At 41.3% G+C, this 144,179-nt stretch overlaps 1 protein-coding gene across 2 annotated transcripts; it reads left to right on the top strand.

The window, feature by feature from the left end:
• The first annotated feature begins 42,750 nt into the window (after nucleotides 1-42,750).
• On the top strand, nucleotides 42,751-95,151 carry ZNF462 (zinc finger protein 462). 2 transcript variants are annotated; one of them, XM_031054389.2, is made up of 13 exons: nucleotides 42,751-42,970; nucleotides 43,554-46,455; nucleotide 47,520; nucleotides 49,895-50,059; nucleotides 51,776-51,879; nucleotides 54,980-55,098; nucleotides 60,579-60,770; nucleotides 74,225-74,489; nucleotides 79,705-79,841; nucleotides 83,752-83,975; nucleotides 86,298-86,433; nucleotides 91,989-92,103; nucleotides 93,342-95,151. In XM_031054389.2, exons 1-13 carry the CDS (start codon nucleotides 42,751-42,753, stop codon nucleotides 93,541-93,543), a joined length of 4,782 nt encoding a protein of 1,593 aa, XP_030910249.1. In that variant the 3' UTR covers nucleotides 93,544-95,151. The 2 variants fall into 2 exon arrangements, with proteins under 2 accessions (XP_030910249.1, XP_005154947.1); XM_005154890.4 differs by having other exon boundaries at nucleotides 43,554-49,030.
• Nucleotides 95,152-144,179: the final 49,028 nt, after the last annotated feature.

Below are 144,179 nucleotides of genomic sequence, written 5' to 3'. Positions count from 1 at the left end.
CTTTTCCTTTTATTTTCTTTTTTCTTTTCTCTTTTCCTTTTCCTTTCCTTCTTTTCTTTCCTCTTTTCTTCTTTTCTTTTCTTTTCTTTTCTTTTCTTTTCTTTTCTTTTCTTTTCTTTTCTTTTCTTTTCTTTTCTTTTCTTTTCTTTTCTTTTCTTTTCTTTTCTTTTCTTTTCTTTTTTTCTCTTTTCTTTTCTTTTCTTTTTTCTTTTCTCTTCTTTTCTCTTCTTTTCTTTTTTTCCTTTTTTTTTCTCTTTTCTTTTTCCTTTTCCTCTTTCTTCCTTCCTTTCTTTTCTTTCCTTTTTTCTTTTCATTTCTTTCTTATTCTTTCCTTTTATTTTCCTTTTAATTTATTTTTCTTTCATTTGTTTCTCTTTTTATCTTTTTATTCTTTATTTTTCTCTTCTCCTTTCCTTTCCTCTTTCCCTTCTCCTCTCCTCTTCCCTTCTCATTCTTTTTCCTTATTTCTTTCTATCCCTTTCTTTCTTGCTTTTCTTTCCCTTTCTTGCTTTCTATCTCTCTTCCCACCCCCCAAGGTTTGATACTCACTGCTTCCAAAAGCCTACATTTTGAGATGTGACTGTTTTTTCTTGGAAGAAAAAAACAGCATTCAGGAAGAAAAAGCAGCATTCAGGTGTTTAAAGGTTTATGGTTTTGGGGTTGCTCTATTTTCTTTTCCCTCCTTAAAAAAAAAAAAAAAAAAAAAATGGTAATGCTGAGAGACAAAGAGGTAAATTATCTGCCTTGGCGTTGATGGTATGTCAAAGATTGCAAAGCCCAGGCGCTCTCTTCCTGCAAAGAGGATGATTTATAGAAAATTGCAGGCAGAACACATGCACATTCTGGCAGCCGTAAAGACAGTCCCTCCCTTTTCCTTAATGTTCTTTTATCAGCTTCTTAGGAGGTGTCCCCTTCGTTTGTCTGCATGAAACTAGTAGTCTTAGTAGGAATCTCCAGTTCTGATGTTTTTTCCCCTTTTCCTTAAGAAGGATTGTCTAAATCCAACAGTGCTCCTGCCCAGATTTTATTCATCCTTCTGTTTCTCATAGCACTTGTTTGGGGCAAGGAGGGGGGAGCGGAAAGAGGGGAGAGAGGAGGGAGAAGATCTTTCTCCTGTTTAGTGATTAACTTGCACAGCTCCAAGAAAGAGAAGATTTAATGGGAGAGATCCTGCTTTGTACTTTCAGCAGTCCTGCGTATGGGAATATCAGAGAGTATGTGGCTTTAATATTTTACTAGTACCTGGGCAACCAATTTTGGTTATTTTATTCCATTGCTGTTGCTAACATTTCTGCATTTGGTCTTCAGCTGTGCTGGGAGAGTTCAGACAATGAAGTTCTAACATGCCTGACCTCTCCCAGAGCCACTAAATCTGGACACTTTTAAGAAGAGCATCTCAGCTTCACTGCTGACGTAAAACTTCCTCGGATCATGGGACGGATCTCCCCCTTCATCTGAACCACTGCTTTGTGGTTCTAGTATCTCTTCCACCCATGCAAACTGCAGTGTTTGAGAGCTCAGGAAAGCCCAGTGATGTTCCAATACCTGTCATGCCCTTGTGCTCGAGCTGATTTTGCCTCACTCCCATGTATTGATTTACTGAGTGTGCAAGTAACCCCTAATCCTCCTCTCCCACTTCCCCCCTCCTCCCCCTTCAGTGGGAGACATAACCCTAGAAAGAATCTGACCTGGTGCTGTAGGAAGACTGAAGAGAGGGGGTGGTGTATGGAGCAAAAGAAGTAGCTGAGCACAGTGCTTAATAAAAACGAGACCAAATAAAAATGCAGGCTACAGCTGCTTTGTCTTTGCCTGCTTGCCTTCATCACCAAGATACCTTTCTTTGTGAGCCTTGATCGTTAGTTTCCATGGTTTAAATAATCAGTCACAAAGGAGCAGACAACTAGGTGTTGGAAGGCATAAAAGTTATTTTAAGTAGAAATATTTATTTTATTTTGCAGCCAAAACCGTTTCACCAACATAAGAAGTGATTTTGGTGCTCAGTAGTACAAGCTCTCTTTTCTCTTAAATGCTTGTGAGAAATAAAAAACCTGGAGATGAGTGTCTTTATTTCCGGGAGTAGACTTCAAAATACGTGCCAGAAATGGACAATTCGAGTGTCCTTTCTCCACATCAAATGAGAGCTGGAAGGGGGATTAAAAACCAACCACGTGGTAGATCTGGTTTTATACTTTGCAACCTCCAGCTCCATTTATGTTCTTTACCCTGCTCAGGGAAGATTAGCCTCTAGATGGATGTGTCTGAGGGATCACCTCGGGGGCAGATCTGCATGCAGAAACCGGTTTTTGCCATGACTGGAGGAGAGCTATGACCTAACAGAGCACTCTATCCCAGCGGCTCCCCGAGCATCGCAGGAGCTGCTGAGCGATCCTGCACAGGAAGCTTTGTGAAGGCAACAGCTTGGAAGGGGAAGCTCTTCAGATCTTTCCCCCTTCTTCTCCTCCTCCCTGGCCAGTGAGTGATTCGGTGTCCCAAACCTTAACTTTTTGTTACCACCTTCCTATCTTAATCTCCTTCATCTTCAACACCTCCTCCTCTATCACTACCATCTTCTCCTCCATCTGTCTGCCTCCTGGATCTCTCTCTTGTTTGCTTGCTTTTCCCCCTCCTCTTCCACCTCCCTCCCTCTTTCTTCTTGCCTTTTCCTCCTTTCTTCTCTTTTCTTTCTCTTTTTCCTCCTCTTCCCCTACACGTTGTTGTTGTTGTTAGAAAGGATTCTTGCACCCCCTGGTGCTCTTGCGTTTTGTGTGGTAGGAAAGGAGATTGTCTTCTTTCTCTCTCTCCCTCTGGTTGCTCATTATTCAGAGAGAGACACAGAGGGTGAGTGAGAGAGAGAGAGAGAGACGGATATCTCAGGTCATCTGCAGCTGCAGCAAACCAGTGAAGGAGAGAGAGAGAGGGAGAGGGAGAGGGAGAGAGGGAGAGGGGGGGAAAAGCAGGGAAAGATGGCGATCCTCCATTGCTGAGACCTGGCAAGGAGCACATGAGACTCACAAAACAACTTCCACAACAATAACAAGAAGAAGAGCTAGGCAGAGAGGAAGAGGAGAGGAGGCAGCAGCAAGAGCAGCAGCGCCGGGACGCTCCCGTAAGTTCTTGCAATTAAAACCCATCTCCGGTTTGGCATTGGAGAGATCATCTCTCGTGTGTGTGTGTGCATATATATTTATTTGTTTGGTCTTTTCTGTCTTTCTTTCTACCCACCACCTTCCCCTGAATCCATTCATTCGGTCAGCGGAGGAAGGAGGAGGAAAGAAAGGAAGGGAAAAAAAAAAAGGAAAAAAAAAAAAAGAGGAGAGGGGAGCAAGAGCGGGGTGTTTTGTTTGAGAGAGAAGTCTTGCATGGAGGAGGAGAAGAGGAGGAGGTGCTGGTGGTGGTGGTGGTGGTGGTGGGAGGAGGAGGAAGGCGGTTAATTAATTTTTTGTTGTTGCATTAAGGGGGGGGGGGCATATGGGGAGATAACTGAGATATCAGCCGAGCTTTCGGGGTGGGGGGTGCCCCGGAGGATATGTGTGTGTGCGAGGTCTGGATGGTGCTGTGCGTGTGGACTTGGATCAGATACGGGAGAGACACGGAGAAGAGAAAAGCTCCGTGCTGGCACGACCCAGGCAATCGGGTGACCTCTTTCTTCCTTTCTTTCGTTCTCTTTCTTTCCTTCTTTCTTTCTTTTTTTCTTTTTTTTTCTTTCTTTCTTTCTCTCTTTCTCTCTTTCTTCTTCTCTCTCCCCCTTTCCTTCTCTTTCTCCTCGTCCCCTCGCTGCCCTCCTTCTCCTCGCCGCTGGTGAGGCTGGTCCCTCACCCCGGTTGGTGGTGCCCCCACCGCGGCTCTCCTAGAGTTGGGATGCGGGGGTCCCCAGCAGCATCGGGGCTGGGGGACTGGTGGTGCCCGCAGGAGGTTGCTTGGAGGAGGACAGCGTTCAGCTGGAGAGCAGGAGCCATTACACATGCCTGTGCTCTCCTTTGAGAGAAAGAGTGAGAAGGGAAGAAAGGAGAGGGAAGGAGCCCACTTCTTCTTGCTCAGTTCCCCGATGTCCCTACCTTTAAACCAGGCGAGGGAGAAGGCGCTTTCTCCCCTGCCCCTTTCTCAAGCACCCGGAGTAGCTTGCTCTCTATCTCTCCCCCTCTTTCCCTTTCTTTATCTCCCTGTCCTCCATTTGCAAGCTGTCTGCTTTGGTTCCAGTCCAGGCTTCACAACACAAAGCTTCTCCTCGCTCTCGCACACATGCACACACAGAGTCTACAAGCTCTTTATGTCTTCTGGAGTAACCTTCTTCTCCCTCCCCCCACCCCCCCCCCGCCGCTCCTCTTAGCATTGTGGTTTCTATTCTCCACACAGATCCTCCTGGAGGTTCATGTAGTTGTGATCTGATAGGATTTCTCCCCCCGCTCACCTCCCTCTTTTGGGGGAGAAAAGGGAAAAGTTTCATTCGTTTTTCTGGTGTTTGGAAGGAGAGAGACCATGAAGTTTTTGAGTGCTTTCTGCTGCTGCTTTTGTGTGTGTATCTGTGGGGGTCTATTTGTCTCATGAAGCTGCTTGCATGTCTAAGAGGAAGTGACTAGTTTGGCAGAGAGCTGTGATCTGAGTCAGGTAAGCCATGTCATGTTCTCTAGCTCCACCAGAAAATGGAGGAGAGAGAGAGTAGACAAAGCTGAGATGGGAAGTGCTCCTAACATCGTGGATGCCTCTCCATGTTTTGAAGCTTTGCTGGCAGTAGCTGGCTTAATCATGATTTTTTTCCCCCCAAGGTTTCTTTCAGTTTTTTCAATGTACAAGATTGTGATGGGTCTTCTCTCTGACTTCATGCTATCAGGAAATGAGGATTGGAGGAAATTGCTCAGATTCTCCTTCACACAGAGAAACACATCCTCAGGCTTTTTTGCTTATACTTCCATGCGGAGGTCACCTTTCTAGATATTTTTCCTTGGTTAAAGACCACAGGATTTAGGAGGTTGATCAGTTGGCCAAAGAAATAGTGTATATATGCGTGTATTTATAGATGTTTAAAAGCATTTGGAGGTAAGTGCACACAGCTTGAGGCTGCTCAGGTTCTTCCACAGAACATCATGAAATGTCATTTTTTTTCTAGGTGATGATGGTGATGCCTGATTTTGGGGATTTTTAACATCTGATTTTCAAGAGCATTCCTTCTTTTGGATATATTTTAAATTAAGATGGAATATTTCTTCCTGCTCACAAGGTTGCATTAAAATGATACTGGCAAGCTTTTAGTAGGTTCCTCAGAGCATCATAACACCTAATTTCTCTCAGAAAAAAAAACCCAAACAATTTTTACAGCTGTCTTTTGGTGTCTTTAAATTATCTTTATACTGAAAACTTACGGCAACATTCTTGTTATAATTTTAATGTCATTATGGAAACCTAAGATCTTTAAAGTGAGATAGGAGTTGAACAGAAATCTGTGCTTTTTTCTAACCCACCTTTTAATCTGAATTCATTTTTAGTAGACTCAAAACAGACTTCACTCTTTTTCCACCAACTTAAATTTGCACATTGGTTGCACAGTAGATGCAGTTCCTCAAAAAATTCAAACTATATCCTGAAACATGTGAGGGGTATACTGAAGTGCATTGCTACTGAGCTTGAAGACACAGCTCCATAAAGCTGTATCAATACTGTTCATGCATAAGTTACTTTGAAGAGTTTAAGAAGGAATGTGTTACATTCAGGAGGTGTAAGTGACAAGTTAGGAAACCAGTGAATCTGAGTTGGAACACAATCCCAGATGTGCAAAAAGAACAGAAAGATTTGAGGATTGCAGTGACTGGGGATGAACTCAAGATCCAGCTGTTGCACAGTTAACATCAGTGTCCTTGTTGAATTTTTACTATGGAAGAAGTGGTTTAATATGTAATCTAATATACTTGGGAAGGATATAGCATTACCAGCTGTGCATTTTTTGAGTTCTGGTTGCTGATATGTCACCCAAAGTACTGAGATACTGTGGTTGTCTCCATCTTTCAGAACTGGGCCATGGAACATACTATTTCAGGTATGTTTAATCTGACATTTTGACAAAGAGGCAGAATAACTGCCTTGATTTGGGTTTTGGGTGGTGTTTTTTGTATGGGTTTGTTTTTGTGTTTTTTTTTTTTTTCCACCTGAGGTGATGTTCTCTGCATTTTGCGATCTCTGCACTGGTCTAAATGAACAGCCACTGAAGAACCAGAACAAATCTCCACTGACCTCTATTTGTTTGGGTCAGATCCTAAATATCCATCCCCATTTAAGATGACTGTATGCAGTCTTCTTGCGTATCTGCTTGTATTTCACAGTTCAGAACTGTGAATCTCCTCTTACTTCTTGAGAGGTCAACTCAGTGCTTGCACTACAATGTGCCCTGCAGGTACATTGTTCTCAAACATAGCATGTGCAATCCAAGAACAAGTTTGAGATTTAAGCTGAGGATCCTTATGGGAGGGACTCTTGCCCCTTTCTTGCCCTAGAAAACCAAACATCATTGCAATAGTTTGAATGGTGTTATTTGTGTGGGGAGTTTCTTTACTAAAAAACAAGTTTAGAGAATGATATTATTTTCAGTGATGTTTCTTGCTGTAGCTCTGCCCAGACAGACTGAAGTTTACCTTGCTGTTAAATTACTAGCTTACTTAGTAAGGGGAACTTACTTCATTTTTAAAAACAAAGCCAGTAAAACCCACCCAACCAATCAACCCCAAACCAAGCCAACAAACAAAATAAATAGAACCAACCAAACACCACCACAACAACAACGCTCCCTACAAACCAAAACTGATTTTTAAGGGTCTAAAAATAAAATCTTAATTCAGGAGATGCTGGTGACTTGAATGTTTCTTGCAGTTAGGCACAAGTTTCTTCATTTGGACTATGGCTTTCAATTGCTTTTGATTTGTGGGCACTCAGAACTTCCTCAGGGTGCAAGCTCTAACAGAAACTGCATTGATAGCTTATTCTTCAGTGTATAAACTTGGGGTTTTTAATGACTTTTCTCAACCCCGTTAGATGCAGCCTATGGACCACTGCTTTAAATAGGTTTAAGCAATTGTTTGATTTCGTTATGAAGTTTTACTAGGTTCATAATGGATTACATTGTTGAGAAATTTAAAATGTCATGTTTATAATTTCCCTCCATAATTTTAAAGAATTATTTTATTACAAGGGGAAAACTAAAAATATGTTGTATATGCTTAGACTGTGAAGAATATGAGTGCATAATTGGATGCTGGAAATGGAAAGTAGAACAAATGCAAGTAAAAGAAGGGGAAAAAAGAAAAAGATCATTGCAATTCAGTAAAGTTTACAACAAATTCTTTAGTGTAGTGAACTTTGACTTGAAGGACGATTGACTTTTATAAAGACATGAGTGACTGAAAAGAGAGTTGATAAGTTGATAAGTATTGGACAAGAACTGTGTTCAACATGCATGTCTGGACATCTGGCAGATGTTACTCTGGGCCCCAAGGAATGGACAAGTTTAATTTTAGACTTTAAAAGGAAATGGGAAGAACTAAAGTCTTATAATAGTACAACTTACAGTTTGAGGAAAGTTACTTCAGAAAAGCCCAAAGATGTCTCTTGAAATTTGGTACTTCCAGAAACATGTCTAAATTAATTTTTCCTATTGAGTTTTCCAATTATTCTAAACAACATATGAAGAATTACAATATAAATTGAGATTGCGCCAGTTTGATGTAACACTTTCTCTGTGTGGTATTGTGGATAATTTCTTAGACTGAGCAGAAGAACACTGCTTTGCTGTAAAAAACTGCATAAAAAGGACTTAAAGAGTGAAACTGGTAAACAGCTGTGTAGTATTAATTAACCAACACTGCCCTCCTATGAAGTTAACTTAGGGACAAAACCTGTAGTATCCCCAGACCTCCAATGAAATAGTGAAAAAAGATTGATTTGAAATAGCATGTTGATAGACAAAGGAGATTCTGTTTTGACAGATCAGGAAAAGCCTACAAAGGCCAGTAGGTCTTTGTGTCTTTTCAGGTATTTTGTTCCCTCACTCGTTGTTATACTTCCAATCCATTGTAAAATAATGTAAGTGCTCTCTTCACTAGTATTTCTCCATTTTGAAATTAAATAATGTATTTTATGATCTTGTTCTGGATGAAAACAGTCTCCTGCTAGTGCCAGAACTTTATGATTTGCTTAACTTGTATACCTGATCAAAATGTGATTAAATGTGAGCTTCTAATTGCTGGGTCCACTAAAAATGTTGAATTTCATCAGTCTAAATGCTTGTTTGCTTTTCAGTTGTCTCATTCTAGAGTTTTCAAACAGTTTTTTCTTCTAAAGTACTAAGTCTATCCAAAAGAATGTGTTTAATGGAAATCTTTAATACAGGTAGTGTTAAAATACAACATGGGCCCATAGCAGGTGAGCAGGAGGTTTGTGAAGTGTTGCTTGAGGAGGGCATGAGAAATTACGTGTTACTCTAAAAGGAGAAAGAATAGCTTTGAAGGAAAACAAAGAGTATGATGAGAATGAAGGTTGCTTAAACATCTGCTAACCTTTCAGAGAGAGGAACTTCAATTATTTAATCAAGAGGTGCTGGAGAAGGTGGTGTGATGCAAGTCTTCAGCTGCTGGCAGAGACACAGTTAACATTGTAAACGGTTGAACTTCAGCATGGCACTTCTCCAAATGAGTTGACTGTTGAAAATAAAATGTTCCAGAAGAACTGGGAGAACAGGAAAGAAGTTAAAATAGCATGGTTTGTATGCCAGTGCTGAAAGAAGAAAAGGGGGGAGGGAGATAGCTCAACTTAGGATATTGTCTTGTTGGTTGTAGTGAAGAGGTTTTAGTAGAAGTTTCCAAATGAGGGGACTAGATTTAATAGAATGCAGTCTTCATTTATGTCCTGAGTTTTGGAAGTATTCTTCTGCTTTCAACTTGCATTTGGGAAATTGAACTCATAGGTAAATAAAAAGTCACATGAGGTTGTTTTGGATTTTGTTCCATCTTGCTCTTTTAACTTTAAAACAATACCAAAGATTTGAAGTCTGCTCCTCATCTCTCGAGTTTTATGAGGCTGTGCCAGATGTTGCAGTACAAACACAACTCTAAAGAGGTTTGAAAGGGGGGTTCAGATGGGAAAAGGGGAGTCTACTTCTGGTGTCTTATGTACAATTTTGTGTGTGTGTGTGCTCTTCACCTCCTCAGGAGTTGAAGATCTTTCTATAGTTGTTTTGTTCAGCTTAAGGCAGGGTGTGTTACTGCAGTAACTCAAAATATCCTTGCCTGATCACTCACTAATGGAAGGAACTTTTCTTTAAGCAGTGTTTGGAAAAGAGCCTTCACTCATTAGGGTTGTGATTGCTTTTTAGTAATTTTTGAAAAACATTAGTTATCAGAACATCAGTCCCAGACCTAACAACAATGCTATGCATTTTATTTCCAGTTGATCTGAAAGTCTCTTTGGTTTTGGCTAGACTTTGTGACATAATTATGGACCTCCACAGCTGCTGTCTAGGGAGAATACAGTAGGTTTTTGGCTTTTGCTAAAAGCAGCTTTTTTGGGTAGTGGATGGAATGATCCCTCAAGAAAAGCAATCACTTTATGTTTATTTGGTAATTTAAAGAAAATGGAGATGAGACATCTCAGGAGGTGTGGTCGTTGTTCTTGAACGGAGTCAAATACAGTCTCTTTAAGTATACATGTTTAATAATGTCAGCATAAAGAGCTGTAGGCACAGCATCAATGTCATGAGTGATTAGGAAGGACTTACTGAGAGCTTATCAGGGTAGCAATCATTGCAAGGCCAGTGTGTTGAAGACAAATAATTCTGAGAAAACACTTGATTCGCTGGACTGCTCTATTAGTTTTGAACTAGTTAAAATAGGAATTCAGTTGTTAAAGCATGTTGCCTGTTAGTTCTTGGTGGAAGATAAAATAATCAAATTTGCATTAAGCAGAAAAATAGAGAGTTATTTCATGCCTTTGGGAGAAGAAGCTAAGTGTTTGCATGGTGTGATTGTGTTTTTTCTTCTTTCAATGCCAGGAGTATGCAATTAATAATTTACTAGCCATAATGGTTGGTCAGCAGCACTGGACAGTATATTGGTGTATTTACACCACTTGTTACAGGTACAGGCTAGGCTCGTACTGACCTGAAGATTAAGAAGTGGGATGTTCAGTGATGGCATTACTGTTCTTTTAAAAAGCTCTGGAAAGGGGCCTGAGAACCCCAGCTGCTGTCGTGGTGGAGGAAGTCAGGCCTTCAAAGGATACAAGGATTAGAGTGTCAGGAAAAGTAAATGGTAGCATCAGCACAAGTAGAAAATAGGCAGAGCTATTCAGCAAACAGAAAAGTAGGCTAAGGCATGCCATAATTATGTGTAGTGGAAACTTGCTGCTAATAGAGCAATTGCGTGGGGTAGAGAGGCAGGAGAATGATTTTTCAAGACAAAACAAAGCAGACATTGCAGAGAATGATATAGGAAGACTGGGGATTCAGTGTGCTTGTGATAATGTGAAAGAGAAGACTTTGTTTTGAAAGATGCTAAAAATGGAACCTTCTAATGTACATGTGGTCACTGTTTCCGTGGCCTTGTAGGACAATGGGGGCTTTGCACTGAGTGAATTAGCAAACTCTTCCTTCCCGCCTGCAGCTCTTAAGGTTCAAATAGTGCTGCTTCAGGGAGGTATCGGTAGTTGTGGAAAGATGGCATCACAGGATGTTCCTTTGGGAAAGAAGATTGATCATACTGGATTCGACTTTTGTCATGTAAATGGATTCAAAATACAAAAGCTACTTATCATAGGAGCCAGGCAAACACATTCCTCCACACGTTGTCCTTAGACCTCTTTCACTGCTGGCAAAGAAAAGAGCAGAATGGGGAATTGTGACACACAGATCCTGTGCTCCATCAGCCCGTATTTTAAGTTTTCTTATTTATCAGCTCAACAGGGTAAGACATATTTACCAAACAGATATCTATGTATGCTGGAAGATTTTGGTCCAGCATGAGTGTGACGCACAGGGTGGTGCATTTAACTCCTAATGACGTTGTCTTGCTGAAGACTTGAATTTAGTGTCTAGCTGGGAAAGGGATCATCAATAAAGGCCGTGCTATGGTCCAAATTACAATTTAGCTGTCTGATGATGCTGAAAAGTGGGGTTTTTTTGTTTGTTTTTGTTTTTTTTTTTTTCTTTCTGCCTCTGTGTCATTGATCTTAAATTGACAGCTTGAATAGATCCTAGATTAGAAGTTCTAGAGTGATTATTCAAGGTGGCTTATGCTGGTGGTGTTTACTTAAACTTTCCCTTCCCCTTTCCCTTCCATTCTCCTTCCCTTCCATTCTCCATTCTTTTCTCCTCCCCTTCCCTCCTGTGCTCCTTCCCTCCTGTGCTCCTTTCATTCACTTCCCAGTGCACACTCCAGTCTGGATTAAACAGGTGAGACTGCTTGGGGGAGTGTTGGTCTAGAAGTGGATGCAGTGAATAAGGCATGATTGTTCATCTCTAGTGAGCAAACTGCTTCTAGAGAGAACTTAAGAAGCCCCATAATATTTATTTATTTTAACACGGAACTGGATTCTTTGGTTCCAGTCAGATTCAGCTAGATCTATGGACATGTTGCTCTTTATAATAGAGTTTTAGGCCTCTGACCAAAAACTGAAGAGACCAAAGAATTAATGTTCAGCCTTTGAAATCTTTGTCTTAATTTTTTAAAATTCCTTGAAGGATCCATCCCTCTAACCCAGTAAAATACACACAGAATTTAGCATGATATTGGAAAACAAGATTTTGGTGCTGGATTCTGTTGTTGCATGTGTTGAAACAAACCAGGATGTAAGAAAAGAAAAATCTCCTTTTGGGAGTGGTGCTGATGTGTGAGACTGGAGCAGACCCGCTCTGTTGTTTGCAAACACTTGAGAGATGGGAACTAGACCTACCTGCCACTTTGTTTCTATGTCACTGTAGCCATTCTGACTGATCATGTGTTCTCAGGTGTATTGCTGCTTGTGGTGAGTATAGAAGAACTATGTATGCTAAGTACATACACTATATCTACTTTAGTTTAGTTGGTAATGCAACAAAGTTTGGAAGGCAGTGGCCATAAGGAGTCATCGTGTTTTCTTCTGTGTTGTGTGACAAGTGCAACTGTCAGAAAAATAAATAAATGTCAATATGAACAAATTTGGAATGATTTCTCTCCTTATTTGATTGGAAGCTCTCAAGCTTTTTAGTTTTTCCCTTCCTTGTCTACATCTGGGTGGCTCTGGCTGCAGGATTTAGAACCTCCAGCACTGGTGGGCTCTGAAACTGTGCTTCTGTCATGCTCAGCTAAATAACTTGACAAGTGTAAAAATGTTAACAAATGGCTGATGGAAAATTGAGAGCAGCCAGACAGCTCTCAGCCTGGTTAATTAGCTTCTTGACTGCTGAATTGTTCCTGCCCTCTCATGGCTGTGGCTTGCAGCCGTGTGAGAAAGGGTTTGGGTTCCTGGCCAGGAGTGCATCCCAGAAGCTGAATTCATGTAACCTGAAGTCCTTGTGGACTGGTTCCTTTTGGTGTCTAAATGACCTTTTATCTTCTTTGGGGGAGGGCAGTGAGGAGAAAGCATATCAGTTTTCAGCTATGTCAGGTCATATAGAGGTCAAGTTCTCTTGTCTGTGATCAAGCATGTGGTGTAAAACCAGCCCGGTCTGCGACTCTCTGTACCAGGACTTTGGGTAGAAGAGGACTTTATCTGGTCTTCTGGAGGTAAATATGACTGAAGGCCATGTTGTGAATCAGTATATATGATGGCTCTAAACTGGGGCTTGCAGCATTTGTGTATTTAACTCTTTGGTGGTGCTGGCTCCTGGTGTATTCCCACCAGGAGGTTGAAAGAAACTGTTGTTTGTCAAGAACATGCAGATTTCTCTTGCTAGTTATTCATGCGTGTGTGAGACCTTCTGAAATCCCTGGCTCCAAGGGAATAACTGTATTACTCACTGGAGCTGCTGAAAGAGAGTGAGTCAATATATTTGGGTCTCCCAGCTGCATGAATAAATGAGTAAACCTGAATTATTTTTAAATTACCAGATTACAGAGGTGATAATATACTACAATGAATTTTTCATTCCACGCCCTCTATAAATGTGCTGCCTTCCTTCCACTGTGGAGCAGAGGGGGGAATACAAGATTTTCAGAGTGTTGGTCTCCTAAGAAACCACATAAAAACTGCTGAGGTTGCACTCAGAAAATGTCTTGCAGACCAAAAGCCTTCAGTCAGAAGTTGCTTGGCAAGGTGACAGACAGATTGACCAAAGGTTGCATGTGGTGTGCTCTTGCAAAACGAACATGAAATGCTCATTGCCCTCCATGGTTCTTCAGTGCTTCCACAAGTTCACCCATGCTACTTCAGTGGTGTACAGGACTAGAATTTGCTGCTGGTATTCTGGTCTTATCTCTGAAGATATTTATTTTAAGAATTCATGTCTACATAGGTTTGTTAATACAGTACTGTAATATCAGATGGGCTGCTGAGACCTCAAGGGGGTGAGGAATCTATTTTTAGTGTGTTTGAAGGGTAGATGATGTTTCAGGTTGTGGAATGAGTTTCTGGGGGGCCTGTCACCATATACTGAAGTTTTGTATGTCATGGCAATGGAGGCCAGTCATATGATGATGAGTTAGTAACTTAAATGGGACATTGAAAAAAAAAATCCTACTCTTTGGATAAATTTTAAAGAAAGATGGAGCTAAAATGCCACGCACTCTGTTCTCATGCTTGTTTCTTTGATGTGCTGAAGACACCTAATCCTCTTTACAGGTGAAATAAGCAGTCTGCTTAAGAGCTGAAGACAATGCCTACTGATCTGTTGACATCCAGATTGGGGACTTATTCATGTCTGAGTAAGAATTTTAGTAACGAGTGACCAAAAGAGTGTTTTGGTTGCCCATATGGTGTGAAGAAGACGATCTGTGATCTTCCATATCAGAAGTTAGTCACATGTGGGAAGCTGGATAACAGCAGTGATGTCCTATGTAAACATATTTGACACCCCAGCCTGCAGAGAGTTGGAGCTTTAGGTTGAGAAGACTGACCCATAGAAATGCATGCGTGCAGCAATCTGAAGAGTGAATCCAGCCTTACTTTGGAAGCACTGCACTGTAGTGGTAGCCATAAGGAACAAATTTTAGTGTTTTATTATCATTAGATTTTATGTGGATTGGCTTCCTATTTTCTTTGGAAGGCAGTAAAACTACAATTTTTACAGGATTTTGCATTTTGCAAAATCCTAGCATTCCTAGGATTTTGTTTTGTGTGCAGTCATGTACACTTTATTTATTTATTTAATAAATCCTTACTGCCACTGTTAGGAACATTAACAAAGGCTTTTTTTAATAGGTCAGACCTCAGCCATCATTGCATTTTCTTGTTAGTGTAGTACATTTGGCAGATAATAGAAGGCAAGGGCTAAAACCCTTGTACTGTAGAAGCTTATTCATGTGAATTGTTGAGGCTATCTGATTTTGAATTTCACTGCAGCTACTCATGTGAGTAAACATTTGTAGATCAAATCCTCAGCTGCACAGACAAATTCTTGTGGAGTTTTCAGGGAGGTGTAGGAAATTACATCTTGAATAGAGGATGCCCTTAGCTTATGTTGCTTCATAACAACTACCACCTACATATATGAGATGTTCATTTGTGGTTGCATGTGAGGGCCTGGCTGTAGCTGATTTGCAAGAGCCAGCAGGAGCTTATTTATAAGATAATTCTTTCACTTTCGTTCATATGCTCCTTTCCTTTCATTCTCACTTTGTATTTTGGCAGGGGGAACACATATGTTATAAATACTCAACTTTGACTTCTACTAATGGTGGCATGCCCCTAAAAGAAGACTTCATATGAGCTTTAGTGTGTTATAGTCACAACATTCATGTTACTATGCTGTCTGTAGATGATGTTCATGCCTTCTGGAGTCCCATCACTAACTATGGTGGGTTTGGAAGCCATTTTTTTTCACACTTTCTTTTTATTTTTGGGATAAAGAGATTGGTTTGTATAGATACTAATATGGTAATTGTCTGTTCAAAAGAGAGGTGCTTTGGATCAGGGAAAATGCAACCTAGGCTCTTTTACGATGACAGAAGGGTGAACCTTTGCATATGTGTAGATAATACAAGTTACTATCCATGTGGTTCATACTGTTATGGCAGTTCATCTGGCAGATCATTTAAATATTTACTCCAAAAGACCTTTTTCTCTGTTGGTGTGAAGCAAATTTCCAGTTATTTTTAGGTCATTTTCATCTTAGCAACCCTGTTGGAGATAAACCAGACATAAGTGCTCTAAATTGTCCCTGCATTTTGGTAGAAATTAATAAAATAAAGTTTAATGGTTTGGTCCCAAGGGAAGAACAGACCATCTGGTTAACAGAAGGTTAGATCAAGTATTACAGTGCCACGAACCAACCCAGAATAGCTGGTAGTGTGTCCAGTTGCTGCATGTATCAAGCATTGAAATGGTGCTTTCAGATTTGCAGAGCCAGCAGTTCTGTTACCACTGCTGTGACGCAGGAGATAATTCTGTTGGGCAAGCATCAGCATGGGGGTGGATCTACAGTACAGGATGTGTAATGTCAACATGAAGCATGGGAGCTGGCAGTAAGAAGGAAAGCGGCCATTTCATGCCAGTGCAGGAAACCTAAATAGATTTTTCCCCTCTGCATCTTGTCCTTTTATGCTGCTTTCATGCTTGGTATTAAAAGATTACCTTCTGCTTTGTCATCTGAAAACTTCATCCCAGCAGGGCTTCATTTCTTTCTCTTTTTGAACCTGTTTGTTGGTTTTCTTTTCCTTTTTTCTTTTTTTTTTTTTTGTTTTTTTTTTTTTTTTTTTTTTTTTTGTTTTAGACAAGTGAAGTGCACTCCAAAAGCATTTCTGGTGGATTACAAAAGAGGCTGGGGGGAGGCTGAAGGGCTAAGCAGATCTGGAGAAAGACAAGAGTTCAGTCATGTGAAAGTCCTGAGCTTCAGATGAAGTTTCATTGTATATCCTTTCAGCTTTAGTGCAAAGACAGTTTGTTCAAAGCTGTAACATTTGAGAACATTGTACTGCAGCTGCAAAATACAGAAAGGTATGAAATACTGCAAGTGATACTGTGTAGACTTAAAACTCTAATTATTAAGAAGCTGTAGAAAGCTGTAGTAACTGCTTCTGCTTTCTTTGTATCAAGAATGTCCTATTATAATTTCTTACTTGGTTAAAGCTAGTGGCAAATTGCCATGTTACCTTTTTCTTTTTCTTTCTTTTTTTTTTTCTCTCTCTTTTTTTTTTTTTCTTAAGAGCCAAATGCTGTTATATGACCATCTAAATCTTCAGAAAAATGATTTCTAAGTAAGTTTGCTAAGCTTTCTGTGGACTTACAAAGATTAGGGCTTACTAGATTTGTAGACATATCTAGTGTAGATATATATGTAGACATATCTAGTATCATAGATGTAGACATATCTAGTATCATATATGTAGACATATCTAGTGATATGTCTGCTGACAGCTCAGTCACAGACTGGACAGCTGGTTGGGGTTTTTTATTGTTGGGTTTTCCCAAAAAAAAAAACAACCAAAAGAACATTTGAAGATGATTTCTTGCAGCTGCAGCCTGGGAAGCTCTAGAATACCAGAGCTTGCTTCCTGATGGGCATGGCAGAGCTGAACTCTATAAACAGAGTTCTCATGATTTCTATTGCCTGTTCAGCAGGATTTTCAGAAAATAGTATTACAACTCCCCTTGAATGAATCCTTGTCTTAGATGCTGTTCTGTGGTAGCCCTGCAAACTTGTGACTTTCTTCATATGTTCCTAAGAACTGGAGTGGGAGTGTGGCAGTAGTCAGCCCACAGGTATGTTTTCCCAGTTGTAATTTGGTGATGGGAGGAGGGGGTGCATATAAAACATGGCTTGTGTGTGAAGACTGTTTTTTCAGTTCTTCATCCTCCTCACTCCTTTGGCCCCATTCAGATGTTTTGGTGGAAGTTATGGGAGTCTAGCACTTCTGCAGGGGGCACCATGCAAAGAAATGGCACTCAAACACCATTTCTCAGGGCAGAACGTTTTCTTGGTTCCATAGATAAGTCCATGTTGTGCTAAGTTACAGAACATGTTTAGAACATGTTGTGGTAAGCATCAGAAGTATTAAGGATGTAGGCAAATCAAGAGACTTTTTCTGAGGTATGGTCTCTCTGTCATGTCTGTCCACATGATTTCCCTTACAGGTTGTATTTTTTAGACACTTTAATTTTGTAGTTTTTTTTCTGGTGATGTTGAACAGTTTTTGGAACACAATACTGGAGAACATTTATCAGAAGTGTTTCTTCATATGCAAATGAATATGAATATGAATGAATAGATTTTTGTCTTTACCTTTTCTCACAGAACATTTCTATACTGCAAAGAAAATACATTGTCCTTGACTTTTCCTTCCAAAAAAGGTGATACTTGCTTTAGATAGTTTATTATAAATAACTACTAAGATGATAATCTCACCACAGCATGTTTGGCAGTCTTCCACTGAGTTAGCCTGTTTCAGCAAGGAGCTGTCGCTTAAGATACAAAGCAATCTGCAGGGACATATGATCACACATACTGACTGTTTTCTCTGTCATCATGGATGCCTCATGATTTCCTGTGTCTGATAATTAGGAACTGGAATTATTGTCTGGTAGACCAGCAGGATCTAGCACCAGAAAGATGGCGTTGAGTTCGTATCTCATAAACATCAAGTTATGGAGAAACTCTCAGTTATGAAGGCACTAGAAGAATGTTTGTTGGACGTCACTGTGGGGGCTTCTTGCTTTTGTTGTTATTTTTTATGTCACAAGGATAGATGTGAGCTACTGGGAAACTCTTGAGAGAGATGCATATAGTTACAGCACAATCTCCTATTAGAAATTATAGAGAAATGTAAGTGGTGGTGGTGTAGAGAGGATTTTTTTTGGTGTTGGTGTTCTTTGGGTAAATAATGACTTCAAGGTATCTGGATGCTTTGTTTTTAGAAATAGAATCCGAAAGAAAGACTGTGATAAAGAAACAAGAGGTTGTATCAATTTTTCTAGGGGTACTGAAAAAAACTAATATGAATACACTAATACTAATAAATTAATAATTAATATACACTTAGTGTCAAGATGTGACTATAGTCACATAGCTTGATGGTGACTTTTTTGAGTCTGAAATGTTGATACCACTTTATGGTACATGGCTGCTGAGTTACCATGCTATTGCAACTGTTGTGTGATAGCTATCAGTGGCTGTTATATGCAAACTTCAAGTAGAGTGCTGCCAACTGTTCATGTTTATTTGTTTAGAAACAATTTGATCAGGCCATCTCTACTGCTTTGTTAATGTGTAATATGAATCAGAACTTTTCTAACCTCCATTTTATTTGTATATTCTGTTTGTTGGCACCTGATGCTTATCAGAATCCTAATATTTCAGAATCAGAAATTCTTATATTTCAAGCCTGCATATTTATGGTTGCCTAAAATATTTAGTGGAAACAATTGGTAAGATTGAGGTGCTGCAAACGAAGGTATCAAGAATGGTGTTGGAATTCTGTTCTCCCTGATTCGACAGATCATGTTAAATCTTGTATGTATCTCAACAAGATCAAGGGGGAAATGGGACATGAAGAATGTAGTCAGACACTGCCTTGCAAACCTTAATATCAGCTCTTTTTTTCAAACTCCAGAAGTGTTTGGAGTTGACATTCATTGGTGAAGTAATTTGCCATCCTCTGAAAGGAAAACTGGTAAAGAGGCAGAGAGATGGTAACTCTTTATCTAGTGACAGTATCCTTCCCCACAGGCTCTACAAAGGCAAATTCCTTTGTTCCTTGCTGAAATTGTGGGAGTGGATTAATGATGGGATAGGTTTTGCTTGCAGATAAGATGAAGAAATGGAACTGGTTGCTGATCTTCAGTGACCCATGTATGATTGTGGAGTGTTCTTCATCTCATAACATCTGACCTAGATGCCTTTACACTTTGGGATGGCTGTTCAGAGTATGTCATGTCCAGGGGCCGCCTAATGTGGGTGACCATGTGGCTTTAAAGAAAATCCTGTGGAACTGTTAGTTTCAACCTTACTGAAGGACACATTCTGAAGAGCTAGCTCATTAAGTAAGCTTTGAAGGGTGTGCTCTGCAGAGCAGCTTCCTGTTATTTGGTTAATGGTTGACCTAGTTCTATTGCCATATGCCTCCTGGAATGCATTCTAATATAAAATATATGTTTAGCAAGACTAGGATAATAGAAGAAAAGTCAAAGTCTCTATGAAACAGAAATCATATAATGCTGTTGCATTTCTGAGGGGATTTTAGTTACTAAAAATGGCATTACCTTCATAGAATTGTATTGATTTCTGATTGCAAGCTCAGGAGTGTTAATCAGACCCACTTATGTATTTTTTTTTCAGACTGGCCTTATACTAAAGGTTTGTATCAGTAATTCCCTGTGCTCTGTATGTGAAGCTGAAGTTAGGGAATGGAGTACTCAGTGATTTCCTCAGCTGTGAGGAAAGATTAGATTAGAGATGGCTAAAGGCAGGAGGATTTTTCCCCCATGGTAGGTGTTTGTTTCATTGCAAACCATGGATTAGCAATCCTTTTTTCCTCTTTAAATCCTGGCTAGAAGCCAGAAATGGGGAGTCAAGCTTTTACCTGGTATGAGAGATGGCATACATACTTACACTTAGGCAAAAAATGTAAGAAATTTGAAAGTACAAGATAAAGTTTAACTTCTAGCCTGAGTGAGTACTTTCCTAGCAGCTGAAGTTCTGAAGAACCTATAGGCTGTGTTTCTGGCTAATTTAATTTTTCCGCCCTAGGAAAAGGAAGGATGTGCGATAACAACTGATTTTATAAGTAGTGTGTATTATGGTAGAACAGGGGGAAGGGAAAATTAAAGCCATGCTTTGTAACCTTTTGAGAGCTCATGACTCTTATCATCAGATGTGGTGATTTATTATTCTTCTGTCAGTGTGGGAAACTGAACTGCTTACCAGACATACCGCTTTGAATATTCGTAAAATCTGGCAGTGGCTAACTTGTGTCTCTTCAGTTGCAGATGGCTTGCAAGCAGTCCAGGTGTGAATTCTGGGCAAAGGTATGTCACCACAGTGGTGGGGGTGGCTGGGGCCAGGCCAATTTGTCTGTGTGGGAAGAAGTAAGCTGTCAGGACCTGTAAAGGCAGCTGCTGCTGATCAGCATGGGGAGTGCCTACCCTACAGAGAAGTAGTGGGATATCTTGGGAATCATAATCATCTTGTACCCATGTAACTCATTCAACTCAAGGCCCTTCATATTCTTATGACTTTGGGCTTGTTTAGTGATTCTACGAATATTTTGGCTTTTTTTTTGCTAGGGTACGTGTAGAGACAACATTGCACATTTCCCCCTTCTTCCTTACTGTGTATATTTGTAGGAGAACTGTATCTGGTGGAAAACAAACTGCAACATTTTTAGTAGGACACAATGTGTTGTGTGAGCTGTAATCATATTGGTCATGAAAAAAATCTCTGCTCTGGGGACTGACACAAGCACAGCTATTTGTGCAACCTGATCAGAACAAAGGATAATGCTTCTGCTGCAAGATCAGACAGATCTGACTTTTCAGCAGGCAAAGCAAATGAATGGAAGAAGTGGTCCGCCTCCTCTTATCCATTGTCTCAAAGATGCAGGCTCATAGAGAAGAAAGGGAGGTTGAATAGAGCTTCTGAAGGAATATGCTGCTTTGTGTTCTGTGGGAAGAGAGCAAGCAGGAGTTCTAGAAATTCTCTGCATTGGCAAGCTGACAAGCTTGTGATTGGAAAGTGTGGCAGTGCACTCCGGGTATTGAAAGACTACTTTCTCTTCTGTAGCCTGCCTAGAAAACTTAACCATTATCAGGAAGCCGATGAAATGTTCCACACCAGAATTACAGTACCAAGACTACCCTGAAGGAAGCTCAGTGGGTATAAATCAAATTAACTCTGACCTCCTAGTGAAGAATGATTTAAGACTTTTTCTGTACATGAGGAATTTTTTTTTCACTTAGTTTTTCCTCTTTCCCTTTTTTTTCTGTTTTCACTTTTTCTCTTCTTTTTTTTCTCTCTTTTTCTTTTTCCCTTTTTATACTTCTGTCTCCCCTGAATAACTCATCTGTGTCTTCTGGGATACTTCTCAGTTATGTTCCTGATGTGATTTTTACATAGAAAGAGCTGGGCTAATCAAATTACGGGACAATCAGGATCTTCTGCTTGGGAGAATCCTTCTGTTTCTCTTGCTCCAGCTGTCAAGCTGTCAGAGCCAAATTAACCTAAATGTGATTTTAGTGGCAAGCACCTCTTTTAAAGGTATAATGAGGCCAAGGAAATGTGAGAGGAGGTGGAACAGGACAGGGATTTTTGAAAAGCTGTGCAGAACAGAAGGTTATTTCACATTTTAGAGCTATAGTATTTACTTTCAGCCTCAAGAAGGATTTCAATTGAGAAATTAATACTTTAGAAGTAGGGGTGTAGAAGTTCTAACAGTATCTTAACTGGTTAGATTTCTGTGTATTACTGTTTACATGATCACTGAAACTTGAAATTGCTATCAGTTAGGCTTTTCATGATCAGGAGTTTTTCATATGGTACTTAGTTTCTTTAAAATGAAACTTTTCTTGTCTCAGGGTCCCATAGCTGTTATTTCTTTAGCAAGCATGCTATCTTTATTTTTTCAAGTTAATGGAGGTTAAATTTATATCTGTGATAACAGTACCAGTCTTGGTGATCCATGAGATCCCTCTCACCATTTGTTCTCCCATATACTGTCTAGAAGGTCATGTGAATTCAAAAGAGAAGTATTTAGTTCTACAGGAGGCTGGCAGTCTATCACTAGTGTGCAGTGGGGATGAAAATGCTGCTTTAGGAGCCCACTTATAAAAGCACATCACACAGTCATCAGACTCTTTGAGTCTGTGTCAAAAATTTTAAATATGTGATGACTGGGGTGCCATGACTGCATGTTTAGTATCCAAAGGCGATTGTGAAATTCTTAGGAGAGGGTTAAAACCCTTCCCAGAGAATGTGCGATGCCGAATTTGACCCAACAGAACCTTCAGTATGGGTTTGCAGCTGCTTTGACCTACAGGAAGTACTGCTGGGGAGAGGAAATAGTGATACAAGCTGCTTTGTCTCCTTTATTCAACCACAGTTACACCATGCCTAAGCTAAATCGCTGTTACTTGGACAGGGTGATAAAAAATGCATATACTCTAAAAATGTCTAATGGAAAAGAGTTCAGTGAGCTTTCAAACAATACCTGAGAGTGAGGACAAGAAGAAAAATCTCCAGTGTGGACATAAATCTCACAAGTAGATCAAGGAGCAGTCTCCCAAGTCATAAAGATTTAGGTCTCAAAGCGAGTGCTCTCTGGTGCTAAGCAGAGATAAGGCTGCAAAAGAATTTCTTATTACCTTCTGCTTTCTCACCTCTTCAGGAAATGGGAGGCACAACAGAGGATCTTGACTAGTTTTGGAGATCTTCAGAACAGCATCCTTTGAAGCTATTGTATTTCCCAGCTTCTTAATCAGATCTTATCTTCGTGTTGTGGGATGTTTTTATTATTTTCTTAATAATAGAACTTCTTGAGATATAAGGCAGTTGGACCAATCACTGTTTTCTGAAAAGTCAGAGCACTGTCCCACAAAAAAAAGGCTATATCATGGCCTAGATAAAAGAGGAACCATGAAAGGTTAGCTGGCCTGAAACTCTGAACAAGAGTAATTGTGCTTCATTTCTTAGTCATACATCAGGTCAAGCAAAGTGGATGTTAGAAATTCCTGTGGCCAAATGCTGAATTTTTAAATTTGCCCATTATTCTTAAAAGGCAACAGCAAATTTTTGGGCCATAGTTAAATGTCCACAAAGCAGTCAGTCTGAAGAGGGAAATCATCAAAATGTCTATATGCGCAGTCTTCTTTAGATCTAAGTCTAACACCTTCTGTGCTTTATTTTTTCCAAGTAAAAGGGGTTGAGAATTGGGTTAGTTCCTCAGGGATCATCCAGCTGCTTTTGCAGCTCTGGGAGAACGGGACTGTGGAATGAGAAAACCTAATGCAGAAAGAGCAGAAGAATCATAGGTCTCATTGGCCATTGGCTTTTCTAGTGTGTCAGAAAAGACTATTGGGGCTTTCTATGACCAAAGCAACTAATGACCTTGCTTTGATAGAGCGAACAAATAGCACCAGTACTGTGCCTTTGAGAGCCCTTGATCCCAAAGAGAAAAGCAGTTTTCCTTTTTATTTTGGACCCATTCCATTGCAAACAAAGCATCCCACGGGTTAGACAAGAAGGGTGTCTGACAGGATTTAAAGAGTCTTTTCCTTTTTCCTTCTGTTCTCTACACCAATAATTTATATTTAAAAATACATCAAACCTAAAAGCTCCTCATTCAGTTTATATCTGCAATGGACAGTAAATGTGGAATAGAAAATGCTCTGTGACTCACTCAAGAAATGTCTCAGCTTTGTAGCCTATGTGGATTTTAAGAGTCCTGTCTTCCTTTTGAATGAGAAAAGAGTGATCCTGAAAAGTAGTAGATATCATTCAAAATAGTTAGAATAGCTAAGTGGACTAGGATGGTATTTAGATGTATACACACAGGAGACACTGTCATCTCTTTGCTGATCAGTGCAAGTACCACTCTTGGAATACTGAATTCATTCCTGATGTTGGCATGCTTGTAAAGATCTTTGAGTGTGAAAATACTGGGGACAGTCATGATTTGAAGTCTGGAAAATTGTGCTTCACAGTGACTACTTTCAGGTAGTCCATTCTTCCCTTTCACAGGTTTTCAGAATGACATTTAGAGGACTAAAGCAGTTAATTTGACAGGCTGTGTCAAATATTATAGGAATCTGGAACCTGTACCAAGCTGTAACAAGATGCAGTGACTGGAATGTAAGACTAAAAAATGTTTGCTACATGAATAGTTCTTAATTTCTAATATAATAGTGGAAAAAAGAGCTGTTGGGATAACTAATGGACTCTGAAGAAAGTCCTAAAATGTCAAGTCTAAGTTAGTCAAGTGTAGTTTCTCTTCCAGTGGTGTAGTAGGAGACAGGCTTTAGACTTACTGTTACATTTTGTTGGATGTGGACAACTGTCTAGTTGTAAAAGGCTAACTTTCAGCAAGAGGACTCCCACTGCTATCATCTCAGTTTGGAGATTAATTATCTTAAAGAACAGCTGATGGGAATGCTATAACTTGGAGATGTAGGGAGTCTAAGGAGGAGCTTTGAGTTTTACCAGAAGGTGCAAGAAGACTCTTTCTCACCAGGCAAAGAAAAGGGAAGCAAATAACCAAATTAAGTGAAACAATAAGGCTGGTTGCAGGTTTGTAGTTATCAGTTTAGGCTTGATTACCTGTAGTGGGTTTTCTTCCATTTCTGAATTCTAGGTTTAAAACTATGGACAAATTATTTGCATTTTGTTCTTGGAGCGGAATTTGTGCACAAAGTTGGTGGAAGCTGCCATCCTCTAAAAAATTTGATGTCTTTTTTTGCTGTCTCAGTAGAAGAAAATAAGAAATGGAACATGTTTTCTGTAGTCCTGACGGGGCTTCTGTAGACTTTCACACTGTGTTTTTGAAAAGACCAGTAAATTCCCCAGAAAGAAGACCTTTGGTTTCCTCTGGACTCTCAGCCCAGCACTTCAGTCATCCAGAACCTTAGTCCTGGTTTTACAGGCAGGAACTAGAGACTTTGGTCCTGTAGTTACCACAGACTTGGTTGTGGCATGAAAACCCAGTCTGAATTTGTTAACCTCAGTTTCCTATAGTAACCTGTTAGAGATAATCCCATCAGTTATAAAAGCATTTCTGTAGACTCAGTAGATTACCCTTTCAGGAGTAATCTGTTTCACTTTTTTATTAGATACATCTCAAAATCTTAGACTTTGATTTGTTAAGGATGACAAATTTAGAAAGCTTAGAAATTAACTTTTTGTATTCTGTGATAATCAAAGATTTTAAGATTAAGCATTATCATTAGATCGTCTTGATAATTAATGCACAACAAGTCAGTTTCTGTGAAAAATGGTACATTAGCTTGGTTTTGAAGGTCATGCTACAGTTGAGGCCTCACTGTAAATGCTTCTTTTTGTTTGTAACCTTATAAACCAATTACTACAGTAGGATGAAGGACAGTTTTGGTTTCCTAATTGACAAATTGTTTTCAGTTCTTAATTTGTAGTTTCACTTTTTGAAGACTGCTTTCAGGGTTCAGAACTCTCTATTGCAGTAGTCTCTCTGGAGGTGTTAGAAGACAATGGGAAAACAAAGGAGTTCAGGAATGAAGAAGGAGAAAGAGGTCTGAGCCGTTTCCTCTGTTTCTTGGTTTTGGAATGAGTGACTATTTTAACCTGTCAGTAATGATGAGATTAGTGGCTGTCTTCCATCATAAAATGCAAGCAAAGATAAGAAAATAACTTCCTTTTGGCAACCTATTCCTTCTCCATTTCTCTCTCATATTCTGAGTAAAATCTTTTCCAGAGATAGGTGCAAATGAGTCTTCTTGTCTTTAACATCAACATTTCCTTTCTTCTAGTAATCAGACCTACAGATAAAGCCCCTGTGTGCTCAGCTGAAAAGGAAACACTTTTTTTTTTTGACAGTGAAGCTACCCTGCCAAAATGATCTTGTACTGCAGGTGGGTAGAGGTATATGATGTAGTTAGTCAGCTTTGCAAGATATCTGAAATGCAGGGTCTTCAGGAAGGGTGAATCATAGCACTAGTCCTATGATTAGTAAGTCTGGTTCTGCCTCCTTCAGCTTCTGAGACCCTGAAGATCCACTGCAGGTTCTGTTTCCAGGTGAAGGGAAACTTACTCATATTTTGACCCTCCACTTCATATAATAAAAGGCTGTAGTAAGTAGTGATCCCCATAAAGGTGTGGTCCTCAGCTGAGAAAAAAATTGCAGAATTTTAGCAAATTTATACAAATAAAAACCTGGAAAATCTCTGAAACCACAGCAGTTACTGGTACTTACACAAAATTTTGCAGCTTGTAAGAATACAGCAGCAGGAAGTTGGAATGACCCTGAGGGCTTAATCTTTCTGTGATCTGGTGTTTTTTGTGAGAGAATGGAAACCTTTAGGAGAGGACTTTCCTCCTGTTCTCTTGGTGGTATTGGCTTGCCTGGCTTTGTTTTTCTTTGAAAACTGATAGCAGAAGACTATCCAGCCTTCAGGAGTGGAGCCATTATATGTGGGCCTGTGCAACAAGAGCCAAAGTTTAAAAATAAAATACCAGGCTGCCTTCCTGAGGATCCAGACATAGCATACATATACACACACAATATCTTGACTGACCATCAGTTACCGAGTTACATCAGTTACTGAGCTCAGAGCAACAGACAATGGGAACCAAAAGGACAGACTTGTTCCTTAAAAAGAAAGAGGAAGAAATGTAAGACCTCTGCAGGCTCAAATACCAGTTTCTGGAGTGCATGGGAACTTCATGAGCAGCAGGGTTGAGAGACTGTAAGACCAGATGACTGTCAAGTCATTCCTGGTAGTGTCTGCTGTAGCCTGTTTCCAGCCTTGCATTTCCTCTTCCTCATTTTCTCTGCCCTACTGAGTAATGGTTCTGGGCAGAGTGGTCTTTTTTGACCATTTGTTTTCTTCTTAAGAGATTAAACCAGTGGTTTTTATTTCATACTGAGTGCTGAGTGACTAGCACATCAAACATCTTCAGAAGAAATGAAAGACCAACTCCTTCATCTTCAGAGCTACCTTAAAGATACACATCACGAGCATCATTCTATCTTAGGCTGTGGAAATAACAGATAATCAGTTTGCATGTTGATAAAAGACCTGGAGAAGGACAGGCTTAAAGAGGAGGTAACGGATAGGCAAAGAATTATTTAAGGCAGAAAAGCCAAAAATCAGTGTTTAATGACAGGAATACAGCTTAGCAGGTGAGATAAATTATGTTAGAAGAGGCAACACTACTTAGTCAAAGAAAAGTGAAAGATACAGTTCTTGATCACTTATGAACATAGAGAGGGATGAAGAATTTGAGTTTTCCATTTTTTTTGCCTGCTTCTCCAAAACGCTGAAATCATATCAACTTTGCTCGATGATTGTGAGATGGGCTGACAAAGGTGGGAAGTCAGGGTTTCTCCAGTGGCTCAGTGTGAAACAGCAGGGAGTGTGCTTTTCTCAGGTGATCTGACAAAAACTGTGCGCAGGTAGAAGCTGTGCAGTCTTATCTGCTTGTATGCTGCCTCAAGCTAGCATGCTAAAACACTGGAGCCTACACTTTTGACTGCATGGAGCAGGCAGATGTAGTTTCCAGAACCCACCCACCTCAATCCATGGGTGTACTCCATAGCAAAGGTAAACTGGGTTTTTAGCTAGGCTTCTTTCAGCTGCAGCAAGCATGTGTTATATCCCAGGTGACAGCTACGGGGGGGGGGGGGGGGGAACCCACCAAAAACAAAGAAGAGGTATTACCACTTCATATCTCTGCCCAAGCAAAGTAACAGTCACAGCTGCCCATGACAGACTAGGCTTTTGGCAGAGCTCAGGCTGGTTCTGCTATACAGACATAGGATGAAGCATGCTCAGTATGCTTCCTTCAGCAGGAATGCCAGCAGTATTTTGGATTACTGCACAGACTGCTCTGTGTCTGTGAGCTCCTTCTGTAGAGTTTGGGTTTACATTAAATGGAATCAGGAGTCTTTGGTAGGCTGTGCACACTCTGAGCACAGACTAATCACCTTTTTTGGAAAGTTATGTTTTCTTAGACAGCCAGTCTCTCAAAATGGAACACTTATTTTATTGAAGCCTTTCAGAAGACACATCGCAGCATTACATACTGGTTGAATGTCCACTGAAGGTGATGCTGTAGGTTAAAGGTTCTGTAGGCTTGGTACTTTTGCAATCTGAACACCTTTAGTCTGTAAAATATCTGGGTCTTGTTTGTGGTGATGTCCTAACAACGAAGGGTAGGTGCAAGTTTGTTCTCATAAATTTTGTTAGCCAGAGTGGAGTAGAAGTGTGCACATCCTTTGTGGCTCCAGTTAGCATCTGTGAAAGAGAGGTTTGATTAAATCAAACTTCCTCTTCTTTGGTCATGAATACCTCCTGCTTACAGAAGACATTGAGGAAGACCTAGAGTGTTCCTTTTGCAGGTATTTTTATAAAGGTGCCATAAAGTGTTCCTTTTGCAGGTATTTTTATAAAGAAGATTGTGTTTGATGACTTCCAGTAAGTTTGACAGTTTTGACAGGTTTTTTCCAGACATTTGCTAGACAAAAGAATTGTCACCTATTATTTACAAGAGTTTGGGAAGAGAGTGGAAGGATTCAGCAGTTTGGGCAAGATCTTTTTAAGAAGAAAGCCTCTCAGACCATATAAGAATTTCAGTTTTTCTAACTGTCAATCCTTCAAAAAAAAAAAAAAAAGAAATCCTTCCTCACCCCCACATGAAGGTCCCTTTTTGGATGACACCCTTTTTTCCACATCCCTCCTTCCACTGTGATATCAAGTAATATGAGGGCTAGAACATGTTCCCTATCCCTAAGCTCTGGCTCCCCTGGGATTCTGCTCCTCAACTCTGCAGACATTTTGCTGAGGTGACCTAAATTCTTCAGCAAAAGGCCTGGATTCTGTGCAGAAAGCTGGAAATGGAAACTCCAGTTAAGAAGTAAATAAAAAGATAAATAAAGAGCATCAGTTATTTATATTCTTGTGTGTGGCGTATGATTTACCCCTGCTTCTGAAGTTTTAACTTCCAATGTACTGGAGAACCTTCGATTTGTAGTTGTTGTGGGAAGTTAGCACTGGGATTTCAGGGACAGTGGCACAGAAAGGTAATGTGGTGTAACAGGGAAGGGATGGAGTCTGGAAACCCACTTTCTGCTGCTGGCTGTGCCATAGACTAGCTGTGTGACCTGAAGCCAGGCTACTTCACTTCCCAGTGCTTCACCATTACCAGGTAAAGGAAGAAGGTTCTCCATGGTGCAGATTCACTAACCTTGCTTTTCACACAGAGGGAGCCTACAACAATGGTAGTGTGGTCTGAGGTTGCACGAATCACATAAATAGGTAGTGACTGCATGGAATTGAGTGTCAGCATTACATGATGTACTTACTTGTGTCTTCTTGTTCCTTACATGTTACCTAGAGGTTGTGAATTTTCAGATTTTTTTTTTCAATGATTTGAACCTCTTTGAAAACCAGGGGAATAATTCAGTCTTTTCTTTCCCTGCAAGCAAGTCACTTCTGCTCACTTAAATGACTTGTGATAAATAAATGGAAACCTGAGATATTTATTATTTTTTGTCTTGCTTTGGTGTTCCATAAACAGCAGAAGGAAAAATGAATTTTCTGAAGGATGGATTTGGCATAGACTCTTTTGTCAATGAAGTCCTAAATTAATGTGAAACTTCCACTCTGCGTACATTCCAGCAAACAAGAACCCACGCTTGAATGAATGCTTGTGCAAGAAACAAATAAAAAAGTACAAATGCCTTTTATTCAAATGAGTTTTAAAGGAAAACAGTCTACAGTGGATTACAAACCACACTGCATTTTTGCTTTTTTTTTCTCTTCCATAGTGTAAAATGATGTTTGCTAACATAAATGAAGTATGTCAAAATACTCTCGGTATGGTTTTGGACTCATAAGGTTCATGTATGCCTTTTTGGGGATGAAAGAAAAGGGAGGAGATTCACCTGACTGACAAGTGGTGTTGCTGAATCCTGTGTCTGAAGGACTCTTCACTTACCTGGTCCCATACAAAAAAGAAACGTGGTTTTTATGTCTCCTCTTCATGAGTAGTTGAAAAGATGCATCCTGTCCTTTCAACCAGGACAAATCTGAGGACACAGTTTTATAACAGTTGCATCTGTTGTCTTTGTGGGTCTTTTCGTTTTGCTTGTTTTGGGGTTTTTTGGGTTGTGGGTTTTGTTGGGTTTATTTTTGTGGGATTTTTTTTTTCCTTCCCCTCTTGCTTGTTTCCATCTTTGTTCCTTTAGTAAGAAGAAGAAAAAAAGGAATTTCTTTATATGGGTCTGCTTTGAAGTAATCCTGGTTTATTTTAAAACCTCCTGAGCTGGAGGATTCAATGACACTTGATCTGCTGAAAGTATTTATGTACACCTCCTGGAAAAGCAGTAAGTTGGGAAGTTTGTAAGTTTCTTCCCTTTAAGTCAAACTTTGGTTCATTTTTTAAGTGGTTCTATAATAATCAGTAAAAGCAATTGCAATTATGTACTCCTTTGCTTTGGAGCTGTACAAAATAGCATGTGCATCTTATCAGGTTGAAAATTCTGTTGGGTGTTTTAAACCACCATGGTTGAATCTTCTTGTGTTCTCTTGCATATTTTTTGAAATTCACAAAAAAAAGTTAGCTAAAAATGTTCTTATCCACTTCCATCTACTTTCCATGCAGGGTAAATGTCCAGGTTTTTCTACCCATAAGGTTACTTTAAACAGAGGTACTACATTTTCAGAGAACCCTTCTTAAGTCCAAAAGCACATCCGAAGTGTGGGTCCAACCTCACTTCTGGTTCTTTTTTCACACACATAGCTTAGTGTGTGACACGCAGGATGACAAGGAGGCTCGATGAAAGTGTCTGTAGGAAGACATGCTAAGGTCAGTTGCAGAGGGCTTCTAGTGAGAACTGTAACACTAAGAGGAACCTTCAGAATAAAATGGATCTGCTCCATATGTAAACACACGATGACCTGATTGTATTTCTGTTTTGTTTGTGGATCTGTTGGCAGTCAAGCTGTTCTGTTCCCTCCATTCCAGAGAGCTAATATTCCCTGGAGCAGTTACTCTCTCTGCAGGGAAAGCAATGGCTAAGTGTACCAATGGGGACAGAAGAAAACTCTTGCCCAGACTGGTTTCCTAGAGCCAAGTGTGGATGGGCTTCTGGTTGTAGCCAAAAATATGTAGCCAAAAGGAATATCTGTCCTGAAGAGACACTGTCCCCTGAATTTTCAATTACATGCCTGCATTTGCAATCAGGGTATTTTTTTCCTGTTTGGAGAAGGCCCTATGTTTGACTAGGCATATACATGAGGACTTTATAAAAGTCCTTCTGCTTTGATTTTACCCGGGAAGTCTCTTCTTTTAGGCCAGGAAAATTGAAAATCTCTTCCAGTCTTCATCTTGCTTTAGACAGAGTGCTCTTTGGAGACATGTATTGAGTTTTCTGTGTCCAGCCTCTTACAGAAATCAAGCATTTGGTTTCAGTTTCCAGGTTACACATATTTTCAAAGGTTAAGGAAACGAATTTATCCGTTCTTTCTGGAGTGGACTGTCCTATGCTTTTCTTATTCCATAATGAAGATAGGCCATCTTCTTTCAGAGTGTTCGAATAAAACATGGTGGCCAGGTTTCAAATTTGTAATGACCTGAGGTAGCTAAAATCTCTAATGAACTATTTCTAAATTAAGAGAAGTTGTTAGTTTTATTCACTGGGTGAAATAGAAGAATTAGGTGGCTGGAAAATACAAGAACACTGTGTTCATGGTCTCCCTTTAATTATTTTTTTTTTCAAAGAGATACTTTTTATGTTGATGAACTGGTTTTGAACTAAACTGTCCTTATGACAAGAGACATTTGTTTTATATGTAGTTTAAGAATTGTTTAGATACTCTGGGATAAAGCTTTGGCAACTAGTTTCTCTTTTATCAGCTTTCACCTCTAGGGTAAAGAAAGAATAGTTTCATCTTCAAAATGAGAGTAATCTTATGAGAATAAGAGCAGATTATCCTACTCTAAAATTGAATTTTGTTACCTTGTTATTTAAAATGTTTGATAATTTTTCAGTTTTAAATGATTAAATGTAAAGCATTTACAACAGCAGAAAAAACCAAGGTGTTGTGCAACAGACTTGCAGAAAAGAAAAAAGCCACAATAGTTCTGCAGTGTCTACAAGCTTGCAAGGATTGTAGCTTTTGAAGGATGCATTTGGTTATAATCTCAGCCCTTATTAGCCATGGGCCTTAATACAAAGAAAGGCTTAGTTATTTTTTGTTCTTTATAGCCCATTTCCTGTTTGGGTATTTTTTAGGAAGAAGAAAAAGAAATCGGGTCTTAGCGTCTGACCCTCAAACACCTTATTTAAAGCAAAATGGATTAAACTAGGACAGAAGAACTCCATTAGGAGCTTCAACATCTTATCATTTTTGATTCAACTCAGTTTTAATAATAGTTTTCTCCTTAATTTGGGTGTGTACAGAGTAGTCAGGGGAAAGGACTGCTTATTATTGGAAAGATGAGGAATAAGGCTAAAAAGAAGTTGTTTTTTTTTCTTTTTGTAGGGAGATCATTCTTTATTACCTGCATAACAAAGTATGTTTCTCTTTATAGTCAGTGAATATCACCTTTCTCCTGGTTTAATGTAATAGTTTCTAATGCCTTTTTGACCCAAACACTTCCTGGCTGGAAAACTTAAATTAAACTTACTTAATTCATAGATACTGTGATCCATAGTCCTAGGATCACTCAGAATTTTTCTGCACCACCTCCATCACTCTGAAATGCACAGTAGATGTTCCACTTAGTTTATTCTAGAGACTGCCTGCTATCTGTTTATCACCATAAATTGAGCCAGTAGGCTATTTTAATTATTTTATACTTGGGTTTTATATGTTACACCAACTGCAAAAATTTGCATCCTGGAAGGACCAAATGGATGGAGATGGGTGTTGATGGGGGAGTAAAAAAAGCAAGGTTCTCCTAAATGTTAGCTGCAGTTTGTTCCTCCTCTTCAGCAGTATTGTATCAGTGATAGGACTGATATCTTGCTGCCACCAGCCCCCAGAGACAGAGAATATTTACTTCCACAGGTGGAGAAGATCTTTAGGGAGGGTTGTCAGGGAGAAGGGTGGCAGCCATGTAGTAATCGCCAGTCTGAGATCTGTCAAGATACTGAAAAATTGTATATTCTTCTACCTGGGGCTTAGATACTGCCTGCCATACTGCAAATGAGTCAGTGGGCAAATAAAAGTGTATGCTGCCTGGCATTAGAAATGGGTCAGTGATGGATTTGTATTACCTGAGGAAATGAACAGGCTGACAGGGAGGCTTCTGCTTACTGCCCAGCAAATGTCAAATATAGCAGGAAGCTTGGGGGAAGGAGAGGGATAGCTGGAGACAAAGGCAGTGTTAAAATAGCTATAATGTCAGTGGAGCTCCTCAAATGAAGTGTTTCTGAGGAGCAGACTGGGAAAGTAGAATGATCTTTAGACATAGTCCATCAGTGTTTCTTGTCCTCCAATAGAGTTTCAGCCACAGATTGTGTCTCTTTAGTTGTGCATGAAGCGCAGGTCTGCATGAGGTGATGTTCTACTTAGCTTTGCTTGCTGGTACAGAACATGACTTCTGATGCTTTGGTTTTATAGGGTTAAACCCATTCCTCTGAATGCCCTTTTTCATCCTCTCCACATGCTCTCTGCACAGGGTTAACCCTTTAAAGGAGTAGCTCTGGACCATGTAAGATGTCAGGATGGGCTGCAAGAAAGAGTTGCATCATCCCTAGGGTCCTTACAAAGCTGAGCTCTTATGGCGTGAAAGGCAGGCAATTCGCTTTGGCTCACTTGGATCTGATCCACACAACATTTCTTTGGTTCTCGGACACCCAGTGAATGTCTCTTATTTGGAGAACCTTGAATGTCTTCCAAACTGGGGACTTGATATTTGTGGTTTCTGAATGCTAGTGACTTGATTTCCACCTTTACTACACTGGGAGACCCTGCTTGTGTAAACTAGCTGTGTTGACTGGTATAATCTCGGATCTCTTAAAATCAAGATTCTGTGGTCCCCAGAATATTTCAGCAGTTTATAGGTCCCCATGGTTTGGCTGCCACCAGTTTATAAGCTGTATTTAGCCTCTGCAAAAACACAGTGCTCCTTGCAAACTAACACTGGTCTTCTCTAAAGCATCTTTGCAATTCACCAGCTACATCACTGTGACCATGGAATGGAAACGGATCATGTATTTCTGAGTTGATTACTTATGAAGGTAAGATTATCTAAAGGCACTGTCTGTTTTAAGGGCAGATGGCCATCAGGACATAACCTTTCCTGTCTTCAGTCACAGCTTTGCTCTTTCCTGCTTCAGTTCATGGTCTAGCAGGGTATGTAGCTGAGTTTGTCATACCCAATTCGCTACTGGCAGGAACCCCTTTATAACAGCTCTGACTTCTTGGTAAGAAAGAGATCTTTTCTGGAATTACGCCAGACTGAGGAGCCTGCTCCTCCCTCTGCTCCTTCCAGGGTGAGGCTGGTAATGCATCCTTTGTGTAAAGAGTCTCCAGAAGATGTTATTTGCAATGCATGAGAAGGAACTGTGTTGTTTCTGGAGCACCCAGGCAGCGTGAAGGCGTGCTCTTCAGCACCACCTACTGACATCTTCTTCTCCCACATCCATGTGCAAGGGGCAGTGTACTTAACTCACAGAAACTGGACTTCTTGAGTAATTAATAAAACGCTTTTGGCTGGAAATTAGAAACCTCAGACCCACTGCTTTCAGTTGCATTATGCCATATAGGGAGCACTAAGGAGCAGGGTACAAAAGTGAAGTTGCTTGGCTGTGGTATCTGTTTTCCTAGGTTGGATCACCCCACTTGCCTCTTGAATGTGTATGTCTATACCAAAGGGTGTTGAGAGTTTGAGTTGTGTCAGTGAGGTGAATAACTTGCACATTTCATGTGACTATGTAGTATGGGAATCAAGAAGGAGACCACATTTCTACTCTAGAGTTTTGCCCTATGCTGTAACATCTTCCTCTTAAACCCTGGGAGGATTTAGACATATTTTATTTGAAGGTGTTTTGACTTCAAAAATCATTTAATGCTTTTAATCTGTGTTTTCTTCCTCTTCTTCACCTTCTGGTAGGAAAGGAAACTAAGTTTATTCTATAAAAATGGGTGCAGATCTGATAAAAATTCCCCCCTATGTAGTAGAATTATTATTATATCTTCTTACACATGGCTGAAGCACTATTCTGTTCATTAGCTCTGGTGAACTATAGGAAAACTTGACAAAATTGTCTGTATGTCTGTATTTGCACCTCCACAACTACTTTTGTGCATTAAATACCTGACAGACTTAATATGGGAAAAAGTCCTACGCTGACCATTTACTTGTTCAGATTCTCACACCTATTTAGCGTCTTTTTGATTCTTTTAGGGCTTAACAACTTGCCAAGAAAGTAATTCAGAAGATTAGAAAAACCCATCCTAGTCTTGCTTGGAGCCAAGAGTATTTAATATTCGAGAGCCTTCTTATAGGTGAAGTTCTTCATTCTAAGACTCAGTTGCCCATTTCTACCATGCAATGCCTCACAGCTAACCTTCAGGAATGAAAGACAAAAAAATGTCAGAATCATACTTTGTATGGCACTATCAATTTCTGTTCTAATTACGCTGTGGTGCCTTTTTTTTTTTCCTCCTCTATTTGGTTTTATTTTAAAAGTTTGAAGTTCGAAAGTATCCTTCAGGCATTTGGATAACCTCTTCATGTTTTTTTTTTTTTTATTTTGTTTTTTAAAGACACCAGAAGCCCAAAGAAAGCAGAAAAGACATAATTTGTGAGAACTAGAAAAAGAATGATCAACATTTTGGTTGCTTGAAACAGTAAAGCCCCAGCCTGATGCTCTTTGTAGTTTGGTTACTTATATCTGAATTGTCTTTGTTGATTTGATTTCCTTGCAAATAACACTTGGGTGTAAGATCAAGTATTCTACCTTGGACTTTTTTCTTGCTAGTAAGTTTGTGTTTTCTGCAGTGGGACAACTCTTATAGCTTGCCTGAGGCTGGGGACTGCAGCCTTTTCCTCAAGGTAGCTCTCAGAACATGACATTGTGCTCTTATCTGTGAACCTCCTTTCTTTCATACTTCCTTGTAAAATCTGTGTTTTTTTCTGCTAGGGTCTTACAGTGAGGTGGCTAACATGCATTTATGTTAAGTACCCATGTGTTGTCTTTTTACTTGTTATTTTTTGGAGGGGAGGGTTGGTTTTGTTTTGTTTGATTTGTTTTGTTTGGTTATTTTTTTGGAGGAAGTGGGAGAGTTGTGTGTTTGTTGCAGTTTTATTGTTTGGTTGGGTTTTTTTCCATTTTTTGAAAAGTCAGTCTTGGAGAACCAATTGAGTGGATAGCAGTATTCATCATTTGGACTCATTTAAGGTCACTTATGTGTTTTTAAGTTCCCCAAAAGAAAAATAACCAGAGGTTCTGTGAATCCTTATTCTCCTCTTGAACTGAAAAACCCACCCTATGCCTCTTGTAGTCTCTCTTTCATAAGCTTTAAGAGTAATGTGGTTTATACTGCCTTTAAAATGTAAAAGATTTTGATAGCTATAAGGTACTTTACAATGACACATAGTATGGTATCAGGTACGTTAAATGAATGCATGTGTTCAGGAACATAAGTAAATAGTAACTGTATAGGGATCAAGAAATTTGGTTGTCCTGTTTTCTGTGACTGGGAGATTTCTGGAAATTTTGGAATCTAATGTACAATGAATGTGTAGTAGGAAGACCTTTTGTGGAATCCAACATGGAGCCCACTTCAGGTTCAAACAGCTTTTCAGATGGGTGGAAAAGTATGTTTTAGGGAAAAAATGTGTCTGTCTCTGCTCTATTTAGAGAATTGTTTTTACTGTTGAGCTGTAAAGCATTTCTAATACACATTCTTTCCTGAAAATAAATACTGTAATGCATATATCCAGGTAGGTCAAGAGAAGTATTTACTGGAAGAAATGGGTGACAGGATCACAGGTACCAGCATGGGCGTACCTGTTGAGTATCAAAATGTAATAAATGATCCAAAACTGGACATTAATATGGAGATCTTTATAATAAAAGCTGTTACTGGTGATAACATTTGACCACAAGTCCTTTCCATGAAAATACGAACCATAAGGCAAGTATATTGGAGTGGACAGTTGCCACCCAACCCATGGAGTTCTATCAAAATCCAGTTCTATGAATTTAAAATAAAAAGTAAAAAAAGAAATGGTATTTCATTTTAGTTTGTTTTGATACCACCTTGGAGGAGTAACTCCAAAGACAGTCTTCAAAGGACCAAGATTCCCAGCAGCTTGACTGGAATTTGGTCATCGGAAAAGACCCAGAGTTGAGTAGATTTGCCTGACTGTAGTTGAGTTGAACTTATTCTTTGAATTCCTCATCAATTAAGCTTTTTTTTCATTAATGAAAGATGAGGCTGGCTTCCTCCGGTTAGAATAGCCATCAGGTTTCCAGTTTCTCAAAACGTACAGATCTGTGCACTGTTCCCATGATTTTATTAATTATTTTACTTGTTTAGTCCTTGTTCTCCTTGTTGTGAGAGGAACTTCCAGCATCTCTGTCATATGTGAGCTGAACCTGGTTGGGAGCCCACATGGCATGTCTGGAAGGTCCTCACTGCAGCTGTAGGCACTGATGTCCTGTAAACCCCAGGTTTCTCTGGCAGGGAAAAATGCCTGTGGTGTTACTCATGGGAATATTGAAAACCTCACGTGTCTGTATGAATTGCTTGTGAATCACATTGTGGTAGTGCCTGGTAGTTTATTTCTGGTAGTTTGATCTCCCAACAGCAAGGAAAGGGTACTGGGGAGACTAGACCAGTAATGTAGCTTCCTGCATGCTTTGAAGGAAAAAGATGATTGTGGTGCATGATGCCAGCCTCTGCTAAGACATTTTGTTCATGTGGATCTGCTTTGACCCAACATACTATGTGGGAGCTGCCCAGGCTCCCCATGAAGAGGGAGGTAAGGGCCTGGCAGCCTGGGACCATCCCACAGCCCTAGCAGTGAGCAGGGCAGGCCCAGGGACAGCTTCAGCCCCAGGCATTAGGAACCTCCCTAGGCACCATCCGGGCCATGAATATGGCTCAGCACAGCCCTCATCAGGCTGGTAGTGCTGGGTGGGGTCTGACGGTGCCAAGGGGTGAAATGGTGTCCTGGGCTGTGGAGGAGCCCCAGGAGGGCTGTTCAGGAAGAAGGAGGCTGTAGGTACCCTCAGGGGCCTGACACATGCTGCATCTCCAGGGGGACTTAGTCCAGCTTGAAAGGGGCTTGGTAGTGTTTCTACCGGTGTGATGGGGTGTGTAATACCACAGTCATAGAATCATTTCTGTTGGAAAAGACCTTTCAGATCATTGAGTCCAACCATAAACCTAACAGCTGCCAAGTCCACCACTAACCATGTGCCTACCTGCCACATTGACACCTCATCTGTTAAATGCCCTCAGGTATGGTGACTGAACCTTCTCCAGGCAATCTGTTCTAGTGCTTGATAACTCTTCTGGTGAAGAAACTTCTTTCAGCTCCACCTTGGCGCAGGGTAAAATGAAAGCTGTGTGCACAGCCTGGGTGTATGAGGCAGGGCTGAGGATGCCTCTGATGGTTGTGACCAGAGGAAGGCTCTCAGAGATAGTGATTTCTTTGTTTTGCAGTGTTACTAATACTAAGCTGGAAGCTCACATACTGTGTGTGGTCTGACTGACCTTTTCAGTTGTGGTTGTGCATGTGCATATTCTTAACTTTTAGAAGCTCTGCTGACTCCATCTCAAAGTATAACGGATGGGTAGTCAAACCACAGAAGCTCAATTTTGAGGTCAGTGCCTTGGGCTTCACAATTAATTGTGTATTTTGAAGCTTTAAAACCAAACTTAAACATAATGATTTGTACTACTTTGACTACTGCCAAGTCCTGTAATGACTGTTGTTCAACAAGCATAATTATCTTTTGTTTTGGATTTTTAAAAACCTAGAAAACTAATGCAACTGTGTATCTGATATTCTCATGCATTTATGAGTGTAGAAGAGGAGGTCAAATATAATTTTAGACTTCACCTTGGGTCTTTAAAACTGTGGCTTTGAGAATCTCTTTTACCCAGCATTTTGGAAGCCTTCTGCTCAAAGAAAAACAAGAATACATCCATATTAAACATGAAAACCATATCTGTTAAGAAGAGGTTGCAAATGCAAATTAGTCAGACAATGGCATTTTAATAATCTGTTTGGTGAGGTTAGCATCCCATTAGTAAGGGTGTTTTAGAAGCCACATTATCTGTAGGCAATGTGGTCTCAAGGGATTGATTGCGAGTATGTTAAAGAGCTTGTGGGATTTATGGATTCATTTCATGGTGGTTGGTTGTATTTTTGTTGTTGTTTTTTGTTGGTTTGTTTTTTTTCCGTTTTTTTTTCCCCCCAAACTTTCTGTTCTGCTGTTAAGTTGGTGGATTGGGTAACTCTCACTTCACCTCCATTCTCCTCTAAATTTTCTTACTGTGCTGATTAAAAGCTTGAAGGATTATGGACTGTGCTGTCTTAGCTGGTCATGATGGAAACGTGCAAATTGTCTTCTTTGCTTGGGTGTGTTTCTTGCCAGTGTGTTAATATTTGCACTTGAAATGGTCTTTCCTGGTGGGTAGGTGGGTCTCTCTTGTTTTGTGTACCATGCAGACCAAAAAGAAGGAAGATGTAAGTTGTGTTTCAGGGATTTTGTGTGGTTGGTTGGTGGGGATTTTTATTTATTTGATTTTTGTTTGTTTTAGTTTATATATGTATATATATCATATATATATATATATTTGAGCTCAAAATAGCAGTTTGCTTTTCTCCGCCTTTCTGCAATACCTAAATTTTAAAGAAAAATGTGGAAATGGTAAAGCAGAATTCTATACAGAATGCTTCATCCTGTTTCCAGTGTAATGCATGGTGAAAACATCTAACTGAACTCCATTCAGCTATACCTGATGTTTGCTCCTCATAGCTGCAGTAAGATTAACCTCTTCTCGGACTTACTGCTGCCTTTGTGATACAGACCCTGCTGAGATTCAAGCTGGAACCCACTAGAAAATCTCCATCAGTTTTTATAATCAGCAGCTATTAATGATCTTTCAACTCTTCCTTCTGATTTGTAGCAGAAGGGTACTATTGGTTTAAGGTTGTCTAGACAGCGTCCAGTATCTTTGAGATACACTGATGCTTGGAGAACATATCATGACTGCTGGAGATGGTGATGGTGGTGGTTGATGATCCTGGCAGCTCTTGAAGCTGCCAGGATTATCTTCGTTCAGAACCTCAGGTTTGCTCTCCCTTCTGGTTTTCTACTTTGTAAGCTGGCCTGAAGCTTCCAAAAGGGACAGGGTTGAAAGCATTTTGCGGTGGTGTTTCTAAAGGGTCTGAAGTTTTCCGGGGGGGGGAGGGTTGGGGTGGAGTGTAAAGGGGGGAAGAGCAGATTTGTGTGTGTGTGTTGTTTTTCCTCTCTTCTACACAATGGAGCTTTCAGAGAACGTCTCTTAAAAGGCATAGCTACAGCCTTTGTGTGAAGGGTGTGTCTGCTGGCAGGGTTTGCTGATGCAGACAGGCTGGCTGGTGATTAACAAAGGTCATTAGACTTTGGAATCTGGCAGGGGAGTGGGGTGGTGTGTCTTCTGGCCAAGCAGGAGGGCTCTCCAGGGACAGGGCAGGCGGGACGCCCCCCGCCTGCTTCTTCCCCCTCCCTCCTTCTGGGAGGCTCAGCTGTGTGTTGCCTCTGTCTGTAGGACAGCTTGGACCAGTGTCTTGATGCTGTAATGCTGTGTTTCTGGAACAAACCATCACATTTGTCATCCATGGGACAGGGGAGCCAACGCGAGGAGATGGTTGCAGGCTATGTGCTCAGGGGAAGAAGATGCTTCTTGGGCAGTGCAGGGGGACACTATCTGGGGAGCAAGTCATGCAGGAGAAGGGGAGATGTGTTCTAGGGATGCTGATTTTTCAAACATCACCCATGGAGGAGGAGGAAGAGAAAAAATGGGGAAAGAAACCAAAGGCTGGTGTGCTTGAGATGAAGCTGAGATGAGTGAGGCCATGTTGTGCACAGGCAAGAAGCTCTGAGCCTCGGAGTGCAGGAGTTGTCTGAGCTAAAATGGCTGCTCCCAAAGCTCAGAGGACTAGGGCAGCTTAGTGAGTCTTAAAGCTTCAGTGACGCAGGGGCTCATATCTCTTGAAAGTGTGATAAACACATTCAGCAGAGCTGTGGCTTGTTTGGCTGAGATGAAAGGACTAAGCTTGGGGGATGGGTAGTGAAAACTGGATGATCTGCTTTTCTGTGAAGTGCTCTAAATGCAGGAGTCGTCTGCTCCATGGAAAAATTTGTTTTCAGGTCTAATGGACTGTGCTAAAGGAGACGTGGGGTGGGGCTTCACTCACTGCTGTAATTTGATCCAGAGCAGATAGCAACCTCTTCCACACAATTTGGTGTGGTGCTTGTACATAAAAGCTGGAGTATCTCGATTATTGTAACTTTGTTAGCTGAAAAGAAGCTTCTGCAGCGTTCATTTTCTTGATTGGTGGTGCGAGAGAAAGGACACAGTGCAGCCTGCAAAGTAATGTAGGTAAATATGTGGAGAGCCTCTGTGCTCAAGCTGTCCAGAATTTGACCTGCTAGAAGTTTATTTTAGCAGGCTATCTGAAGAAGCATTCTTTCATATAAAAATCCTGATGTATTACTCTGTCTCGCTTCAGTGCCCTAATGTTTTGGAGCATTCTCCTTGCTGTGGAAGTAGCTTCATACTCCGCGTACAATAAACACATGGATTTTTTTTTTGTGTTTTAGGCTACCCTTTTGTCTTGGAGATCTGAATGTTCAGTTTGTCATCCTTTCCCAGCACAGCACATGAAGGCTTAAAGAAGTAATCTTGTATTAACAAAGGAAGGTTGCTCTCATGCCTAAATATTGCACAGTGGAGGAGTGTCAAAGTCTTTTGTCTTGCTTGTGCTTTGTTTTCCCTCTCCTTCAGGGCAGTGCATAAACATACACTGGTCACAAGCTGAACCACCACACTATCTTACCACATCTCATGTTGCTTTGTTCTTCAGGGTATGCAAGGCTGTGGGATAAATCAGAGAAGTCATGATGTCTCCTAAGTCTTTATGACTCCTGCTTTCATTGTACTTTTTCAGCATTCCTGTTCTCATTGCTGTCTTTTTCTCCTTACAGCCCTTCCTGTCCCCCAGACTGCTAAGGTCATTTCCCCAGAATAAAATGAAATTGTAAACATTGTAACAATTAATAGAAATGCCCCTAAAAAGCTTGGGGGAAAGTAGGGCAGACCAAAGCATTCCACCTTGGGCTCGTGTAGCTGCATCTCACCCTGCAGTTAAGTCTAGGTTTTCCACCAACATCAGGGCTGATAGGATGTTGGAAAGAAAGGCAGGTTTCATCTTGTAAAGGCAGTTAGTCTATTGTAGTAAACCATGCAGGACTTGTCAACTTCCAAAAGGGTTGGGTTGGTCTTATAACGTTGTAAATTTCAGTGCATGGCTGGGACTAATGGGCTCTTTCTGTAGCATATGGGTTATGGTCTTAAATGATAGAAAATTCTGAACAACTGCCATATCCTTTCTAATGGAAAAGCCAAGAGAGCAAAGACTATTAAATCAACAGCCACTTGTCAGAAAGTTGATTCTAGAGTTGAGTCAGCAACTTGTGAGCTACCTAGGCAGGACTTCATGTGAATCTGAATTTATGTCTCTTAATATGGTAAGTAAAGGTTGAGTTTTACACCACAGTATTTGTGGAATCTCTGGAAATGACAGAGTCATCATGTTTGGTGTTTGGTATAGTTTGGTATTACCTATTTTCAGAATTTGTTGTAATGGCGTTGGTTTAGAATATATCTCCTTCTTTCCCTGTTTTACTTGCAGGACTTTCTAATGTAAAAGATCATCCCTGAACCATGGAGGTGCTGCAGTGTGATGGCTGTGATTTTCGAGCTCCATCTTATGAAGACCTAAAAGCTCACATTCAGGATGTTCACACTGCCTTTCTGCAGCCAACTGATGTCTCTGAAGAAAGTCCTAGCCAGCCAAGGTCTGGTTCCATGAATGCTAGCAACCAGACTGAGGTTGAATTTTCTTCTGTAAAGGATGAATTTGCAATCGCAGATGAAATAGCAGGTAAGTCTCAACTCAAAGACTGACATCAACTCTTAAGATCTCAACACTGACTTCCTGTTTTACATGTGTCTTACTAGAGTATGTCTTAGTTTGAAAAATGTTATCTTTATTGCTGTATCAGCAAAGCAGATGTCTAGCTTCAGAGCCGTATTGGTTCTGACTGTGGCTTTTTCTATAAATGCAGGCATGGAGGATGGTTTTATTCCCCAGCTGCCTTTCATGTAGTTCTTAATACTGCTTTTTGTTTTCAGATTTTTGGGTTGTTCTTCATTACTGTGAACCACCTCAAAATTTTCAGGTTTATTAGTGCACTGGGTTTATTTTTTCCTCAAGAAGATTATTTTGGAAATGATCTATATCAAACTGTATACCTGAGTCCATGTATATGTACAAATTATGCATAACAGTAATTTTTATGATCATTGCCACATATGTAGCTCTCACCATATGTAAGTGAGGGAATCCTAGTGTAGGTATCCTCCATTGAGGATGTGGTTGCATTCTTATGCTTACAGGGTGGGTGGAGAAAAACCTTTTTACTTGGTTTAGTTTATTAACATACATACCTTAATTCTCATTTTAGGGCAAAATGCAGCAAGTCAGATGGGGACTGGAAGTTACTATAGCCAGAGTCAGACTTATTATGGTCAGCATGTGGCTCCAAATCCTAAACCAACCAACAAGTTTTTCCAGTGCAAGTTCTGTGTGCGTTACTTCCGTTCCAAAAATCTCCTCATAGAGCACACACGCAAGGTTCATGGAGCACAGGCTGGGGGGAGCTCAGCGGGCCCACCAACGGCTAGTTCCCTAAATTACAGCATCATGATGCATGAAGGGTTTGGCAAAGTTTTCAGTTGCCAGTTCTGTACCTACAAGTCACCCAGGCGCGCGAGGATTATTAAACACCAGAAAATGTATCACAAAAACAACCTGAAAGAGACTTCAACTCCACCTGCTGCTGCCGCTGCTGTGTCTGAATCAACATCTGCTTCTGTGCCAGTGCAGGAACCCTGCAAGGAGCTGCCTGCAGAAGTGGTGGAGCGGAGCATTTTGGAATCCATGGTTAAGCCCCTGACAAAGTCTAGGGGCAACTTTTGCTGTGAATGGTGCAGCTACCAGACACCTCGAAGGGAGCGCTGGTGTGACCACATGATGAAGAAGCACCGTAGCATGGTAAAAATACTATCAAGCCTGAGGCAGCAACAAGATGGAACCAATGCACCTGATGTACAGAGTAAGAGTGCCCAGAATGCCTCCCCAAACTCTAATTATATGTCCATGAATACAACAGGACGTGAGATGTCGAATGCTAATGTCTCAAACTTCAGGAGCTCTATGGGCAATTCCCTTATCAGGCCCAACTCTTCTACATCTTCTAAGTTTTCTTCTGTGTCTTACCCTCAAATGAAGCCTAAGTCACCTCACAACTCAGGCATGGTTAATTTATCTGACAGATCCCGCTATGGAATCGCTGATATGACAAATTCTTCTGCTGACCTGGAAACAAGCAGTATGCTGAATGACTCCAGCTCAGATGAAGAACTAAATGAAATGGACAGCGAGAATGGCTTGAACTCCATGGATCACCAGACCTCAGGAATGTCTGCAGAGCAGCTGATGGGATCTGATGGCAATAAACTATTGGAAACAAAGGGAATTCCTTTTAGAAGGTATATGAACAGGTTCCAGTGTCCTTTTTGCCCTTTCCTGACGATGCACCGCCGCAGCATATCCCGACACATTGAGAACATCCACCTGTCTGGTAAGACAGCTGTGTACAAGTGTGATGAGTGCCCTTTCACCTGCAAGAGTTCATTAAAGCTTGGTGCCCACAAGCAGTGTCACACAGGAACAACATCAGACTGGGACACTATGAACTCTCAGACTGAAAGCATCGCCTCTTCTTTGAACGACAGCACAGTGTCTTACGAGAGTGGAAATATAAATGGCAGGAAGTCAGCTGGGATGATGGAACCAGTGCAGCCACAGCAGCAACAGCAACAACAGCAATCACCCCAGCCCCATTCACAGCATCCATACAAGTGCACAATGTGCAACTATTCCACCACAACTTTGAAAGGCCTCAGAGTTCATCAGCAGCACAAGCATTCATTCTGTGACAACTTGCCAAAATATGATGGGCCGCCATCAAACACACCACAAGAAAGTGAGGCAGATGCTCACCCCTCTGCCAGCACAGTGAAGAAGAGCCAGACCTCCATCCTTGGTCTCTCATCTAAAAATAACTTTGTGGCAAAAGCCCCGCGGAAAGTGTCAAATGACTTCCCTTTAGATCTCTCACCAGTGAAAAAGAGAACTAGAATTGATGAAATAGCGAGCAACCTGCAGAGCAAAATCAGCCAAAACAAACAGCAAGAAGATGCTGTGATTAATGTAGAGGATGATGAGGAAGAGGAGGAGGACAATGAGGTGGAGATAGAAGTGGAGTTAGACAGAGAAGAAGAACAAGCAGAACCAATGATAGATGTTTCCAGTACTTATGCACCCCAACAAATGTGGGGCAGAGAGGCTAATGATTCCCAGAAGGAAACAAACTTTAGAACCATGCAACATGACTACAGTTCCACCAATGGAGCAGAGATTGAACTCACTTTATCTGAAGATGAGGAAGACTATTATTCTTCTGTCAGCATGAAGGACCATCAGAGCCCTAATGCCTCTGTTCTGGGGAGCCAGTCAAACATATATGGTACCGATCAGAACAATGAGAATTCAGAGTTTAATGACTCTGGAAGACTTTACTATTGTAAACACTGTGATTTCAGCAACAAATCTGCCAGGAGTGTTAGCACCCACTACCAGCGAATGCATCCCTATATTAAATTCAGCTTTAGGTATATCCTGGATCCCAATGATCACAGTGCAGTATACCGGTGTCTTGAGTGCTACATTGACTACACAAATTTTGAAGACCTGCAGCAGCATTATGGAGAGCATCATCCTGAAGCTATGAATGTACTGAACTTTGATCATTCTGATCTGATATACCGATGCCGCTTCTGCTCTTATACAAGCCCAAATGTTAGAAGCCTGATGCCACATTACCAAAGAATGCATCCCACAGTGAAAATTAACAATGCAATGATATTTTCAAGCTATGTTGTTGAGCAGCAAGAGGGGCTGAACACAGAGTCTCAGACACTGAGAGAGATCTTGAATTCTGCTCCAAAAACTATGGCAACTTCCACCCCCGTGGCTCGCGGGGCTGGTGTGCCAGCTGGTTTTAACAAAAGTGCCGCCAAGAGTTTTAGTCCTGAATGTGAAAACCAGAAGGAACTTTCAGTCAATAGCGTGGTTGTTTATGACTGTGACGTGTGTTCATTTGCAAGCCCTAACATGCATTCAGTTCTGGTGCATTACCAGAAAAAGCACCCTGAAGAAAAAGCATCATATTTCAGAATTCAGAAGACTATGCGTGTAGTCTCTGTTGAGAGGGGCTCTGCCCTGGCTCAGATGTCTTTTGAGTTGGGAACACCCATTTCCCCAAAATTGTCCAATTTGGGTTCTCCACCACCACCACCAGACCTCTCTACTGAACTCTACTATTGCAAACACTGTTCATACAGCAACCGTTCAGTCGTAGGCGTTCTTGTCCACTACCAGAAAAGGCACCCAGAGATAAAGGTCACTGCCAAATATATCAGACAAGCACCCCCCACTGCAGCCATGATGAGGGCTGGTGAATTGCCACCTGGTATTCAGAGGCCACCAATGTCAATGCAGCAGTTGAGCCGGGGTGGAACTGAGACCTCTGTGAATCCTCCTGAGAATGAAATGTTCTTCTGCCAACACTGTGATTATGGAAATCGGACAGTAAAAGGGGTGCTCATTCATTACCAAAAGAAGCACCGTGACTTCAAAGCTAACGCAGATGTGATTAGGCAGCATACAGCCACCATAAGAAGCCTTTGTGATCGCAGCCAGAAGAAATCGCCTGGCAGCATGCCTGCTCACACCTCCAGCACCGAACGGGACAAGTCAAAGCTGAGAGCCCTCAAATGCAGGCAGTGTAGCTACACAACACCTTACTTCTATGCACTGAGGAAGCATATTAAGAAAGACCACCCAACTCTGAAGGCCACAGTCACATCCATTCTGAGATGGGCATTTTTGGATGGCTTGATAGAAGCTGGTTATCACTGTGAATGGTGCATTTATTCACACACAGAGCCAAGTGGTTTACTTGTACATTACCAAAGGAGACATCCCGAGCATTATGTTGACTATACATATATGGCAACTAAACTCTGGGCAGGTCCTGATCCTTCCCCTCCTGCTCTAGTGATGCCAACAGAGATAAAGACCTATAAATGCAGAGACTGCATTTTTGAAGCATCTTCCATTTGGGATATTACTAATCACTACCAAGCATTTCACCCCTGGGCCATGAATGGAGATGAATCTGTGTTGTTGGATATCATTAAGGAGAAAGATGCTGCTGAAAAATGCATCCCACAGCCTGATGAGGGCGGGGTCAGGACTGATGCTGAAGACCAGATAACAACATCACAAATGGATCAGGATGCAGAGTGTGCAGAGGATCCCAGCGTTTCCCAGGAAAAAACTGTCCAGCTGGCTTCTGCAAACCCTGCCATCTCCTCCACTCCATATCAGTGTACAGTTTGCCAGTCTGAGTACAACAACTTGCATGGCCTCCTGACACATTATGGCAAAAAGCATCCTGGCATGAAAGTGAAAGCTGCGGACTTTGCTCAGGATATAGACATTAACCCAGGGGCTGTATATAAATGCAGACATTGCCCATACATCAATACACGTATTCATGGCGTTCTCACACACTACCAGAAACGACATCCATCAATAAAGGTCACTGCTGAAGACTTCGTGCATGACGTGGAGCAGTCAACTGATATTGCTCAGAATGATGTGGAAGAGACAAGTAGGATTTTCAAGCAAGGCTATGGTGCTTATCGGTGCAAACTCTGCCCTTACACTCATGGAACACTTGAGAAGCTGAAAATTCACTACGAGAAATACCACAATCAGCCTGAGTTTGATGTTTTTGCCCAGTCACCACCAAAGGTGTCTGCCTCAGTGGAGCCAGACCTGGTGACTGAAATCAAGGCCTCGCCAGAAATTGCTGCTGAGGATCTTGGAGAAGTATCTATGTCAGGACCTCATTTCTCCAGTTCTCATTTGGTGTCTCACACAGTTTTCCGGTGTCAGCTCTGCAAATACTTCTGTTCTACCAGAAAGGGGATAGCTAGGCACTACCGCATTAAACACAACAATGTCCGGGCACAGCCAGAGGGCAAAAACAACCTCTTCAAATGTGCCTTATGTTCGTACACCAACCCTATCCGCAAAGGGCTTGCAGCACACTACCAGAAAAGACATGACATTGATGCTTACTACACTCACTGCTTAGCAGCCTCCAGGACGGTTAGTGACAAACCCAATAAAGTGATCATTCCATCTCCTCCCAAGGATGACACTCCTCAGTTAAGTGAGGAGCTGAGGAGGGCTGTAGAGAAGAAGAAATGCTCACTTTGTTCCTTCCAGTCCTTCAGCAAAAAAGGTATTGTGTCCCACTACATGAAACGTCACCCTGGTGTCTTCCCTAAGAAGCAGCATGCGAGCAAGCTGGGGGGTTACTTCACTGCTGTCTATGCTGATGAGCATGAAAAACCAACCCCAGTTGAGGAGAGGAGTGACTTTGAAAAACCTGAGGTGGAGACTGAGGCTCAGGAAATTGAGTGGCTTCCCTTCAGGTGCATAAAATGTTTCAAGCTGTCTTTCAGCACAGCAGAGTTGCTGTGCATGCATTACACCGACCACCACAGCAAGGATTTGAAGAGGGACTTTACCATACTGGGAAGCGGCACGCGCTCCCAGAACCCTGTCTACCAGTGCAAGCACTGTGATATGAAGTTGCATAGCACAGCAGAGCTGACTGCACACTTGAATGGTCACAACGAGGAATTCCAGAAGCGTGCCAAACGTCAGGAGAGAAGGAAGCAGCTTTTGAGCAAGCAGAAATATGCAGATGGTGCTTTTGCAGATTTCAAACAAGAAAGGGTAAGGATCTGTGTGTCTGGCCTCTTTCTCTGCTCCCAGCTCTCTGCCAGGGAGCCCACTACTGCCCACTTGCATGTTCTTTTTGACAGCGAAATGACCACAGGCTAATGAATGACTCAGTGTGCCAGTGAGCTCCATAAGTCAATTACACATTCTGCTTTAATTTCCTTATCCATCCTTGTCATTTCCTTAGGTTCTGCCCTACTCCTTCTTGCTGCTTCCTTCAGTATTTTCTTTACCTTCTTTCCTTCCTCTCAGTCTTCTGGAAGGCCATCTGCATCAGACAGTTAACTTGTTCTTTTGTGGGAAGGCTGCTGTGTACTTTGTTGCAAATTCTTTGCAAAATGTGGTATTCCCCTCTTCAGCATGCTTCTGGAAAAAATGCATCAGTTGCCTTCCCAATCTTCTGTCTTTCTCAGTAGTTTCTCTCATTAAGCGCTCAGTATTAACATGACATGAACCTGTCTGATGACTGAAGATTTGGGCAGGTGCTTCATAAGCAGAGGACTAAATTGTGCTCTTTTTCTTGCCTGCTTACCTGCTTCTGCTTTAGTTTGAAATATACTTGCTGTAGAAAAGCTGTGCAGAGCTGTTGGGGAAGTTGGGGTGTCACGGAAGAGCAGTTTTGGGTCGAAGTGAACGGTCTTCTAGGGGACCACTGTTAGGCAGAAACTGCACAGGTGCCTTGTGTGTTTATTTTGGAGGCATTTAAAGATGTCAACAAAAATCAACCTTTGCAGTTCTGCAGAACAGGACATATGTACATTAAGTGTAATTCCCCCTCAGGTGTGAAACCTTGCCTATGTTCCTAAAAATTAGGTAGCAAAGCATGCTTCAGTGACTTATGCTGGTGTCCTCAAACAGGCTTTTGGACACTTGGAAGAGGTTTCAAAACTTAAAGAGAGGAAGGTGGTTGGCTACAAATGCAAATTCTGTGTGGAAGTTCATCCAACACTTCGAGCTATCTGTAATCACCTCCGCAAGCATGTCCAGTATGGGAATGTCTCTTCTGTGTCAGCTACGGTAAAGGTAAGAATTGTAAAAAGGTGACTGAAGGTGACTGCAGCTTCTTGCACTGTTAAAATAAATGGCCTGTTGAAAACCTGTGAAGGGCTCTTGTGAAGTTTAATGGGTTTTGAACTGGGTATTCCAGTTCAGCATAATGTTTTAATTCAACACTAAGTTTCTGAAGTGCATTTGGTTTATTTAAAGATGTTTTAACTTTTTTCCACTCTTGATCCAGGGGAATGAAGACTATTTAATTCTCATTTCTTCTCAGCCACAAAGGAGTCGATGTCGTCGATGACTGAAAGACTTGGTTTATGAGCAGGAGGCTTTCTCTCTTTTACCTGTTCCGGGCAACTTTTGGAAGTGTGGGAAGTGTGTATATGGAAATGTGTGGAGTTGCTTACGGTACACTTTTCCACTTGAAATTTACACACTGGCTCCAAACAAAACATTCAGTGGTCAGCTGAGCCAGTGGTCCTGTTCAGGTGATCTGGTGTACATGTGTTGTTCTTTTCTCCCTGGTGGAAGTGGATGATTTCTAGGACATCTCAAGGACAGGCCGTTCTCCACAGCCTTCTTTCCAGGTTATTGGCAGGGGTAGTGAAAGTGCAACAAGGCTGTCAGAACTAGCTGCATGTTCCTCCTCATTCTGCAGTGGGCTCTTGGCAAAGGCTCCTGCTGCCTGACTAAAAGTGCTTCTTTGGCAACAGTGTCTGCTTGCTGTAAGGAAGCCAAGTCCTTCATGGCCTTACTTCTCCTACCTGAGAAACCTTCTATTGTCCTATCACTGACCTTTCTTTACCCAGTACTACTGACAGATTCAGACACTTCTCTCCTAACAGACGATTTACTCTTCTCCTTGCGTCTCAAGTGAAGTTTACATAGGGTCAATCCATTTTTTTGAGTAAATAGTTTTGCAGCAGGGAACAGAAGCCAAAATCCATGGCTAAAAGAATATGATGGAAATACTCTTGTAGGCTGTTAAAGTTTCTGCAAAAATGTATGCTCAGATTAGAAAAGGGAAGGAAAGTCAGGAAAACCAGTAAAAAACAGACTTGTTCTGTTTGCTTTTTATTCTTAAAAGGAAACTAGGATCTTAGAGTACTGACTTTTTTATTGTTTGACACTGGTGGACAAAATCTACTGTAAACTACAGTATTAGTCTGCAGAGTAGTTACATTGTAAGCTAGAGCAAAATAAACTAAAATTAACTTGCTCTATACCTTACTGACATTTATCTGTTCAAGTTTAGGAGGTTTGTATCAGGACTATTGAAAGTTGATTCAGTTTCTTGTATTTTTTCATTATCTGACTCAAATTTCATCAAGGAGTGAGACTTTTTTTGTTTACATCTGCATGTGTGTATATAGTAGATGTAATAACATTTTTCCCTCCCAAAAGTAAACTTTTTTTTTCCAGAAGGCCATTGGTGCGGAGTTTTTGGAGGGATATATTTCGAAAAATAATGCAGTGGGAAACCTAGGCATTATATTGAACACATGGGAAAAGACTGAGGGGTAGAAGGGAGAGAGAATTGATGGCTTTGGGGGGGTATGTGTTTTTTAGCAGGAAGCTGAAGATTCTTCAAACACAACTTTGATGGAGGGTTTTGAGGGAGCCAAAGACCCTGGCATTATGGAATTTACAGAAGCTGAATTTGGAGCATCCTTGGAAGATGAAACCAGGCCTGGGGGCTACCACTGCAGCCAGTGTGACCGGGTTTTGATGTCTATGCAGGGTCTGCGATCTCACGAGAGGAGTCACTTGGCTCTGGCCATGTTTACCCGGGAAGACAAGTACAGCTGCCAGTATTGCTCCTTTGTCTCTGCTTTCAGGCACAAGTAAGTTGTTTTAATTTTGTTTTCAAAAGAAGTACAAACTAGCACTGCTGTTTTACAGGTTGACACTGAAGAAGAGAGCAATCAGCTTGGTCTTGAGCAGCATTTTTCTCAGCAATTAGGTATTTTCCATGCTGCAAAATCTTTGGCCATTATGAGTGGCTGTTTATAAAAGGTTACATCTTTGTATCTTCTTGAATTTATTTAAGCCTTTGTTTTTTTGCGTGTAGGGTAAAAGCATGCAAGCAAAAGAGTAAGACCTCTTTCAGTAGGCAAACAGTGAAGCCCACCACTTATGCAACCTTGTCAAATGTATGAGACTTAACAAGTTTATAAGAAGAAGAGGAAAGTATTTTTCTTGTTAGTCTTTCATGTTTAAGGAACTTCTGTTGCACATAACTACCTTGTTTATAATTACCGTAACTCTTTGATGATTGAGTTTTCATTTCTAATATTAAGTAATTGTCATAAACTCACCTTAAAATTCGATTTTTTACAAAAATTTCTGAATTATGATGTGCAATTTCAATCTACAAGTATTTCAAGTTCACAGCAGTGTGGTATACTAATGACTCCCTAAGCCTGTTTTCTTGTCTGATATAGCACATGGAAAATACACAGTCATCATGAATGGTCATGTTTTTTGTGATTTGTTGCCTCAAGTCTGGCTTTGCCTTAAGATTGGTAGTTTTAAAAATTATTTAAATCATAATCATATATATGGCATACCTCCCCAAAATGGAGTTTGTGGGATACATTCTATTATCACCTTGGACTGACTCACAGGTATATTGTTTTTTTTCTGATTTTGTGGGGAGAGAACATCTTATTTACTGTTTTAGTAAAAGAGAGATCTAGGTACTCATTTGATGTAGGTATTCATAGCACTGTCAGTAGCACTCGTAAATTTGGTGAAGATGTGGACTGCAGTCAAAGGCATGTGGGAGAGAAAGCATGTTAAAAAGCATTTTTCACTCCTTGTGTTAAGAAGTGAGATTCCTGCTGGTTTCTGTAGCATCATTGCAAATTGATGCCATAGCTTGGTCTGCCTTGTTGAAAAGGACGATGGTGTTAAGCAGCCAACACTAAAAAAGGGATTGGAAGAAGGATTGGCACTACTGGGAGTATCCCACCCTTTGGCAAGTCTGACAGTTGAGGATGTCCCTACCTAACATAGTTTACAAACCTTCTACTTACCTAGTAAATGCTTCCAAAATCAGACTTGCCATTAAGTTTGTTCCTTAGTCACTCTATTTCCTACTTAGAAAGTGAATAAAGTCATATCCTGCAGGTAGAAGTCAGAAAGTGGTGGATTGCAAGGAAGAACTCTAGAAGTATCACCTAATTTGATAATAGGTTGTCACTGTTGCTGAAGTTGTCTACTTTGTATTTTGTATTTGTGTCTGATGCAATTACTCTTTGGGAGGTAAAGTCTGTGAAAGAAATGAAACCAAATGTCTAAGTAGCTCTCTGTTTTCCCCCATCTGACCAAGACTTTAAAACCTGCATTTGGAAGAATTTTTCTGCAAAGTATGTGGATGTGAATATAGTTTTCATTATTATTGTGTAGAATACCTTAAAGTATATATTTAGAATAGCGTGATATGTATTATATACATCTTTGTCAGTCTGCTTCAATTCTTAAGTAAGCTCACAGTTTTTCAGCTATTTAAAATAGGTTTTGTTCTATGAAGTATCCACTACAAGTGTTCAATGTCTTACTTATTTAAGGAGACCTTATATCTCGCGTATCTTGAAAAGCTGTACATCTGACCTTGCCACAAATTCCATCCCAGGTTTCTGTTAAGTCGTATTTGTATGAAGTGACCCTGTGAGAAGCTGCAAAATAATTTTTTATTATTTTTCTGTCATTGGATCTTTAAATACACGTACTTCAGTGTTAGCTCTCATAAACAAGTATTTTCTGGCTCAAGCTCTTGTCAGTGTGGGACTAAAGATCCCATGACTATCTTTTGTAGTATGAGAGGGCTGGAACAATTGCCACTTGATCTATTTGTTGATATTCAGTAAAAAAAGAACAGGACAATTTAGGGAAAATAAAAGGAAATGTGCATGAAATGCATCTGGAATTAAGGTGTCATGTGGGGGGTTGTTCTGGCAAACTACCACTCCTCCACTGTACTGTATCTCTCCTGCTTTTGTTCCATCACCGTGTACAAGATTACTCAAACTAGTACTAGATCTCGAAGAAGAGGCTGTACTGGAAATGTTTACAGCTACCTGCCTGCCACCTGGAGACTCTGAATTCATGGCCATCAGCCGTAGTGTAGGAACAGCAGATCTCTGCAGGACTCACTCAGAATGAATTTGATCTTCTGTTAGAAAATGTGAAAAACATCCCTTTTTCCCTTCCCAACTTTACTGAGCTGTGACAAGAAACTATGGAGAGAGAGCAGGTTCTGATCATCCCCCAATATTCAGGCTGTTGGTAGCTTCCGTTTTCCCTGAAGAAAGTGGAGGCTGGTCTTTGTCACCTCTCCATCTCTTGTTGAGATTCATGCAGAATCTCCCACACTGTTACTTCTGAAACTCTGCTGCCTTTTAATTCTGGAACTCATCAACTGCAGCCTGTTGGCACCCTCCCCAGAGCATGATCTCTAATCTGCTTTTGCTGCTGTAACCCAAAGAAGTCTTCCTCACTAAAGCTGGTCAAAAATACTCTTCCCCCCCAATCAACAAGACAAAAGGGGTCTATTTTTATTAAAATGTTTGCCAGGAGAAATTTCTGTAATGACATTTTTACTGTTCTTGACTCTTTTTTGTTTCTTCAACTGGTCCTTTGAGTCTGGATCAAGTACATTTTAATTTATACTTATCTTGTGCTATAAGTTTATTTACGTGGCTTGTTTTATGCGTAACAGAATTGATGTCAGCTCTGCTTCTTTTCCCCAGATTAGATTCTACTTTATTCTGTAAGTAGACCTATTGAATTTTAAGGGAGAGTATGAGAAATGATAGTTGACTCTGGTCTGCCTCTTATTTAATTTATTATTGCTGTTAAGTGTTTTGCTTTGCATCCGAAGGAATAGTTGACATTATTTACTCTTCTGTGTTTCCCCTTTTCTGTGTTTCTCTTTTCAAGTCTGGATCGTCATATGCAGACCCATCATGGACACCATAAGCCGTTCCGTTGCAAATTGTGCCCATTCAAGTCGTCTTACAATAGCCGCCTGAAAACACATATACTCAAGGCTCATGCTGGTAAGTTTTATCTGTCAGTTTTGCAGAGCAGCAGCTGAAATGGCCCATGTGTTCATGTTGCTGGTCAGAGATGCTGATTTCAACCACGTGTTTTGTCACCAAAGTTGGGTAAGCTTTCCAAAGTCAAGTCAGTATTGGCCAGCCTACTCACCTGTTGGTATCAGTGGCAGTTTAGATAATGTTTTTGGAAGGACAAGAATTTAAAACAGTGATGAGTACTTCAGGAACTTAATTTTTCTATTTTCATCCATATGAATGTGGGTTTTGGTTTTTTTTCTTGTTATTGTTTTGGCTTGTTTCCAAGAGAATTTAATCAGTCCACTTGTACCATCAGTGTCTCAACAGATTGGTAGTGAGCTTTGCTTCGCTGTGTTTTTTTTTTATGTTTGTGCTTTAGGTGACTCTGGGGAAAGGATTGTGGATTGCACCTTGGTTTTGGTAGAGTCTTACTCTAGCTTTCATGTTAAAACCAAACACTGCAGACTTTGGGTAGCAGGTCTGTCTGCAGCAGACTGAGAATGGCATGATCCCATTATGGTACATGGAAATTTGTTTCTCAGATCTCTGTATTGCAAGACAAATAGACATGCTTCTGCTAAACAGAATTGGGAGGGTGATGTGTCATATAGGACAGGTTGTCTCAAAGTGTTGCACCTTTGATTTTTATTAAAAGGTGCAGGAGTCAGAATTTCCTCAGCTTTATTTCATGGCCGTAGGCTCTTGGCATCATCATGCATCATGCGTTGAAAGGTTATCAGAAGATTGAGTCACTGGCTCCACAAAGATGCAGCTAACACAGTTCCATCTTTGTAGTTAAAAGGACAAAAAAAATCATTCCTCACACCACAGTCCAAACATGCACTCTGATGCAAATAACAGAATATTGACCAATCTAAACACCTGCAAACTAGCCCAGTTGTTAAAAAGTTACACAGAGAAACTCCTGGAACAGATGACAAAAAGGCTAGAAGTATGTTCCTTTCTTTATTATTTGTATACACTGCATCATATACACTGGTTGGGGTGAAGGAGGAAGATGGGAAAATGGAGAAAAAAGGCAGGAGAATTTATGTCTATCTGCTGTGGGGAAGAAAAAAGAAAAAGAAGAAAAGTAATTGTCACCATTGATCCAAAGGCACTTTTCACATACAAAAATGTAGGAGGGATTGAGGATTGATGCTCGCTTGTACTTTGTTTCCTGTATTGATTTCAGATTTCACAGAGATTGTGCCAGGACCCTTTTCTGTACTTAGATGGGTATTTTGGATTAGCTTAATTTTTGCCAATCTTCTGTTGTACTGGGGCCCATGGCATTTTGTCCATTCTAGGAAATACAGCTGTACACAGCAGTTCCAGTTTACAGTTCCACATTCTGTACAGAGGTGACATGGTTCTTTATCTTTGCCAACCATAAGATAATGTTTTCTTTATGCTAATGTGCAGTTGGGCTACTTTGTGTTACCTTGTTTGAACCTTCCGGAATTTTAGAGTCAAGTTAGCACACAGCTAATATTTACTTCACACTCCATGTAAATCTTTGATTTATTTATTATGAATTCATGCTCTTGAACTTGGTTACTGGACATGCCTCAAAGGGCCATGTTTTGCAATGTGCAAGAACACAATGGTTTTCTAGATAGTGCTTGCACAATTACTTGTATAACAAGTTTTCTGAAGGCTTATGACCTCTTTCTGCCTCAGTCCATTTCTACCATTTCACATCACAGACAAGTTGCTTGTATGTTTTTCAGGCAAAGCTTTGCTTTGCTGTGTTTCAAATCACTCCTTCAGCAATACATACTACTGAATAAACATGATATGAAGACTTTCCCTCAGCCTCCCCAATTTTTCAATAACACAGTGATTCTCTGGACCTCTTTTGTGACCAATTTTTGGTCTCTTGTCAATCATCTAATTATCAGTTTATTTAAAAGTAGAATTTTTCTGAAGTCTGCAGGACACCTATAAAATTCAGAATCCTGAAATACTTTACTAAGTCTGCCTTTCCCTTATTTTCTGGGGATGGATGAAAATTCAGTACACTATAAAATGCATTCTTGCCTAATAGCTAGTACTACTCAGTGTTTCTGGCATTTGTTTTTCATCCAGTATGTGCCATCTCCTTTGGCATGAAGCAAAAGGGTTTACAGTATCTCTAAATGAGCTACATGTCGTTTTAATCTGAATTTTTTTACCTTTCTTTTTTTTAGTATTTTTCACAGGACATTTGTTAGTATTTTCTAGTGTCCTTGCTTCATTAGTAATGACACTGGATGCACTGAAAGCATGCTAAGGCAAATGAAAAATAACAAGATGGTTGGTGTTATGGCTTCAAAGGGGAAATCCTGTCTGACCAATTTGGTGGCCTTCTATGATGGGGCTACAGAACTGATGGACAGGGGTGGACCATTTGATGTCATTTACCTGGATTTATGCAAAACATTCGACACTGTCCCACATTACATCCTTGTCTCTAAATTGGAGAGACATCAATTTGATAGGCGGACCACGCGGTGGATAAAGAACTGGCTGGATGATCTTAATCAAAGAGTTGTGGTCAATGGCTCAATGTCTGGCTGGAGACCAGTAATGAGCGGTGTCCCTCAGGGATTGGTGTTCGAACCTGTCTTGTTCAAGATCTTTGTTGGTGACATGGACAGTGGGATTGAGTGTGCCCTCAGCAAGTTTGCTGATGACACCAAGCTGTGTGGTTCTGTTGATATGCTGGAGGGAAGGAATGCCATTCAGAGGGACCTTGACACACTTGTGAGGTGGGCTGATGCCAACCTCATGAAGTTTAACCGTGCCAAGTGCAAGATCCTACACCTGGGTTGGAGCAATCCCAGGCACAGCTACAGGTTGGGCACTGAAGAGATTCAGAGCAGCCCTGCGGAGAAGGACTTGGGGGTGTTAATTGATGAGAAAATGAACATGAGCTGGCTTCAGTGTGCACTTACAGCCCAGAAAACAGCTGTATCCTGGGCTGCATCAAAAGGAGCGTGACCAGCAGGTTGAAGGAGGTGATCCTGCTCCTCTACACAGACTCCCCACTTGGAGTCTGAGTGCAGTTCTGGTGTCCGCAACATAAAAACGACATGGAACTGTTGGAACAAGTCCAAAGGAGGGTCATGAGGATGATAAAGGGGCTGCAGCACCTCCCATATGAAGACAGGCTGAGAAAGTTGGGGCTGTTCAGCCTGGAGAAGAGAAGGCTTCATGGAGACCTCATAGCAGCCTTCCAGTATCCGAATGGGGCCTGCATGGATGCTGGGGAGGGACTATTCAATAGGGACTGTAGTGATAGGACAAGGGGTAACGGGTTAAAACTTAAACAGAGGAAATTTAGATTGGATATAAGGAAGAAGTTCTTTGCTGTGAGGGTTGTGAGGCACTGGAATGAGTTGCTCCAGGAGGTTGTAAAGGCTCCATCCCTGGCGGTGTTCAGGGCAAGGTTGGACAGGGTCCTGGGGACATGGTTTAGTGTGAGGTGTCCTTGCGCATGGCAGTGGGGTTGGAATTAGATGATCTTAAGTTGCTTTCCACCCTAACTATTCTATGATTCTATGATTCACTGCACGCACAAATGGATGATTGCAAGGCAGAGCTCTGCTCTATTTTTGTGTAATCTGGAACATAATGTTTTGAGTACATATTGGGTGTTGAGACATTCTACATACATTATTTTAGATTTTTTTTTATGTGTATGCTTATTAACCATTCTGTAAAATGCAAAACTAGAAGTCAAAAAAGTACAGAAGGCTCTTGTTAAGTCAAACTGTAGCCTTTCCTCTGCAATCAAACCATCCTTTCATGCCGATGTCCACCTAAACTGTTATGGCTGAATATTGGGTATATTTGTTAGTTGTGTGTAGACTGCTTAATATGTAATCATTCTCCATTTGCTCTAATGTCTTGTGGTGCTTTAAAGTTAACAGTTGGTGTCTGCTGTCGTACAGGAGTGTCTTGTACTGACAAACCATGATGGTTTGTCTGTATCAGTATCTCATGGGTATCTTATACTTTGGAGTTTCTTCTGTCCTTAATAAGCCTGTCCCATTGAGCAACTAGTGTTATGTTGTATACAAAAAATGTTTTCTTTCTATTTGTAAAAGGTTAATATGTAACTGATATGCAGGTGAGGAATGCCATTGAAAGAACATGGGGCAATTTCTCCTTTCATCATTTCATATTAACTGACCTGTACTTTTCCAGATGTAGCAAAAGAAGGTTTTGAAGAGATTGTATTTTGTCTCCTTTATTAGTATAGTTTTTTTGGAAGAAGGGGAAGGAGTTACTTTTTATGAAGGATTGCAATTAGATTGTTAAGCTTTTCAGGTATGCTTACTCTGACTTGCTACAATACATTATTTTCACGTTCCCTTTTTGTTCACTTATTTCTGGTGTTGGAAAACAATGCTGTTTGAGAAACTTATTTGTTGAATTTGTTGAGACATGGAAAACATGTTCTGCTTCATCCATTACCAGAACTCTTCTGTTACTACTCATGAATATTTCACTCTTGTATTAGTTTTGGCACTTCATGTAGGACTCATACGTGGCCAGTGTTACTCTTGTCTGTGGCAGTGGCACTTCCAAAACAATAACTTGGCACCTGTATAATATCACATTGTTTGTGTTGGGATGGTTTCACTTGGTGTTCCAGTTGCTTCCATGCTTAACACAAAACAAATCTTGTCTCAGGATTTGTTTCCTCTTGTTTGCTGTCTCTGTCTCGGAATGTATTTAAAATTAAGTTCACTACTTTTCAAAATTAAATTCAGTACTTTTCATTACTTCTGTTCTTTCACTTCTTTTAGTGCTTTTTCATAACACACTTTCAAATAGTCTTACAGATAAGCACTGTTGTTGGTATTGCAGTGTTTACTTCTTGTAGTAAACCAACCTTGACTTGACTGCCAGTTTTTTGAAGATTACTGCTAAGATTACTGTTGCCTAATGTCAGGTTTTTCATTAGGAATGCAACCTACCCAAATGTAAATTTCAACACCCCTCTACCCCCCTTTTTTTCATAGGGATCTTTATTAGCATTTTGCAGTGTCTATGCTTCATTAATTATGACATTGGATGTGCTGCATGCAGAAACTGATGACTTCACCCCCTTTAGTTGCTATGCTCCCAAAGAAATTTTTGTTAAGTGACTCCATTTTCATCCCAAAGTCTGTTTTCTTCTCCTACCATTCAATGCAGGCGTGCTAAGAATCTGGGCTCTGTTTTTTGGCATCAGTCCCTTTACAAGGATCTGCAGCTGTCAGAAAGTGATACTTTGGTCCAAAGCAGGTGTCTACCCATGTATTCCAGAATGGTCCAACAAGGAAATGCACATAGCTTGTTCTCTTTGGTTTCAGTCTTTTAGTGAAGAATCCATGGGAGTTTTGCTGCCGAGCTCAGTAAGAGAAGTATGGGGGTCCCATTTTGTTTCTTTTGTGAGCTGATGACTTGCCTGTATTTCGCTCACCCAGGTGAACATGCCTACAAATGTTCCTCCTGCTCATTTTCCACCATGACAATCAGCCAGCTGAAAGAGCACTCCTTGAAAGTGCATGGAAAAGCACTGACCCTTCCAAGACCCCGCATTGTCAACCTTGCAGCCTCACACGCCCATCACACCTCCAAGAACCACACTCCAGCTGAAGAAGTGGAGGACTCTAATGGTAAGAGGTGCCTCAAAGCAAGAATTTAATTGTCTAAGGTGCCACTTAAATACTTTTATTAAAAATAAAAAATACAGCAGACAGCTTGTCGAAAAAGCAGATTCATTTGATCATCAAGAAAAAAGAGAAGTTGCATCAAAACCAAGAGTAAACATGGTATTGTAGGAAGTGACCTGCTTTAGAACCTCACCAGTTCATTCTACTTGTCAACTTGTCCTGTCACCAGTTGACATTGAAATACGACAGTGCTGGCACAGCTTCTTGGCAGAGATTTAAATTGTAGAAAATTTTCAAAGGCAGAATTTCTGTTGATAGCCAGTGGGAAAGGGATCATCTAATTCTATCCATGTTCCTGAAAAATGCCCTTTTATTTTGTTAGTAGAGTACTTCAATGAAACCACATGATTAAGCTTAAAATGTTAACCTGTAATGACAGTAAAAGTAATCATTCTCCTTGTCCTTGCTACAGAGGACACCAAAACTGCCTTCAGATACTAAGCTGCACTTGCAGGAAGGAGAATCTCAGAACAATTTTCTTTTCCATGTTCTCTTTGAAAGCTGTTAATCTCCTTGTGCTGGTGGGTTATGCAGAAGATACTTGGAACATAGCAGAAGGAAGGGACAGTGTTAACAGTGAAAATGCAGACTCAGAGAAGGTGTTGCATGGTATCACAGCAAGCTTTAACCCTTTTTAAGTGGTAACTTATTAGACATGTTTTGGGTGGTGTTTTCTGCCAATTGAGAGCTAGTCTTTGGGGAAGAAACTTCCTGAATGAGTTGTGTTGACATAGGAGGAGAATGTAGGTGACTGTGTATAAAAGGTTCAGACCCACAGATGTTAGAGACACTGGGATGGCTGGAGGGCATATTACGGGAAGGAAAATAAATACCTTTTTTCTTGAACTTTGGAAGGTTCTTAAGGTTTTTTATTGCTGCTATTTTGCTTAGGTTACTGGCAAACTGAGAATGGGGGAGGTAAAAAGTGTAAGTAATAATTTTGTATCATTTTTGGTCTCTCATCTTCCTTTCTTTTCTTTCTCACCAGAAAATGTGTGAATTGAGAAACAGTGAAAGATAAGAAAAAGTTTAGGAAATAGCAGGAAGGAATTTAAAGAAAAAATAATTCAGCATAGAAATACTTTATTGAAGAAAAAGAGATGTGAATAATATTTTTGTGGTTTTGCAGGTCATTTCTGGGGTCAGAGTTAGAATCTTATGAAAAGATTTTGACCAGCTGCTCTCACACTACCTTTTGTCAAAGGGTTGTCTGGAACAGTACAATGAAGACATACTAACTGAGCTTTTATTTTTGCTAATGCTAGCTTTAACTAATCTAGCAAGCACAGTACCTCTTGTGATGTATTTTGATGCTTTTTTTATTGCTTTTTTTCTTTAAAAAATGTTCCATTGTTGGCTAAGAAGTAAAGAATAATTCTCAAGGGCTGTCCTGGTCTTTCTGAGTGTTGGCAGTTTTTTAACACCGAATCCCAGAAGCCCAAAGTCATGATTAGTAAGAGTTAAAATTCAAGTGCAGATCACTATAGAAGATAATTTTGCAGCCTTTGAGGAACTCTTCCTAAAAATACATAAAATGATGACTGCTAACAAAAACATTTAATGAGATTGACTCTGTTACCTAGATCTGTATTGCAACCCTGAAACCAAGGCAGAAATTGTCCCAGTTAGCTTGATCATCTTTAAACAGGGTTAATGGTTAAGTCACTTCGACAGTAATAGAAGCCACCCACTGGGGAGCTAGTCAGAAGAGTACAGGTGTTATGATAATCGTGTTAACATTTTCAGCCTTACTTAAGGAAGTAATAACCTTTTTTAAGTAATTATTTTACATTAGGAAGTTGGCCATACATCAGGTTAATGACTGGTGCTCTTGTGACATTACTTATTTTGGGGTTTTAGAAGGGAATAAATCAATGTCTCTGTGGCTTAGGTGTGCGTGTTGCAGGTGATGTGTAGGACTAGATAAAAAACTGGTCTCGGTAAGAGAAAATACAGGTTTATGTGATGTGCATTATTGTGTCTAGCTGGAGCCAACAATAGGTTCAGCTCACGGTGTAGTGTGGTTGGTTTTTTGCATGTGTTAGTGTGTACAAATAACCTTCAGCAAGGGTTGTGATCAAGTCAATTCACTGGGGACGCAAAATTAAATTAGGGCTGTGGTGAAAGACAGACAAATGGTTGTGTTATATTGTTCTGAATTTGGTTTTCAGGTTGGTAGCTATGCAGCAGGCTAGTAGAACTGAAATGGTTGCACAAGGGTTTTGTTCTTGTCTGTGGATGAATATTGTTGTTGGAGGAGGAAACAGAGCAGGATGACTTGGGGGAGGTTTGAGGAGCTAGAACTCATCTTGCCAATTGTTGAGCCCTGTAAAAAGGGAGAAAAGAGAAAAGGGTACTGAATTGTCATAGAGAGTGAATATCTGAATAGAACTGTTCTGACACTACAGCCCAGTGGAACTTCTGCTGATGCTTTTTTTCCCCTGCAAAAAATGTTTCTTAAGGGGCCTTTCTTAGAATATTTATTTTGTTTTTTTTAGATTGATCCATTCTTCAAAAGACGTGAATACATTTAAATTTCTGTGAGTCATCTCTTTTAGTTCTGTGTTGGTAGCAGCAAGCATATCTGAAATTTTCAGCTGTGTATCCTGGAGATGTTTTGATTGCTTGATAAACTTTTCATGAAAGTGAAGTTAAAGAGGAGTGGGTGCTGAACATTTTAGGTTGGCCCATCCCTGGCAACTACACTGGTGTTAGAAAGCAGAATACCTACTTCAGTGCTTGTATGTATGCCTCTGTCCTGGGTTCACCACAATACTCTGTCAGTACCGTAGTGTAAGGTATTTGTGTCAGTCTCTGTGAATCAGCAGAGAAAGCCTTCTTAACAGAGACATCATTGGAAAATGCTGCTTTTTGTATCATACCTCTCTTTGAGTGTTAAGTGATACTTGGCAAGTAAGGAACCCATTTTCAGTATCCAAATGTAATTAGGAACCAGTATCCTAATATAATTAGAGGCAAAGCACTTGTTTTTTTGAGGGGGTGATGATGATGTCTTTTTATGGGGAGTGTTTTACAAGCAGCCACATAAAACAGCGAATGTTAATCACAAATGCAACTTTTCTCTGTTTTGCATATCACAAGACACTGAATGTTTTCTGGTGTTCGACTCTTGTTGAAATTATAAGGCTGCCATTGTGGTAAAATGTTCTTTTTTTGTTCCAGTAGCTTACAGGTATTTTTCTTCCTGCAAGAAAAAAAACAAAAATGGTGTTGTTTGACTATTCACATTTGTGTGGTTGGTTTGTTTGTCTGTTTGGATTCACTTACTTATTTTCCCTTTATGTAGAAATGTGGCTAAACACTTTTGACAATTTACTTACACAGTAAAAATACAGTGTAAATTGAAATATCAGACTGGTAGAAGGATTGGGTGAATCCCTTAATAAGATGTCCTTTCACAGTGTTTATGAGAATCAGAACTTATATTCATGTTAATCTCTGCCCAGAAAGGCTTTATGGATTTACTGATGATACTATCACCCTGGGGGCCAGTATGTGTCACACATAAGGGTTTCCAGTGTTGCATTGTGCAGGGTCAGCTCTGTTCCTGATGACTTGAATGCAAGGCAATGGAATCCCACAATCCATTGTCTAGGCATAACATAAGAAGACTACTGTCTCTTCCAGGAAGGAGGAGTTGGAAGCAAAGGGAAGACACAAAATTTACATGACTGAACACTAGAAAACAGGAATAGAAGCAACAGTCATTATCTGCAAAGTGATCAGCTAATGGGAAAGCACATAGCCACAGACACCGTGTAATTCCATGTTTGCTTTTATTCAAGGCCTGTGGAGGTGGTGGACTGCCTTCCTCTTGTAAACTTAGAAATCTGTGAGTGCAGCCTGTCATCATATAGACCATGAAGCAGAACGACTCAGTAGATTGATAATCTGTTTCATGTTATGAATTCATCCTTAGCAAAAACATCTTGGAACTGTGTCAAATGCTTGCCTTAAACTGCTATGGCTAGTACTACTGCTTTTTTTGAGTCACTCTTTGTTTTGTGAAAATAATTTTGGCCTAACTGTGTTGTAGAGCAGAGTACTATTCTTTAGTCATATGGCTGGCAGATTTGAAGCCTCATAAAACTGTTTGATCATGACTGTGTGCAGTAATTCAAAATAATAGTTTTTTAATGTTACTGATTAAGATTATTGAATTGTCAAAACAGTAAAGTGCAAGTGATAGACTAGACAGACCTGGATGTGGCTTTTAATGCCTTCTCAGTCATGCTGCTATTGTACAAATTCATTTCTTTATAGTGGTAACCAGTTCCTGAAATGTAGAAAGCAGCACACTTTATGTATGCCCTTGAAGCTCAATAATGCTTTTCACTGTTGTGCGAACCAAACGGGTTCTATTATTAATACCAGCACACATCACAAAACACATGCAGGGTCAGAACTAGAAGATTTCTTGAGTTTCCCAGTACATGGTATGTCAACATCCTCATTAAATTTAATTACTTGCAGCAGCAAGTGTTTTGAAAACTGCTAAGTGAAACACCCATTGCCCTATTCCAGCTTTTTCTGAACTTTAGCCTTTGCCAGTGGAAAAGAACTTTGCCTCATGTAGAGACTGAAATATAAATATATCTGCTTGCTTTGCCAGAGTCAGGCTGGGTACAAAACTGCTTGATTAAGTCTTTTTTTCTGGGACTGTTGTTGAAGAACTGCAAATCCCGTCCCATTTCTGTACTTTTTTTCAAAGTGGATAATGCAAAATCTCGGGATGTGTGTCTTCTGTACTGCTTGACAGATGAAATCCTGAGGGGTACAGAGGGCCTTTAGCAGGTTTGCTAAAGTGATTGCATGTAGTAGCAGAATGAGAGGAGAACAGAGAGATGCAGTGAGTCTTTTCAACAAAATCTTCTCAGCTGATGCCAGTGAGGCAGGATTGTTGAAGTGATCCACACATCTCCCTCTTCCTTCCGCCTTTCAGAAGAGAATCAAGCTTTCCATATGCTCAAGACACACTACCCCTGATTTATTTTTAATCCATACCATAGTTTTTGGCTGATTTGTCTTATTTCTGTTCATCTGCACTGTTGTTCTTGATTAAGGGATATTTTTCTAACCTTCCAGTCAGGGCAGAAAATTCCTAAGGCTGTCCTCTCCACCTTTGGTACTGGTTCTCTCTCCCTATTGCTACTGTGTCTTAGTGTGTGATGGCTGCTGATGTTTGGGAAGACCACAGGGATCAGAATTCTCACAGTTCAGAAACCTCGTATTGGAGCAGAATATAATTAGTTTGGGGTTTCAGCTTTTTTCAGGGAGTGGGGTTTGGACCCCAGTCTTCTGAAGTTTGAGACCCTTTTGTTTGTCTGTATTTTAATTGGGGAGGCAAAGTAGCGACTGCAGGGAAAATTCAGGCAAACCTTCAATCACTAGTTGCTTTAATTGCAGGGTGACTTGGAAGGATGCAAGACTGTGATGTGCACACTGAAGAGCAAAAGATGCTTCTGTAGTTGCAGTCACACTGCAAAAGCTGTCTACTTGTCCTGCCTGTTTTCCTGTTTTTGTGCCCCATAGTGGAGGTGCTGCATGCTCACTTTGAAGAATGAGATTAACCCTTCTTCCTTGCAGGCTGTTTTTTTTTTTTCCCCACCTGTGTTCCTTCTTTCTTTAACCTAGACCAAGTTTCTGCTTTCCCCTCAGATTTTGCCAATCTTTCCTTATCACAGTGGCCAGACTGCCTGCCAGTGCTTGTTAAAACTCTCCGGTATTTGTTGGTATGTCTTACTTCTTGTGGTCAGTGTTAAACTAATTATCAGATGTTGGATCAGATGGGAACTTTTCTCCTGCATCAGATTGGCAGGGACTGGTGGAACAAGTGCAGGGCTTGTTCACCTCCAAGTTTACTGAACAAACTCCCCACTGTTTCAAGGACCTAGGGCACTGGGGATGACCTTGTTCTCTGCAGCTCTCTTCCACTGGTGTATACTTGTTTGGCTTCTGGCCTTTTCCTGCAGCATGTTGAGAAGAGTTCTGTGGTTAGTGGAACAGAAGGAGATGTTTATTCTGTCATTGGCTGTGCTTGGGTGGGGAGGGGTGGAGGGGGGTGTCAGCTTGCTGTTCATTGTGCTTTCTTCTGCTCCTGAGTTCTTTGTGCTTGAACTGAATGGGTAAATGCAAAATTGAGATTCAGCAGGATGGAGACAGGAACTCATGCAGCTGGGAGAAGGTTGCTGTCAGTCTTTGTATGGATTTGGCCAGCCTGCTCTGATGGGATTGCTGTGATACTGTAAGACTTGCCTAGGGTGGAGAGAAGACAGGATAAGTTGTTTGCTAGATCAAGTAATAAATGAAGGAAGAAACATCTTCTGGGTTCCTTCTGGGCAGATGGGAATGATCTGATTGCATCCACAGGGGAAAGAAGGAAGCATATCTAGACTCCTGTTGATTTTTTACCTGAGGTGTTTACTTTGGGCTCTGATTTTTGTGTGCAGTATGAAGTGGTAGTGATGCTCTCTTAGCTGTCATGTACTACCGCCATCCCTGGAATTTGTGATCACTCTATACAGATAAAAAGGATTCTGTTGCTGTAAAGGGATACACAGTAGGGCTTGACCAATGTTGTGCAAGAGAGCATTTCTGCAGGCTATCTTTCCCACATGTCAGTAGCCTTCTTATGTAAGCTAACTGATATTCTCCCTGTCCCCTGAGACTCCAGTTACTTTCTACTGATCTAAAACCTGCTAGAGGGATTTAGTGCTTGATGAAGAGGTAAAATTTTTTTGCTCATTTTAGCCCTGTTGAAATGGACATATGTCATCATCATAGTTGGTGGCCCAAAGTTTGATGTTTAAGTAGCTGCTTTTATTTCTTCTTTAAGGGACATTGTTACTACATTTTGGTACCAGTGCTTAAAAGTACTGCCCAGATTGATCTGAGCTCAGAGCTGACAATAGAGATGAGGTCTTTTTGTTGGCAGTAGTAATAAGAAGAAGAAGAAGAAAAAGGAGAAGGAGGAGGAAGAGAAGGATGATGTCAAGGTGAATGCTGGATATCTCCAGAGCAAACTGCAGGTTCCGCAGCTCCATGATTAGAATGGATCCTCAGTACCCATATATAATCACTGAAATTTTAGGGCCAGTTTTGAAGCAGAATGCAAAAATGTAGCACTTGATAAAGCTGTATTTATTTCCCCTCTTCATTTCAAACTTAGAGGCAAGTGAGCATTTAGGTGACAGCAGCATATTTGTGGCTCTGTGCGTTCATTAACACAAAATATGTCAAAGGCTGGAGCAATAGAGAAAGAAATGTGGAGTGCTCCCGAAAAATTAACTGCCCTTAAAAATGTGAAGGAAATCAGGGAGCATGGCAGCAGATTAACGGCTTGCAATGCCACAGAAGGTAGTGGGTAAACAGAGGTGAAATAATGTGAATGCCATGCATTCAATGCACTTCCATGCATCATCTCTGTATTGTAAGTGTGTGAACAAGGGCACAAAGTTTGTTTCAGTTACATCTCGTCCACATTGTCCTAGCAATGTAAAGGTTCTTTAGTAGAAATCAGGATTTAAGTAAAGGAGTAGGTTCATATTCTGTTTTTAAACATGCAGTGAATAAAAATTCCTTGTGCTGTGTCTTTCCCTAAGCTTCTTCATGACTGTTTTGTTGCATCCCTCTGAATCCTAGCTTATTCTGTCTTCCCCTCCCCTCAGCTTAATTTATTGCCAGAACATTTCACCCTCCCACATAATATCTTCTTTCCAGGTCAGTGCTGCATGGCATAAAGTGAACAAATGTGTGTAGTCTTGACAATCTTTGTATGACACCCTGCTTTGCCACCTTCCCACTTTTCAAGCTGTTGCCATTCATGACTATATGCTATCCTAAACTCAATGAGCTGATAATTTTGAGTCCCATTGAATTTGAGAAGCGACTGTGTTCCTAAATCTTGCAGATTCCACTCTTAGTCTTATCTTACGTCTTTAATAATTATTATTAGTTCATTCCTCTGTGGTTTTGGCCATATATTTTGTGTTTGATGATATTTTTTGGTATAGTATTGCATCTTGATTTGGTTTTACAGATTTGTTTCTCTCCAGAGGAAACCATTTGTCTGCTTCTTTTCTTAATTCCTTGGAATTTTTCTACCATTCTTTATATAAATCTTCTCTTTATGTGAATGAATTAAGAGAAAATTAAATATAATTCCAAATATTTTCTTGTTAGTTTCCTCTTCTTCTCACAGATTCATAATGTCTTAGGCCTGTACGATTACTACATTCCCTTCCCCCTCCCCCCACCAAGGCATTTTTAAGCTTTTTTTTTAATTATTATTTTGTTTTATCTTCTTTGGTTTTTTCTTATCTTAGGAGCTAAGCATCCCCATTCCTGACTTCATTTGTCATACAGATGCTCTTCTCTTTTGACTTTGATATTTCTGTGTGGATGTACAGGAAAGTGTTGTGTCTTCATTTTTATCACCCACTGTCTCCTGCTTATTGAGTTGTTCATTTATTAGTAGTTTGCAAATGCAATAAAATTGCTTTCCAATGTATTTGAACAGTTACCTTTTGTGAACAGCATTTCTCCCTCCATCCTTATCCCTCATTGTGTGGACCTTCAAATACATCTATTACATGTGTTCTGCTCACTCTAAAAGGGTGAGACAATGGTTTGATTTCTTTATTTCAATAGGTGCTTTTTCTTCTGGTGTCTGAACTGCTGCTCAGTGTCTCTTACTTAGACATGTCCAGATGTATTTCTTGTCATCTTGTTCAGATGTCTTCTTTTAGTCTTTTTGGTTATATATATGTTCATTGATAACTCTGAAAATACCTACAAATAACTAAAGCATTTGATTTCTAAGTAAATTCATGTATCCGCATCAAAATCTTTAATTATTTTTCTTCTTCTGGAACGATCCCAAGTTTTTCTTCTTTTAGATATCTGAAACCTGTTACATGCTGCAGAGCATCCATGAGAACTTGGATTTTCATTTTTGCATCTGTGGTGGGTTTCATTGCACATTTTTCCCCCAGTGTATGATCCCAGGGTACTAAGGTGTGTATCAAGCTACATTTTCATGGTTACATTGCATTGCATTGCATTTTAGTGGAGACAGTGAATGCTCTTTTGGATGAGGTACTAACTTCCAATATTGTTGACAGACTCATTGTGCAGGTTTTATGTCTGTACTCGGAATAAAGTTTTCAGTGTGGCAACATCACTTACCAGGCATTTGAGTGTTTTAGTCACTCTGGAAATACTGTCTTTCTTCACTCTGTGCAGAGACACTATGAGACTTACTTATGTATTATTATCAGCATGCAGTAGTAATTTAGATGGGGCTGTGTGGGTAACTCACCATGTGGACAGTTATTTCTACTGCTTTCCTTTCAGCTGGTCATTTGGATGTGAGAATGCTGTTGTATATTGAGCATAGATTCTGTGATTTTTTTAGATCCACAGGTGCTGGCAGATATTACTACTTGCTAGCCTTCTTATACTTCCTCTGCAGGTAGTCTGTGTAGGTAGATGGTTTTTGTGAAATCCCAAAATTGAGATTTGCAGCATTGATGCTGTTCTTCCAGGCTTTACTACATTAGTTACTGTTAATTTTTGCCTCTTAGCATGACTGCAGATGTTCTACCTCTTGTATGAGATCATTCCATGCTGTTACCTTACTTTTGGAGTTGAACAACAAAATCTTTCCATTCATTTTGGATAAAATTACTTCTAAAAATGGATCTTGGTCTTTCTGGTTTGGGCTTTTGGGGTTTTTTTCCGTTGTTTTGTTTTAAATCAGTAAGGGATAAGTATGATTTTTTTACTTGCAATTTTTTTTCTTAACATGTAATTGGTACTTCCTGGTGTTTCATTTTTCTTATTTTTTTTCACCTTTGTGTTTTCTTGTTTTATATTACTTGACATAAATTCTCTTAGCTCTTCCCTTTGCTTGTTTTAAAGCTTTTCTTCTGATTTCTGATCTTGAAGTAAGCTTCTAAGGCCATTTTACTTTTTTCAGGCATGGATAGTTAGACCCCATTCCTGCCCCAGGTCAAGGTTGCTGACACTTTCCTAGAGTGCTCCCAAATGCCTATGTTTGGGGTGCAGAAAAAAGACTGAGCTAGAACTTGCTTTGTGTACAACCGTGACTCAGTTGTTGACCAGTTCTGAGAGGAAAGGCCTGCTCTTTTCCTCCTTTTTTTCTACTCTTACATTCGGGTATCCTGTTGTTACAGCAGCACCGCCAAAAGGTGTCCAGCAGTTTGGTGCACAGTAGCTCAAGGTTTGCATAAGTACCCAGGCTCTTACAATACTTAGTCAACAGCAGCATACAAACTCAGCCTAGCACTGAAGTACGTGCAGAGCCATTTGAAACTTCAGCTTGCTCTTTCAACAGGAATAGAGAAGTGCCCATGTAGAAGTGCTCTGCCATTTTAAGGCAGCACTGTTGCTCCTTGGCTGTGGATTTGTCTCCCTAGACCTTCTCTTAGGTACTGCTGTTGAAAAAGAAAAACTCCAAAACATCAGCCCCATCATCTGTTTCTTATTTGCTGCAGTGCGTTCTGTGCTGTGTGCTAAAATGCACATTTGGACGCAAACTCAAGTCAGTAGCTATCTTTCCACTGCCTTTACTGGTTTTGGAGGGGGCATGAAAAAGTGTGGTTCACAGAAGTCAGTGGAAAACCTCCCATGTCTTTAGTCAGCTTTGGATTCTCTCCGAAGTATTCCTGGTGAAGCTGGGTTGCACCTGCGTATTAGGATAGCTGTCTGGCAAACTGATTCCCAGAAACCAACAGAAGCCCTATACACATGTGTTAATCCCGGGTGGTTTTCTTCAGGAAGTGCTAAATTTTGCACTCCAGAAGGATTGCAAAGTAATGAAAGCATTTGGCAGGGGAAAAGGGGAAGAATACACAGGCAGAAGTAGCGACATGCATGCAACCATTGTTTGAGTGTGAGACTTCCTGTATAAGCTCTTCAGATGTTTTTTTACAGTTAGCTATGTTAATTGTAATGGAGAAATGTACTAAAAATTCTAAGGTAACCAGCATGAATCCTTGTTGAAAGAAAGTAAGAATTCAAATATTAAAGATAGACTTTGCTTCTGCCTATCCCTGATGACAAGGAAAGCTACTTCGTGTACTTTTTTTGTCTGTGGGAATAGACATGTAGCTATCTGCTTTTGCAATTTTCACATATTGTTTCCACAGAGGTGTGTAAATATCTGAACGTTTGAAAGCTGGAATAATAAACACGAGGTAACAGAAGAAGTGAGAAAATCTGAAGTATAGTAGAACTTCCGATCAACAAGAAAACCTACTTGTTCTGAAAATAATAATTTTTAGATCTGTAACTGATTTAGCAATGGGCATCACTGAAGTTTTGGCTAGGAACCTTGATGATGTGATGGAAATTTTTGATCCCTTCTTCCTGAGAAAACGAACAGTAAGTTACAAAGTAGACTTTAATCAGTGCCCCACAAGAAATTTTACTAGTACATATACAAAACATACTGTTTCTGGTGCTATGAGCTTCTTTTAGGTTGTCCTGTCCTTGTCAGGAAATCTAACAGTGTTTTAAGCTTTTAGAAGCGTGGAACCTGGTAGCCCAGACATCAGGCTGCAGACATACATGTCAGCAAATCTGCTCTGAACCATGCATCATTTAGGCTTCAAGGTCCTGTTCTAAAAGAGGGTGAATGCACAGTTGCTGCCTTAGAGGGAGAAGAGACTTCTGCATCTCCTCAGGCCTGTCCAATGCCAAAGTAAAGTAAGTGGGGATCTTGTTTCAAACACAAGGAAAAGAAAGCCTTGACATTTGAACAGGTGGAGCTCACTGTGAGCCCTCATGGTCAGCAAACCTGCTGTAGGAGTGATGCACAAGAGGTTATAAATGCTGCATTGTAATCCAGCCTCAGTTTACAGGAAAAAACAAAACCTATTTAATTCATTTTATCAAAATCTTTCATCTCTCTGCCTTTGTCTTTGCTTCATCACACCAGGTGATGAAGCCAGGGGAACCCAGAGACATTTATCTCCTGCCTTTTATGTGTTTGGTTTTGGGTTTTTTTTTTGTTGTTTTTAGTTTGTTTTCCATTTTTCAGTCATGTATAGACCCCTTCTGTGGTGGTGAGAAAAGAATGCAAGTATTTTACTCGTAAAGACAGGTGGAGAAGTCCCCACACTGAGTGCTATATAGGCCTGGTTACCTTTTGTGTCTCTGTACTAATTGGTTCGAATGGATGGTGTTTAGTTCCCACAATTATGTCTGCTAGAGAATTCCTACATATCTAGCCTTGGGGAATTAAGCTTTGGAAAATTTAGTACCCATCAAAGCAGGAGATGGCTTGTACAGTTTGTATCCCAACTCCCCCAAACTCCCCTTGTTCCACCCACCCCCCAGTTTCTTCCAGAAAGCTTAAGAAAAGAGCCCTTTGTCTTCTTTTCAGGAAAGTTACACTGAAATTCATCTGTGCTTTATTTGTCTGCTTTCATTTGTGCCATTCATCAGCAGCTGTGGGTTTTATAGGACAAAGCAGATGAATTCCTAACCTCCACATTCAAGCAATGCATTGGGAAAGGTTCAACACCACCCTCCCCCCTCCTTTTTTTCGGGGGGGTCGGGGGGAGGATCCAGTTTAAATATTATAGCTTTCAGTTTCAGTACTGAGACATCCCTGGAGTGTGCTTCTCTACGTGCCATTAAAGTGGTGTGACAGTTTTGCTGGGTTGTAGAAGGGGTACATCTATACAGACACATCTATGTAAAGAGATCTCATTCTTAGTATGGCAAAAATTAGCATCTTCTAGGGAAATGTAGTTTAGAAGTTTGCTTTATGGGATTTTATGATTAAACATTTTTTTTCCCAATAATAGCTTCATTTCAAACATCATCAGTTAGTAGAACTTGAATTTGCCTTTCGTAGACTCTTCAAATGTGGTACAGTAAAATTGTATAATTTCTCTAAAGTTAATTTTTGATGTGGGATTCTTAAATAATTGCATGAACAAGTAGGGAAGAGCACCTTTTTTTTTATATCTGGTCTAATTTATGTACCAAACACGTAAACACCTGGCAGCATGATTAACATGCTTTACCTTCACAAATTAAAAGTGTCTTAAACCCAGACTTCTTTTTAGACTCTTAATTTAGGTCTGTCATTCCTTTTCTCCCCAGATCAGATCTAAAAAGCATAATTTACACTCATCTCAGTTTAAATTGTAGAATACAGATCAGATAAGAATAAGGAGTGCCACACCTCTTTTTCTTAATCCCTTCAGAAAGCTTTCGGCAGATTTAATAACTAGCATCTTCATCAACTCCCTCTAAGAGCCAGTAGGTGCTGGAGCAGGCCTTAAATCTTTTTAGTTTTGTTGATCCACCTGGAATAACAAATTCTTTCTGTTTCTCTACAGACTCTTCATACTCCGAGCCTCCTGATGTTCAGCAGCAGTTGAACCACTACCAGTCTGCAGCTTTGGCCAGGAACAACAACAACATCAGCCCAATCCCACTTTCTGGGAGTGCTGCAGGATTGGACAAAACAGAAGCCATCCTTAACTGTGAATTTTGTGAATTCTCCTCGGGTTATATACAGAGCATTCGGCGTCACTACCGTGACAAGCATGGAGGGAAAAAACTCTTCAAGTGCAAAGATTGTTCCTTTTATACAGGCTTTAAGTAAGTACTGTGCAAAACAGATAAACTGAATTCAAAAGGGTTTTTTAGCACTTGAAAAGATTTCTGAGGTCTTAGAGAGATGGCTATAGCTAACAGAAACATGGCCACTGCAGACCAGGGAGAGGAACATAGGAAATGCCATGCCAGATCACAGCAGCATCCATGTAATCCATTTTCCTCTCTCCTACAACAGCTGGTACCATCTGCTGCAGATGAAAGCAGAGCAAGTCCTTGCAGTAGGATTTAGAATCACCGAAATAGAATCATTTAGGTTGAAAAAGACCTTTAAGAACACAAACTCCAATCGTTAGCTTATCACTGCCAAGTCCATGTCCCTAAGCACCACATCTACACATCTTTTAAATACCTCCAGGGATGGTGACTCAACCACTTTCCTGGGCAGCCTGTTCCAATGCATGACAATCTTATTGGTGAAGAAATTTTTCCAAATATTCAGCCTCAATCTTCCTTGGTGCAGCTTGAGGCCCTTTTGTTTCATAGTGTCTCTTGTTACTTGGGAGAAGAGGCTGACCCCCACCTCACTACTACCTCCTTTCAAGTAGCTGCAGAGAGAGATAAGGTCTTCACTGATCCTCCTTTCCTCCAGACTAAACAACCTCAGTTCCCTCAGCTGTTCCTCATCACAGTTGGGCTCCAGACCCTTCACCAGCTTTGCTGCTCTTTCCTGGAGAGACTCCAGCACCTCAATGTCTCTCTTGTACTGAAGCGCCCAAAACTGAGCACAGGATTTGAGGTGCAGTGCTGAGTACAGGGGGATGATCACTGCCATGGCCCTGCTGGCCACACTATTGTTAATACAGGCCAGGATGCCATTGGCCTTCTTGGCTGCCTGGGCCCAAGCTGGCTCATGTTCAGCTCCATCAATCAGCACCCCAGGTTCTTTTCCACTGAGCAGATTTCCAGCCATTCTTAGAATCATAGAATAGAATCTTGGAATAGTTATGGTTGAAAAGGACCATAAGATCATCTAGTTCCAACACCACTGCTGTGAGCAGAGACACCCCACACTAAACCATGTCACCCAAGGCTCTGTCCAGCCCGGCCTTGAACACCAGCAGAGATGGAGCATTCACAGCTTCCCTGGGCAACCCATTCCAGTGCCTCACAACCCTCACAGCAAAGAACTTCTTCCTTATATTAAATCTAAACTTCCCCTGTGTAAGTTTTAACCCGTTACCCCTTGTCCTATCACTACAGTCCCTATTGAATAGTCCCTCCCCAGCATCCATGCAGGCCCCATTCGGATACTGGAAGGCTGCTATGAGGTCTCCATGAAGCCTTCTCTTCTCCAGGCTGAACAGCCCCAACTTTCTCAGCCTGTCTTCATATGGGAGGTGCTGCAGCCCCTTTATCATCCTCATGACCCTCCTTTGGACTTGTTCCAACAGTTCCATGTCGTTTTTATGTTGCGGACACCAGAACTGCACTCAGACTCCAAGTGGGGAGTCTGTGTAGAGGAGCAGGATCGCCTCCTTCAACCTGCTGGTCACACTCCTTTTGATGCAGCCCAGGATACAGCTGTTTTCTGGGCTGTAAGTGCACACTGAAGCCAGCTCATGTTCATTTTCTCATCAATTAACACCCCCAAGTCCTTCTCCGCAGGGCCGCTCTGAATCTCTTCTCTGCCCAACCTGTAGCTGTGCCTGGGATTGCTCTGACACAGGTGTAGGACCTTGCACTTGAGATGGTTAAACTTCATGAGGTTGGCATCAGCCCACCTCACAAGTGTGTCAAGGTCCCTCTGGATGGCATTCCTTCCCTCCAGCGTATCAACTGAACGAGCCTGTAGAATTGCATGCAGTTGTTATGCCCCAGACGCAGGACCCAGCACTTTGCCTTTTTGAAACAACTCACACAGCTGGCCTCAGCCCATGGATCCAGCCAGTCCAGATCCCTCTGCAGAGCCTTCCTACCCTCCAGCAGGTCAGGACTCCCACCAAGCTTGGTGTTGTCTGCAAACTGACTTGAGGGTGCTCTCAATCCCCTTGTCCAGATCATTGATAAAGACACTAAACAGAACTGGCCCCTCAGTACTGGGTCCTGGGGAGCACCACTTGTGCCCATCTGCCAACTGGATTTAACCCCATTCACCTTCACTCTCTTGGGCCCAGCATCCAGCTGGTTGCTGTTTTTTACTCAGCACAAGCACACCCGTCCAGGTCATTGGCAGCCAGTTTTTCCAGGAGAATACTGGGTGTTAGAGGCTTTTCTAAGGTCTAGATAACATTCACAGCCTTACACTCATCCACTAAGCATGTCACTTTGTCATAGAAGGAGACCAGGTTGATCAAGCAGGACCTGCTTTTCTCAAACCCGTGCTGACTGGGCCTGATCAACTGGTTGTCCTGTATGTGCTGCATGTTGGCACTCCAGATGATCTGCTCTATAACGTTTTCTGACACCAGTCAACTGGGACCTCCCAGGTTAGCCAACACAGCTGATAAATGGTGCAAAGCCCCCTCGGTACTTTTGGATGGATCCCATTTGGTCCTTTAGACTTGTGTGTGTTTAAGGTATAGAAGATCACTGACCATTTTCCCTTGGATTATGGGGCCTTCATTCTCCTTCCTGTTCCTGTCTGCCAGCTCAGGGGGCCGGGTACCCAGAAAACAGCTAGTCTTCCTATGAAAGACTGGGGCAAAGAAGGTGCTAAATACCTCAGTCTTTTCCTCAGCCATATCACTGTGCTTCCACCTGTGTCAAGTGAAGGATGGAGATTCTCCTTAGCCCTCCTTTTGTTGCTAATGTATTTGTAAAAACATTTTTATTACGTTTTATGGCAGTAAGCACATTTAGTTCTAGTTGGGCCTTGGCACTTTTAGTTTTCCCCCTGCATAACCTCACAAGATCCTTGTAGCCCTCCTGAGTTTCCTGCTCCTTGTTCCAAAGGTCACAAACTCTGTTTTTTTCTCCCTGAGTCCCAGCCTAAGGTCTCTGTTCAGGCAGGCTGGTCTTTTTCCTGCTGGCTCATCTTTTGGCACATGGGGACGCCTGCTCCTGTGCTTTTAAGAATTCTTTCTTGAGGGATGTCCAGCCTTCCCAGAATCCTTTGTGCTTCGGGGCTGCCTCCCAAAGAACTCTGTCAGCCAGTCTCCTGAACAGGCCAAAGTCTGCCCTCTGGAAGTCCCAAAGCAACAGTTCTGCTGATCCTCCTCCTTCTCCCAGAACTGGACACCAATCATTTAATGACCGCTATGCCCAAGACAGCCTCCAACCACCATGTCACCCAAGTCCCTCTCTGTTTGCGAACAGCAAGGCCAGCAGGGCACCAAGTTACTTGCTGAAGGAAATGGTATAGGTAGAACTTTTTCCTCGGCAGAGGCAATAAGAGTGCTATCCTTATCCTCAAATGTGAAAATTTCTCTGCAAAAATAAGGTCATTTCCTGGTGCAACCAGTGTGAAGCATGGGAAAATCAGGTGTCCTAGGGAGACAGGAGAGTTTATATCGCATCTCTGAAGAAACCTCTGTAATGTAATTTTATTTCTCCCACCATCTATCTAGGTTGAAATGCGAAGTATTCTCTGGCATATTTGATGACATACAGAGATATTTCAGAAAATCCAATTGGATGTGCAAAGTTTAAAAACTCAGTGCTGTGTGTGTTTGTGTGTGTGCATGTTTTTAGCTGCTGTTCAGCAAGGGAAAATATGCACCTGTGCTATTCGTCATTTCCTCCTGATATGCTGGACCCCCAGGCACAACACCCTCAGCTGACATTTGAGGTCTCTTAAGTTTTTAGGAGACTGGTGATGGTAAGCAGTAAGGTTGGATAAAAGGGAGTGGTTCTGCTTAACAAAATGTTGAAAACAAACCTGAGAGAATCTACAGAAGGGGAACCTGTAGGTATATTTCTCTAGCTTCTCTTGCTACCTTAATGTTAAAATTTACTATTATAATAGTAAAATGGCTGGTACTGCTGAACCCAAGACAGTTCTGGTTGCTATTTATCTAGAAATTGCCAGGTCCATTCAATCTGTTCATATCTGGCAAATGCCATTTTCTTCAACCTGGATGAAATAAAATGATCTTAAGCAATATTTAAAAGGATTCATAGTTGCATAAGGGAAAAGTGTTCTTTCAGGTGATGTTTCATTCAGGAATTAAGTCTTGGGTTTTTAGAGAAGCAGAGTATGTTTTCTGTCTTTAAGAAGGGGGAGGGGAGCAAAAAGCCACATACCAATCCCCTCTTCAATTCACCATAGAAACTTAACTGCATGAAAGGATTCACTGAAGTTGATAGAAATACACCTGTAGAATTCAGTGATCATTGGGTTGGGCCCAAAGCCAGTTGTGTTAGTAAGTTGCTTTGTGTTCAAGCTGAGAGTCTTGAAGAACTTAAAAGAGACTAATTACTCTCAGTGTGGCAAGGTCCTTTGCTTTTGCAAGCTTTACCACTGCTTTAGGAAAAAATGACCAAGTTCACCAGACACCTTTCCCTTGTTGAGCTTGTGGTTATAGGTGTACAGTTAACTTCTACTGTTTGCATGTCTCTTGAAGCTTTTAAGTGTGAAGCCACTGTAATGTCAGCATGATTTTTTTGCATGTGTAAAAATACTGTGGAGTATTCATTCATTCCTCCACATTAATAAGTACAGTATTATTAGTCTTGGATTTTCAGATCCTTATAGGTGATGCTTTAAAACTTAACTACTCAGAGCCAGACTTATTGTGAACCCAAGTCTGTTTTGTAACCTGGATTTTAACATTTTAACTGATTTTGGACTTTTACTACAAAGACAGAGGTGGTTAAGGATGTTAACTGCCTCCAGAAATAAGTCTATCCTCACCCATGCAAGTCAAGAATAGTTGATAGGGTTTGTTGAACTTGCTAAAAATTTAATCTTTGACAGAGAAAGCACACTGAATATTTCAGCCTGAAGACTAATAATGAGCATGAATGATGGGAATTCTTTTGCTATCTTAACTATAGCAATGTGACTATAGAGCAACTCATGCAAAAGAATATCTTGTCAGAATCAGTGTTTGTTACTTGAGGATATAAGCCTGCAAATACCTCTGCTCATGTGTTACTCATGTGAGTAGCCCCACTGAAATGCCATGTGGCACTGTGGAGATAAGGCTGAGAGCTATCTGTACCATTTTACACAACACGTCCCTTATAGAGCTATGACACTTCATCGTTCCCTGCACACCTCTTCTGACTGCTTCCATCTCTCCCTCCTGTTTCACAGATCTGCTTTTACTATGCACGTGGAAGCTGGGCATTCAGCAGTTCCTGAGGAAGGACCCAAAGACCTTCGCTGTCCTCTTTGCCTATATCACACCAAATACAAACGCAACATGATTGACCATATAGTACTGCACAGAGGTAACAATAATCTGCGTATGTGTCTGTATCTGATGAGGGGACTGCTGAACAACACTTTTGTCTTTCAGACTGGTTTAATTAAATTTTCCTCTCTCTGTACACAAGGACAAATATGTTGAATAAGTCATCAGCCCTTGAGTATCTTTTGTTTAATTTCTAAATGATGCATCTTATTTATTTACTGTAAAATTCAGAGTTAGCCAGTGCTGAAACAGTGCAGCTTGAAAATGGTTTTTAAGCTTTTTCTCTAGAAAAGTCATCAAACACCTGTTTAGCAAAAGTTGCCCAAAGCTGCAGCTCTGAATTAGGGCAGAGTTGTTTCCTGCTTATGATATTGTTATCGTAAAGGCCTTGCTATCATGAACTCTGTGACAATTTATATCACTAAACATAGAGACCCCAAAATACCCCTTGATTACTTGCTTGAATTTTTTCTCTTCAGTATTCTTAGGATCAAAACAAGAATTAAAATATTTTTGTTTTTCTTTAAGACACTTTTTCTATCTTTACCTTTCCTGTCTTGATTTTAAAGACAGCTAGAAGCAGGATTAGGAATTTCTATGTTCTATTAACTGCAGGCTTGCTAGCTCAGAAGAGACAGCTGTTTGGGCTCTCTGGGCTGGGATTCCTGCCCACAGCTATCACACTTGATGCTTGTAGATGGTCTGTTGGCTGCCGAAATCCAAACCCATGTGTTGGGATGGCACTCTGCCTGCTCGCAGGTTGGGCAGAGTTTCACAGTAGGGTATTGGTGGTGAGCAAACACAAGTTTTGCATGCCATCTTTTTTTCTGGAGGAGATCCTGGTGTGACAAGCACTATCATAATTCCGTGTAACATACCACTTTCCAGTGTTGGTAGCTTAAAGTCCTTCATGTACCAAAGCAGTGAGGTTGGCAGAGATCATCGAAGTTTCTATCTGCTAGCAGGGCTATTCTGAGGGAACATCTGGGAAAAATGACCTGTCAGTGATTCAGACAGCAAATTACAAAGCTGCCTTATTTGGTTGTAAGGGTTTGGCAGATGCTTTAGCTTTTGCTTCCTGTCTTTGAAGGTGTTGCTGTGTCAATTTTGCCCAGCTTCAGACTAATACTCCAGAATTAGCTCACTTCAGAGGAGTGGAGGATTTAGTTAACCCCTGCGCAGGGGACCATGCAGTTCCAAGTGCTGCTGAGGTGTGCTCTGTTTTGTGGCTGTGCCAGGGCCCCTGCGGAAAATGACAGACCTTTAAAATACGTATAGACAAGCTGAGGGAGAGCTGGATGGGCCTAGTATGGGTCTTTTCCATCATGCCTAGAACTGACCCTGGAAATGTCCAGTTGCAGAAGTGGAAGACCACTTCATGAGCTCAGGCAACTGTACTGCCTGTACAGAGATGTTTCTGACCAATTTCAAGGAGGTGCTTACCTCCTGGGTAAGTGAAACTGTGGATTTGTTTTTTTGTAGAGCTGTTGCTTCAGTTGCACAAACCAAATCTCAAGCCTTTGTACTGCTGAAACAAAGCTGATAGCAAAGGACATAATGGAGAGGTAAAACAGAGTAAAAGAGGCTTTAACGTAAAGCTGATAATCTCAAAGGTAACTGTTGATGGGCAACTTTTTTCTCTGGCATCAAGCTTCCATGTAATGAAAGAAATAGGGTCCATTCTCAAATTCCTTTCTAGTGCATATATCCAGCTAAAACCTCCTCTACTGTTATTTTTGATTGTGTGGCAGCTGAAGCAGACAATTTTGGCAAGATTTAACTTACACTGAAAGAAATACTGTGGGATGGTGAACGTAGTCTGAGATAGCCTGCCTTCTTTATAGCTGTTACATTGATAAAACAACGGCAGAGCCTTGAGGTGTGGTCCAGGAATATTAGTTTTGACATAGATGGAGTAGTGCAGTGTGTAAGATAAAAAGTGAAGGATTTGATCCATTCATAGTTAATGTTCCTCCTATGTAAAAAAGCTGTTTACAGATACATGACTCTTACATTACTTCCAAGTTGTTGCACCCTTAACCCTTGGTGAAACAGCAGGTGCTTGAAATGAGTATATATTTCCCTCTTAATTTCCCTCTTCCTTCCCTACAGAAGCCACCTTCAGGTTAGAATTTTTGTTTATGTTCACTTTGCTTTTCTTGTGTTATTGTGCTGCCTTTGATTCAGGGAGTGTTCATGTGAGTGTGAGATAATAGGTTTTGGTAGTCTGAATTAAGGAATGTTACATTACTCCAGACTGGTAGATAAAAAGGGTTTATACTGTCTCATGTTTTAGGTTTTTTAGTCAGTGCCAGGTGCTAGAGGAAAAGTAAATTTTCAAATATATTAATTAGTATTTCTCTTTTTGAAAACTTCACTTGAGTTTTTCACATTTGAAACCAGCTGTGTCACTTATTTCAGTGAGTTCAAAAGCACACAGCTGCAAAAACGTTGTAAAAAGTCTCCTTATGACCTCAGAATCATAGCTTTAAATTCTGTTGTCTCTTAGATCCTATTCTCCCCTCCTGTTTTACCACCCTGAACAACCACAACTTGGTGTCTTTATGGCTAGAGAAACTGTTGTTGGTTTAGAAAAGAATTACAACTCCACAGTTTTTTTCAAAGGCATAGCTTTGGGGAAAAACTTACACTTTTTGAAGCGGCCAAGGAGGAAGTAACGAGATAGGACAGCTTTTGTGTTCAGGAGAAGTTGAGCAAGATGGAATATTTTGTTGGGCTGTAGTAAAGTCTTGTAAGCAGTGGTGGCAGGTGAATTGGCCAAAGGTGCATGAACAGTGGAGCTTTTGCCACCTTCTAGAAACCCCAAGGAAGTTTGTATTTCTGTAGTTGTCCTTGGATATATTACCCTCCTCACTAAAAATGAGAGCACAGTGACTCAGATCCACATGTGGATTGCTGCGTCTCGCATTCCTCTAGCCTCCATGTCTGAGGTTCAGGCCTGTTTTTTTTCATTTGTTTGTTTTAATCTGTTGTTAGGGATGAACCTGCATGAGGGGGATCAAACTTCTTTAATCTGCAGTCCATAAGGAACAACAATACTAAATTTCAATGTTCTAGTTCAAAATGTCAGTTGAGTAACAGAAGGCCATAAATGAGGATTTTCTGGTGACCCTTAGCTGAAGGATCAAATTTAGGGTTTCTCTTGTGCACACAGCTAGAGGAACTGCAGTGTGTGTTATGCACATCGGATTCTGGCTCTATGAAATGACTGAAATTAATTGCTGCTCTGTTAAGTGTCAGTGCTTTGTTTGAGAAGTGGAGAGTTTGAAAACTCAGCAAGAGCTTTTTCAGTGCATCATGCATGCCAATTTTGAATCGGAGCCTTCTGAAAGTTGTGGGTGTGTAGGGAGGTTTCTGCCCCTGGCTGAACTTCACAGCCTCTTCCAGGAAAAGGTGCTGCGTTGCTTACCCTCTCATTCCTCAGAGACTTCAGAGGTGATTTAGGTGTGATGGTGAGGAGACCAGCTTTGATTTTTATAGAGCCAGCAGGGTGATGCATTGGGAGGCACCCTGCAGCTTCCCTGTTTATTACATTTCTAACAGCCATTCCTTGCTGCTGTCAAGTACTGAACCAAAATGGACCTTTGGTCTGGCTGATTTATGGATGGTTTTGTATTTGCAGGCTTTGCTACTCTGACTCACAGATGGGCCTCATTTGCCCCCAGAATTTAATTCCCAACCTCTTCACCCCGTAAGCAGTTACATTTATGAGGACACTTGCATATGTAGCCTTGGAGGATTACCCCTGTCATTGAAGAAAGAATTGTTGTATTTTGTTTTTTTTTTGTGTGTGGATCCAGCTTAGTTGCCATTCCTTTGTAGATGTCCTGTATATCCATACAGCAGATCTTCCTCTTTGGGTTGGTGGTAGTTGACAAGTGGTATTTCATAAAGTTTGTTAAGTGAATGTTGTCCTGTTCCTACAGAAGAGCGGGTTGTTCCCATTGAAGTCTGCCGTTCCAAACTGTCGAAGTATTTGCAGGGAGTTGTTTTCCGCTGTGACAAGTGTACTTTTACCTGCTCCAGTGATGAGAGCTTGCAGCAGCACATAGAGAAGCACAATGAACTGAAACCTTACAAATGCCAACTCTGCTACTATGAGACCAAACACACAGAGGAGCTGGATGCTCACCTTCGAGATGAGCATAAGGTAACATCCAGATAGTTTTCACTTGTAGCAGTCTCTTTGCAAATGCTCTATTAGTTTACTTGCATATAAATTCTTGAGTAGCCAATTTGCCATTGCATTTTTTCCTTTCTCCCTCTCCAAATCTGGATACTAATTCCATGTTGGGCTTCACTTCCTCTGTTTTCTATTATTTATTTATCTTTTAAAAACTCGAAATTCAGGATTTCTAAAGCTGTTCAGATTGATCAGAATTAGCAGAGTGTTGTATGCAGAGTATGATTATCTGAAAAAGGCTCTTGTGTATGCTAGGTTTATTTAACGAGGGGGGGGGGGGGAAAGGTTGTGAAACAATATTATGGCTGTGTGATTCAGCTTCTCTAAAAGGCAGGAGATTCCAAACATAAGATTGCTCTGGCAACTTCAGCGGCAGTGAGGTGCCATGCATATTTTAATAACAAAGAGAGCAATACATCCCTGTTTACATTTAACAAGGGAAAGATAAACAGCAAGTAAAACCAGGTCCTAAGTCAAGGCTGCTTTGGAGTTTTTGTGGGGTGCCTGAATGCAAACCTGATACAGTATCTGAGAAGTCATTAGAGGCTTTCCACAGACTGTTAGCTTTGAATTTCTGTAGCTGTGAGCTGTTTAGCTGAGAAACACTTAAATTATAGAACTGAAATGTGTTTTGGAGTATTTGTTAGACTGCTTCCTTGTCATATTTCCACCTGTTGGAGGGAGCTGAGCTGCCCAGGTCCTCCCTAAAAAATCACTGCTATTTTATTGACTTGAATGACACAGCCAAATACATTTATATTGATAGAAATAGCATCAGAATTCCCAGAAAAACTCTTAATGCTTAAAAAATATATGGCTGTCTTATAAAAATTAACTCTGTAAACTTATGGTGACCTGCCATCCTTATCTGCCCTAATCTTTACTACTTCTGGAGAGTCTTCTGCAACTAACATGAGATGTTCCATGCCTCCTAGTCACCACAGTAAGACACCTGGCATATCCACGAGGCACTATTCCTCATTCTTTTGACACAGTACGTCAGGCTAGGAAAATTATTACCTTACTTGGCTCTCCCTTCCAATCCAAATGTGCATTGATGGAGTTTTGTAGTTCAGGATATATTTTCCCCATTTCTCTTTGGTAATTTATATCACACTAATTTGTGTCCACGTTCTGGGCTTAGATACCCAAGTGATATATTGCACTTTAAAGAGTTCCTGTGCATGAGCTGATTTGAATTAAGTGCCTTGCATGTGGTCTTGTTTGTTTATATCTCAGTGGGTAATGTTGTAAGTCAAGAAAACCTCGTCACAGCTGCCTGTATGGAGTAGTACTAGGAATCTGCACACCAGGATAGTTTGCTATTTGGAGATACACTACAGTCTGATTCACATGGTCCTTATGTTCATTCACATTTGCTTTCCCACAGAGGGATAAAAAATGGGCAGTGAGTGTTGATATTTCATTCACAATCTTGCAAGAGGTGTTGTACTGCACTCCATTTCCATCCTCTCTGCCTCTGTGGCTCAGTGCCTGTGCTGCTGGAGTGCTGTCTCTTTGCATGAAACATGAATCCAAAATCCTTCCCAGCAGTGATCAATGAGCTCAGAGGGCACTTGTCATCCAACAAGTATTAGCCCTAGTGTCCTGGTCATGCTCCATGCTCTCTGCCTCTGCTGTAAATCTCGACTGCTCCTCTGCTGTTTCTCTTGGATGTCATGGAGTTCCTGACTTCCAAGCCCTAAACTGCTACTTTCATGCTGCTGCTGTGAGCTGTTAAGTAGCTGATGCGTTTCACCCTAGGGTTAGCTGAATTTGACTGCTGGCCGGAGTGTTCCCATTATAGCCTGTGTATCAGTTTGCAAAGCACTTTGCAGTTCTTTGTAACGAAAATTAATCTGTTATTAATGAGTGAAAGTGTAGTAGTAAAAGACCCATCTTCTTGTGAATGAAGCTGAATGAACCAGTCACAAAGAATTTTCCTTCAGTGTGGATGTACAATAGTAGTGTTTGATCACAGTGGTTGAATGATGCCATAAAAAGGGGATGAAACTTAAAAGTGTTTTGCATTTCTTGGATTTTGTTTTGTTTTAATGCATCAAAACCAGGAAAAAATGGGGGAGGGGGTGTTTGCTGAATGTCATTGATTTTTCAAAACCAAAAATGAGAAATGAAGAATAAGCAGCAAAAGAAGAAGGAAAAAAAAAAAGCATGTCACCTCTAACTGAGCAGGCTTTGGGGTGTACTCTGTTACGTTTTACATATGTGATGGTTTTTCTGAATAGCTGAGGGGTGTGCTGATTGCTGAACAAAGTGTATCTTTCAAAGGTGAGTCGTAATTTTGAGCTCGTTGGACGTGTTAACTTGGACCAGTTGGAACAAATGAAGGGGAAAATAGAGAGCTCCAGCAGTGATGAAGAAGAAAAAGAAGAAGAAGAGTTAAGCCCCAAGACTGAAGAGAGAGGTCAGTGCAGCTTTTTTTGGTTTGGCTTTCTTTTTTCCACTCCAACATGCCCTACCAGTCTCATCAAGCAAGGTCAGCTGTTGACTCTACCACACATTCCTGTAGAGCCATGCAGGTATGGCAGCAGGAGCAGAATGGGGCTTTTGTGAAGACATTGCTCCTCTCATGTTTTCTAATCCTTATTACAAGTTTTCTGTCTCTTAAGAAAATATGTACTATGAGAAAACACAGATAGCATCTGTGATTTATCTGCCCATGCAGATAACATCTGTAAGAGCCTGGAAAACTACGTAAGTGGAGTATTTTAGTGGTCTGTCAGATTTTCTGTTTTGGTAACAAATTGTCAGCTTTTCACTTAACATTGTTCAAGTGAAGGATGGAAGGGGTCATGCCCAAACTTTCTTATGGGCTGTTATTAACTGTGCCCTGCATTCCTTGTCAGACAGAGTCAGTCCTGTTGCAGTTGCTGCAGTTGGTAGATCTGGAGCCAGAGCACTTCCATGCATGCCCTGTACTGTTGTGTGTTCAAATATGTGCCCAAGTTCATACCTAAGACTAATTACTCTGACCTCAGCAAGGCTAGGCCATGTGCTTGCTAATGCTTTTGGTTTGGTCAAAGTTAGATTAGCAGGGGAAAAGTTCTCTGTAAATTGAATCCTTTTCAACTAGGAGTTTCTTGACTTTCCCTTCCAACAACCTTCCCCCTTGAAAACCAGGATATTGCAGTATCTGTTGTAAACTGTATGTTGTTTAGCCTGCTCTAGTGCACAATTCATCAGTTAAATGTAGTTCATCAGTTAAGTGCAGTATGCTCACAAGTCTTTAACATCTTTAGCCCTGTGATGTCTGAATGTCAGGTTCCTGGAGTCACTCACCCTCTTGATTCTGATGCATGCAGTTAGTTAGCCATGTTCTAAGTATTTTAACTAAAGGTATGCTACCATGTTTATTTTTTCCTCCTGAATTTTCAGCTCTCAAGCTGACAAAAGAAAATGTACCTCCCTACATCTTTTCAGGTGCTGAAGAACTGACATTTCTGAATTCACAGGCTGTTTACAGAATAGGAGGGGATCAGGTCATGCCTTTTAATAGCAAGACCCCAGCATCTTGGCTTTTGTTTAGCATCTCTGCAGCATAAATTCAGTCTGCACTTATCACTAGCACTTGACTTCAGGAGTGGTTAGTGATAGCTTTTACTTAAATGAGAAAGGAAGTGAGTTGGGTAGGCAAAAATTTATGTTTCTATGAAAAATATCCTTCACAAGATCTTAGGTGAAACAGTAGAAAAACCAGAGAAGGACCTAAAGGAATGTTTGTTCTATATGCATTTTAAGTTCAACTTCAGTATCTTGGGGAAACATGCTTGGGTGTCTGTTGAGGGACAGCTTTGACCCGTATTGGTTCATGATCTGAACAGTGATTGTGTAATGATTTGACTAAAGGACCTTAGCTGCAGGTGTAGCAGGCTCATTAATGTTTAGTGTAGATCCACAGCTAGCAGGGGATGAAGAGTCAAGCTGTCCTTGTGAGTGTTACCTTAGCATTACATACAAGCACAGGTGCTGAAGTGACCTTGGAAGCCATGGTATCTAGATCAAGGGGAAGAAGGTGCTATCTGCCAAGTCTTTCAAATCCCTGTAAAATGCACCACGGGGAGTGGGACAGCCCAAGGTGAAGTTCAGTGTTTAAATTTGCTTTAGGTTGCACTGTGAAATAATAAAAATACCACTATCTATGCTAGAAATTTAAATTTGCAAGGATAATAGCTGTGTTATCCCCTTGTTTCATATGGTAAATAATTAAGCAAGGGATAGGGTCTTAATACTAATTTTTATTTTGTACTTTTTCCACCTGTGTCTGTGCTTTATTGATCTGTAACTGGCTAAAATGATTTCTGCATGCTTATTCTAATGATCAGCCTAAAAAGATCATGCATATTTCCATATTGATTTGCAGATACTCTTTCCTGACTGGCCTATAGGGTCAGTGTTTCACAATTGTTACTTTTAATCCCTTTTAATTTGTTACCATGTGCAATACATTACACTAAAATAGGTAGGAAACACAGAAAGCCCTTCTCTGCTACAGCAAGGATATTTAGAAAATATCCAGATGTATGGACTGTATTTTTCTAGAGAAATTATGGATTACTACTAAAGGTGGAAGATGCAAGGTACACTTTCAAACAATATCCCAGTGAGACAGGAACTGAAGGTGTGGTGGTTGCTGAATGCTGAGTTGTATGCTGACGTCTCCCTGAGGATTTTAGGAAGATGGATTTAACACAGAAATGGTTTGCCCTGTTAGCAGAGGACCAGAAACTATGGTTTTAAATATAGCTTGTCACAGTGGCTAATGCTTTCACAGCTTTCAAACCACATCAAATTGTGTAATCCTGTATGCCACTTGGGTGCTTTTGGCAATTCTAGCCTTTGTGGTGTTAGCAGGAAGTGGGATTTGCTGAGAGTGCTTCTGTGTGCTCTGAGTATTTGGAAGCAAACGCTGTCTGACCTCTCTGAAGTCTGTGACTGTCAGAACCAGGATTTCTTCCCCTGAGTCAAGCAGCTGCCTAGATTCAGCACTTTAACTTAGGGCTGGTATGTGCAGTACTGAAGGTGCAAAGAAGAACGTATTGCTTCTCCAAATGGGCTGTTGGACAGTGAACTAAAGAAGGGCTCTTGCCCATGTAAACAGCAGAGTTCAGCAGAGCTGAACTGCTGTCTTGGATGGGAAAGGAAGGGAGTTGTTGTCTGTTACTAAAGGATAGGAGAAAATATATTGACTTGGGTGGAAGAAGATGAGGGGGGAAAAGAGGGTGTCTGGCATACAGCATGGAAAGAACAGCTCTTCCTGGTAGAAGTGCAGCCTAGAGGGACTGTTTGTCTTTACTGACCTTTATGTCTTGGTCTTGGCAGAAAGTGGAATCGAGAGGTGTTTTTCCACAGTAGACAAAAATAAATGTCCATGAGTGCTTGTGTGTGTGATTCAGGAAAACTGCAAAGAGGTTAGGTGTCTGAGCAGTCTTGTTACCTCTCTTCTGCAGGCTCCACAGAAGAGCAGTTCTGATAGTGCTCCAGAGAAGCAGTCAAAATGCACATTCCTAGAAACAAAACTAAAACACTGTTTTTAAAGTTAAAGAGGGGAAGTTCAGACTGGATATAAGGAAGAAGTTCTCTACTGTGATGGTGGTGAGACACTGGAACATGTTGCCCAAGGAAGTGATAAGTGCTCCATCCCTGGCAGTGTTCAAGGCCAGGTTAGACAGAGCCTTGGGCAACATGGTCAAGTGTGAGGCATCCCTGCCCATGGCAGGGGGGTTGGAACTAGATGATCTTAAGGTCCTTTCCAACCCAAACCATTCTATGATTCTGTGATTCTATGAAAACTGATTGGGAAGTAGGGTGAACAATACTGTGTTTTCTGAAGAGGAGATGGATTTACTGCAGTAGCATTTGCTAATCTTAATGGGAATTGCAAGTATAAATCATGGACTGGTTTTGGTTGGAAGGGACCTTTAAAGATCAGTCCCTCTGACATGAGCAAAGACATATTTCACTAGATCCAATTGCTGAAAGACTCATCCAGTCTTACTACCTATTGATGGGACATCCACACATTATCTGTGGAACCTGTTCCAGTACCTCAGCACCCTCATATTAGAAAATTTCTTCACTGTGTCCAATCTAAATCTACTCTCTTTCACTTTAAAAACATTAGCCCTTGTCCTGTCACTACAGACCCTGATAAAAAGTCTGTCTTTCCTAGAAGCCCCTTTAAGAACTGAAAGACCACAACAAGGTCTCTCCAGAGCCTACTCTTTCTTCAGGCTGACCAACCCCAGCTGTCTTTGAGCAGAGCAGCCTCTATGTTGCATATCAACTTTCTACAGAGATCCAGAATAAACTTTGTATTGTTTACCATACTATTCTTATACAGAACAACAGCATTTGCCTTTAAAACTTTCACCCTCCATAAATATTTGTCCCTGTACCATGACTAGTCCTTATGTTGCAGTGTCTTTATAAATTTACATCACACATAAGGTATTAAAATGCATATGTAAACTGAACTTACTTTCTGGTCTTCCTCTTGACACAGCATCTTTGTGATAACCACATAATAAATCACTGACAGAAAGAAATACAAAGGGTTGTTTTTCCTTTTTCTGTCAGAGGGAATAGGCAAAAATATTATAAGAATCATTTCATGCAAAACATTAGTAAAAGTTAACTAACGAGAAGTCCCAAAAATACATTTACAGCACTTTCACACAGATAATAGGAAATGTGTGGGCATTTTAAGCTCATAGGCTGATCTTGAACAGATTACATCTGAGAGTGAAGAAATCAAGTGAGCGGAGATCAAAACCAAAATGAAGCTAAATCCCTTTTCTTTTATTATGTAGTTTGGGAGGAGTCAGAAAGACATTCTGTTGATTTCTTGCTCAAGATAATCCCTGCTAAGGAATTAATGCTCTGAGCAGATGGTGCTGTCTCATTTCCAGCAAAAGAATCAAGTGAGATAGTCCATGCAATTATTTTTAATGGCTTGTGTGGTGATCTTCTTAATTTGTGAGAAAATGTTTCATCTTTTGTTAAAGCTGGCTGCATTCACATAGAGCTTGGCTTTCAGAAATACCGCTCCCAGAGCTGCCAGTGACTTCACTTGTATTACTAGGTGCTTGAGACTTCTACAAGTGAGGCCTCAAGCACTTTGTATAAAAGATTAGGATGGGTTGAAACACCTACGCAGTTAAGATTTAGAACTTAACCCATGAGACTTTGTGATGAAGGAATATTTATTTATTATAAGTACCACATGTTAAATATAGGAAAATTTTGTTTCCTAAAATTTTACTACCAATTTAAAAATTATAGAGAGGGTTGGTGTTTTTATTCTGCTTTCAAGGCATTTTTTAGCCCTAAACGTATCAGGTTTGGTAAATTAAAACTCCACAATCACTCAATTTGTTGAAATACAAGAACAGGGAGTAGAAACTTGTTACCCTTATTTGCAGATATGTTTTAAGACTTCAGAAAGGGGGCCTACAAGGAAGGTGGGGAAGAACTTTTTATAAGAGCAAGTAATGATAGGACAAGGAGGAATGGCTTTAAAATGGAGGAGGGTAGATTTAGGTTAGACATTAGGGAGAAATTCTTTACTGAGATGGTGGTGAGGCCCTGGCACAGGGTGCCCAGAGAAGCTGTGGCTGCCCCATCCCTGGCAGTGCTCAAGGCCGGTTGGACACAGGGGCTTGGAGCAACCTGCTCTAGTGGAAGGTGGCCCTGCCCGTGGCAGGGGGTTGCAACTGGGTGAACTTTAAGGTTCCTTCCAACCTAAACCAGCCTGTGATTCTATGATGCTGTGATTTGTCACTTGCTCTGTTGCTTTGCTTTGGAGGAGTTACATTTTTACACACACAGTTATTTGATAGGTAAGTCCTTTTGTTTCTCAGGGATGAGAAGGTGCAGCAGAGGGGATCAGAGCAGGATTGTAGTGGTTACTTCTTGCCATGCCTCTTCCGGATTCATGGGCTGTGTTGTCTTTTTTTCCAGATCCCATGATGTTTCCTGAGGGCGGTGCTCCAGGGAAACGCTTCCCATGTGAGTTCTGTGGCCGATCATTTACAGAAGGCTCTGAGTGGGAGCGACATGTGCTAAGACATGGCATGTAAGTTGGTTCGCATTCCTTTGAAAGACCACCAAAGGTAACAGTAGATCACTCTGCATTCTCCCCACCCTGTTCCTTACCTCCGCAAAAGCCCTGTGATGAAGGCAAACACAATTCTATAAGAACAATTCTGTTGTCCCAGGTATGGACACAGTCATCAGATGTTTCTGCATGGGAAGTTCCTGTTCATCCTTTTTAGCACTGCTGCCTGGGATGGCTGTAGATTGTAGGGTTTAACTGTGATTCTGAAACTTGAGATTGACCCAAGGTTAATACCGCTTGGCCAGGATTAACTTTTACCTAAGTGTAAGTTGATCTTGCCAGCCAGCAGAGCAGCATAAAAATGGCAGAAAATTACACGGCCATTTTTAGGAAGGAACTGTTTGGGTTTTTTTTCCCCCTTTATTGTTATATCTCATGCTCACACCTGAATTGCATAACAGTGAAAAGAATTACGTGCAGAGAAATGTCATCAAGGGAAGAAAATTTTCAAGGATCTTCAAGGGACAAAAAGAAATGAACTCCTCCTAAAATGTGCATAATGAACTTCACTAGTTCATCTTCATAGAGAAAATCTTTGCCTTTGTATAGAAGTTTGTACAGTGTGGGATGCTACGCATCACAGATAATGTGGACATCTCTGAAGAAATAATTTTCCTTTTTTGATGAAGATCTTATTGGTAGCAGAGATCTTTTTGCTGGCCGGAGTTGTTCTTCAAAGACTAGATTTCATTTGAGATTCCTGACATGTGCAAGACAGTTGAATACAATATTGTAGGTTAACTGTGATGGGATGGGAAATATTACTTATATGTTCCTTATTCTTATTTTCCTAAATATGAGTACTTGAAATGTTTCAACTTACAAAAAATCCTATTGGATTACTAACTGTCTGGGGAAAGTACTCTCTTCCTGTGCCTTTGATTGGTGCCTGTAAGTATTGTTTACAAGGGACTGTTGGGGTTCTTCCCTCTTATCTTATATCAGTCCCATTATAGAACAAGTGAAGATTTGATTTCAAAGCTAGGATGTTATAAGTCCCACTGATGCATTCGTTCCACTGCCTCTCCTTTTTGAGTGTGAGGTGGCAGTGGTGGGGCTGCTTGCATCTATGTTTCTAGGAAGTAAACTCTTTTTCTCCGTTGTGTGATATGCAGATTGGCTTTGCTATTCCCCACATTGACTGCAAGTGTTTCTGTTTTTTGCCGTTTGGCTTTTTTTGCCATTTGGCTTTCCAGGGCACTAAACGAAAACAAGCACAGGACCAGTGAGGACAGCCAGCCAAAGGAGGACGTAGAAGAAACTGTTAGCACACTGCCAGAAGAGAAAGAAGACATTGAGAAAATGGTGGTGGACTATTCCCACAACAGTGAAACAGCAGTCAGCATGGTAGCTGCTGACAAACCTCTCCAAGACAACTCAGAGGCCAAAAATGAATAAGCATTTGGTGTGATTCTATTCAACGTACTTGAACAGTGATGAATGGGGTGAGGTGGGTGGGTGGGGTGGGCAGAAGGAAGAAATAAAGCTGCTTTTAGGACTGAATGATCTATTTTCAAAGCACTGGTACTCGTGTGAGTGTGTGTATATTAAAGTTATTTAAGTGATGGAATAAGTGGCTCCATTACATCACTGCATCTCTTCTTCTGGATTATGACGATGGGAAGTTACATTCATCTTGGACTAATGAAGCAACTCCCGGTATTCCTACATTACACATCATGCTTTGCAGTGGAGACTTGGATTGTTTGTGAATGGAAGCGTCGTGAGCATGGAAGAAGTGGGAGGGGGACAACTCTTCAACGCACAAATTTGTGTGCGTTTTTCTAGTTTTAATACATAACGCTTTTCCAGACTGAAATGCAACTGCTTTAGAAAAGAAAAAAAAAAAGAGGAAAAAAAAAGAACAAAAATAAAACAGAAACTGCTTTGCTTAAAACAGTCACCTGTTTCCTAGTACCTCAGAATTAACCAAGGGAGATCTCTGCATTTGTCAGTACTACCTGTTGTTGTTGTGGTTAAATGTAGAGAGACTGCTGGGCAAGTTGGTGAATGGAGGAAGAAAAAAAAGTTTTAAAGAAAGCAAAACAAATTGTGCTTAAAATCCCAGTGTGGGTTTTATTTCTTAAAATACTGTGATTTTTTTAATTATTTTAGTAAAAAAAAAACAAAAAAAAAAGAGAGACTTTAATTCCTAGATAACTGTTTGTGAATTGTCATCCTTTATTCCAGGTAAGCTGTTTGTTAGTATTCAGTTATAATTTTAGGATTTGATAGATTTCATGTGACTGATTGTGCAGTTTTGTTTGCCACGTTTATTTTCTATCAGTCTTTGAGGTGTTACAAATACAGCACAATTAAGTTTCTCATGTAAAACGAGTATTTCTTTTTTGAGGGGGGGGGACAGGGAAAGGAGACTAGATCTTGTGAATAGAACTTTTTGTTGTTGCTGTTGTTGTGTTAATTTTAAACATGGAAATAACAAAGAAGTTTTAACTTTTTTTTAAAAAACTAAAGAACCAAACTTACGGCACAGCTATGCAGCTCGCGGGCCAAACACATAGGTCCTCATAACCATTCTGTTGCTTGTCATATTAACATCTATCAGTCTCACACCAGTAACTTTTCGTTAAGATTGGCTGCCTTTTTTTCTTCCGTCTGTGGTGTCTGTGTTTTCTTTTTGTTCTGATGTGGTGGGAGGGAGGGGTGTCTGTTAACACATCTTTTTGCAAGCGGAGGTGAAATAGTTACATATGACATTGAGCCTGAAGAACTACTTTTACTCGATTCAAGATGGAGTTGCTAAGTTTTTCCCCTCCTCCTTAGCTTTTAGCGTGAGGGGAGCAGTGTAGAATGAATAGGTACCTGCATACCTAAGTGGCTGATCCTGCACCACTTCTTGGGTAGAAAGCCTACCAAACTTAACAGGAATTTTGCCTGAGCAGTGAATACAGGATCTGGTGCCCATGGTATGTTCTGGTTGTGAACAAAAACAAAAAAATAAAAAAACAAAACAACAAAAAAAAAACAAACAAAAAACAAAACAAAAAAAAAGAGTTTCTTTCCAAAAAGTAGAAAGTACTTGACTGAAACCTAGTTTTAGAAATGCATGTGTCTTTGTTTGTTTTTTTTGTTTTGGGGGGATCTGGGGGAGGGGGAGGGGGGAAAATAGGAAGCTGCTTGAGGAAAGGGTGTCCTAGAGAGCTTCACATAAAATTGATGGCAAAAATGTTGCATTTGTGGAATAAGTGCTACTTGAGAAGCATGGTGTTTTGCTTTTGGGGATTCATCAGTTGTGTGTTAGGGGGATATTTTTTAATTCTTTTGTTGGGGTTTTTTGTTTTCTTTTTCAAAGTAGGGAGGGAAAATCATGGAAAAACATTGGAGGGGCAGGTATAAATACACATTTTGTGTCTGTATTTGTTTTTTAATTGGCCTCATTTCAAATGTATTTAAACAGTTCCATACCTGGATTGGTTGTTTGTAATGGTTACCAAAAATGGGAAAAAAAAAAAAAAAGAAAAAAAAAAGAAAAAAAAAGAAATAATGATTGTGACATGCTTTTATCACTACTTAATTTTTCAAATAACATGTAAATATTGTAATCCATTGGATTTTGTTTTGCTAACCTGTTAATAAAAAATATGGGACCATTATCATTTTAACAAGTCTAGAATGTCATATTTTTTTTTCCTTTTTTCTTTTCCCAAAAATGTATACCTGATATATTGTGGTCACACATTTTAGATGCATTGTTATGATTCTGTTGACTGTAATGACATAGAATTGAAAATAACATTTTTTTTTCATTGTTTAATTTATACAGAGGACTTTTTCAGAGTTTGACAGAAGGAAATAATAGCAAAATGCTAACCCATTGGCTTCAGCACTCGGTATTTCCTCATTTTAAAATTACTGCTTACTGATGGGGGATAGGAAGGGGATACTGAACTGTTGCACTGACGGGTTTGTTTTTTAAAAAAAAAAACAATGAAAATTAATAAAAACTTTTTAAGAGTGTGCGCTCATGTGTGTGTGGTTTGTATTGGGTGCTCTGATGGTAGTTTTGTACAAGTGTCGGGTGCTGCAATCGGCAACTCTGGAAAGGGAGCAAAGCGCACATTTTCCATTCTGCACCCTTTCCTCCCCCATTTTACAGGGAATTTTGGATTTATGAGGCAGGGACCATAAAAGGGGGCAGTGGAGTGGAAGGAGTGAATTCCTTTAGCTCGCACAGGTCTCAGGTCTACCAAAGAATGCCTTGAATATCCACCAGCCCAACATCCTTTAGAGGTGAAGTGTATACTGCTGACTCCTGAACCCAAACATAGAAATGGAGGGATTTTGCAGGTTGTCTTGAAAGATCAAAATAGATGGAGACAGGCTGGTATTTGGATTATCAACTCTTAAGGCACTTCATGAGTACGGATACTGTATATTTCAATGTCTGATGGCCTGCTGGATCCTGCACTGGGGTTCTGCAGGATCCAGTTGTTGTTGGAGTAGGGCATACATCCAGTTGTTAACTGGAGTCAAACATACATCCAGTAAGATGGAGCACAAGACATTATTTTTTTACTCTTTCTCAACTGAAAACTTAAAATGGTGCATATGGTGCTGTCTTGGAATCTTTATTTGTTAAATGTATTTATAAATGCTCACTCAGAAGATGTCCGAGGTGTTTTTCTGGGTGTGTTTTAATCAGATCTTTTTTCCAGTTTAGCTTTTTGGTTGTATTGGAACTGGATCTCAACTGAATGTATATGATGTTAACAGCATGAAAGGTTTGGTCACCTGATAGCTTTACATGCTTCCACTTTGCACCATAGGAGTCAAAATATTTCTCTGTTAAAATGTTCAATGCTTTATCCTGTGTTTACAGAGGGAAAAAAAAAATAATTTAGGATGATTTGGGATGTTAGATGTTGCCCTTTTTCAGTGGTCTCTGGAAATACTTGTTCACAAGAGAGACCTAAAAATCATTTGCGCGTTATATGTTATAGCCCAAAGCTAACCTGCACTTCCACCAGTTTAAAAAGAGAAAGGGTTTATCAGTGGTTCATCACTAACAGGGATTATGTAACTGATATAATGAAAGACCTTGGGATGATTTGTGGAGCATTACATTTGCATTACCCCATTCACCTCAGTTTTTGGTTTCTGACTGAGACTGGATCATTTGCCTTGATATTCCTGTGCTGAATTGAAATACAACAAGGGGGTGGAAGGGAAGAGGCAAAGGAAATAGTTACTAACATGATCCTTTACTCACATAACTTCTCTGCCTTGCCGGTCAATTCTCTTCCTTGTAACTGGGAGCCCTGGGTGCCACACGAAGCATTTGTGCCGTGGGACAACTGGTGTTTTGCACACACTGTATTCCCAGGGTTATTGTCCTTCCTTTTCTTAAGAAGTCTGGGTAAATGTTTGCCACATTATTGCTAGCTGACTGCTGGCATTTTCTTTTGGCATAGAGGTGCATTGCCTGAATGCTCCCCATGCAAAGATTTTGCCTTCGTATTCACACTGGTGCAAAGGCTTTGCAGGAGTTGCTATGGGAAGGGAGACCACTGTCTCACTCCCTTGCAAACACTCAACCTCCCTGGAGAAGAGCTGAGCAGTTGAGCAGTGGAAAGTCCTCACATTGTGAAGTGGTAGGGACTAGGTGAAATATTGATACTTGTGGCCCAGTTATCTTGGAAACTGATGTCACACAAAAGACTTCATGTGAGCTTAAACAGCAGAAGTCAGCCTCCAGTCTCCAAGAAAATTACTAAATGCCATTGCAGATGTTCAGGACATTTCAATGAAAACTGCCCCAACTTTCTTCACTCTTCCTCACCCTTAAGTCTTTCTTCAGTATTTTTCTGATAATACAGGACTTTTACATCATGAAAGCCAGCTGTCTGGCTCCAAAGGAAAAAGATTACTGATGTAGGAAAGATTCTGGGTAAGAAGATTTTGGAAAAGGGAATGTTTAGGTTCAAGACAGGCTTAAGATCTCAGAGAAATCTCTCTGTTTGTAGCACACTTAGTTCCATGCCCCCACACCAACCAATGCTGGAAACAGGGATTTCAGTTTGAGCAGCCTGTGGTACAGGCTACAGTCCTTCCAGGATGCCATTTGAAAACTTTTTATTGTCTTCTCATCTGTCACATACCAAACTGTCCTCAAATAAATGAGTGGGTACAGATACCCTGTGAACCACAAATGGGGCTGGGTGGCATAAGTCAAAGAGTCATCCCAGCCAAAGTCTTGGTGTAGAAGGCTGATGCCTATTGGAATCGACTGGTATTTGGGGAGCCTAGCTGAAGGCATTGTCTTTCCTGCTGCATTTGCAGTTATTTTCCTGTCTGTGGGAATGAAAGGGTAGGGGGAGAGAAGGCAGCCTGATACATCAAACATCAGGACATAGGCATATAAGGCTATAAAGGAAAAAAGCATTAAGGTAGAACAACTCGAGTAGGATAACTTTTCTGCTGGAAAGGATACTAAAGGATAGCTTTTTTACTTGAAGCATGTGCAGCACTGGGCAAGTCAATCCATTACAGCATGATATCTTCACTGCTGGTGGGTCTCTTGACTCATACAGACAAAGCCATGACTGACCTCGCCTACTGTGGGCAATAATCCTGCTTCTGGCAAGTGATTGGATCAGAGATGTTCAGAACTCCCTCCCAGGCCAATTTCCTATTTCAGTTTCCTATTTTGTTATTTCTTTGATGTTCTCTTAACTTTCAGTTTCTTCAGCTTGCCTCTGACTTTGTGCTAGCCTACGTTTTTGGTGAAGTATGAGTTACTGTAAGCACTTTAAGTGCTCACTGACTCATAGACTCTTCCCTGAGCAGCATTTCTGTCTGTCCTATGTCAAATCATTTTTGACCAAAAGGCATGCCTTCCATCTAAATGTATGCTCAGTGACATAATGTTCCTAAGGCAATGATCTCTTAGCAGGATCAAAGCAAGTTTTACCAGACTTTCTTTATGGGCTTATATGCACCATTAGCAGGGGACTGCACCAAACAGCTCTTAGATGTAGAAAATAAATATAATGTAGGAGAAGATCCTAATCTGTATTTCTGCATTTTATCTTGGCCCAAACTATTTAATTAGTTACTACTTGAATCCTACAATTCCTTTTCTCCAGTACTCCCACAATATGCTACAAATCAAGTGAAATACCCAACAAAATAGTGTCAGTGTGGTGGAGTTTTGGTTTCGGTTTGCTTTTGTGATTGAGCCAGTATTCTAGCTCATTACAACTGGTGGAATCCGATCCAAACTTCTGTCAACATGGAAATAAATGAGGAAAACAGCACAGAAAGTAAGCAAAATTAAATAACTTCTTATGAAATGCACTCCATTGTGTGGCAACAGATGGAGTATGTAACCAAATGGCAGGTAGCACTATTTGTTTTTCTTCTACTGTGAGATCCATTTTGTTCTAGCAGAATGTTGGAATTGATCAGATCAGGTCTGTTCCCTGTCTAGTTCAATATCTTGACTCCTGAAGCAAAAAAGAAATCCCATGGTGAGCAGGGAGAGAATACTCTGTCCCTATTGCAAGTCTCAATCTGTTTTGACAATAGCTTTATGCACAGAAGCAGAATGAATCCTACCTCTTTCACACTCATTTTGTGTTACAGTAATGTAAGTTGCAGTACCTTTGCTACTAATTCCATTTCAAATTTTGCTGAACTCTGTTTCTCTGAAAAGAACTTGAAGGTAAAATATATTTGTGTTAAAAAAAGATATTTTATTATCCTTAAAAAAAATTGTTTCTCAACAGTTACTTATGTGATCTCTCTAATTCTGACATTGTTTGTAAAACACACTTTTATGTACAAAAATAATCTGCTGAGATTTCAAATTGATTCTTTTCAGCTACAATGCTTAGGAAAAAATGAAGTCAGCTTCTGGAATGGGAAAAGACATGCTTCTCTTCTCAAATAATTTGCTTCTTTGAATAGTTGGTGTAAAAGCAAATATGCCTCAGCTTGATTCTTGAATTCTCTATTGAGTTTACACTTTTATTAATGAAGAGCTTAGCTCAGTCTAGCCAACTGTACATGCATGACTTCCAAATCTAAGTGAAATGTGTCTCTTTGCAGCTGTTCTGTTGTGCTCTCAGTAGTGTTTAAATTAATTTAGCTTGTGTTAAAAATGTTGGAGTGAAATTTTAAATTTCCCTGCAACTGAAGGAAATAATTTTAAGCCACTGGGCCAAAGATGCTTCAGTCCTTGTGGACTCATTTGGACCTAAGTCACCAAGGACTCCTATCAGAGATGCTGTGGTAAAAAGAGTGGCAGATTTGGTCTGTATGAACCAATAGATAATTAGAAGGCAAGATCCATAAAGCAATGAGTCTTTGATCTGTTATTCCCAGAGAAAATGTTTTCCTCTGCTTAGACTCTTCAGGACCTCAGGTATGTGATTTTTGAAACCATATGATTCAGGTAAAAACAGTCATTCAAATGTAGAAAAGATCTGGTTTCTCATAGGTCAATAATTATACAGCACTTGAAAACATGTTGCCTGCAAAAAGAAGTAAGGGCTTTGAGAAACTTTGCTGCAGCTGCGGTGTATTTCTTGCTATTACTGTAGGAGTCTCCTTCTGGAAAACATGTTAGAAACTGATGTTTGCTTCCCCTATTCCTTAGCTGCTCCTGTAATCACCTCTTTCACCTTCCTTTGTAGGATTACTTGCAGTAACCAGATGAAAAACTCTGGCCATGCTGGACCTGGTAGGAGTTGTGCCATTGTGTTTAGTAGACTGAAAACAACATGGTTGTTGGTGCTAGAGGAAGCTCAGGCTTATGTACATGCAAGATTGAGCCTGTCCCTTCCTGTAAGAGAAAAAACCATACAGCAAGTCAAGAAAACAGAGTTGTCTGCTAGGCTTTGGTTGGGATCAGACATAATCTGTCTGTCAATCAAAAGAGTATCTTTGTGCTTGCCTTCATCAGTTCTTATGATCTGCTCTGGAGAGGAGGTGTAAAAAGGATGTATACTTTTTTTGCTCAGTCACAGAAAAAAAGCTTGAAATGTTCCTGATCCTTCTCTGAGGAACTGGTTGGTCTTCTGTCTTGCTCCCCAAAAGCAAGAAGGACATGCTATCAAATGTAGATATCATGTCCCATATAATTAACTCAACTAACAATAGCAACAAAAGTATAATTATGTTCTTATCATCAGATTAAGTGTATGTCGTTATTTAATCCATTCAACGTACATGTTTAGCAATTAGGACCTTATTCTGCAGGGATTCATTCTGCAACTTAGATTTCTTTCCATGTAATTTAATCAGAAAGCTGACTAAAAGATTCGCTTTTCTCATTAATTTATATCAAATGAATGTTGTCCCTGAGTGAGTGGGCTGTTCACAAGGACACTGTGTAGCTTGGCAAAGCATTAGAGTGAGATGGAAAAGAGGGAAAAAGGATAAAACTCTCCAAACTAATATGGTATTTACACACATAGTGGTAAAAGTAAGAAAACACATTAATTCCTTGGCGGCCTCCTTGCCTTTCAATGATCATAATGGCAGTGTGGGATTTTTGGAAGTCTTAGGGGGCCTGTTGGCACCCTTTAGCACCTCAGCGTTTTTGAGAACATCTGAAAATCATGCTTTCTATTGCACGAGGTATGGATTTAGGACTTAATATTGGAGTTATTATTATAGGTGTGCTGGTGACCAACAGAATCTCCTGGCACTTCTTTCTAATCTCAGACATGGAAAAGCCTCATGGGATGTCTCCATTCACCTGCATCAGAGAACTTCAGTCACCTGCAGCAGATCTTTTGGTCTTTGCCTAGGAAAGAAAGTAGACATTCTTCTCAGTTTCATCTTTGAGAGCAAACTCTGTGATTACACATTCTGCATTCAAGTAAAAGCATGATCAGGTACCACCATTAGTCAAGAATGGGAAAGCGCTGTACTCACAGGTGGTTAATCTGTTCAGGGAAGAGCCAATCGTTTTGATTTTCATGCAAAAGGGGAACTTTGATTAAGATGAGCCTTCAAGATTTCTCAATTAAAACATTCAGATTCAATTTCAGAGAGCTCCATCCTGATATGAACACTAGCAAAAGCTGTAAATGAAGCCGCAAGGATGTCATACAGATGAGCGGTTCTCCAGCACGTATCTGAATTTCTGTTTTATGAGAGTTTACTGTGTTTTATTCATTCTTTCTGCAAACAACAAGAACTCAATTTTATGGCTGGTTCATATGCACATGTAGTTGGTTTGTCTTTTCATCAAGATGACTGAAGTATCTCAAAGTTGGCCATTATGCTTATATTTTCCAGATCTCTATTGTCATCTGAAAGCTGATGATCTAAATGGGAAAATGCAAAACCAGAGAGTCAGGGTATATGATTTCTTCCTTTTTTTTCCTGTCCATGGGGTAATCTGTTGCTACCATCCATGCTGACATACTGCTTTTTCTCACAGACCTCAAAGCAGAGGATGAAGTGAGGTACAATGCAAGTATCTATTTTCAGTATTGACATGTGTGACCTCTTGGAGCTGGAGCTTGGTGCAAACTATCCTCTCAGATCCAAATTGTAAATAAGTTTTGGAAAAGTCAGGAGCTGAATACTGCCCAGCCCTGGTAGGTCTTATCAGACTGAAAACTTACTTACACCATGTCTGAATCCTGATCAAAACTTTGTGGCTGACATCCATCTCTAATCTGAACACCTAAATTGATGATTCCTAAATAACCTCTCTGTGCAGCTGTTCTATTGCTGTACTACTTTGTTCTGTTTAGTTTTCCAGACATCTTTAGCTGTCTCAGAGCAGAGAGGAATCCTGTTTGCTTCTTCAACAACAGATTTTCAGCACAGCATTAGTTAGTCCCAATTGTGTCCAATTTCAGGCTGGGATTTGTTTCTTTTAAATGTAGTGATAGTCCTCTCTTGACTAACTTTTCTGTGTCACAAATACCATTCATTATATCTATAATATTTACATTTTGAGTCCCCTCAAAGCAGGAAGAGTTGTAGAAACTTCCACTCAAAATTCCTAAACCTTAATTCCTGTTTATATGCCAGTGACAGACAAAGGCTTAATAAAATAAATGTCTCCTACCACCATTTCAAGGCCCCCTTGATGGAGGATGCATAGCACTAGGAAGGCTTCTGTTGTTAATGAAGTACCTCAATTATTTTAATTCTAATGTTTATTTCATCAATGGTAGTCATCATTTGAGCAAGAGCCCATAAGTATTCTGTGCTAGGATCCATAGCTCTAGGAAAGCTTCTGTTGTTAATGAAGTATCTCAATTATTTTAATTCTTATGTTTCTTTTCACTAATGGTAGTCATAATTTGAGCAAGAGCACATAAATATTTTGTGTTAGTATCCTTTGTCACTAATGCTCTCTCAAAAAGAGTAATTTAGAGGATGGAATAAAAAATTAAACAAGGCACTAATCTTTTGTGCATGACAATAGCATAAAGAAATCATGTCACGCAAGTATTTCTGTAGTGCTTGAAGAGCTTGCAGTATGAACAGAGCACAGACACTTCACTCTTTACCTTCTTACCATCTAAAGGACAAACAAGTGTTGGCTTACTGTCAGAGCAGAAGGAAGTTTTAATATCTCCATTTTCTAAATGAAGAACTGGTATAGAAAGAAAGTGAAATTATTTTGTCTTGGGGAGCCCTATCATAACTGGGAATTCTGGGAAGTAGGATCCTTGTCCATGACCTTAGTCTGAAGACCTTCCCTTCTCTTTCAGATGAGAATGTAGAACCAGAAGGGACTGTCTGCATGATGGAGCTGGATCCTGCCAGATGAAGCTAACCATAAAACTGGTGCAGCCCTGAAAAACGCACTGGACATCTGCTCTTGTGCATAGAATGACACTAAACCCACCTCAGAACTTGGCAACAAATGCCAGGGCAAGAATAACACCCCCCAAACAAAGAATGCAGACCTGACATGCTCTGTCATAGACTAAAAAATCCATCCATCCATCCCTGGCAGTGGTCAAGGCCAGGCTGGATGGGACTTCGAGCAACCTGGTGTAGTGGAAGGTGTCCCTGACCATAGCAGGTGGTTGGAACTGGATGAGCGTTAAGGTCCCTTCCAACCCAAACAGTTCTATGCTTCAGTGATTGTATGATTTTTCTCTGATGACTTTAAAAATCCAGGAGAGAGGAGAAATGCGCTCCTTACCCAAACTACTTGTTTCCTTTGAGCAGTTTTATATGGTCCAAACACTTGGTAAGGACACAAATTCGTTATGTTTCAAGTTAGATTTTATCAGAATTGCTGGTACTTTTGCTGATGGTTACTGAAGACATGAATCGTTTTCCAGGGATTAGGAGTGTATTGGGTTTATGTGCCAAGGCTTGGGTAGTGGAGGGTGCAGCTTCTGTAAGAAGACACAAGAAGCTGTCCCCAGACAGAGGTTCTGTCAGACAGACCCAGCTCCAGCTGGCTCCAAGATGGAAGCTGCTGGCCAAAGCTGAGCCCATCAGTGATGATGACAGTGCCTCTGTGATAGCATTTAAGGAAGGGTAAGCAATGCTGTGCAACAGAAGCTGTGAGAAAGGAATGAGAACATGTGAGAGAAACAGCCCTGCAGACCCCAAGGTCAGTGCAGAAGGATGGCAGGAGGTGTTCCGGATGCTGAAGCAGAGATTCCTCTGCAGCCCATGATGCAGCCCATGGTGATGCAGGCTGTGACTCTGCAGCCCATGGAGGTCTATGGTGGAACAGATGTGCACCTGGAGCCTAGGGAGGACCCCATATCAGAGCAGGGGATGTGCCCTGGAGGAAGCTACAGCCCATGGAAAGGAGTCCATGCTCCTGATAGGAACTGAGGTCCATGGAGAGGTTTTCTGGCAGGACCTAGGGCCCTGTGGAGGACTCATGCTGGAAAAGTTTCTTCGTGAAGGACTGCACTCCGTGGGAAGGACCCATGTTGGAGAAGATCGTGGAGGACCATCTCCCATGGATGGGACCCCAGTGAAGTTCCTCAAGATGAGTCCATTTTGCCCATGACAGAAATTGATCTCCCTGTACTTACATTGATCCATGAGCTCTGACATAGTTTCTCCCCCTGTCCTGTTGAGCAGGGGGAGCAATTGAGCAGCTTGGTCAGCCCCTTCCAGCAGCCAAGGTCAACCCATCACAAGGAGCTATCTACCTTTCGGTCCCACAACTGCTCGAATTGTGGGAAAGTGCACAGATATAATTATATCGGGGGGGGGGGGGGGGGAATGCGTTAAGTTAAACCTTTGTGCATGAAAGGCACACAGTTTTGGGGGTTTTGTATGATCATCTTTGAAGCTGGTGAGGTACCATAAATTCATGTTTACTATCAAGATGAGTAAAAATGCAATTAAATGCAAAGAATTCAGGCAAAAGTAGTGCCTAGACACCCTTTTTCTGAGGGGAACAGATCTGCCAATCTCTTTGGGGTCTGTTTAATGACACTTCTGAGCAAAGTGATGTTTTTCTACCCACTGTAGGGAGAAGCAACCATGCATTTGTGTGCTTGGAGACAAGACATGACCCTCTCTTGTTGGATCTTCACCTCTACTAGGCACTTACACACCTGCCCCACAGGAGTCAGGTGGCTGGGGGGATGCCCTTTCTCTACCACATCATTCTGCAAGTGGAGAAGCACAACACAGGTCTTTCTCCAACAACACATCCAGCTTGGTGGCAGCTCTGTGCTGGCCATTAGCAATCCCTACTTTTCTCTGGGTCAGTGGTACTAGTCCATGACCTTTCACAGACCCAGAAGAGTGATGGGACATGCTAGCTGCCTGCAAACCCCTTCTACACCTGTGCTTCTTCTATGAGTCTGTATGCAATAGCTGAGAGACTGAGAAGAAAACTGTCTCTTGACTGCACTTGACAGCCTTAAGCTATGCTGCTTAAGGCTGCCAAGTTGCTGAGGTGAGGATGTTATCTTGCCTGGAAAATGGAATTTATCCTTTCAAAACTAATTGTGATGGGGAGGATGGTAACATTAGCTTGGGCAGCAGATGGTTTTTTAAGGAAGACATTCTGGGAACATGTTCAGGTTTTGCCTTTCATGTGGTGTATGCGCATTCTGGCAGCTGATTTAGACTAAACAAAGGGTAATTCTGTGTTGTGGTTTCCTTCTGTCAACAGACTGGGTGATTGGATGAAGTTCCCAGTGGCATATATTGGCAATTATTTTCCTTCCCTCTGGGATCCTTAGTAAGGATCCATCTTGACTGAAAGTCTAAGGTGTCCCCTCAGCTCCTTTTTGTACTACTTCAAACTCCTATCCTAGTGATATCTAGTCACTCAGTCTCCTCCTTTCAGTGCTGGAGGCCTGCAGCTCTCCAGTTTCAGCTCTCCTCTTCTTAGCCTCTGGCACAGGCCTGCCTGCTGGTGTTGTTTACACTAATCTTCTCTTTCAGGTGCAGACCTTCACTGCAGATTTACTCTCCTCTCTCTCCTGATCTGCTTATAGCTACTGATGAAGGTCTCCAGATTGTGAATTGCTATAAACATAGCTTTTACTGGTTAGATTTTAAATACAGCTTAACAGAGGTGAGAGCTGAAGACCTTGCTCAGGAGTATCTCATCCTTGTATTCTTTCTTTGCCTTCTGGCTTTCTTGGGAATGTCCTGTATTATAATACAGGTGATTCTGGAGACAGTGAAACTGGATAATAGATGATTGTTCAAGATAGAGCATGGGACACTGCTGATATAAAATCACTGAACAGTAACTGAAAGCACCTAATTGCTGGAAGGACTTGAGCTTTGCTTGTTGGGGGATTGTTTCACATGGTTAATGAAGAGCTCAACAGTATTTTAGTGATAATTTGATACTTAACTTTTAGCCTGTGTAAGTGCTAATTAAATGTTTTAACATGCTGTACATGTTTTATGTATTGATAAGCAATAAGTGTACAAGTTACACTTTTAATGTGATTTAAAATTAATTGCAGGGTGGTGAGATTTTCTCCTTTATATACTTATTAAACTCACATAACTGCTGTTTTTACAGTTGATGGGTGTTCAGTTAACATACAGTAATTGCTCTTTAAAGGCTTTAGTAAGTGCATATTTGAGACAATTTACAGTGTTAGTAATTTCCTGGTACAATTCCTCAGAGGTACAGGGAAGCTAATCATGTTCAACTCCGGAATTCACTAGGAGTCTGCCATGCATTCCCCATTGTGCACTGTGCAAGCTTTGTTCAGCCATAAGGGATTCCACTTTCAAGGATGTTGAAAACACAGAAGGAAACACTTTATTTGCTATTATAGAATTTAGACCTGTAAGATCATCAAGTTTAATTGTATACCTAGCACTGACAGGTCCACTACTAAGCCATGTCATCTACACATCCTCTAAATACCTTCAGGGATGGTGACTCCACCAATTCCCTGGGGAGGCTGTTCCAATGTTTTCACTGAAGAATTTTTTCCTGATATCCAGTCTAAACCTCCCCTGGTGCAGCTGGAGGCCGTTACCTCTTGTTCTATTGCTTGTTACTTGTGAGAAGAGACCGACCCCCACCTCCCTACAACCTCCTTTCAGGTTGTTGTAGACACCGATAAGGTCTCCCCTGAGCCTTCTCTTCTCCAGACTAAACACCCCCAGATCTCTCAGCTGCTTATCAATAAGGCTTGTGCTCCAGATCTTTACTGCACAATGTGCTGCAGTGAGGCAAGCAGCTGGGAGGTAGGGACACACTGTAAGAAAAACAAATCAGGAGGGGCATCACTCAGTGCCTTCTGGTTTATCCTGTGAAGGCACAGAGAAAAGCAAACAGCTGTCCTCTTTTTTCTTGGTAGATCACACAGTCCTTCTGTGTTTGCCTCCAGTTCAAAGATAAGGAAGCTGTAAGCCTGAGTCCCTGTTTCTCCATGCAATCACAGTGTGACCTCAGGCAAATCACTCAGTGCCTCTGTGCCGCACTTACCCTTCTGTGGATGTAACACTCTGCATGTCTTTACTCTGAGGGAATATTGTTCATTCCAGACTCCAGCACTGAAGAGATGAAATGCATATTCAAGATAGATTTAAAACCAGACAAACAGCACCACCCTCCTGCCTCATTAATCTGGAAATTTTGAGGGCAACAGAAAACTGATTGCTGCTTCTTAAATGATTGAGGCAGCAAGGTGCACAAACTGCCTGCCATTTAATTGACACAGCATCTGAAATCCAATCTACTCGGCAAAGCAAAGGAAGAATATCGTCTGAAATCTCTATGCCAGTAACAGTGCATGGAAAAGAAAGTAATTTTTTGTTCCACATCATTCCTTTTGCATAATGTTGTATCCTTTTGACAAGGCAGCATAATAAAGCTTAACTCCCTCTTTGCTCTCCACCCTCCAATCGCTGACTTAAAAGAAAACAGCAAAGCCCTATCTTTAGCGTCAAATGAACAATGGGCACTCTTCCAGCAAGAAGAAATGAGCTGCTTTTGAAAGAGTTGTGGAGGAAAGTGCAAAATGTTCTGAATTCTCATGAAATAAATATTTGAATGATAGTCATTTGGCTCATCCTCTGAGATGTCAGTGCCGGCTTTGCACTCCAGGTTTATGTTAAATATTGGTTGGAGTAGATAGGAGGGCCAGAAAGCCCATACTGCAGATAAGAAAAGACAGAGATACAGTAACATGAAAGATTTCCACTTCAGGAATAGTAACTAATTAATATTTCCACTACAAGATGGTATATTTCATCCTATCTTACTGACGAAGCTTCGCCAAAACTTTTCAGGCAGCCTGGAGGATATTGAGACATTGATTTTAACAAGACTTGGGAAACTCAGTCCCTTAGGCAGCTTTGTGTATTTCAGCAGAGGCTCAGGGCTATGCCGCTCCAGCTTGAACTAAGCTGTAGGAAGTCATTCAGCACAAGGCAACATGCAAAGTGCTCTCTCCTACAGGGTGCTGATGACTTAACAAAGCAGCATGGGTTGAGACCAGCCAAGAACCTGTTTGACAGAGTTTAAGGCTTGATCCAAAGTTTTGCTTAAGCCATGAGGCACTCAGGCCAAGCACAAGCATAAGGAGCTGGCTGCCCAGAAACAGGTTAGAGCCTTGGTGCTCAAACTGCTTCCCCCATTTTGTCTCATTTTTGGTTTTGTTTTTGTTTTTTCTTAAACTCTTCAGCATGGAGAAAAAAAAACAACCTTGTGTCTAGGACTTCTGTTATTGTTGATGAAAGCTAACAGAAAAACTTAGAAAAGTTTGAAAAAGCTAATTTAAAAGAGGTTCCAGCAGGATAAGGTTTTGTGTAATTCCCTATATTATCATGGGGTATTCAATATTTTTGAAGGAGTGTCTTCATTTAACACACATTAGAGAGTTTGGTGGGGGACTTCACCAGTTTTCTCTCTCTTCCAGAAACAGTCACTAGCTAAATGCAGTTTTCACACTTTCTCTGCAAAATGATAATAAAAAGAGTGGCTTGTGTATTTGAGCTACTTCTTGTGCCCACATGTATATGCCTATAGAAATGATAATTTACCTGTCTGTGCATAATGTCAAACTGTAAAGTTGTCCTGAGCAGCAGCCGTGGTTCTGGCAGCTCTGCATTGTCTCAGTTATTTCCATGTCTCCCATTATTTTCCTCCCTCAGTGCAGATACATATTTCCCACTGACAGTGATATATTTAGACTTGCTGCACGCAGCTGAAAGAGGGAAAATAGTCTTGAAGTTCAGGTTTTGGGGTAGAGATTCTGATGAACTGTGTTCAGTCTTCTGCATGACACCATGGTTCACATTGAAGTCAGTGGAGACAATGCTATCCTATGGAGCAGGAATACAGTGAAAGTGAATCCCTTTGGAAGTTCAAGGCTGGCAAAGGGTGACTTTAAAAAGTAGATGGTCATCAAATGCCCTGTATAAAACTGGTTCACAACTGCTGTTTTAGGTGCTTCTTCGCTTACTTCTCAGTCCCTAGCTTCTGATAGAACAGAGACAGTAGAATGATATATAAAAGAGCAGAGAGCAACAAAATACGTGTTCAAAGCAACTTGCTTTTACAAAACTTGGAAATATCTGATATTATGGTGTTTCCACAAAATCTACAGTTTAACCTTCTTTGTTAGAATAGAGTTTGTCACTGGGGTTATAGCTAAATTTGACCATTTATCCTGGTTGCTTTTAGTGCTTCTAAAACTCTCTCTTGCAAGTAATTTGCATTGCCTAGAAGCTCCTATGGTGGTGAGAATGTTCATGTTAATTTCACAAACAGCAACAGTGTAAACACTTAAAACAATGCTCGTTGGCCTTTGCAAGAACTGGAAGTGGAAAAAAGATTTTGCAGCAAGGGTGTGGTGAACCAATTTACTCTGGAAATCCTCTAGGTTTCTATCTCCATCTGAACTATGATTCAGTGTTGATGTGGCAGTGTGATTTGCCCTAAAGCACTGTTTCCAAAGCAGAGGTGTTTGGAAACTTTCCAAAGGCAAAGTTTTTCTGCTGTGAGTTGCTGATTCAACAAATGCAAAACCTACCATGCAAGAGCATTGTTCTGTCTGGAATCTCCTTGGGAGTCAAAACAATTGGTTTCAATTGTTTAAAGTCCTGAAAGTGAAGGCCTTTGCTTGTAGGCAATAAGCTGCTTAAAGTTCCATTTGAAAGGGAAGATTTTAGTTTTTACCTAAACACACTATTTCCTTTCTCCTCTCTGGGAGGGCCCGTCACCTTTTTGATGGTTCCAACTGTTTGTCAGCATGTATGAGGAACCAAAGGACAATCTCAAGGTGGTGAAGGATTAGGAGCTGTCCCAGCAATTCGCTCTGTGGATGTGTGGCACATCACACCAGCTGCCTGGGCTGGCAATGTCCTGGGTGGGGAGTAATGGCTCCAACCTGCAGCAGAGCTGGTATTGCTCTTCCCCTGGGATTTGGCACCCATTCTTGGATTGCTTGTGGACTTCGAGTTTCTTCTTCCCATTGCCTAGCTGTAGAGGCTTCTGTCCTCCTTTGTGGGGAGCAATGGGGAGGGGCATCACAGGCTGTCAGAGTCTGATCACATTTTGCCTTGTGCATGTCATAAATATGACCCTAAATTCTGCTCTCCCCTCCCTGTAGGTGCCACAGCCTGCAGCGTGTAGCACAGCCACAGAGGGAGCAGACAGTCGTATCTAAGCAGGTCCTCTGGCAGTCCCCGCTTGGTGGTGGTACTCTTGCCTAACCCCAACCAAACAGACCTCTCCAGTTTTGTGTATTCCTGTTTCATCAAGCCCCACAAATCTGCTTGTCTCAGTGCAGGGCACACTTGATACCCTTTAACAACTGGAGACTTAATTAAAGAGAAACAGATACTCTTCAGTAGGAATTCATGTACTCCAATTTCTATTAGAGGTAGTACAGAGAGTGTGGATGTCTAATGGGAGCAGAGGGAACAGGAGGGAGTAAAGTCGTATTATCTCATTGCTGTGGATTTGGAGCAGAGGCTCAGGGAGAAGGAGGCATTAAAGGTTGATGGTGTTTCAGCCACATCAGCAGAGGAAGTAGGGAGTCAGTGCCTTCACACTGAAAACTTCTCTGAAGCTTGGTAAAGTGGCAGGCAGCTGAGATGACAAGCTTCTATTACCATCTCTGGATCCAGGCTGGACACCAGAGAAAAGGATGAGGTCAGGATTACAGAAACAGCAGACGCTGAGGAAAGGCAGAACATGTCAGGCATCGTTTCCCTGGTGTTTTTCCATGACCTCACTAGGTCCAGTTTCTCACCTTCTGAAGCCCAGGGAGTGCACCAGGGAGTCACATGAACACTGGATCCTGAAGAAGTGCATGCACTTCACACTATCCTGCAGAAAAATACCAATGTGTCAGAGAGCTGGAGCATGCCTTATAAGTCACGTAAGCATTCCACAGCAGTTGTCTTCTACCACCAGCTCCTGGAGTCTTTTCCTCCCTCTGTGCCTTGCCATGGATATAATCAAGGGCAATGAACAGTTTTCAACAGTCAGTGGACTTGGTCTTCTTAAATATTTTTTCTTGTTACACAGATGTTTCCTTTGTTCAGGAAGCTCTGAGGATCACACAATGCCCAGAACTGTAATGCTCTCTTACAATGACACATACCTTGCTCAACTGCATGTCTGTGTCCTGTTCCTCTCAGTGAAGGAGACTGCACAAACACCCAGAAATTCTGTCAGCATCTCCTTCCTCACCCACGCTGGTCAGCATTTACCTCCTGCTGTACTCTGTGATGGTGCACAAAAAGATTATGAGCTCTGTCAAATTATCTCCAGGAGGACTGAATAAAAACAATAAACCCCTGAGTACTATTGAGAGAGTTTTGCAATAAGAGAAAGAACAATGCAGTGAAAGGACACCTCCTGAATATTTCCCAGCTTACAGCAATGACAGAGAAGCTGCTGACCTCTGATGTGGGCAGCTGTGGCATTAAGTTTTAGCTCCATATCATGTGCTGTGGTGCCTGACACATTGCCAGGACAAGTGCTGCATGACAGTGATGTGGCATGTAGGTGGTGCAGAACACAAGGTTAAGAAGATGCATTGGCCATGGAAAAATGAGAAAGGTGAGGGCCCAGCAAGTGCAGGCTCCATAAGGATCAAGAGCATGGAAAAGTGGGGACACCAGAGCATAGGACAGGAAGGTGGGGAAAGATCTAGTGTTTGAATAGCTGGCATATAGTCCATAAGCAGCCTGGAAAAAGCTATTCCCACCCAGTGACAGAAAAAAAAAGACTTTGCTATGTCACACATGCACACACATGCATCTTGCAGTGTCTTTGCAAGAGAAATTTCCTGATGAACTGGAATGTGTGAGTAAAGCATTTGCAAAGTTCCCCCGAGGCATCTGCTCTTCCACTGATATAAATCAGCACCTCTCCATTGACTGACGGATTTACTTCCCTTTGTGCCCCCCAAGAATCTAGCCAGAGGCACACACTACCCTTTGCTACCCTGCTGGGTATGCAAGGGAACAGATTTGCATGGTCAGGTACTTTGAAATTCCATCCTCTGGTTCCAGTGACAAAATGAGTCAGCCTGGAGCTTTTTCAGTGATTTGGAAGGTGCTCAGATGTCACCCTATAAATAGCTAGCTAGATCTAGCTCTTAAATGTTTCTAACAGTGATTGCAGTGAAGTGAATTGTGGCTCATAACTCTGAGAAGGTCTGTGAATCGCTCCTCCTAGTATCTGGAATGTAAAAAACTGAGGATCTTCCATGATCTTGCTGCATGTATCGTTTCAAAAGCATAGAGCACTGCTGGAGCTTCTGCTGAGTGGCTTCGTGTAATAATGCTGAGTATCTGTATGTGAAGTGGAATGCGTAGTATGGACTCAACTGTGTCTAAGCGTTGCCATCTGAGGTTGAGTGCTACTTGATGTAAAGGATTCAACTCATGGCAGGAGAACGGTGGCACCTGCATTGTGTTCTGCTTCTGGTGGTTTGAAAACAAGAAATACATACTTCTTACAAAGAGATATCCCCGACCAAGGCTCAGCCTTGCCTTGTTTAAGTATGGCTCTGTTCTCAGAAGTGCCTGGAGAAGCATGCTGTGGAGCTGTGTGCTCAGTTTGCTGGTGACCTTCCCATCTAGCTCGCCTGAACGTGCAATGACATGCTCCTTATTTCTCACCTGCCCAGTCTGTGTGCTTTGCCTCAAGTGCTAAGACCACGTGAGATGTGTTCACCCTCCTTTGTAAGCAACAGAAGTTAGAGGTCTGAGAGGAAAACTGCCTTTCATTCCACTCCCATTAATCTTTACAGAGTGGCGACAGGAGCTGAGGAAACAATTTAGTGATGACCCACAGTTAAAGACTAAACCCCCACCCCACTTCACAGATGCCTAAGGAAGAAAAAAGCTATGAGGCACTTCTATAATTACTTGGGTCACCAAAGTAGATGCATATACACAGAGGATCCCTGCTCTGCAGGCAGCTGCCTGGCAGATGGAGAATAAATGTAACCATTAGAATTGATTAAGTAATCATAACAATGAAAATCACCACTACCAGTAACAATAACAGTATTAGCAACAACAGAAATAATAACAATAATAAGTGTGGGGGAAAAACATTCATAAGTATTTTTCATTTGGGATTCTCACCAGACTTGTGTATTCAGGTCATGCTCTGACTTAGCCTATTCAGTCTGCATAACACTTCAACCTTTTCTACACATCCATGCAAATAAAACTCTTGCATGTCAGTTACTACCAAAACATTTCTCTTGACCTGAACAAACACTACTTTGCCTTACTGATTTCTGTCCAGACCATCCTGCAGTAGCTGCTTAGCTATTTAATTGTTTTTGCAGCTATTGAATTGTTTTTGCACGTTTTCATTAGCAGCTTTTTCTCCTCAGCACCAGACACAAGACTGCTGCTTCCCCTGACTCTCAAGTTCTGCATATCATCCCATTTAGTCAACACTCCTGCCTGGGAGGCTTTTAAACAGGCATCTGATGTTTACTCCCATACCTCTCCCATTTGCTGCACTGCCTGCAAAGTTGCTCTCTCTTCTGCTCCAAATCCTTCCTTGAATTTTTTTTTTTGCCATGGGATCTTCTAAAACCCCCTTCAGAGTGTTCGGGTTTCTGTTGTGCTGAGAGCACTGGCTGGCAGCCTATACTGACCAATGGATTTGTTGTTTCTGTACTCTTCCTCACCCATATATGCCTTTCTCATGATGAACACCTGCACTAGTGCTGATGCTTGCTTCTGGAGGGCTATATCTGCAGCCTTGGCACAGGATCCAGGATGGCTGGATCCAGGACCCTGAGCCCGGCCAGATGCAAACAGTACAACACAGTACAGTTTCTAGAGTTTAGGGTTCTTACCACAGTTGTCCGGATTGCTGTCTCTGCTTTCTAGAAATGAGGGGCTGATACATCCAAAGCCAATTTTTGTGCCAGAGATTTTGGTTTCTGCAGTTCCAAGCCAGTATCATTGTAGTTCTCTGCCACTCACAACCGGGTGAGAAATAGGGAGTGGTACTGGAAAGGTTAAAAAACAAAAAAGAATGTATTTTTGCAATCATTTATATTTTGTAAAATCTATCTCTGATTTAAATACGGCTTTGATAAGCTCCTGTAGACATCTCTTTGGCTCCAGCTGTTAGGTCCCAGATTTCCTTGCTGGGCAGGGAGGGTACTGGTTGACCTTTGAGAGCTTCACTCTCAGTTTCTCAGCATGAAAACGATGCCTAAGGTCACATTGTGAATGTACAAAAAAAGAAAGGAACACCATAGCTTCCGCTTTCCAGCCCACTGAGCTTGAAACCATTGTTCTGTAGGTTGCACCAGTTTTAACCTGGATGCTGTTTGATGCCATCAGCCAGGTGACAGCATTGTGATAGGATGTATGGGATGGCTCTCAGGAGATTACCAGGTAAGTTGGGGGGGATCATTTGGTTTGCATTTGCTGTATTATATTATTCTTAGAAATCAGACAAGCCCAAGATTTGTCCTGATTTCACAGAAGTGTTGGATCATTGCAGGTGTCTTTGATTTATGGGAATTGGGTGCTTTTATTAAAAATCAGGTCAGCCTGGAGTTTCTGTGAAGTAGATTTAACTTTTTTTTTTTTGATTGAAATGAAAGAACTTCTTTCCTTATCAAAATTAATCTGTATGCAGGTCTTGAAATCCTCAGCAGCTTGCCTCCTTGTTAGCTTGCTGGCTGCAGAAGTTTTTGCAGCGTGTTTTAAGTTCTTAAGCACACAAACACTCTGTTTCCCACTAAAAGTTTTGCAGAGCTTCTGGGCTAGTTTTGTAGTTCTGGAACTGGGTGATGGAGCAAACATCAAGTTCTCCCGCTGGGAACTATCTAGTAGAGCAGTATGTGGCTCCAAATGAATTTATCTGGAATTAGAGGGGATTTTATCTGGACTGGTAATATGAGAATTTGGCTCGGTGTCTTATAAAGTCTGATAGCAATTGAACAGAACACAGGGATTCCTGAGGTGGTGTCAATCAACTGTTCTATTCACAAAGTGTTTTCAGCTCCCTTAGTTATGTTAGCTTGGGTATGACACTGATGGAGTTATTCTGATGCCAGAGTGAGGTTGGTTGGTACTGGTTGGAATGTCTCTGAACAACACCCAGCTGGTGACTCAGCAATCCTGACATCTCTCATAAAACTGGTCAGAATGCAACAGGCCAGCTAACGGCAAGACAAATGACAAGTTCAGACCTAGTTACACAATAAACCTCATGTTCCCAGTGTTTATATTTACAGACTTTAGACTTTCACTGAAGATACACTGCTTCACCCCACCTTGTCACCAAAATATGACTGCTTGAGGTGCTATTGTTTCACACTGTACTGATTTGTTTTGAATGAAGAGCTGCATCATCTTTCTGCCATTTCATCTCAATACATGAATTTATGGAGTAGGAACAAGTTCAGATGACTGAGTACAAGTCATTGTACCTGACATTTCAGTTACTAGAGGCTCGGGTAGAGTGTGTCAACAGTTATTCAGAGCCTGATAGCAAACAGGTGACAGACCTGGCCTTCTTGCTCTTTAACAGCAAGCCAGGACACTGCCTTCATGAGTTAGGGTTGCAAATGAGTCTACAACTTTAGGGTGCCATCGTACACAGCCTTGTTTTCAAAACCCACAAGATTCCTCTGTTCCACCTCTGAAGAGTGGGAGTAGCTGTTCATTGAGGCTTAAATAACTTCTTTGCCTTCATGTTTGCTGATACTGATGGTAACATCCCAGAGAATGAACTGCCTGTTCTGGAGGAATGTGATATTTAGAAGTGATTTGGTTTTAAAACTGAGCAAATAGGGCAGCATCAAAACTAGGACAATGATGAAAGCAATGGGCTTTAAAAAATGGTATCTCAGAATTTGGAAGGAAGTAATAGAAAGCATTAAAGTTTTCTTCCCTGACAATAGGATGGGACTAAAGGAATGGGAAATGGATAATTATGATGGAGTTATCTTTAAGTGGGTAACTGCTTGTAATACAGAGTAGAAACTGAAAAGAAAGAGGAAATTCAGGTTTCTGATGATCATGTTGGTAAGGAAAATGCTAGAGAAAAGTGTCCACTCATTTGAATTTAAGATCCAAAAATTGTGCACACTTTTCCTTATTACTCTGCCTTTGGAGCAACCTCAAATGAATGCTTGCACTTGGACATTTGTATACTGTCTTCTGCTGGCATCCACAGATACCTTTTGCATACGTGTTTAGATGAGAATTGGATCTCCTGGTACTGTTAAAAAATACAGCAGCATGTGATAACTGCAGGGTCCTGGCAAGATGCTCCCTCTTCAAAGCACATTCCTGGAGGTGCAGTCAGTGCTGTTTTACACCCTAGGACAGCCTTGTGTGTGTGCAGTTGGTGTTGAGTACCTGAACCCTTGGTGAGCTACTTTGGGGTAGTGTAGATGATATTGTCTGGAGGTGTCTGCTCTTCTTCTCTTTTCAGTCCAAAACAATTGGGGTAATAGATGAGGCTTCCTGGACAGATGAGTGTGACTCACTCAGCTTGATGTACAGAAGGGAGAGGAAATGAAGTAAGGGGCCAGAAATAGTCCTAGAGACATTAGCTTAGAAGGAAGGACAAAACAGAATACAGACTAGAAAATAAAAGGCCTACAGTGATGTGACATTAAGACCATCTGGACAATGTTTGGCAGCTTTTGAAAAGCAAACAAAGCCCTGAGAAGGGTTTCTAAAAGTGAGGGGAATATAAATGACATACTGCCCAGAAAGCACTTATAAAGCTTTGAGCTCTTCTGATCTATCTGTACTGGTGCATTCAGTTTTGAAAAAGGGCAGCCTAAAGGCAACTAAAAAAACTGTATCAGGCGGTATCACAGTTTGAAGAGAGATTCAACCAAGTCTTGGCTTGCTTATACTGAGAGAAGCTCTCTGAGAGAACTGGCTGACAAAGGTGTCTGAAAGACAGGTAGTGTAGTAACACTAACCAGCTTTGCAAATAAGTCCCAGCAATAAAATAAGATTCAGTGGCTGACATGCAGAAAAGTGTAAATGAACCTATATGTTTGCTTAACATCTGCCAAAGTGATTGAAGTTGCTATGTGCCATTGCCAGAGAAATGAAGTAATACTGATAGTATCAAATGTGGTGCAAGAAGAACTTCAAAGCTTTTATATTCTTCAGAAGAAATAACCCTTTTGGGATAGTACTTGTTATTTACTGTATTTATCAAATTGCTTTAAACATGACAACAATTGACCACAGGAAATGCTGTATTTGAAGGGAAAGAAGGTGGTGTTGGATGTTTTTCTGAACTGAAAAAGGTGGTTTCCTAAAAGTGTTTTTTTTTTTTCTGAAGAAAGTCCCAAAGCAGAAAATTTGTTAGGCTTTTTGAGCTAGTGTTTTGAAAGATTTTTTTTTCCTGCTTATCTTTTCCTTAACAAACAAACAAACACCCAACCAAGCAACTACCAAAAATCCTCCATATTCAGCTAAACTTTTCAGGTTGTGAGACAAAAAGATAAGGAGAAAGAAGAGATGCTAGGAAAAAAGCTGTTTGATTCCTCCTCCCCCTTCTCCTGATAACACTCATTTTGATCCAAGTCCCACAGCAACACTGTTGGGAATGTTTCTCCTATCTCTAGTCCAAAATTAGAATGAGGGAACTCTGCTGGCAGCCAGCTAAGCTTTGTGTTGGGGAAGCATATCTGTACAGACGATCATGAGCTACACTGCTTTTGGACAGCAGCTAAAGGATGTGGGCCTTTATCCACACAGACTGATGGATGGAACAGAAATTTTCCTATCCAACAATTGCCACAAATTAGACCAAGCCCTTAAAAACACCACAGCTACTAATCTGGATAGGTGTCTTTCCATTAACAGAAATTGCTTTGGATAGGGTGATGGTTTGACAACTCTCCATACAATGTATGCATCCCTCCCTCCTGTCACTTAAGGAATTGTAAAAAATGAATATCAGTTTTGGGGTAAGCCATATGTTTTGTAGGTTTCTGGCTGCTATTTTTTTCCCCCTCTTTTTCTCCATGCTCAACAGGAAATTCTTCCTACCCCTTTCTACTTCTGACTCTGTTCTTGTCTCCTCATCACTGGTTTCTGGATCCTTTTATCACATGGCCCTGCTGCAGAGTTTCTTCTTATCTAAATTAGTGTGTGTGATCTTGCATCTGAATGCCCAGCACAGAGGAAATGATTCATCGCAGGAACACAATCCACAAGGATTCAAACTGTTGATTTCACACTGATTTCCCTGCAGTTGGCAAGCAACACCATAATTGCCCAGTTGGGCACTCCCAGTTACTAGATTCACAAGAACTGGAAGTAGGAGTTGAATCGTGAGGATATTTAGGGAGGGGAATAAAGGCTCATTAAGTAAAATTAGTCTCTAACAAATATAAGTGAAATCTAGACCTCTGCCTCTCATCCAGCACCAAAATTTTGAGAGGGATATGGCCTTTCCCAACACTGCTGCCCCAGGCTTTTCAAGCTCTTCATGAGTGAATAGAGTTGGGAAGGTAATGTCAGGATAGTCAGGACTCAAGTACATGACCAACCATGGCTTGAGGAGGTGCCCTGTACCAGCTGAGCTGTGGTAACTCATGCTGAGCATCCTAGGCTTGTTCCAGAAGAGAGGTCAGGCTACCCAGGTCAGACTCCTCACAGCAGATCTCTTCCCTCACTTTTGATTTTGCTATGGGTTAGGCTCACACCGAGCAACTCATTCAGCAAAAGTAATGTCACCATGTAGTTGGAGACTTCAGCATACCTTCACCTCACATTTCGTGACCATCTCTTATGCTACCATCTTCAGCTGTGTCAGTCGCCAAACAAGGGACATGCTTGCAGTGATTAGACAGCTAGGAAAGTCTGCTCTCAGGTTGCTTGGAATATGAAATGTGTAAATGCGCCTGAGAAAAATGAAGAATCAAATCTGAGCATCATTCATACAGTGAAGACTAAAAGAATATTCTGATGAAAGTTATTTATTTAAAAATTCAATTTGTCATCAGGAAACCACAGAATACAGGTCTGGAAGAGGTATCTACTCTATTGTTGTGCCTCAAGGCTGTTTCAGCCTTGCCCTAGTTATCCAAGATGAATGTTTGTCTAGTCACTTCTTTGAGCTCTCCAAAGCTGGAGGCCTGACATCTATGCGCTAGGGTTCAGCTGTTATTGGTGTTTGAATGTTTGTTCCCTGAAGCTGGAGCTAAAGGCCTTTTCCTGCAGTTAATAGCATGATTTTGTATTCCATCTGCAATGGAAATGGAAAACAAGTTATTCCATTCTTCCTCAGAGCAGCCTGGGACATATCTGAGGAATGCTCTCATACCTTCCTTTGCTCTTCCCCAGCTGAACAACCACCAGTGCTTTAGGTCTGTCTCTGCAGGTCATGATTTCCATCCTTTCCATCTCATCTGCATTTACTACAATAGATTCTCATTTTTCTTGAAATTTAATGCCCTGAAATGCCCAATTGAGGAAACACACATAAAGCCTTTCTAGTGTGAAGAAGTAGAGGGATGACTCCAGATATCTTTGACATAACAGCTGTATTCCTGTACTCAGGCATATATTCTCTATGTCACTCTTGGCTTACACTTAGTCTGTGGCCAGCTATACCCACCCCCAGGTATTTTTATCTTGTATGTGTACTGTTGATTACTTCTGTCTAATTCTCTTTATTAATTTTTAAGAGAAGTTACTTAAAAAATCCTTATTCCAGATTACTTTTCTATTTTGTGAAGGTCAGTTTGAATTCACAGACTGTTTTTCAAATCCCACAGGCCCTCCTCTCACCATCTACAAACTGATGAACCTACTTTCAAGTCCCTCAAGTCAATAAAAATATTGAATAGTAAAATGTTGAGCATAGGTTTATATGAACATTGTTGCAAATTGACTTTTTATTATGCCAAGGTAATCTCCATTTCACTGAATGGTCTCCCTAAAAGGAAGTACACAAAGATGTCTCAGGTTTGCCTCATGCAGCAGAACAGTTTCAGACATGGATCACAGGAACAGAGATTTGTGTAAGGAAAGGAGGCACAGGTTAGATGCAGACCTGGTTTGTAGCTGAGGTTTCATGCTGGCTTTGGGTCTCACCAAAATTGCTAAAGAAATTAGGAATCTCTTCCTCACCAAGCAATATAAGCAGGAATGTGGTTTTCACAGATTGCCAGAGTATGGTGACTCACTCAGCATTGAAAAACGACAAACATTTAAAGTGTCATTCCTTCACTTTCTTTAGTACTTGACAGTGGTCCAAAACATCCTGTAATATTCACTAGTAATTACAGAGACTGCCTAAGACTATCTGTTACTGTGAGCATTTTGTATGAATAATACAGGTTTTTCTGTTCCCCACTGCTCCTATGAATTCCTTTGATTCCTGAATTCATTCTTAGTGCAACAGCCAGAGGTGGAAGGGCTCATATAAAAAGAGAAAAGGTGATAATGACTATGTCTGCATATTCTACCAGCCAAAGATATGGCCTAAGACACCGATTTATTACTGATTCTTTTAGCTGACGTTTCATTATATAAGAAACCTCCAACTTCTGCAGGACTTGAACTAGTTTGCACGATTTCCAAGCTTCTTTAAGCAGTGGTACCTCCTGTTTTAATGGAATGCACTAAGATCCAGTTTACCCTGTCAGTTTGAAATTGTGTTGTTGATTCAGCTCTGAAGTACATATTTCATTATAGAAAAACGTGGACTTTTTCCTAATGCTAAGCCCTGATTTCTCATGGGGTTCTGACTCAACTAAGTATATCACACAGGCATCCAAATGTGCTCCAAGAGTTCCATTTTTGTTGTTTGCTGGAATTCGTCTCCTCTGCTCTTGTAAATAATCACCCTTGGAAAGCATGTAGGTAAGATTTCTGTCCTTCCAAACAGTTTGGATAACTACACTGAAGCTGTAACTGATATCATTGCTTGAGAAAAGCAGTTGGTGCCAGCATAGCTAACTCTTCATAACCTCCTTACATCACACCCAGTGCAGCAGGCAGAAGCAGTTAAAAATACATGAAGAACAAACAGGGTCTATCTAATATTTTATCTGCAGTAATCCCAAGTTTTCTTCAGGCTGTACTAAAGACTGGGGTAGTATGTGCTCCTTTCCATGGGAGAGTTGCCTTAGATTCAGTAATTAGTAGCTGAAGGGCCCAATGGCAAAATGCCAGCTCACTGTGAATATAGCTTGTCTTCTGCAGGAGTTTCCAGCCTTATCCACTGTTGACACAAACCAAGTCTAATGACTGTGATGGAGGCCACCAGGCTTCAGCTGATCTGATCCACACCAGTGGCGTGGACCTAATTTCTCATTGTACCTGAGAAGCTTATTTTCTTGGTGAGGAGAGGATGTCAAAGAGAAGGGAATTTGTTCTAATCCAGTTATTTTCTGCCTATAATGAACATAAAGATTCTTTCAGGTGGTTGAGCTCATCTTGTTCTTCTCAGTGAATGCTATCTTTAATTTTCAGACCTGTGTGATTTAGGGTGCTGTTTGGTTCCTTGCTGTCTTGCAAGAGTAAGAGTGCTCTTACAAGTATACTGTATAATTACAGAAACAATGGTGTTGCCTTATTTTGGGTAACCACCAAGACCAAAAGAAGAGACCGTTCTTATGTTCAAGAGGCCCAGGCACAGCTGGGAGGGAGTTTAGGAGGTCTTTTAGACCAACACTTTTCACATTACAGCCATGTTCAGACATCTAGTACTGTCTTTGCACAATGTCAGTCAGCTTGTAGCACTGGAAATACGGGTGTTCATTGGACCTCCTCATCCTTTCAGGATATATGCAATCCTCAAGCAAATTATCTAAGACATATTGGAGAACTTAACTACTTTTCTTGTGCTTGTGTCTTTACAGCCCCTATTATAATACAGTTTGTGCACATCACAAGATTTCTTTCTATTTCTTAATCTCAGAAACTGTTGGGAAGATGCAGATGCTTTGCCTTCTAGTTCATAAATAAGAAAACCACATAGTTGACCTAGATGGAATAGATCTTACCCTAACTTTGGATTTCTAACAGTTCAGCATGGTCATCTTACTTTCACAGTCAACAAACAGTGCAGAAGGTAATCAGTGAATCCAGCCCTCAGTCAGAAGGGATGCCTGTGGCATAGCAAAGGACATGAACTGATGTCTCTCTCCCATAAGAGCAGGTTAATCCCCAGCCTATTCTTTCTGTCAGCTTTTTTGAGACAATTTTTGGCTGGGCAGAGAGGAAGAAGCCTTAGCATGCAATCCAGTGCCTGACTGCTCCCCAGGGCATCTTTTAAATTATCTCCAACAGCTCTGGTTCTCTTGTGTGCAAATTATACTCCTACCGCCATGTGATGAGCTCTACCTTGCATTAACTTATATCAGTGGTAGGAGAAGCTGACTCACGCAGATGAAGCCACAAGGAGAAGGGAGATATTGGTGGCAGTGTTTCATGCAACAGATGAGGGTCGTTTTAGCTATGTCTTTGAAGGTGACATCATCTGGCTGCACAAGGAGTTGAAGAGGTGAAAATGAGGCCGTGAAATCTCATGATTAGGTGATTTTCTCCCTGGGATGAAAACTAAATTAAAAATAGACATTAAACTGTTCAATTAATTAGAGTGCAATAATGTAGTCTGTTCTTATGCTCTAATTCGTGCCATGTTGAAAGTAGGTGCTTCTTCCCCTCCACCTCCTTATAAATAAACCATATGCTTTCTGGATCAAATCGTCCAATCATATCCTAATCATTTCTAGGAGCAAACCTCACTACTACATTAATTGTCATACAAGGATTTGTTCACACACAGACAGATTCCCATTGGTGGTATTTTAATTATTATTACAGTGCTAATATAGACTTCAATATCTTATTAACACTAGAGGATTTAGTAAATTTTTATCAGCAAACAATTACCAAGAAGGGCGTTTCCTGTGAGGAGGCTGGCAACCTCCACTTATTTCTTTTTACCATATCTGAAGAAGCTGGAAATCTGAATAGATCTCAGAAGCCTTATTTGGGTATTAGAGATACATGCAGTGATGTATCTAACACCACCAACCCCACAATGATGTTCGACATAGAATCATAGAATCATAGAGTCATAGAATAGTTAGGGTTGGAAAGGACCTTAAGATCATCTAGTTCCAACCCCCCTGCCATGGGCAGGGACACCTCACACTAAACTATGTCACCCAAGGCTTCATCCAAGCCGGCCTTGAACACTGCCAGGGATGGAGCATTCACTATCTCCCTGGGCAACTCATATCCAGCACCTCACCACCCTAACAGTAAAGAATTTCTTCCTTATATCCAATCTAAACCTCTGCTGTTTAAGTTTCAGCCCATTAGCCCTTGTCCTATCACTACACTCCCTAATGAATAGTCCCTCACCAGCATCCCTGTAGGCCCCCTTCAGATACTGGAAGGCTGCTATGAGGTCTCCATGCAGCCTTCTCCAGTCTGAACAGCCCCAACTTTCTCAGCCTGTCTTCATATGGGAGGTGCTCCAGTCCCCTGATCATCCTCGTGGCCTCCTCTGGACTTGTTCCAACAGTTCCATGTCCTTTTTATGTTGAGGACACCAGAACTGCACACAATATTCCAGGTGAGGTCTCAAAAGAGCAGAACAGAGGGGCAGGATCACCTCCTTCAACCTGCTGGTCACGCTCCTTTTGATGCAGCCCAGGATACGGTTGGCTTTCTGGGCTGTGAGTGCACACTGAAGCCGGCTCATGTTCATTTTTTCATTGACTAACACCCCCGAGTCCTTCTCTGCAGGGCTGCTCTGAATCTCTTCTCTGCCCAACCTGTAGCTGTGCCTGGGATTGCTCCGACCCAGGTGTAGGACCTTGCACTTGGCATGGTTAAACTTCATGAGGTTGGCATCAGCCCACCTCACAAGCGTGTCAAGGTCCCTCTGGATGGCATTCCTTCCCTCCAGTGTATCAATGGAACCACACAGCTTGGTGTCATTGGCAGACTTGCTGAGGGCGCACTCAATCCCACTGTCCATGTCACTGACAAAGATGTTAAACAAGACTGGTCCCAACACTGATCCCTGAGGGACACCACTTGTTACTGGTCTCCAACTGGACATTGAACCATTGACCACAACTCTTTGAGTGTGGCCATCCAGCCAGTTCTTTATCCACTGAGTGGTCCATCGATCAAATTGATGTATTTCCAATTTAGAGACAAGGCATTACAGTCTTAAAGAATAGACTGTGAGGCGGACAGCATGAAAAGTAGGGGTTGTTTTCTCATTTTGTTACATCTCTAAAGAGTGGAGGGCCACACAAGGTTTACAAATAACATTTAGTCAGGTAGTTGCAGATTTAAATCCAGGTTTACACCCTCTTTTTTAGTGGTTTTTTTTTTAATGGGGCTTATTCTTCTGCATCTCTTTGACACTGCTGAATATGCAGATCTTCCATGTGTATTTTAGCATATGACAATAGCTATGTGGTTGAAGATACAGAGAGGACAAGAGATGCTGCAACTTGCAGTGTCTTAGCTATATTACCATTTGGTTAGCCTGACACTTTGTAAAAAATAGGTCTTTAGACTTAGTTTAGTTTTACTGGCCATGTGACAGTTTCTAAAACTTTTGTTAGACTATTCCCTTATAAAACAGAAAGTAGTGGGAAAAACTGATTTAGAGACACCAAATGAATTGAATTAAATGTCTTGAATTGAAACATTTATTTTCATCAATCATTTGAGACTTGAATTTTGAAAGCAAATAAATAAGCAGAAAAAGTTTTGGTAGCAGATGTCATTTTGACATGAGGCATCAAAACATGATATTTAGGCAGTAATGGATCAAAAGTAGGCTCCATTTTGCTTGCTTTCCCTTTCCTCCTTCTAGAAATTTCCTTACTGGTGAGTTGCATCTGAAGCTGCTTTGTGCTGCAGACCTAAACTCTTTAGCTGACTAGATTTTGCATTTTCAGCGACGGGGTAGGAGATAGGAGATCCACCCAGCTAGAGCACATTGGCTAATAATAACTTTCTGATGGTGAGAAATGAACATTCAATCTGCACCACATCCTTCAATCTGGTCAAATCCATCCTCTCTACAAAGTGAAAGCAGCAGCAGCAGTGTGAGCTTTCTCAGACCTGCCAAGATGCACTTCTCACCCCCTCTGAGAAGTGCATCTCAGATGTGCTTTTTGTGGGGCTGAGGGGGACTGTCCATGCAGTCCCTCCTCTTCAATGTCTTTGCTGAGTCTGGATAAGGACAACTATGATGTCAGTTTCACATCACCTAAGGCATGCCAGGAAAGTCCTGAAAATAATCATGGATGGGAATCATCAAACTACCACCTGAAACTGTGCTTCTGCAGTGTGCTCCCACTGTCTCCTACAGCATTATGGCATTCCTAGTTTGCATGAGGTTGACAGTGGAGAGAATTAGCTTCTGAAATACTTATTTTGCTAGGGACCGTATCCATGAAGAAACTTACCAAAAGATGTTGGAAAAGGCTTGTTCCCATTCTGGTTTATTCTTTCTGCATTGTAAAAGGAGAGGTTTGCCACACCAGCTCTCTACCAGAACACCTGGTGTGAGCTCCAAACTCCATTCTCCATGTGGCTCTGTGAACTGCTCTCAGACTGAAATCAAGCTTATTTGTCACTCACACCTCTTCTTCAAGCTCATTCAGGGAAGGAGATCACTTTTCATGGAGCCTAGCATGAGGAGGCCGTGTTCTTGGGTTAAGGATTGTCTGGGCTACTTTATTGATTAATCAATAATGATACAGTTAGATAATAGTGATACAGTCAGAAATAAGATGAAGAACAGCAGCCTTCAGAGTGTGGCAGCTCTCTGGCTGGCAGAGCTATGCACATGATGTGGCTCCCTCCAGGTCAAAGAGAAAACTTTAAATAAAAATTAAGTTTGAATATACTAGTATTTCCCTTTCAGTCATCCACTAGCACATAATCAAATAAATGCAACACGAGAGAGGAGAGAAACCTATTGTTGTTGTGATAACTTGAGCAGAAATAAAAACTGGAGACCAACAGTAAAACAGAAGTATCCAGACTCAGTAAAGACTGGAGCAGGGTTAAGCAAAGTGCCAGTCCTGACACAAGTTTGAAGGGAGATGTGGAGCTTGTCACAAAGGCAGTAACAGGCCTGCTGAGAGACCTTCTTGTTCTTTAGGAGTCACTAATGGGGCAGCCATGCTCCATTCCCATCCCTCTGTGCAGTGGGAGTAGTGAAAAGGGAAAGCCATGATGAAGAGAAGAGCAGCCTGTCGTTGCACATACTGAACCACACACTGGAGCTGAGCAGGAGTGTGTGCTATTCACTACGGCTAGCTCTGCCACCTGAATACTTAATCACCAGCGAGGAGACAAGTGTGAGAAGTGGGAGAAGACACCTGAGAAAATGACAAGTGTGATACTATTAACTTCCAGCAGAAATGAGAAAAAAAAGCACAAGGAAATTTTAAAAGGTAATGTTACACTGTCTGGATTTATTCTCCTGCGAGAAAGAAGGAAGAATTGAGACTTCTAGGCCTTTCTAGCTGCAAAGACAACTTGGCATCTCTAAGATGAAGGTGTAGACTGACTCCTTGTGTCTACAGACAGATGAACTGAACTAATAGTACTGAGAGAGCCACTTGACCCATTTCAGAGTTGGTTCCCACACCAAAAGAAATCCAGCTCATGCACTTTATCAGGCATGGTCAGAGACATCACCATGAAAGCCCCACTCCTGTGAAAGGATACTGTGCAGGACAGTGTCTGCAATCAAGCAAGCAAATATTTTGCCAAGTAGTTATTCATTTAAGGAATTGTGGGTGCTTGCAATAATCCCACTGCGAGTGGTGTTCCTTATACCACAAGTAGCTGATGCATCTTTGGCTCCTGCTGGGGTGCAAGTTGGGAAGGACTGTGGCATATGTGGATGGGGGCAAACCCAACACCTCAACTCAGCTCTCTGTTCCACCTGTGGGTATTTCATATGGGGTTGGGTGGTCCTTTGGTGCAGCAGTTCTAAACCTGAAAAAAGGCATATTTCAACTACCCCCTCCCAATGAAAATAAAAAGATAATGAAGAGCATGAGGTATTCAGATCCTTCAATTGAGGTGCAGTAGTAGTAGTATGCAGAGCTGGGTTCATTACAGCTCCTTCAAGACTTGTTCATGTTGCAATAGAATCCCTCACAGCATCTCAATTAGTAATCTGATGGAGACAATCTTGGCCTATTCTTCTGTTATTTGGTGGCTGCTTTTTTGCTGCTTTGGTAGCACAAAGGAGCCTTGTTTCAGGTGGGGATTTGTTTTTTGAGGTCAATATCAGAAATATGACTTCTGACATTCAAAGGTTTTGTAACCAAACTGAAGAAGTTCTGAGAAACCCGGCTGGGGACCTTCGGGAAGAGAAACTGAAGGGACAGTATGAGACCTCTCCCATGGTCCAAAATCCTCTGTATTGTTGTTCACAAAGCCCTGAGAACCTGGGTTGCCTTTACTCCACCCTGCAGCAGTACCATTAACAAGCAGGGTGGGGAGGCCAGTTGAAGTCACTGCTGAGGACACCAGCCTACCATGGAACAGACAGCCCTGTGCATTCTTCTGGACTGTGTGTGGCGCAGTTTCTAATCTGACCCTAAAATGTTGGTTTTAAGCCAAACAGAAGTCTGTGATTCATATTAATTTTAGACAATATCCCTTGGCATATTGCCAAATTGGCACAAAGGCACACTTTAAATATTTAGAATATGTGTATACTTATATATAGTTGCATTTACATTCCTGTTAGGTTATCTTTTTCCATCTTCCCTGTGTATTTGCTTTTCATTCTGCCTCCCCTTCCTAGTCCACACATAGCTGTAGCAGCGCTCTTCTAATACTTGCGTTTATTCTTTAGCTGCAAAATAGGGACTTTTGATGGTTGGAGGTTTAAACACAGAATCTCAAGTGCTTCACTGTAATTTTCAAAGCTAATTTAACCTGTTGTGAACTTAGCACCCAATTGAAAATGAGTAAGACTTAGGATTTTAAATTTCTAATTCTCTTTGGGAAAGGACACAGATACTGCCTGTCTTCAAAGAGCCATAAGTGATATGAATCCATGGGCCAGTGCTATTCCCATTGAGAAACTCGTGTGTTACTGCAATGATAGGCAAGAAGAAGTAATCGGAATTCTTTTTACTCAGATTTTTATGTCAACCTTTCCCCACTTCATTCGTCTTGTAAAGTGAGCCAAAACTTCCACCTGGGCAACTCTGCAGTGCTGTCTTACTGCTGTGAATATGGGTTGAATCTTCACGAATCTCTGCACTGTTCCAGGCTTTCATATTTTAAAGGTATAAATTTCAGTTTCAAGAACAAAAGCTAATCTCAATGCAATTGCACACAATAATCATTATAAGAATCACAAAATTAATTACAGCTATTAAGAATACACTTTCCACTGTTTTTCACAAGTAACACTACAATTTGCTCTAGCAAAGACCATTGGGCAATTAATAGCACACAGAATGCAATTATGATATTGTTATTTCCAAGCAAAAGTCTTATATGTGATTACTCAAGGTGCCTGTTCCTCACCCTCACCTCTGTTCAGATGTTTTTTATCAGCATATTTTCTTGACTAAGAACTTATTTATACCTGATAGGATATTTTTACTGTTGCCACTAGAGGTCTATTCACCACTACAAATACTACAAAGAAAGAGACAAGCAATGCATTTCTTTCTCTAAATTTAATTCCTTTTCAGTGACAGTATTGAAAAGTAGTAACTTTAGATAATAGCAACTATATAAAGTAAAATGGCTGCGGATGCCTTATAATGGTGGATGTTAAGTCAGTGTCATTGTGTTTTTAGGTTGTATGCAATTTGGTCTTAACTAATGTCATCCTCTTGGTTTGGTAATGGGCTCTTCTTGGGTTTTATTTTCTTTTCCTTCCAGGAGATCAGTTATTTGCTGCACCCAGATCTGTATGGCCCAGCTATGACACCTGATAGGTGACAAATACACTCCCCTGTGATGAACAGAAGACAGGCAAGTGTTCCATCCTGCCCATATTTATTCCAGGAGAGATACATTCATTTATCACAGACTTCAGCAGGGTTAGTTTCAGCTTGGGTAAGAGCAGAGTCTGGTCCTTTGTACCCCAGACTTTCCTGTTCCCTCTTTCCCTCCTTCCACCTTTCTTTGTCAGAGTCTGTGTGAACATTATCTTCACCCACTTTATCTTTTCATCCTTTGCTCAGCACAGCCTCCTGTTTCATTGCCACATCCCAGGGTTTCTATGAGGTTTCTAATACTAACACTTTCTCCTCTTCAGCTGACACTAAATGCAGGCTTTCCTGCTGGCGATCCGAAACATGCTTCAGCTCAGCTCTGCAGGGAAAGAACATTTACTGCTCTGTAAGGATGGGGTTTGCTCATCCCCAACTTCGTTCTGCTCCCATTGTTAACCAGGAGTAGCATTCTTGCTGACTTCAGAGAGATCAAAGTTAGGCTGAAACTCCTGGCATTATGAAAGCCTGCTCTTCACTTCCTTTGGATCCATTTTCCTAACGGACTGAAAGTGGAATGCACTTGAACTTCACCAGTCAGTTTATTTCAGTCAGTTAAAAAACTATGTTGCTCACCCTTTCCTCTTCAATCTGTGTAGATGATCTTAGCACAGGACAGGGTTATGTCCCATCCTGAGAGAAACAGTAGGAGGAAATCTCTTACAGGAGAGAGACTATCCTGAAGCATATTTTCCTGCCTCTCTCTGGAATCAATGAGTGTGAAAAGCACAGGCCTGGCTCTTGTATTTGTCCCCATAGCCATTGTCCAGCATGACTTCTCACCCCACACTGGCCCCACATCTGTACCTGTGCCTTTCCTGGACTCAACCTGGCTTGGCTTCATCCACAACCTCAGGTCCACTACCTGGCCTCCTTTCACAGTAGGAACAGTGTCCTGGGGATTAGAGGAGGAAACAGGGCAGCCCTGCCCTCTGAGTCTCTAATTCTAGTGTACAAATGGGACTGGGAGGAGGAACACCATCTGGGCCAAGGCTTGCTGCATGAGATTTACAAAATAATAACAATGCAGACTTCGATGTTAAATTCGTGATATGGGTACTGGGAATCTCTGGCTTACTTGGTTTTAATCCCTGTCCCCTTTGCTTCATTGCTATTTCTATGCAATATGTCACCACAGTCCTTGCAGCTCCTGGCATCTGTACGGGAGCTTCCTTTCTGGGAATCAGGCACTCACTCAGCTCCAGACTCAAACCCTCAGATCAGCCCAGGCTGCCTGAGTGGCAGCTCCTGTCTTTCCAATACTGGGGGTTAGTCATGCCGCATTTCCCAGTCCTTGGCCCTAAAGCCTTTTGACAACTGGAAGATGATGCTGGGGGATAGCTCAGCAGCAGCCTCCCAGCCTCCACCTCTTTATTCTACTCTGCTCAGCCTGCATGACTTTCCCTGTCCCACTCACTCCTTTTTTGATCTGTGGGCTGTAAAAGCTTGGGAAAAATCTGTTTGGAGAAGGAGCCTACTTTTATCCAAGTTGCCTGCCAAACACATGAATCTCAGGAAATTTAACCCTTTGAGTACCCACTCGTGTTCCTGTCCTCGTCATTGGACTGATTGATTGAAACATCAATTTGAACACATCAGCCAACAACCCACTGGCATTTTACAAATGAAATTCCAAGTTTCCTGCTCCTCTACCAATGAAGACTGGTAACTAAACTGAACACATGTAGAGAGGTCACCTCAGGGTGTTTTTACAATTCACCTTGGTATCAAAATGGCAAAGTTTGCCGCAGTGGAGGCTCAGCATCCTGCACAGACTTCTCATTTGTCAAGCACTTACACCACGGGCAGACCATTCTGACACATGAGACAATACAGTCAAACCATCCCTGGCAACTGGTGATCCTTCAGATACAACTCACAATGCCTGGGCAGATGCTGGTGAACACTGGGGCTGTCTTACATACCCCTCTCTGTGACTGTACACAGTCCTCTCCTCATCTGCCTTGCCTCTCCTAGCCTTGCCTCACATTCCACCGTTACATGGTATAATTCTTTATCTCACAGCAAGCTGTTGTGAGGTGAGGAGAGAGTTGAGACCCACTTGGACAGCATGAGAAAATTTTGCCCTCTTATTTCTTTGGAGACCTTGGAGCAGACTTGTGATGGAGCTCTGGATGCTGCTGGTGGGTGACTGCTGCATGTCTCCTGCTTTGCTTGATGTGGAGAAATGGTGCTTCTCCACTGTCCCAGACACAGATCAACTGTAGGAAGCTGTTGCTGCCTGCCAGGTCCAGCCATCCTGACACAGACAAGGTTCTTGCCTCCTTGAACAAAATGTTTACATGGTCCTTTTTGAGTCATGCCATGATGTCAGCCATTTCGCCTTCTGGGCACAAAGCTCCTGCATTCAAGCTTTTGCTGTGGGCTCTTCACTCCATGTGCCTGCAGAGTTGAGGTCATGACTGGTTGTGCCTGGCTGTGTCTTCACTGTTTCCTCATGCCTTTTGATTGTGGGACAGATGACTCATTATAGCTTTGCGGTGTACAGCCATTCCTAATATTTGAATCTGCTTGTTCTCCTTCTGCAGTACCTGAAAATTGTTCCTCTCTGTGGTTTTTATAGACATGCTTCAGACCATGTGTGCAAAGAATAATCCTGCCCTAGAAAGCTGACATATAGTCAATCCTTTGGGACTTCAGGGTTGACTCCCCTTTCACTTGCATTCAAAGCTGTCCACTGAGACTCAAACTGGCTTCATTGAGAGGTGAGGAGCTCCTGCTTTGGCAGAAGTTTTAAGGTACTTATTTAAGATAGGTCTAACCCTGCTGTAGCCATTCCAGTCAGACAGGCTCTGACAAATATATACACCTCCATTGGCTTGTATAAATCTAAAGACAGGCCCAGGAAGGACCAGCAGATACCTCTGGTCCCCCTGTCCCATATCAGACTGAAGAGGTCAGGACTGCTCCTGATGCACATTTCTCTGTACTGCTCCTCCTCACCTACCATAACCCTTAAAAAAACCCCAAATACAGTTCCTGTGCTTTCTGCCCTTCCTCTCCCCTTCTTTCCCATTGTGGCATTCCCAGGAATCCTACTTCAGTTCCCACCCACTTTCTATTTCTGCTTTGCTGAACCATGGGGAGTGGCTTCTTCCACTGTCCCATAGAGAAGACCTCTGAGAATGTGAAGGTTTACTCCCCAGGTCCCCTTTAGCTTCTTGTGTGCACATTAAGCAGGCACAGGTCTTGTCACCCTCCCTCACAGGCTGCAACAAGATGAGGTGGGAGTGGAGCCCTACACACTCAGTGCCCTTCCTACACCAAAGAGATTCCCAGGCAGACTTAAAGGAGTATTCAGGTCATGGACCTACACACCACTGTTTTCCTTCCAGTCCTTCTTCTCCCAAGCACTAACCAAGGGCAACATTTAACAGTGACTACTGTGCTATTAAACCTCTGAAGTTTCTACACCCCAAAATCAGTAAGGGTTACCCACACTGCAAGCTTAGCCAAAGATTCCCTAGAAGACACTCCTCCAAAAGAGGAGAAAAAAGGAGAAATTAAATTTAATCATGCCTTTGTGAAAATGCGAAGAGGACAGATACTCAAAGTGATTTGTTTATGGATGATAGGATTTTGCTAGTCAGCTACTGTGTTAATAAGGATGGTTATGAGACAATGGTAAATTTGAGCATCAGAGAAAGAAAATCTGATCTGTACATACAAGAAGAGAAAGTTCTGTCACTTGAGTAGCAGAGGAAGTCCCACCCTTATATATTTGAAGTATTCTCTCTTTAAATCCACATTAAAAAAAAAACCCAACACACATAGGAACCTCCATCCACATCAATTTTTAATGCTGATGTTGGGTTAATCCATTTCAAGGATCTTGTTTGGGCTTTTTGATTTGCAATTCCAACTGTCATTTTTTATTCTGTTACTGTTTGCATAGAAACTAGCAACAAAATATTGAAATAGAGCTGTAGCAGAAAGGAAGTACATTTAAGGACACCAAAGACAGAGGAGGGAGCATTACATTGCATTGGATTGCTGAAATTGTCCATGCAAAGCCCCCATGGAGATTTAGGAAAGGCAGCTCTTGAGAAAGACACTGAAGCTATAGTCTGGCTGTGCACATTCATGCTAATAAATTTCCTTCTGCTGCTAAACATAGGTACATTTGCAGCCAGACCTACTGAACTCTGTCCATCCCTCTGCTCTGTGGGAAGCTTGCTCTGTGTGCAGTCTCTTCTTGTCCAGTTGAGGTGGAATAGATTGTCTCATCCTTTCTCCTAGCCACATGGCTGGAAAGGTCTGCCGATGTGGTAGGTAGAAAGGGAGGCATGGTTAGGTCTGGAGGAGCCTCAAAGAAGAGTGTGTCACTTGAACTTGCTCCTGCTTTGACAGAGCTGTTTCATCCTTGCCTTACTTCAGCACAGCTTCCCTGATTTACAACGGGTTTTCTGCTTTCCTCTTTTCTTGGATGTTAGTTGGTTGTTTTTTTCTTGTTTTTAATTCTAGTTTCCTAGCTGCTTGTTTGAACAGGACAAAACTAAAATGAAAGCCACCTGCTACCTTTGTGGCAGCATTACTAAAGCTCCCAAGCAATCCTATGGCATCACCAAGCTCTTTACACCCCTGAGCAAGGAGAAATGTGATGCCCTGAACAGCTTTTAATCTAAAGCAAGATTTTTCAGTCCTGTTAACCTAGGCTGTGCTACATTACAGTCAGTTACTGGTTTTACAGCTTTCATCATAGCACAGGTGTCTATGGGCAGACAGAAGATGCTTTCTACTATGCTCTCTGTTCCCAGTGTGATACAGCACACAGCTGGAGGAGTGTAAACCTAGACAGGTAATAGAGGTAAAGGCTAGGGGATACATCAGTACTATTCAGAAGACAAATAAAAAGAATACAAAACGTATTCTTCTCCTTTCAAATCTTAATGCTGTTCAAACACACCTCTGGATTTTGCAGTGTGTGAACAGCTGAACATGGCAAAGTGTGTTTCTCCATGGAGGCTTAGGAGTACTGGTTGTGCTCCTCAGTGGAAAGCACAAGCCCCACAATTGCTTTTTTTTCCTCTTTTGACATTTCCTCAAAGCTTGTTGACTTTGCTCTTCATCTGACCAAAATGTCAGTAGGTCTTGTGCTGTTGACTGTGACCAGTGTGAAAGAAGACATCAGCACACCCACATGGGCCATGAACACCAAAAACCACTCCACTGTGTCACCTTGAGCCATGCCAGTAATCTGTGACTTAAAGGCTTTCTGAGTCATGGAGGTAAACCCAGGCAATTTTCCCAGTCTGGAATGATAAGCTTCTTTACATTCATGCTCCAAAAAAGCTCAATAGGAATAAAACGGTGAAAGGGTCATATCTTCACTGCATGTGAATCAGGGTATGCAGGGAGGGGACGGGTAGGGGCCCCAGTGTGCAGCAGCTGGGAAGCAGCCAAGTGAAAGCAAGCAGGGCACTTGTCCTAACATACTTCGTTTTACATCCAGATGTTTAAAAGAAATCCTGATGGCCTTGATTCTGGAGCTGCTTACTGATTTTAGGCTTCAGAGCATATTAGCAACTGCAATGGCAGAGAACACCATCTGTCTTTTCCTAGCTATTTGATCACTCTGTGTATTGGAGGTTTTGGATTTTAGAGGAAAAGTTTTAATGGTTCTGATTTGGTGAAAGATTTTGAATTATTCTATCTGACACAGAAATTTAAACTCTCAGACTTGTTTTCTTTCCTTTATGGCCTCTCAATTTCTCTTGATAGTTTACTACTTTTAGTAAATGTACGGTGTGGGGTCACACTCATGGGAGACAGTCCTTTATGACTGAATCCAGAGCCTGGGAGGAAGGGAGGGGTGAGGGAAAAGTGTTTTTAGTCTTTTACTTCTCATTTCTCTTTATCCTGATCTGTTTAATTGGCAATAAATTAAATTAATTTCTCTGTTTTGTCCATGATGGTAAGTGCTAAGTGATCTCCCTATCCTTATCTTGACCCATTAGCCTTTCATCATATTTTTGATCAATTTTAATGTCCATGTACATTGAGGAGGCAGCACTAGAGCATCTTGGTGGGCACCTGACAGCCAGACAAGATCAGTCCAACACAGTAGGTTCAAAACTTTTGGCAGGTTCTTCATTCAAGGTGAATGCAATTCTCACTAGCACTGAGGGTCTCAGGCATACAGCAAGATGAGATGAGGAGGGGATCTGGTTTACAAGTGAGAATTGAGTTCACTCTGATACTGACTTGTTGACTTCCTGAACAAAACTCCCTGCAATTTATTCACAGGGAAGATCCCTCCCCTGTGCATGTTTGCACCCTACTGTCTTTATCAACACAGTGAAACACTGTGTGTCGTTCTTGTGCATGTGTCATGCTGTCTCAGTACAATCCCAATCACCAGTGTGTGGTAGTGTTGCTTTTGCAAAAGCAAGAAGAAACTTCAGTGAGCAAACAGGTGTGAGGTTTTCAGATAAAATGAGAAATAAAACAGCACAATGTTGATTTTTACATCATCCTCCCCTCTTTTCTTTTTTGGCACTGCTGTTGCGAAGAATTATTCTCCCAGCCCCTATGTAAAGAATTACGGTTGTTTTCACGCAGAAAGGATGGACTGTGTCCACCTCCACCCCCAAAATGGAAGCAGGGCTTCCCTGATGGGGGTGCTTGGGGGCAGATGCTGCCTGCTGCGGGCCATGGGGGGCCCTTGACTGCTTGCTGACAGCTCCTGAGGGGGTTTGCGTAGTGGGGACCTGGCCCCAGCTTATTATTAATTAACAACAAATTAATTATTTTATACTGCAATAATACTTCATAGTTCCCAAAAGGAACTGGGACTGCTAATCACTGCTTCCTTAATGCAGTAAACATTCAAATGCAAGAGCCAGCTGATGTTGTAATTCTAGCAGTCCTGGATAGATATAGTAGAGATAAGCATTTTTTTCCTTGCAGAGTTTTGAAGAGAAGATCTGTCCTGCAATTGTTGACAAAAATAAAAATGAGCCCTCCACACTTTGTATTAATAATGAATAACTGAAAACTGTTTGACATTACGTTGAAAATTAGATGTTTTACTTTAAAGTTGGTATTTTGATAATCAAAACCATACTTTCACCAGCAAAACTGAGTATTTTTAAAAATACTGTTCTTTTGCTTGTTTTCCAGAAAACAGACAAAAAAGTTCCAACTTTTTGCATTTTTTATCTTGCTGTAAAGGCTTTTCACTGGAAAAGGTAAAGAATGCATCAGTACCACTTATGGGTGGGATTGTGATCCATACTGAATTAGTAACAGCAACGTAAACTACGCGCGCTCTGTGCTGAAAAAAAGAGGGGAAGCTGGTCTAGTGATTTAGGAAACTTGTATCCACATTGCACCCTCTAAGGAAACATGCCCATGAGGTGTTCTGACACCACACACAGTGAGTCATAAGCTGTGGCTGTGGAGGAATAGGGGTTGTGGCTGCAGACTTCTGTAAGAGGTGCCACAAGGCTTCAAAGATTTTACAAGAGGAGCTGCAGCAGCTCATCGCCTCCTGGAATTTATCAGAGAGCTGATGTGACCTGGGTGCCACAGACTTGGCTGCTCCATACGACTGCCTTTACCAGGAAAAGACACTCAAGCATTTGTTGTTATTTTTGGCCTGGATAAGCAGTTTCTGAAATGTTTTTCTGGAGTAAAGAGGACCTCATCTCCATGCTCCAGCACTGACTAGATGAAGTGTGATATGCTGGAATGAGCAAAGAATGTGAGAGGAAAGCAGAACGTCAAGGACTTTCTGCACTTAGGCACTGAAGTGCTTTTCAAGTCAAGTCTGCTTTTTTTTAAGGTATCAGCAGAGCACTGGTTTAAGCATTGCTGCCATTGCCTGCCTGCCTCCTTGCAAATCTTGCAGAAATGGATCTTGCAAGAGGCTTCTCAAGCATTAAGGAGTTTCTGGGGAAGTCAGCAATATTATCTCCACTTGATAGGCACAGCATATCAAATCAGGGAAACTTAGCATGCTTTCTGCAGCACACACCTGCAATGAGACAACAGCTTCTCTAGACAAAACTCCCGTATTTCAAAGGCACACCACTCGTTACTGGTCTCCAGCTGGACACTGAACCATTGACCACAACTCTTTGCGTGCGGCCATCCAGCCAGTTCTTTATCCACAGAGTGGTCCACCTATCAAATTGATGTCTCTCCAATTTAGAGACAAGGATGTTGTGGAGGACAGTGTCGAATGCTTTGCACAAGTCCAGGTAGATTACATCAACTGTTCTACCCCTGTCCATCAGTTCTGTAGCCCCATTGTAGAAGGCCACCAAATTGGTCAGGCAGGATTTCCCCCTAGTAAAGCCATGCTGGCTGTCACCAAGCACCTTGTTGCTTTTTATGTGCCTTAGCATGCCTTCCAGGAGAATCTGCTCCAAGATTTTGCCAGGCACAGAGGTGAGACTGACTGGTCTGTAATTCCCCGGGTCATCCATTTTTCCCTTCTTGAAAATGGGGGTTGTATTTCCCTTTTTCCAGTCATCAGGAACTTCACCTGACTGCCATGATTTTTCAAATATGATGGCCAGTGGCTTAGCAACTTCATTCGCCAGCTCCTTCAGGACCTGCAGATGAATTTCATCAGGGCCCATGGACTTGTGCACGTTCAGTTTCTTAAGATGGTCTTGAACCAGATCCTCTCCTACAGTGGGCCTAGGGTCTTAATTCTCACAGTCCTTGCATCTGCATTCCAAGACCATGGAGGTGTGGTCAGAGCATTTGCCAGTGAAGACCGAGGTAAAGAAGTCATTCAGAACCTCAGCTTTCTCCAGATCCTGTGTAGCCAGTTCTCCTGAAAGCTTCCAGAGAGGGCCCACACTGTTCCTAGTCTGTCTTTTATTTGCTACGTACCTATAGAATCTCTTTGTGCTATCTTTCACATCCCTAGCCAAGTTTAGCTCTAACTGGGCCTTAGCTTTCCTAACCTGGTCCCTACCTTCCCAGACAACATCCCTGTATTCTTCCCAGGCCGCCTGTCCTTGCTTCCACCTTTTATAAGCCTCTTTTTTCCTTTGAAGTTTCCTCAGCAGCTCCTTATCCATCCAAGGAGGTCTCCTGGCCCTCCTGCTGCACTTCCTTCTGGTCGGGATGCAACACTCCTGAGCTTGTAGCAGGTGATCCTTGAATATCAACCAACAGTCTTGGGCCCCTTGCCCTCTAGGGCTATATCCCATGGAACCTTGCTAAGCAGGTTCCTGAAGAGCCCAAAGTCTGCACTCTTGAAGTCCAGGGCAGTGACCTTGCTGCACGCTCTTCTCACTGTCTTGAGGACCTCGAATTTGACCATCTCATGATCGCTACATCCAAGGCTGCCATGGAGCATCACATTTCCAATAAGCCCTTCCCTGTTGGTGAGCACGAGGTCAAGCAGGGCACCTCTCCTTGTCAGCTCCTCTATTACTTGCAGAAGAAAGTTGTCTTCCACACAATCGATAAACCTCCTGGATTGCTTGTGCCGGGCCGTACCATCCCTCCAACAGATATCAGGGTGGTTGAAGTGCCCCATGAAGACAAGGGCCTGCATGCATGAGGCTGTTCCTAACTGTCCGTAGAGTGCTTCATCCACAGAGTCCTCTTGATCAGGTGGTCTGTAACATATCCCCACAGTAATGTGTCCCATCACCGATTTCCCCTTAACCCTGACCCACAAACTTTCTGTTAACTGATCACCTGTCCCCAGACACAGTTCCATACTCTCCAGCCTCTCCCTGACATAAATAACAACTCCCCCTCCCTGCCTGCTGGGCCTGTTTTTTCTAAAGAGCCTGTAACCTTCCATTCCAACACTCCAGTCATAGGAAACATCCCACCATGTTTCTGTGATGCCTATTATATCATAGCCCCGTAGACATACACACATCTCTAATTCTTCTTGTTTGTATAGAGGCATCTGATCCGAGCTTCAGATGAAGCCAGCTCATTGGCTGGAGCAGCTGGAATATCTCTGCATTGCCCTGAGCGTTTATTACAGGTGCTGGCAACTGACTGGGTGTGCTGGGATGGAATGATGCCCCCCTCCCCCAACATATCTAGTTTAAAGCTTTCTTGACAAGTCTGGCAAGCCTCCTACCAAAACCGCACTTACCTTTAGTTGTCAGACCAGCTCCATCAGCCCCCAGTAGACCTGGCCTACTAACTTGGGTCCCGTGTTCAAGACACCTAAACTCCTGACTATGGCATGACTGTTCTAACCATTTATTAACTTGTCCAATCCTCCTAACCTTTTTGGGGTTCTCCCCTGCATCCTGGAGAATCAATGAAAAGACAATTTGAGCTCCAGAGCCCCTAACCACTTCTCCGCAGCTATGTAGTCCTTCTTAATGATCTCCAGGCTACTGCTATCTGTATTGCTAGCACTGACATGGATCACTAGGAATGGGTAAGTCAGTGGGACCTACTAAACCAGGCAGCCTCTCTGCAACATCCCTGATAGGAGTCCCTGGTAGGCAACACACCTCCCTTGAGAATGGGATATTTGACATCAGCTTCCAAACTAAGTCTAGCCACTGGTCCTATCTTTAATGGCTCCGATGTTGCACTTCTTGCTGGCACCCTTACTAAAAGGCAAGCAAGGCTTTGAGAACAGATGGCAGGAGATAGTTTGCTTTCAGGACCCAAGATGGACTCAGATATATCTAGATTATTCTCAGTGAAGGTTTGTTAAACTTGGTTTCAAAGACATCCCCACCATCTCTCCTACTGCCTTACTACTGCAGGAATGTTTCTTTTTAAATCTAGTCTAAATATCTTAGATACAGCTTCGGCCCATCACCCCTTCAGCTGTGGAGTCTCACTTTTTAATCCTTCTTCTTAAGTATTTGAAACTTCCTGTCATGTTCGTCTTGAATGATTTCTAATCTCGACAGAGACAATATTTCCCCTAGTCTGCCACTTTCTTCTCATTATTCTCACTGTGCTGTGAACTAGCAATGATGTCCAAAACAGGTTACAGTACTCTTGTACAGTGGAGAAGGAATTGCTTTGAGTGTGTGGCATAGGAATACCCTGTTTGCACATTACAGACTTTCTTTTTCCTGTTTTTTTCCAACAGCAGCATACCACTGCTGTCTGCTCTCAGCTTCTGCTTCACAAGGACCCTGATCAGCTGTGGCTTCCTGGTTTCTGGGCAAACCAGGTGGTGGAAAGCCATCTCCATGGTTTGTCTGAACTTTAGCGCTCCTCAAAGGGCCACTTCTGAAGTGCAGCTGGGATGAGTTCAAGTGTGTTGCTGAGCTACCTTTAGAGCTGCCTACCTAGTTTTGGGCTGAATGAGGCTCTACTGGGTAAGCACTTGCATCTCTGTTTCAGCATGTCATGTAAAGGAGGCAAAAGACCTGGTTAAAAATTACATATGTCCTACCTAGCCTACCCAGCAGGGAAGCTGGGAGCTGGTGAGTCTGATGTTCTACCATTGACAGCAAATAGAGCTGGCATAGGGTGAATCCCTTGATGACCCACCCAACATAAACAGCAGAGATTTATCTAGCAGATGTGACCCAAGGCCAGCTCACAGTCTCCAAGGAGTCCACAGATGGCTTGGGAAGTACAATGACCCTGGCATGCTTGATATATTTGCTTTCTGTGTTTCGCAGGTTTTATGGAGCTTGCTGACATTTCTCATGAATTCACGTAACTCTTGGATCTAGTGACTTTCAAGTGAGTTCCAGATACCTCAGGAATTGCAATTAAATATACATTAAAAAAAAAAAGGAAAAAGGCAAAAAATGAACTTTCTCCTAGCTGTTATGTGCATTGAAACCTCTTTTAAACACATTGGAACACACATGCTAAGGTACACTAAAACTGTACACCTTTTGCCTCAGTCTAAATAAGCCTTTATTATTCCCACCACCCTACCAGAAAGTCTACATCCTGAGCAGAAAAATGCCTCAGAAAGATCCTCACCAACTTGCAAAACCCACTGCCTGTATCTGTCATGGAATAGAGTGCTTCCTCTTCACAGCTCACTCAGCAAAACTTCAGCAGAAACAAATGCTAAAGAGAGAATGTGAGACTTGAAATTAGGGTTGCTGGTGCTTGCCTGCTCAGCACCTTGATTTTGTTGGGTTTTTCTTAACCACAGATATAAAAGTATGCATCACAAAGAAAACAGGACAGAAGGAAGAGAAAGGAGAAGACGGCTGGTTCATTACTCCTCCTGGGGTACAAATTTGAGCTCTGCAACTTACTGCAGCACAGCGCTGACTTCATCTACATGCTGTTGCTCCTGTGTTTTTGTTGCACTCACAGTTTGCCAACCTTATTTGGTTTAAGCAGTGGGAAGGGTATGTTCCAATTACATATAGTCAGACACTGTGGAAAATGTGAATAGACCTCAGCCAATAGAAAAAAAAATGACAGCATAAACCCATATTTTATCCTTTCCTTGACAAACTTACCCTTTAAGCTCTTGCTGCCAACTTTGATGCTGGGCTGAGGCTTCTTTCTCAAACACACTTCAAAGCTCCCACTTTGACAGCTTGTGCTAATGTGGCCCATCTTTCCCTAACAGAGCTGGATTACCCTGGTGCAGTATACAAGTGGCAGATTTGATGCAAACATCCCCTGCTTGTGTTGGGTCAGAAGATTTAAGCACAAAGATGAAAATAAACAAAATCCAACCACAGTACTTCTGCAACAGTAACAGCTGGAACCACAAGCAAGCTCAGGGCTCCACAGCGCTAGGGCTTGTAAGGTAGACAATAAACTAAAAGTGCTTGATCTCTAGAGGCAAGAGAAAAGATGGCAGACACTAGCACACAGATCCAGTCCTAGGGCTGGGTACATAGAGTCTGTGGCTAAGTAATTTGCTTAATTTTACACTAAAAAAAGAAAAATATAAAAAAATAAAAGAGTCAGAGGCAGGAGCTCATCTGGGGCTCTGCTTTAAGTGCAAGGTGTCATTTCAGGATATTAGACTGCTCAACCCACATAACACTTAAATGGGACACATCTCAATGGTACTGTCCTTTCATCTCTGCTTTCATACAAGATTAACTTGTTGTTAGGTGCTTTTTTTTTTTCTCTAGAACAAAACAATTTATATCATAACTTCTGTGTTATGAAATTTTGCTTCATCAGTTGTACTGGTCACTGCTCATTGTGTATCATTTAACTACCAAGTTACTCTGACATCAGAGCTGTTTGCTGCTGGGTAAACACTGCAAAACTGCTACCACAGCTCAGTCTGTCTGGCAAATACCCATAATAAGATCCCAAGCCAAATTATTTTCTACCCCTCTTTGCACTAAGCCAAGAATATTAGCAGCTTCATTTAAAAAGTCAAACTCTTTCTTTGCAGTACTACATCTTTAATAATTTATTTCTGAATGCTTTAACAACTTCCCATCTGACAATCTTTGGTACAAAAAAGTACCCACTTCACTTACTGTTTAAGAAGAAAGACCCTGGATGGAGCAGGAGGGTGAAAATACAACCTACATGGGCAAAGTAGTAGGTTTGTACTTTGTGGCTGTGTTTGGGTCCTGTCTGAATACTTTCACCTCTAGTTTATTACTATTTAAATACAAGCTGGATACAAGATTTGAGCAACCACAAATCAAAACACACCACCTGCTTTGCAGACCTTAGAGTCTAAAAATAGGTAGGATGGGTTTATACAGTTTAAGAAGGAGCAAAGCAGGTGAAATGACTTGTCAAAGGCCACCCACCAGAGAAAAAGCCTCTTAAATACAAAGTAACCCAGTAGAGTAAATTAAATTTTATTAGACTCCTGCTCACTTGACCATATAGCTTGTTCAAAGACAAAGCCTCTGTTATCTTGGTTTGACCAGTGTCAACCAGCAAGATGTGCAATCAAATTAAAAACACTTCAACATGTTTAAAAGTCAACAAAAGGCCCAACAACTGTAAAAGATAAATCAAAATCTTTGAGGACTTTGCAAGGACAGATCTGATTTTGACCTTTGTCATAGAGATGAAAATCTCTATATAGAGTTGTTCTTCCACAATTAGGAATAAATTGGTCTGACGCATCAAGATAAGAAAACATGGATAAAGTTCAGATGATTTCTATATCAGAGTTCCAAATATGGAGGACAAAAGGGTGTAACCTGGCATAACCCTAGCCAC

This window comes from Melopsittacus undulatus, chromosome Z, assembly GCF_012275295.1.
Source record: "Melopsittacus undulatus isolate bMelUnd1 chromosome Z, bMelUnd1.mat.Z, whole genome shotgun sequence".
NCBI classification, from domain to species: Eukaryota; Metazoa; Chordata; class Aves; order Psittaciformes; family Psittaculidae; genus Melopsittacus; species Melopsittacus undulatus.
Note: the sequence above shows the minus strand (reverse complement) of the source record. Positions and strands in the feature narration are given on the sequence as shown.

Bases quoted from the DNA above. Each gene is read 5' to 3' on its own strand.
- ZNF462 (XM_005154890.4), top strand. From the start codon at position 42,751: ATGGAGGTGCTGCAGTGTGATGGCTGTGATTTTCGAGCTCCATCTTAT. The intron at 51,880-54,979 runs GTAAGTTGTTTT...TCTCTTTTCAAG, and splicing joins GTCTCTGCTTTCAGGCACAA to TCTGGATCGTCATATGCAGA. The intron at 92,104-93,341 runs GTAAGTTGGTTC...TTGGCTTTCCAG, and splicing joins CATGTGCTAAGACATGGCAT to GGCACTAAACGAAAACAAGC.